The sequence below is a fragment of the Poecilia reticulata genome, chromosome 8 (assembly GCF_904066995.2).
Source record: "Poecilia reticulata chromosome 8, P_reticulata-male-v2, whole genome shotgun sequence".
Classification (NCBI taxonomy): Eukaryota; Metazoa; Chordata; class Actinopteri; order Cyprinodontiformes; family Poeciliidae; genus Poecilia; species Poecilia reticulata.
In genome coordinates this window covers 1532680-1675026 of record NC_088837.1, presented here as the reverse complement: position 1 = coordinate 1675026, position 142347 = coordinate 1532680, and the positions used below count along the sequence as shown (strand labels likewise).

The window sequence follows — 142347 nt, the reverse complement described above, 5'->3', positions numbered from 1 at the left end:
AAATTCAAAGTTCTTCAGTATTAGAATAAAGGTCATTCTTTCCATCCATTTTCTGCCGCCTATCAGGGGTCGGGTCGCGGGGGCAGCAGCTTCAGAAGGGAGGCCCAGACTTCCCTCTCCCCAGCCACTTCTTCCAGCTCCTTCGGGGGAACCCCAAGGCGTTCCCAGGCCAGCCGAGAGACATAGTCCCTCCAACATGTCCTGGGTCTTCCCCTCTGGAGGAAACCCATTTCGGCCACTTGTATTCGTGATCTCGTTCTTTCGGTCATGACCCAAAGCTCATGACCATAGATGAGGGTGGGAACGTAGATCGACCGGTAAATCGAGAGCTTTGCTTTTTGACTCAGCTCTCTCTTCACCACAACAGACCACTACAGCGCCCGCTTCAAGGCATACACTGCCCCAATCCGCCTGTCGATCTCCTGCTCCCTTCTTCCCTCATTCGTGAACAAGATCCCCAGATACTTAAACTCCTCCACTTGAGGCAGGACGACCCCCCTGATCCGGAGAAGGCACTCTACCCTTTTCCGGCTCAAGACCATGGCCTCGGATTTGGAGGCGCTGAGCCTCATCCCGGCCGCGAACAGCTCCAGCGAGAGCTGCAGATCACAGTCTGATGAAGCCAATAGGACCACATCATCCGCAAAAAGCAGAGATGTGATCCTAAGGCCACCAAAACGGATCCCCTCAACACCTCGGCTGCGCCTAGAAATTCTGTCCATGAAAGTAATGAACAGAATCGGTGACAAAGGGCAGCCTTGGCGGAGTCCAACTCTCACCGGAAATGAGCCCAACTTACTGCCAGCAATGCGGACCAGACTCTGACACCGGTCATACAGGTCATTCTTTCCATCGAAAATATTTTCTGCAATACATCCATCCACTGGGTATGGGTGGGAAGTTCAGGGTTGAGCCACCTTCTTGTTATGGCTTTCCTCTGCCCAGAAAAGCCAGGCAGAGAAAAAGCCTGACTTCGACTGCTTTCCCAGGCCGGTAATGAGCAGGGGTCTGTATCAGAAAGTGGGTTAAAACTCAGGAAAGAGACTTTCTGGAAATTCTGGAAAATTATAGTATAAAGTATGACTAGTCTTGCAGCTAAGTTTAACTGAACTGTGCAATACAGAGGTGCAATTTTAAAATACTGACTTGACCCCACCTCTGATGCACAATACCCACAGTGAATTTTTACGATGGCGTATTAGGGTCATTGTAGATAGCAAAATAAGGAGTAAATTTCTACCAAAAAAAATTCTAGAACAAAACTGAAAATTTGCAAGGCAAACCCCCCTGAAGTTTTGAGCTTTATCTCAGATTTCTGAGTTTGTCACCATCTATCTCTTATATACAATGTAAATTTCAGACTCTTGTCATGTTTTAAAATGGTAAGTAGTTTTCTTCTGATTACAGAATGCTTTGGAAGGGGGGCAGATGTTGCACAGGGGAAAATATGATTGTTTTCTTTACTTTAAATTTTTTTTGTTGTGCTTTGCATGTTTGGATTTTTTTTGTTTTTGTTTTCCCCTTTAACAACCCAAACGCACTGGGCTGAAAGCGGCTGTTTAAGGAGGTGGAGCGCACTGATTGCGTTCCGTAATCAGTGCGTTCAGGTGTCAGCAGAGAATGATTGAAGCCAGAATAAAAGTAGCCTGGATGGAGGGAGAAGGAGAAGACTGATCCTGTGATTGCCAGAGACGGATGCGCCTCTGAGTGAGGGGCGGATGGAATCTGCACGCCAGGCGCGGAGTGCCGAGAGGTGGGCCGATGGCTCAGTGCAGAGGATCGGGGTAGAAGGGAACCTGCCCGCACCTCTGGGTCAGTCTGAAAAGGGGCGTGACACACCGAAGAGCAGAATGGTGCTGGAGCGTCGCAGAGTCAGCTGAGGATCGGCAAGTGAGCGCCTTATAGGCAGATTGCCGTCACCTGGAGCAATGTGATGAGTGGAGCCCAACTGGTGGCCTCAGATTGGTGACTTCCTTTAAGGACAATTACTGAACTTTGAATTTTATTAAGAAGAAAAGGACAGTTTTATTGTGTCACTACAAAAAGTGACTTTCTTTGTAATAAATTATTCTAAATTTGATCGTTCTGCTGTTTGGGTTTTTGAGTTGTTTGCTCCCCCTTGTATCAAGAATGAAGTGTGGGGCAATATTGGCCACACATACTCCAGTCCCAGGCAAAGCATTCAGCTGGGCTGCATACCAAGCTGCTGTAGTGGCAACCAGGATTGTTGTCTGTTTCTCTGATGAGCTGATTTCCCTCTGCTTTTTGCAGATGATGTGGTTCCAAGTGCATCTCCTGCATTTGGAACATGTTCCTGCTTAAATAAAACAAATAAATAGTGGGTCCCAGTCAAAGAGGTGTAAGATGCTAAGGCCAGGTGACTTAATGAGAGCATGTTGCTTTCCTCTGTCACAGCAGGACTAAAGTGATGTTGGTTGCCACCAGAGGCCTAAATTACACAGGACGGGATTCAAGTAAATAATGTGTCAACATGCATCAAGTTCCACCTGCCACCACTGTCACAGCCTACGGTTAAATTCATAGTCAAGATGAACCCAAGGACAGAACTGAAAAACTATTTTAAAAAGTCCAAATAACTAACTTATCTTATCTTAATGTGGTTTGAACAATGTTGTAAAAAATTAAAGATGAAGTTCTCACGATGAATAAGTCCTCTTTTTTGTTGCATTATTCAAGCATAACTCTGTGTGGGGTTCTGAGTCACACAATTATTGCTGTTCTTTTTTTAAATATAAAAATGCTATTCACCTGATTCCAACATAAACATGGAGACAGTTTTGAGTTTTTTAGAGATTGTTCCCTCTCTAAAACAGAACCATTCATGCAGATTTGGTTCACAATCTGCGTGAATGATTGTTGAAAGGCCCAACAATCATGTTGGGCCTTTCAAAAGATTAGTACCTCAAGACAATCCTATTTCTGAGCTCTACATATAACTCCTTAGATTTCATGCTTAGTGTTTGACAACTGTCAGTTGTGGGACCTAATATAGACAGGTGTGTGTCTTTCCAAATCAAGTCAAATAAACTGAACTTAACACAGCTGGACTCTATTTAAGTTGAAAGAAAAAAAAGTCTTCAGGATGATCAATGGAAAAGGCTCAATTTACATTGAACAAATTTACATTGAACAAATTACATTGAACAAATTTGCACATCACAAAAACCTTGCAGTAGGTTTTTGCAAAACCAATTTCAATCACAACTAAATTTTATTGATTTTGTTAATATATTAATCTAAAAAGCTATGTGAACTAATATTGCTTATAGAAAACAGACCAGAAAAGGTGCTTACTATGTACACATAAGTCTTGGAATCTGTTCTCAAATTGTGCTGTTGTCAAAGAAAACATTCGCTATTTTTGTGTAAATGTACAGTACAAACACAACAAAACATTTTCACCACGTGAAATCAGGGCCTTAATGACTGTAAGGATCTACTGAAATGGGATGAAACGAGTCTGAAATTTTGTACACATAGAAATACAACACTGAATGTTGCATGTCAACAACATATGACATAATTTCCCTTCTACCAATTATTTGACTAGTCTCTTCCATGACCCTCCTCACAAAGCGAGTCACGTTTCAGTTCTGAAAACCATGCACACTCACCTGACGTACACAACTCCTCTTCATGACATCATTGCTGATAGCTCATATTATCATACCATGCTATAAATCATCTAAGGTCAGACTTAACATATACACAAGCAGGAACACAAATCACAACAACAGCTTGAAGATTACGTTTTCTCTGATCACACCTACCATGGTTTTATGGTGGGATTCATCCTAAGAGGAAACAGTCCCAGGTCTATGTCTTTGCAATCAGGATTAAACTCTAGGGCGCCTGTGACATAAATCAGAAAGTAGTCCCAGAGCTCGGGTAACTTTTTGGAGGAGCGAATCATGAGTGTGGCGTTAGTGTCGGCTTCTGTTAGCAGGGCGGAGAGAACGCTGGAAGATGACGGGGAGTCGTACGGGGATGGGGGTCGCTCAGCAATGTTGTCCCATCCCTCCAGCTTGCCTTTAAGCAACCCTGGCTGACCCAGCTTCAACTGTCCACTCAGCACCTACATTCAGCTGACGGACGCCCCGCGGGACAAAACACAAGCACAAACCGAGCTCTCCGATCTGCCCTACCTCCACCATCAATCACATTTGATTTGATTTAACTGACTTTATTTGGAAATGTCTCTCGTCTGATTGCATGAAATGTGATGTGGCCTTCAGATGTAACAAGCCTCAAGTTGGTTTTCATCAGTCTAACGTATCCACTGGTCTCATTTTCAATTGTAAATTGGAAATGCTGCTGAATCTAAACTTTTGAGTTTCATTTTTATTTGTTTACCTCAACTGACATGCAAAGTCTGTTGTTGATCCTAATTATATATCTATTTTTAGCTAATGGTGCATCTATTAAGCAGCCATAGATCATATTTGACAGGTCAAACCCTGGAAAAGTTCCTATTAAATACACCAAAATGAACCATTTTCGCTCCATAAAACTTATCGCCTACAAATTGTATTCGTTTGGATGCATGAATAAGCCAAAATATCCTAATTCATTTCCTTTCAGATTTTAAACTACTGCACCACATATAGTTTCTAAGTGTCAGAGTAATTATAAAAAGACAATAGAATAGTAAATGTAAAAAAATTGGTAGATACGTTTACCAAGAAGCCAGAAATTAAGTATCAGTAAATAAAAGTCATAAAAGTGCTACTTTTACCTTCGAAGTTATAGTAAGACTGAAGCTGAAATGCATGTTTTTATCTTTGTTTTCTTCTTTAAACATAATCTGGCAGATTATTTTGTGTACAAAGCTCTCAAATTCAGAATTACATCCTCGGCTGAATCTGAAGTTAGCATCTGATTCACAGCTTGTGAACGCTTGATAAAAGAGCTGGGGATTTTTTATTTTTGGGGGGGGAGATGGGGTTACAGTTTTTAAGGAGCTCTAGATACAAATCTAACACTTAGAATGATCAAACCCTGAATGAATTACTCTACACATATTTAAAACTGACTCTGGGATTTGTGGAACATCAATCAATCAAATTTTATTTGTATAGTACATTTCAGCAGCAAGGCATTTCAAAGTGCTTTACATCATAACAAACACAACATACACTATTATTCTACACAGTTTTTTCATGTTTCACATGAAAAAGAACTTCAACTGCTTAGGGCCACCTGCTTGTCCGGGGGTCACCACGCCCCTGAGTTCACACAACCAGCTGTTAAATACATCAATAAAAATCTATCAATATTGTCAGATTTTAATGCTAACTGAGTCATTTATGTAACTGTGGCGGCATCACATTTCTGTTTTTATTTTGTCCCTGATTGCTTGTTAATACTGTACAAGCCATTTATTTTTTCCTGTGTTTATCGCCACTAGGGGGCGTATTTCACTTTGAGTTCTGATTCTGAAGTGTGATTCTGTTCAGGTGTTGCTAATGGGAAAGGGCAAACGGTTTTCTACTGTACTTGGTTTTAATTTATGTCAGATTTATGTGGTTCTAAATGGAAATGGCAAGATAATGGAACTGTACAAAAAATAAATGACTTTATAATTATAAGTCAAATTCAAGCTCATAATGAATCTTGATTGAGCGCACGTAAAACCAACGCCTACCAGGAATAACAGCAACCAGTAGCCTAAAATACATGATTTCAGCCACTACGAATACATTAAACTCATTGCAATGGGCTTAGCTGGAAATGAGCCCCAAAATACAATTCTGGGCTGGCCATGTAGCCAGGCAGGCAGAATGTACTGTACACTCAGCATTCTCTTTGCTATCAAAGTCATTATTGTTCTGGCTTTTATGCATTTTGTGATATTTGTTTTGGAAGGGACAGACACTGCAAATTTGCTTAGGCTATCGTATTTGTCCACATTCGGGGGAAAAAACATCAATTCAATTCTCTTTGAATTGAATTCAATACCCTCTTTGGCACCACCAATACCCTCTTTGGCACCACCAAAGAGGGTATTGAAGTTATTTATCTGTCATTTTTGACAGATAAATTCTCCCCTTCTGCACTGAAAAATCTAACTCACAAAATTCAGCTATAACCTCACTTTTCTGTTATGCATTACCAAGAAGGTCAGTAGCCCCCAAATGGCCACCATTTGAAATCGCTCTGGAGGCCCCTGCTTGGTCGCTGAACCAGCACGTGCGTTCCTCTGTTGCGAACTGTGACGCATCATTAAAAACGATTGTTAAAGTTAAATTTGACTATGAAGACGTGTACTCCAATAAAAATAACACACAAAGCTAATGAGGCAAGATAAGTCGCGAAACTTTTTTCTGACATGATTAGGTCGTTTTCTAGCAAAGCCGCATAACTCTGATTGTGTGCTGCTTTTTTGATGAAATCATTTCAGAATGAATTTATCTCTCAGAGCGAACGCGACTACTTGTTCTCACGTACCAGTAGATGAGCGACAGTCCGTCGAAGCGCTCGAGCTCTCTCCCCCGCTGTTTCAGCAGAGACATGTCCAGCTGTGGTCCAGATGCTGCGGCGGCTGCTACAGGGCAGGTCTCAGAGCGGAAATGAAGCGCCCCGGCCCCAGAGACGCATCAGTCCGCGCGCTTCTCAGCTGGCCTCGCGCTGTGAGGCAGAGCGGGAGCCGCGTGTCTCTCCGCGCGGACAGGATGTGTCAGCACTCATTCCCCTTCAAATCAATGCGACGAACACTGCTCTGTTTGGTAACGGGGACAGGGCCCACACGTGTGGCTTCTTCCTGCTGACTGACCTCAGCTCGACAGTTCTGACAGCTCTCAGTAATGTGCACGGAGCCAGCGGAGCTCAGCTCGGTCTGTAGAGACACGCGCATCATGCTGCTATCACTGTCCAGTCTGGGAAAACAGAAACAGTCCGTCCTTCCTACAAAAAGGAGACCAAATGCTGCCTTCTCTGAGTGGCTGAAACCCTCACGACGAAAAGAACGACAAAACAAACAAACAAAAAAAAACTTCTAAATTACACTTTTTGTAATGTTTTGTGTATTTATTCCTTTCTTTGGGGTCAAAGATACAGATTGTATCACATAGGTACCACACTAAACAGATGGGTTGTAGCTGTAGGTAAAATGACACTTTAGCAAACTAAACCTCATCAGAACAAAAAACTATCTTATCAGTTGACATTGCAACCATAAACTCCACCAGCTATATTAATCTACAGACAAAGATTTTTGCTTGATTTTCTTTGCAGAACAACTCATGGTCAGTAAGGTTGTCTGCAAATATTACTTTTCAAGTATTGTCACATATTCTTAGGCTACATTCACACATTAAGCAAATGTGACCCAAATCTGTTTTCTTTTTTTCTTGTTCTTTTGCCCATATAACCGATTTTTTTCTTAACAACAGTCTGAGCAGCCCAATTATGATCTTTTCGCCCCAGACTAGATTGGATAAGAATCCAATTGTTTTTAGAACGTCTTCAGTCTGAACGACAGTGCCGCATTTTATCCAACTTTGATGTCATTGATGTGACGTGTCTGTGAGCCGAACTGCATGAAATGTATCTAAATTATATACCATGTGTTATTACTCATTCTCATTGAAAAAGAAAACATGGTCGGATCAGAAACAGGTCAGTTACAGTGGTGGGTTACTGTACTTAAGTACAGTTTTCGTGTATCTGTACTTTACTTAAGTAGATTTAATAATGGGGACTTTCTACTTTTACTCCACTACATTTTACAGTAAGTATCTGTACTTTCTACTTCACTACATTTCTACAAAACTGTCGCGTTACTCGTTACATCCAAGTCGCATTGTGTTTTTTTTTTCCGTTAAAATGTGAAGTTCAGGGTCTTAAGGTGGCGCTGTAAAATCTGAGCAATAACGTGACTTACTGTCTGTTGTCACCCATCGGCTCCACCTTTACTCGCACGCGGAGCTCCAGACATGCGCAGTGGTTTCCTCTGAGCGGGAGGAGATGTTTGTCTATAACATAATAGCGCTGCATAAATTGATATGGCGACATGTAAAATCAGCAGCGCTTCGCTTTCACAGACGGTGGGGACTTCGTCCAACTTTTAGCGTCACTTGGAAGGAAAGCTTAAAGATAGGTAAGATCTGTGCTAGCAAAGCTAGCTGTACTGAGACACATGTTGCATCTGATGAAAAAAAGTTGTCACTCATGCGCTGAATTATTGTGTGGAGGTGTTGACTGAGGTGTCGCATATATGGGACAACGCTGTGACCAAAGTCTGCAATATAGTGATATGACATTCAGGAACGATCCGATTCTTCTGGACAGATCTTTACTAAGTCCTAAGGACTGAAGCCTCACTGAGAGACGTTCTTTGTTCTTGTGTACACTGCGGTAGCTATATATATATATATATATATATATATATATATATATATATATATATATATATATATATAAGTTGAAGTATGAACACAGAGTATGCTCATTGCTCATTGATTGATTTCGTCTCCTGTCATGGTGGTAAACATCGCAGTGGGAGGGAGGATGAAAACAGTCACGATGCTCATTCTGCTTAGTTACTTGTTGCGCCGTTGGACAGTGTTCATAGTTGAAAGTTATTTACCGTTAATTGCGATGTTTCAGTTGTGGTTTCTGACATATGCAATATGGGCAACCGCCCAGGGCTTATTTTTCTAGGAATAGCAGGAGACATCTGCGGATTGTAGCACAGCGATGAAAGCAAAACAGAATGAAGTGAGTTTTAATTGATACTGGTTAAATATATTTCAGCTCTAAGTATTTAATATCTAGGTGTTTTTATGGGAATGTGGATCTTTCAGATCTATCTGAAAACCAATTTTGATAGGTAAACTTAATGTTATTGTGTCATTTAGCGCGGGGCGCTGGTCTTGGTCTTGGGTTCGGTGGTCTTGACTACAACTCTGCTGCATGGCTCCTTGGTTGCATGTCCTCCACCCCGCCCGCACCGTCTTTACATCCCCTTTCAGTTAGATTTCTTTCTAAATAAATGTGACTAATGAAGTTCATGCTATGTTAGGACAGGAGACAAAATGTTTCCATCCCTGAAATTATGATTCATAGAATCACATATCTAAGTCTAAACTGTTACAGAGAATAAACACAATAAGAACATGTTTAATCTGTGGTAGTGTTAATTAAAATGGCACATTTCTGATGTATTAAAATTAAATACGATCGGCACACTTAATGATATTAGCGATTAGGTAATGCATTCAGCGAGTACTTTTACTTTTAATACTTAAGTATTTTTAAAAGCCAGGACCTTTTTACTTTTACTTAAGTAAAATGTTAATGTGGTACTTTGACTTTTACTTAAGTACATTTTTGACTGTGTATTTGTACTTTTACTTAAGTAAATTTTTTGAGTACTTTCTCCACCACTGGTCAGTTATGATGACTCTTATGTTGGATAAGGTGTGCTGACAATCAACACCTGGCCCCACTTCTGGTATTAGTGTATTCACTATATTTCTTGGTGCTACTAACTACATGGATTTAAAATTGTCTATGATTAATACTGATGACAGAAATTCACTATAACTGTTTTAATGTACATAAAGCATCGTTAGTATTTAATTTATGCTATTTAATTTATGCTCAGTGGTGGAGAAAGTACTCAAAAAATGTACTTAAGTAAAAGTACAAATACACAGACAAAAATGTACTCAAGTAAAACTACCACATTAACATGTGTACTTAAGTAAAAGTAAAAAAATATTGGCTTTTAAAAATTCTTAAGTATTAAAAGTAAAAGTAAAAGTACTTGCTGAATAATACCTAATCCCTAATACAATATCATTAAGTGAACCGATCATATTTAATTTTAATACATTAGAAATGTGCCATTTTAATGAACAATGCCACAGATAAAGCATGTTTTTATTATGTTTACTCTCTGTAACATAGTTTAGACGTAGATATGTGAATCTATGCATCATAATTTCAGGTATGGAAACATCTTGTCTCCTGTCCTAACATAGCATTAACTTCACTTTTTTTGCCACTAGTGGCACTTATTTTGAAAGAAATCCAACAGAAAGGGGATGGAAAGAAGGTGGGTGGGGGAGGACATGCAACCGAGGAGCCACGTAGCAGAGTTGTAGTCAAGACCACCTACCCAAGACCAAGTCAAGATCAGCACCCCACGCTACGTGACACAAAAAAATTAAGTTTTACCTATCAAAATTGCTTCTCAAATTGATCTGAAAGATCCACATTCCCCCCAAAAAACACTAAGATATTAAATACTTAGAGCTGAAATAAATTTAATCAGTAAAGATCCGTCAAGAAGAATCGGATCGTTCCTGAATATCATATCAATGCAGACTTTGGTCACAGCGTTGTCCCATATTTGCGACACCTCAGTCAACACACAATAATTCAGCGCATGAGTGAAAACTTGTTTTCTTCCACGGAGCTTACCTTTCTTTAAGCTTTCCTTCCAAGTGACGCTAAAAGTTGGACGAAGTCCCCACCGTCTGTGAAAGCGAAGCGCTGCTGATTTTACATGTCGCCATATCTTATGATTTATGCAGCGCTATTATATTGCTGACGATTAGACAGACATCTTCTCCCACTCAGAGGAAACCACTGCACATTTCTTGGAGCTCCGCGTGTGAGTAAAGGGTGAGGCGATGGGTGACAACAGACAGTAAGTCACGTTATTGCTTGTATTTTACGGCGCCATGCACCTTAAGTTCCTGAATTTCACGTTTTAACGGACAAAAAGCACAACGCAACTTGGATGTAACGAGTAACGCGATACTTTTGTAGAAATGTAGTGAAGTAGAAAGTACAGATACTTACTGTAAAATGTAGTGGAGTAAAACTAGAAAGTACCCATTATTAAATCTACTTAAGTAAAGTACAGATACACGAAAATTGTACTTAAGTACAGTAACGAAGTACTTGTACTTTGTTACTTCCCACCACTGTTTATGCTATAGTGTGCCTTTTACATGATCATGGTTCATGAATATGCATCATTTCAAAACATTTTCACTCAGCAGGCTCTACTATGTATATTCCTGTATTTTAGCTCAGTATTGTTGTGGTAGTTCATTTTGTCTTACTTAACTAAAAATGACAACAGAGTTAGAAAACCCAGATTTTTTTTGTCTTGGGATGATGGCTGGGATGTCTGAGTTTCTGCAAATCCTAAAATAACCAGAGACTCTTCCACAGTAATGCACCAATTCTGTTCGGACACATCCTGGAAGTGCTGCCAAATCGTCTGTGTTCCAGAGCCGCCTGTAGCATTACAGAGATGCCATCTGGAAGCATCTGGACAGGTTTTCAAGGGCACAGACTAATCAGCCCGCATGTGTAAACTGAAATTTGGACAGACAGTGTTAGCTCAAAGGTCTTCACTATTCCACAACATTAAGAACAGCTCAGGTTGATAGAACTTATCTAAAAGACATGTTCTTTATGAAAGCATGGGGGTATGTATGACCTGTGCAAATCTTTTTGACATATTTCCAGCTTATCAGTGGAATTGTGACAGCGACATGCTCCTAAACCCCTTCACATCCCCGGTGAAAATAGTGACTAAAAGAATATTGCAAAGATTACAATTAATTTTCTGAAAAAACTACTGTTGCCAATGACACTAAAGTGGTTTTGGCATGATGAAGAGCAACACAGAACCACTTTGGCAATACAGTTGGTCCCATAGTTGTAATGCCACCACATAAGACCAATATTGCTTAGGGCCAGGTAAGATCAAAATATTGTCAGAAACTGCGATACTGCTTTGACATCTGGGGCAGTTTCCATGGATTGGCAGAACAATCTGGACAATTCACTAATGCAGAATTACTGGCCAATCTCCATCCCTCAATTCATCATCAAAAATACTGACAAAGTTGTGTTTCAACAGTTGAACTGCTTCTTAATGACCAACCTCCTTGATGTTTTTTCAGTCTGGTTTCCATGCTCACCACAGTACTGAGTCTGCCTTTGAAAAAATGTTCAATGACATCCACATAAATACAGACTGTGGAAGAACCATAGTGCTGGTTCTATTGGACCTCGCTAGCTTTGTCTATGTTTCACTAATGTAAAAAAAACAAAAAAACGCAACTTTGCAATTGGAGTGTTTTTATTAAACAAGAAATGAAATAAAAATCACATGTGAATAAGTCATTATAAACCATGCCAGAAACAGTTGTAAACAATTAAATTAAATATACACAATTCAGCCATGGTGCTATCGCTTATCGTCTATCAGCCATCAGAGGAGATGTCAGCGTCTTATTCAGGCATCGCAATGAAGCCTTGCCTACGTGGAAGTGGCTACATGTGCAGCATCTTGGGGAAATTGTAGTAACGATTTTACAGAAGAGCATAAGTGATAGAGATATTTTTGGTATTATCACTTTGTTGTTACTTTAGTTCATATTCAGTCTAATGTTAGTCAGTTTAAAGTGTTCTCTTCTTTAGTGTTTGACCAGTTTGACCGAGATTTGAACCGGGCTCAGACCGTAGATCAGATATCACATCTGGAACTGGGTTGCTAGTTGTTTAGGTAAATTGTTTTACGACCTTTGCTGTGTTTGGGTAAAATGTTTTACGACCTCTGCTGTTTTTCCTCTGCTGTCTATCTTGCCTATCCTCCCTCTTTGAAGTTTGATAATAAAAGACAAGCTGTACCCAAAGATCTTCAGAATGCTCTGTGAACGGCTCGGAGGAGCAGATGACAGAGATTTCTCCTTTTGCAAAAGCTTGGTCATAAAATTCATATACGTTGTCCGTGGTTCTTTTATGTAGGTTCTAGGAAATTACCTATCAATAAGCTAAGTAGTATTTAATAGTATTTAATTAACACAAAATTTTAAATTTGATTTATACTTCGTGGCATTTTGCTACCAGAAAACGAGCTCATCTCTTAGCAACAGATGAACAACAAATATTCTTATTGGTCAAAAAACACAAGATTTCTTCTGCTCTTTAGAAATACTACTTATTTTACAGTACTTAGTACTTAAGAATTGTATAGTTGGTGAATTTTGCAGAAAAGTGAAAGTTTTGTTGTCATTGGTGATAAAATATGTTATAAAACAACCATTCAACACAAAAGTCAAAATCTAATTTATACTTTGTGGCAGTTCGTTACCAGAAAAAAACCTTTGTGTCTTAACACCAAATTAATAAGTAATGTTTATAAAACATAAGCTCTTTTGAAATACTGTTTATCTGCTTAGACACAAAATTTACAGTTGGCAAACTTTGCCACTTTAAGTAAATTCTTAACAATTAAATTAAAGTTTAAGATAAGTAGTATTTAAAAAGAGCAGAAGAAATCTTATGCTTTTGAACATTAACAATATTTGTTGTTCATCTGTTGCTAAGAGATGAACATGTTTTCTGGTTTTTTTGCAACATTTACTAACTGTAAATTTCTTGTGTCTAAGCAAATAAACAGTATTTCAAAAGGACATTTGTTTCATAAACAACAATATTACTTGTTATTAATTTGGTGTTAAGAGCTGAGCATTTTTTTTCTGGAAATGAACTGCCACAAAGTACACTTTGTGGCAGTTCATTACCAATGAAGAGTACCAATAATCATTACCAATAATCAATTATTATTCATTTAATTGATTTATATATAAATCAGATTTTTATTAATAACAAGTATGTTTTATAAACAACATTATATGAGGGGACAAAAACTATGTTTTGTCTCTCGCACACTACTAATGATTGATACTCACACACAAAATGTTAAAATTGCTCATATATAGACCTACTATTAAAATGTCACACACACATACAATTTTTCTCTCACACGCATACACAAAATACTAAAATTGCGCTTACACACTAATAAAATATCACACGCATACAACTTTTCTCTCACACACAAAATACTAAAATTGCGCATATACACTAATAAAATATTACACGCATACAATTTTTTTCTCACATGCATATATAAAAGACCAAGATTGCATACATAAACTTGTACATATTGAGTGTGTACTCAATATATACAAGCTAATATATATTGAGTACACACATATAGTACACACAGATGCTGAGCACATGGAGAACTTCGGAAGTTCTCCATGTGCTCAGCATCTGTCAAAATTTCACTTTTTAAAGCATACTGCACTCCAATACAGCCCACCTGTGGCGGCGTTACAGGAAAAGCAGTATGAATAAATTTCAGGTCGCTTATAATGATGGTATGAGGTGCTGCTTAGGGTGCCCAGATGGAGGAGTGCCAGTCAGATGTTTGTGAATGCCAATGTACCAACCTGCGGGAAGCTGCTGTGCTTCGAAACATTATGACCAGATGTGTGTGTGTAGATTAACAGACTCTGCAAACAGCATCATTCAGCTTTGACCAATCCTGTTCAAAGCTCAGTGAGGTTCTTCTCCAGTTTGTGGAATCACTAGCGCCTTGATTATTTTATTATATTTTTTTTCTTTTTCTTTTTTATTGTTCTTGTTCTGTCTGTTTATGGACCATAATTGTGTCTAAGTAAAGAGGATTGAATTGAATTGAAAAACTAATAAAATATTGCACGCACATGCGTTGTGTGTGTGTGTGTGTGTGTGTGTGTGTGTGTGTGTGTGTGTGTGTGTGTGTGTGTGTGTGTGTGTGTGTGTGTGTGAGAGACTCATTTTTTTTGTATGTGTGAGAGTTGTCACGGAAGAGGGGGGGCATAATTTGTAGACTACATTGCGCAACGTTGATCCTAAACTATATGTTTCGATTGTTGACTGTATGTTCTATGACTTTGTATTTTTGTATTTTAAATTATATAAAGCACTTTGAACTGTGTTGTTGCTGAAATGTGCTTTTCAAATAAATAAATTTGATTGATTGATTGATTAAAATGAGAGACATCGCTTTAGTACAGTATGTCCACTAGATATCAGCATTATTGGGAATTATCAACCGGCAACAATTGGTGCCAAAGAAGAAAGACTGACTGTACCAACCTTACAAGATCAGTATTCTGCAATTTAGTGCACTATGGTGAAAAGCTATCATAAAATTAGTCTAAACTGAAGAAGCTGACAAGTAACCAATGCTTATAGTTGTAAAAGGTTTTACTATATTAGGTCTAAACATGCAAATCCCAGTGAATCATTTGCACTTTTTCAAACTGAGTAGTCTTGATTAAATGATAGTGATTCACTCATAAACTGATTTTGGAAATTATTTTGAGGCTTATAATAATAAAACAGCGGTTTTGATAATAAGGTCATACAATGTTGGAGCCAGTGGTTTGTATGATGAATTATTAAATATGAACAGATTCACAATAGTATTTAAATTCTGGGGAGGGAAGGGCACTGAGCAGGGGGGCGCGAAAAAAATTATGATCCCTAGGGGAGGCACGACAGAAAATAATTGAGAAACACTGGGTTAGACCCAGCTGTCCAACTTCAGTCTCAGTGAAATATGCGTTTAAATTCATTGACTTCAATCCTGTAGAAGTGAGCACAGACATAGAAGCAGATGGTACTGTAGCACCCTCCTCTGGACAGACTCAGAAAGCGTCCCAATAATCTTACTGATAATAGTTTACTGGAGAAAGGATATTTTCAAAAAGTCTGAAGCCAAGTGTGAAACTTGGGAAGCAGCAAGAACAGTCACATCAGGATGTGACCAGAGACAGCTCTGCATGGCTTAACAGAGCCAACAGACAGAGCAGCAGTTTTCTGTCAAGAGGGGCTTTGCAGGGGTTTGAGAGCTTTAGTGTTTGTTGTTGATAAAAGTGCACACACACACGCACACATATTCTTGTACTAACACCAAACTGAAAACTTTGTGCTGACCTCCATTCATTTTAGTGACTGGATTTATGCCTAACCCAGACATTTTCACAACTTAATTTACGCCACACCTCTAAACCAAACTAGTAGAGCTCAATAGAACTGAAAAAGTGAGGACCAGGAAAGTCCTCGCTTTCTACAGATGACCTTTATGGGTAAAAACGGTGAGAGTGGTCCTCATATGTAGTGTATACACACACACACACACAAACACACACATACACACTCACAGGACAAAGCACACGGAACAGTAATATTTTACAAGCCATCCAAGGAAAACTCATTTTCTTGTTTATGTTTTATGGGTAATTACAGGGAGAACTTTGACCTTGAATCTGTTTTGAATTCCATGCAGAGCCATTGGATCCTCGTAGGAAGATTAAGTACAGGAACCAAGCATGTGCTGTTCTTTAATTTTGTGTTATTTATAGCTGATTTCAAACTAAGTGGTATTAAATTGAAAAAATATTGTATTTAATTTCCTTCTCATCCCTTCAAAGTTTTTAACTTTGTGTCATGTTACAGCCTCAAACCTCTGTGGTCTATTGGAATTAATTGCAACCAAAACCAATACAAAGTAATGCAAAATTGTAAAGTGGAATGAATATGATGTATTCTTTTTAACATTGTCTGCTCTAGAGATATGCGAAACTGTACATTTAGACCCGAGCAGTGGAAGGTGTCAGGTGAGTGATTTTAAAGTTCCCATGAAGGGCAGCACAGCCAGCACAGATGAGGACAAATTCCAAATGTCACGACGGCTTTGAAAAGAAATTAAATTTGACTCAGGAAAAGACATTTCTGACACGCTGAATGATTGACTCATATTCTGTTATAATGAGCCTTTGAGTTAACAAGCCGTCCCTGACAAATACAGTTTTGGTGTTGTCACTTAGTCCTGTTCCCTCTGCGCCTGCCCTTTGGCCGTCACCACCAGCAGGACTTGTCCTCAACTGCGTTGGAGGACATAATTAACTTTATACCCAAAAACATTGTTAGAAAAGATGTATTTCTTGCTGCAGTGTTAATGGTGTAATGTAAGGCTCAGGACTATAGAAGGAACTAGAACATTTCTGAAGAAATTTAAACGAGTCCTGCCACAGTGTGCCCATCAACTGGAGCCCAGTATTATGATGCTAAAAATTAGCTTCAATGCTAATGTAAGCTAAAATTCACTGATGAACATATCATCAACAACAACTGTGCTATATTTTAAAGGTAGAACTATTGATTTTTGTCAGATTATTATTATAATTTCCATAAGTTATCCCATCTTTTAAATTAATATGCCACTTCCAGCATGTTAAGCAGTCAGTGCCAGAGAAAATTTCAAAATCTCACCAAGATTTTGTGTTTTTGCAGCTAAATAATTTACTATATTGCCATGTTATTTTCTTACCATTTTAAAATCCACCTTTTATACAATCTATGTTTGCTTCACCTTTACTCAAGCAAGATGTGTTATCTAACTTTTGCAGCACTGGCAATTAACAATACACATGCATTCAAGATAACAGTACGCCTGAAGGTATGGTCAGTACAGCGCTCGTGTTAATGTATGGGCTTGTCATGGTGTTCAGATGAAGACATCCAGGAGTGAACAACGCTGAAGAGTAACATTCCATCGTGGGTGACTGTGGTTTCTGAATGTCACTAGCTCATTCTCACTTAAGGACAGATACTCCTCTGCAGGAGGAACTGATAGATTCAAGGTGGGGTTACCTGGTTACCTGCATAATATGTCAAAAATGCAGAGTAGCAGAAGGGCAGGGCATCGTTTTAAGTTGAACGTGAGTGTTGTCCCTTAGGAATTTCTGCTTGTGTGTGTGTGTGTGTGCGTGCGTGCGTGCGTGCGTGCGTGCGTGTGTGTGTGCGTGTGTGTGTGTGTGTGGGTGGGTGTGTGTGTGTGAGAGAGAGAGCGAATGAGTCTGTGTGCAAATGCCAAATGCATATCTCATAGTAGAAATGTGTTTGTTTAAAACCTGAATGGTGGGCCACACCTACTGTTTAAAGGCCGTGTCTGCATACGCCCTGTCCTGCTCTAACTGTAGAGAAACAAGTGATTTGCATCTGATGGTCAAAGAGTTATTTTGACAAGACACTGTCTTGTAGGTGTACAGTATGTATACTAGGGCTGTTGATTGATAAAAAAAATGAACTAATTAATTGCAAATCTGTTTTAAAAATGTATTGTGATTAGTCACAATGAATCACTTTTCAAGGGAACTTGAAAGTTATTTATAAAATAACCTTGCTCTGATGTACTACTGTCTTACACTAATGATGTCATAACAAACGTAGAAATGAGCTTGGCCAAGAACAGAGCGTAAACCCCAAACCATCTGTTGTCATTATATAAATAGTCTGTGATTCTGCAAAAAATAATAGTGAAATTAAATGCCAGATTCATTTAAAGAATGCACTTTGCACTGTTGTGGGTCAGAAAGTCGGCTATTTGTCTCGCATTGTACAATCCAAACACTTGTTGGGTGTCAGCTGTTTCCCACTAACCTAACGATCAATAAAAATGGGGATTCCGTCTGGAAAATGTTAATAATACCATGGCAACATACTGGAAAACAAGAGCTACCTGAACAAGTCATGAAACTGCAAAACACAAAACTCCACGCCAGTCACTGTTTTGTTTCACTGCACCACCCTGTGAAACAATGCCTTTTTAAGCTCCATGGGTATCAAACTTGTCATTCCAGCACTGGATGAGCTGCTGCAGGTAGAAAAACTTGGACGAGAGCCAGACACACCTGTCAATGTCACACCTTACAAAGGAATGCGGAGTATGGGCATAACCAAGCCCTGGATATTTTTGTTTGTCACACCAGCAAACACTAGTTTTTAAATGCCATCTATTCAATATAAACATATGTTCATTAAGCTGTTTAATTAATCCTACAGTGTTGCTTTGGAAATATGTTGCTTCCTTAAAGCAATATGCCACTCATTTCCCTGTCCATATGTTTTCACAGTCAGGTACAGTGTTGTGAAAAAGTGTTACAGATGTTTCTGCTTTTTGTTAAATGTTTGAATTGATAAAAAAAAGGATAATTTCATTTATTAGCAAGGATGTATCATGCAAGATTAACTTTTTACCCCTTAAATAAATTTTGTTGTGTACTTTGTGTCTCTGGGAGAGCAGAAAATGAATTTATACTTTCCTGTTGCTACATAGATATGTTTATTTTCTATTTAGGTCATATTTCTCAGTCCATTCAGTTTTCTTTTTTCCATTTTTTAAATTTTTTTATGGTAACGTCACAGTATTCACTGCAGAACCGATAAACAAGATCATGGATCAGTTTTGCAAATCTGCCATTTTGTATTTTCTTCAAGGATGCCAGAGCTACAAGTGGATCAGTGAAAGTATTTGGTTTTCTCTGTATTAAAAACCAAATACAGATTTATTACACCATCGCCCAGCATCATAACCTCTTCAAAGTGCCAGAAAGTTGAGTGCGAATGTCGAAGAAACATCCCACCTTTACAGAAAAACCATCCTAACTAGCCTTAGCCTTTATGATAAGCTATGCTAACTGCAGTATAGCAAAGAGCAAATAGAGTAGAGGTAAAAGGGGCAGCGGTGTGCACACAGCCATGACTGACAACGCCTTGCCCCTCCTCCTGGCTCGGATTGGTTGTTTCTAGTTAGTACTGGGAAAAGGCTATTTTTTTCATGGATCATCTGTCTCATACCGTACTGTCACAACATAGGTACAATTTCATCAAATAAATAAAATATACATTTCTTTATAAAAGTTACATACTGTAGCTTTAAAGCATAGATGACAAGTATTGGAAGTTAATAAATTATGCGTAAACTGAACCGGAAGTGCTTTTATTTTTATACTTTTAGCTTGGAACGGTTTAGGTAGTGGAGAAGCTAGCTTAGTATCGCGAAAATGTTGTAGGATGTTTTATTTACCTTGTTTCATAAATGATCTAAACCCATTTATTCGGTTAGAGAAACATTCATGTTGCAGTTGTTAGTAGGTTTAGAGAAGAAATCTCCAGCAAAATACATTCAAGTTTATAGCTGCAGCATAATTAACAAGGAAATCTTTGAACAGTATGAATATTTATTCAAGGCACTTTATCTCAACAGGGTCTGAGCTTTATCTCAATATCCTCACTACCTTGTTATCAGACCATGTCCACATTTTATCCTGTCTCACTGTATGTCTGTCTCCCAGACAGTACTGACAGCCTGGCCTGAATCATCTCTGTGCTTCCAGTTGTAATCCTGCTGGACCAGTTCAGCAGCTGAGACACATTCCAGCCATTGTAGAGCTCCCGGATCAGGCTACACCTTGTCCTAGAGCTTCCATTCATTTGCAGCAGCTCACATCCTATTTCAATGTCGATGGTTCCCATTTTAACCCACTAATGAAATGTAGGTCTTTTTTAAACAGCCCATGATGGAGTTGTGTCACCTTCTCAAGCATTGCCCTGAGCAACAACTATTAGATTTCTTTATGCTGAGTTCACTGTTAAACATATTTACTCTGCTTTCTGGTTTCCATTCATCCATAAACAGAGTTTCTCTCATGTGGTTCAAAGCTGCAGGTATATTTGCAGGAAGGGTTAGGCATGTTGTTAATGTTTAAGCACAGTGGACTGTTTTCTCCATTGATCTGACACATTCATTGACTTTCGTTGTACTATCAGTAGAGGAGTGGAAGAATGTAACGATGATGCTGAAAGTGGGTGGGGGGAGACATTATCACCATTACCTGTGTAGAACAGTGTCAGATAATTTCAATCAGGGACAGATACAGACGTTTCACAAGGCCAACACAACAATCAGCCCCCTCTGCGCTCGACTGCCTCTCTAAAATCTGGCCTGGCTCTGAAATGTTTACTGTCATTGTAAATGCAATGTTACATTCCTTTCCATCAATTATGCAATGCTTTTCTATCTACTTTTGGGTAGTTAGCCCAGCAAATATTATAAATGAAAAGGTAAAAGAGTTTCAAATGATCTTGGTCTGGAACAAATTGTGAAGCAGGAAACAGATCAGCAATGACACTGGTGGAACAACGGTTGCTGTCAATCTAGGAAAGGTAACAGGAATCGTTCTTAATAATGGAGAATACCTTTTATGACAACTTTGCTCTCAGATTGCGGATATGCCTTTTCATGTACTGCTGGTTCTAAATGTAGAATGGGAGGCCGGCATTTCAGTCATCAGGCTCCTTTCCTGCAAAACCAATTTCTAGTTTTATTCCTCAGGCAGACCCTCTGTCTCGTTCTAAAGGGGGTATTATGTACTTTCCTGGCACATACTGCTAGCAAAATCTACCAACTATGTTACCTTCAGTTATTATAAAAATGCTGTATATATGAAATGTGACTTAAAAGAAATTTGACTTTGTAATTTAGCACCTTGAAATTGCGCTTCTGTCTCTTTAAAAACTCAGCTCTTTTTGAAACTCCGCCTTTAGGAGTCAATTAGCCCCGCCTTCAGGTGTTTTGCACAGCTGAATGGTTGCCATGGAGATTAAGGAACCCCAACATGCAAGGTAACGCTCCAGGTATGTTTCTGATGATGGAATAAGATTAAAACATGATGTAAAGTTAAAAAAGTCAATTTTCAGATATTACATAATATTATAACTTTATTTCTGTATTATTATGACTTCATTGTCGTATAAGTGACTGTATTTTTGCAATTTAAAAAAAAAGCTTAACCTGGCAATATTATTCCACCGTAGAGTTGACCTGAATTCAAAGTCCAAATAAATAGAATCTGTAAACCACGCTTGTCAAACAAGATGGCAGCCTTGGGCATGTTGACATCACTCTGAGCTATTGGACACAAGGAGAGCATTGGTAAAGAAAAAAAATCCAGATATTTTAAAAATTAAATCCTCAAAACCCAAAAATTTATTTAATGGATTTATTGCCCAGGATCCACACTAACAATGTATGACAGGTTCCAACATACAGCTGTCAGATTGATTCCCTGTTCCTGTTCCTGTTTACAAGTGTCAACGACAACAAAAATTGATTCTACAATCAAACTGTAGATGTTCTAAACCAAACATGAGAATAAGGAAACACACACACACACACGCAAACAAACTTTGCGAGGTTGTCCTGCCTCCAGCTGATAATGCTCATTGTTTCCATGGTTCAGGAGCCTGCAGTCAAATGACTCTGCAGGATCTGTGATGTGGGATGGAAACAGGAACTGTTGGATAAACACTGCCTTCTCTGGGGAACTTTCCAATCATTCAGATCCAGGAAAGAGTGACTGCTGACAGTATTCAGGTCTTTCTAGAAATTACTAAAAGAACAAATTTCCCTGTTCTCGCACATAATGTTTTGAACTTTAGGGTGGAATAAAGTAAATACATAGTAGCTAAGTGCTGCTAGTTAAACTGTGAAATGGACTGAACTCAGACAACAATTAGATACTTTATTGTCTGACCCAAAGGAGACAAAAAAATCTTCTTTAACAGTGCTCCATGTTAATAGCACATACATTCAAGATTAGAGAAAACAGACAAAGACACAGGAAGTACTAATAAAACCCACAGTGAGAAAACAAGGAAGGTTGGAGTCAACCCACCACTGCCATGCCTTTCAGCTGCAACACGAGGAAGTCACACTAATCTAATGTAAGGGTTGGTTGACTTCAAGACTTGAGGGTTTGACGTAACACTAGCCGTGTTTCCATTACAAATGTGTTTAAAACTTTGCATATATTCTGCTAATGTCAAGAAAAGACAGTTTTGCAATTGCAGTGTTTCCATTAAATAAGAAATGAAATTAAAATCACACGTAAATTAGCTTGTTCGCATGATAAGCCATTGAAAAACATGCCACACCACAATCCTCCTACCACGTCCTGTTGTCTCCTTTTCCAATGTGCAGTGTTGTAGAACTGTTGTCAGTGGCAACATCTCGTTGTTGGTCCTGTGACTTGTTTGATATGAAACAAGTGTTTTCATTGCAGTTTTGCAAGATAATCCAGTTTCTGTACATCCGAAAGTGCCAAAACGAGAGTTTATTTTTTAAATGAGCAATTCTGTGGTCAGTGGAAATGCAGCTAATGTGCATCCATCTGGTTGGCAGATTTTAGACAAAACTTCCCTGGGACTAGAGTTCTGTGCGTCGTTTTGTACACTTAGCACACATTAGCTATAATGTGTGCCAAGACAGAGCAGATTGGCGGACTTTGTCCATGGGTAGTTTCACCAAACTCCAAAGGATTAAGATTAAATGCTGGAAACTATCAGCCTATTTGTAAATGCTCAGAGGCTGCTTATATTGAGCCTTGAGCCCCTCGTCCCCACAAGCCCCAAATTTTGGGCTAATAGCAATGGTTACAAGTGATTCTAGGGAACATGAAGAGACTACTCTGTTAAATGGACTGAACTTATATAGCGCTTTATCCGATCATTTTTGACCACTCAAAGCGCTTTTACACTAGAGTCACATTCACCCATTCGCACTCACAAACGCTCACACATTTATACACCGATACGCAGCTCAGTAGGCAATTTAGGGTTGAGTGCCTTGCCCAGGGGCACATCGAGGAGGAAGCTGGAATCGAACCTACAACCTTCCGATCACAAGACGACTACCCTACCCGCAGAGCCACAGTTGTTAGTGAGGCTGTTGAATAAATCAGGAACTCACTGTCTGTAAAATTATTCTGGGGTCAAAGGTTGTGGCCATCTGCCTGACAGCTGAAACATGGCCCATATTGGATCTAATATGGATGTATGGTAGAGGAGGACCCAAAAGCAGAAACAGTCTCTGGTGGAGACTTTAGAAACTTTAAACAAGAAGGCTCTTCAGGTTTAACATGAGGAGAGCAGATCATTTAACCCAGAGGAGTGTAACGGAAGAATCTAGAAAGTTACAATGAAAACCAGGGAGCTGACATACTGAGGCAAGGGTGGAGAACAACACTGAAACCAGGTGAGCTGCGGTGGGAGTGTGTGAAGGAGAGAGAGGAAAGGAGACTAAATTACACAGAAGGATGTGCAAACCAAAGGGGGAAAGCTTCAGATGAGCAGAGCCAAAACCAAAATGCACAGAGAACAGAAACATAAGAGCAGAAGTAGGAAAATGCTCTTTTGAGTCATGTGGCTTAGAATCCAGTCTGGTTGGAGACACAAATTTAATGACTTTAGACTCGACTTGCTGCATAAAACACTCTCAATTTGACTTTGACTTTACTACCTGGTGATTGCTTCACTTTAACTTGATCCCTTTGACTTGAACGGACTTGATATTTACACCAAACAGAAAGTGTGCTGCAAAGGAACAGAGTGCCAGGCCCACCATCCAACCTGGGGCCATTTGCCAATATTTCCTCCTCCTACTGCTGCAACATGATCGCTGCATCTACGGTGTCATTTACCTGCTTTTCTTCTGCATCCTACGATGGCAGCAAAGTGATGGTGGTGTAGAGACTGTGCAAGCAGCACTACCAAGGACGAAGTGTACATCGCCTTTATAAAGGAACTTTCAAGCGAATTTTTATATCCAAGCAGAATCAAATTTCTCACATTGATTCTTAATTTCAACTCTTGGAACAGTGTCGCAGGTGTGGCATTCCGTAAATTATTGGCATAATGTACGGGAGGCCAGAGCTGCCATAAATCAGTCCACCCAGGATGTTGCATTGTTTTTCCTTTTTTTTTTTTTTTTTTTTTACAATGGTTGTGGCTTGAAATTACAAATTTTGTGGCACTTTTTTCAAAAAGTTGCAGTCAAATTTGCAAAGTTTTACTGTTGCTATAATATGATCTTACAAAAATAATTAAATTGCTTTTCAAAGAAAAGACAGGATTTTAACATAGCATAACATAGCTGGTTTAACATTAATATTTAAATCGGAAGTAACATTTTCAAGTACCTTCTTGAAGTAGCACCTCAATACAAATTAAATCCTGACCTGAGGAGATTTTAAAGTGCAAAAAGCAGAACATATTGGTTGTTCAAGTTAACATGAAGTGTTTACACAGTAGAAGCAAATCCTGCAGATCCTCTCAAAATGGGCTTTGCAAAAAAATAAAATAAGGCAAATGTTACAGCTTAGCGTCACACTTCTAAGTGTGACACTTTCTTCTTGCAGGTTCAGTTTTCAAAAGACGTCATTAACAGGAAGTTAAACTAGAAGGAGGTTAGGGGATTGGTCCAAATTCAGCTGAGTTGCAGTAATTGGTCAAAAAGAAGAGGAAATGTAGAAAACATTATGGAAATTGGTCAGATTTGGAAAAAAACGTTGCAATGACTGGGGAAAATTTTAAATTCATGCAAAATTATAGTCTAGGTTTAATTATACTAGTAGGACACATGTGAGCTGGAAACCCACATGCCACATCTCAAACACAATACACTGAAAGGACAGAATGGAGCTCCAACTTAAATAAAATTGAGTTAATTTGTTACGTCAAAGTAAGTTCATCAAACTGAATTCATTTACATTGTTTAACATGACAACTTAATAAGCTTAACACAATTACTTGGATAAACTTAAATTGATAACTTGTAACATACTAACTTTTTAAAAGTTGAATGACCTGTTTTCTTTTTTTCACAGAATGTGAAAAATAATTAAGTTAATACACATTAAAAAATAAATGAAGTATCACAGTATTGCTAGGTGAGGTTCCACAACTTAAAAACCGAAAACTCTCTCTTTTGACCTCTTGACCCCCAGCCGCTCAAAGCCAATGGCCAAATATCCTACTTCCTATTCTGTGGAAGTCTCTTCCTGTTAGAACAGAGTCCTTCATCCCATCTCAGTCTCTGTGCTCGGTGCAGGATGGGAGATTTTGCACAGGGAAACTTTAATCCAATCAGTGTTTAAACATCCACGTGAGCTTATGAATCTGACTGGTGTAATAATTGGAGGAAGTGTTTGTAATGGGACCTTTAAAGTGCTTTGACTTAACTTTTACTGTTTTAGTGGTATATTTTCACCAATGTGCAGTGTTGTAGAATCACTGTGACACAGGGACATTTTTCAGTAAAGAGTAAATACACCCTGGTTCAAGTCTGACTGGTTGGGCCAGTGCAGTCCGGAATGGCACGCCCCAGTAACAGAGCTCACACACTGACAAACACACACATGCACACGCACACACACACACTGTTCCAACCAACAGGGGTCTGTTCATATATACAGGTCCTTCTCAAAAAATGTGCATATTGCGATAAAGTTCATTATTTTCCATAATGTAATGATAAAAATTAAACTGTCATAATTTTAGATTCATTGCACACCAACTGAAATATTTCAGGTCTTTTATTGTTTTAATACTGATGATTTTGGCATACAGCTCATGAAAACCCAAAATCCCTGTCTCAAAAAATTAGCATTGGATGGATGGATGGATGGATGGATGGATGGATGGATGGATGGATGGATGGATGGATGGATGGATGGATGGATGGATGGATGGATGGATGGATAGATAGATAGATAGATAGATAGATAGATAGATAGATAGATAGATAGATAGATAGATAGATAGATAGATAGATAGATAGATAGATAGATAGATAGATAGATAGATAGATAGATAGATAGATAGATAGATAGATAGATAGATAGATAGATAGATAGATAGATAGATAGATATGTTCTGTTCTTTGTGAATTAGATTTTTTCCAGTTAAAGTGGCAATATTCATGTGGACATGGACGTCACACCTTTCATATTTTAATATTGATCAATACTAGCATGGTAAAATTGATACCTTAGTTTAATATTTCCTCTTGATTTTTTTGTTTGTGTTGTAGCTTCTCAACTCTACCTCAATAAGATTTTGTTTTTATTTGCTCTCAAATTTTAATATTTTGCACTTGACTTATTTAGGAAAAAATGTACACAAATTTGTTTTGTTTTTCTATTGTTTCTGTTTATTATGTTAGTATATTATTAAAGTGTTTTTTAGACACCTACAAATTCTAAGGTTTTAATAACAATAATTCAAAGGATAGAGCACATAAACACCTAAAGGTCAGAAGTTTGATGATATGTAAATAACAAAAATGATTGGTAATGATGCCATATATGGCTGATATCATTACCAATCATTTTTGTTATAATGCTGTAATAATGATGTTATAATTAATTGAACACAACAAACACAATTTTTATGAGTTAACTTGAAATGAAATATTAACATAATGTGAACAACTGCCATGTTTCACTTTTTTGAGGGTACTGACGCCATATTTACTTGATATTAATTCTAATATATGGTGCTGTTTATGTACAGCAACTTTGATGTTTGTCAGGAAATATAAACACCTGTTGATTTTCCTCCCTCCGCTTTTCTCTGGAGGCGAGAGGGGCGGGAGGGGCGGAGCCTCCCTCTGTGGCCCCGCCCACCCCGTGCTGGCTGCTGGGTGTACAGAGAGGGTGTGTGAACACTAAAAGTGACTGTTACAGGTGCTGTTGGGTCCATTATCACTGTGAGCGCAGTGACAGCGGGAGGGGGCAGGCTGAGACTCTTGAGGACATTTTTCTCTCCCACGGCTTCCAGAGCGACAACAGCGGCGCAAGCTGAGCACGCGACACCCAGCTGCGGTCCACCTGTCCTGCTGCGTTTGACGGCTAAGTTATCAGAGGAAGGTGCTGACAGGTGACCTGCCACCATGTTTAAGAAAAGCAAGAAGACCGCCGCTATCACCCCTACGCCTACGACGCAGCAAAAATCAAGGTAAGTGTAAGACTTGTTTTCCCAAGGTTTTGTAGAGACTTTTGCGCGTGCTTCTATGTGTTTGTTTGTTTCAGTGCCAGGTGTTGTAGAGAAAAACGTCTCGGTGGGATTGTGGTGACCTTGGGCGCAGTCCTAATTTCTTTTCTGTTCTTTACGTCGTCACTTTTCTTTGTGCTTAGCTATTTATTTAAGACTCTGTCGTCGGACTGATTGAGAGAAAAACATGTAAACAGAAGAAAAGTTGCTGAAATGACGCAGTTAGTATTGTATTAAGTGGGATAGACGGGCTGGCCTGTGCGTCCTGAACCAGGCGCGCCCTGCCCTGCCAGGGACAGGCTCTTGTCATTCTGGTTGAGCAGATCCGTGGAGTCAGTTTTCCCTCTGCCTTGTTCCCTGGTTCCGGTCAGCTAGATGGATCCACATGGATCCTGGAGGACTTAATTCAACCTCATCCGGTCGCCAGAATCTTGTGTTTTGACAAAACTCAGAGAAATCAGTTTCACGTCTTGTGCTTTAACTGCTGCGTGGGTGTGGCTGATAAGCTGTGTTATAAAGTTGTACCAACAGGTCCGATAAGTATTCAGCTGTCCTGCATAGAAAGACTAAGAAGAATTTCTTGCTGCCCCTCCCAAAATAGTGCTGCACCTATTGACCAAAGCCCGTCTCCTCCGCCTGTTGCCATCTTTACATCGCTGACATTCTCTCTCAGTTTCCAGGTGAAACCCAGCTGGTATCGTTAGCATTTACTATAATTGACCAGACCTGATTATTTCCATTTAGTTACAATGTCTAGGTAAATATTGAGTCAGAAAATATTTTAATTTACTGTATGATCAGGGCTGGTTTTACAAGGATGTGGGGCCCTGGGCTGGAGCTAGTTTTGGTGCCCTGGCCACTCCAGGAAACTTCTTCTACTAATGCAAATTAAATTCCATGAATTGCTGGTCCTGTATGTCAGTGGGTGTGAATTGATGTATTTTAGGTTAAATACGTCCCTTGGCCAATAGCTCCATGTTGTTCCCAAGGAAATCTAATAAAACTTAATATTTTTCAAGTACTTGAATTTTCCTTATAGCCACAATAATCCCAAAATATTAATACAACTCACCAGATATTAGGTTGTGATTTGTATATAAAATATAATGTGTGCAAAACAGGCACTCAAAAAATAATTGGTAGGAACCCCTGTGCATCCTTTCTAGTGTCTGGCTCAGTGCATCATAGAATTCAAACTCTTTACTTGAACATTAAATTGTCCAGACATTTTTTTCATTCTGATTTGGCCAGGATGTGCTCTCAAGAATCTGTCATCAACACTTAGAGCTGGACCAATCAGGTTTTTCCTGGCCGATACCAATTTCAGATTTTCTGCTCTTTCCAGTTCTGATTGATTCTGTTTTGTTTTAAATGTTTTATTAATAATGTGTAATGAAATAATTACTATTCCCTTTTATGTTTGTAATCTTTAACTACTTTTTTTTCTTAAATAGTATTTCAAAGTACTGCTTGATGAGTTTCTTGGAAGGTCTCAGTTTTGATGTATTTCATAAACAGGAAGCAGTGTAGGGAGCTAATTTGTCGTCTTGTTAGGCTTGGGGTTTTTTCCCCTCCCTGCCAGGCTATGTGTTGACCTGTCATTAAAACCGGCCCTGCAGCATCGTCATGTCTAAAGAGTTGTTTGGTCCACATCCTTCTACTGATTCATCTAAATGTTTCCAGAAATGGTTAGTTCTCTCCATCGTTTGTGCTGATCCTGAGAGCCACCCACTGACAGAGGAGGAATCCTAATAATGCTGCTCCTCCCTGTGTGGTTGTTTTTCTTACAGTTCTGCTTGTTCAGGTGTTTTTCTGCTATATGAAGATTATATACATTCCAACATACTCGCTGCAAGATGTTAATGCAACAATTGAAGACAAAAAAATAAGGTTTTATGCATATGAGGATAAAAGGAACAACACAGAATGTCCTTGAGTAGTTTTTGTCTCCTAACGCGTCCATGTCCAGGCTACTACTAGAACTGGTCTCTGATCCAGAGTGCAGTGACAGCAGCCCGGCACACCCTGTATGACCTAATCCTGCTGTGTTCTGGTTCTAATTGGAACCTTTCCTCCGTGTAAACATGCAACACGTCTTTCCCAACCCAATGCTTCAGAGCCAGAACCAAGACGGTGTCAGCGGCATGTCAGACCCAGCGACGCTGCAGCAGAGCTGAGGTTGAGCTGGTGCCGTTTTGTTGCCGTTTCTGAACCAGGGCCGGTTTCTTACCGCCCGTTTCAAACTAAGCACATCATCTCTGCTTTAAAGATGAGCAGAAGTACTCCAAATCATGCCAGGACAAAGCAGTAGCAGCGGTTAAGCTTGTGTTTTCCAGTTAGTTGACATTCTTACTTCCAACATAGAACTTTGGGTTTGGATCCAGATCCCCCCCCCCACCCCACCTGGAATCCTGCCAGCTGCCAGAACTCCACAGTGGGCGCCAGTTCAAACTTGCTCTTTTAAGCGTTTCAAGCAGTTGCTGTGGAGTTCCACGCTGCGCTCTTCATCCTGCAGCTGTTACATAACCTGTGTGTGAGGAGTTGGGTCCTGGATGTGGGCTGACACACACACACACACATACACACACACACACACGCGCACGCACGCACGCACAGTTTTCAGTTGCAGAAGCACTTTCAGTTTAATCTCAAGCTCCAGACCTGTTCTGGCATGTTATTTTTTCATCTTTTGTGGCTCTATTATGATCATTCTTTATGGATTTTTATAAATGTAGTGTTTTCATAAACGTAAAGTAGGGATGCACTGATCCACTTTTTTTTGCTTCCAATACGGACATGGATATCTGAGATTTAATATTGGCCAATATTGATTCAATATAGAAAAACAGAGCTGAATTGACTTAAGATGTTTTCTTTCTTTTTAAACAGACATAAATGTACTGAATTACAAATTTATTTGATAAACCTTCACCAGTGCAGCACACTTAAATACACCAATAACTTAACAAGTTTGGTCCATCATGTAAAAACAACACAACTTACATTTTTTCAGTCAGTGCAATTAGGAGTATGATGTAAAACAAGTAATAAAGAAACTGAATCTGACATAAGCAACTGATTGACTACTTTTGTCAAACATGTAAAAATAAACAAATCTTTCAAATGTTTCTGACAGCGCAATAATAAGCACAAAGCACAGAATTAGACTGGCTAGATCTGACCTTGTGGAACAGGCACACTGTCAATGATACCAGATCCAGAATTTTCTTTAATATGAGCACTGATACAAATATTATCAGATCAGTGCATCTCTAACGTAAAGTAGTTAATATAAAGAGAAAACTCAAAACATTTAGAGTTTAATTTATTAAATCTCTAAACTGTAAGAGTTCAGAGCTCATCAGAGAAACGACTCACTACAGAGCTGACTCTATGGCTTCTTGCGTTGGGTGGATTGTAGGTATAAGAGCCTTTGGGTATCTACAGTGTAATGAAACATGTTGAGCGCTGCTTATGCTGAGACTGACTGAGGAGACGGGCATAAGAAGCGCAGCAGATGACAGCAGACTTGTCTCAGCATATTTCCTGTATTTTCACTAAGCCTAGCGTTGTCAGAAACCACTCAGAACCCAAGTGTGTGTGTGACAGAGAGGCAGTGAAAACTCTGCAGTCTGTTCACTAAAGCACTGGAGATTACTTGTGTATATACTGAGGTCAGCAGACATTCCACCACTAATCACGTAACGTTTGGAACAATCGTTACAGGCTGGGGTGAGGAACGCCCCAGCACCGAATCAGACAGGACAAAAAGCAACAGTTGATTTATGTTTTTTCTCTTTCTTTCTCTAATGTGATCAAAAAAAAATCTAAGTGCAGTACATTGTCGAAATCAAAGTGTGAGTGCTCTCTGGTGGACAAACTGTGGAATTAAATGGATCAATCAATTCTGATCAGCCAATAAAATGAGACTTTCTAATGGAAAATAACTGTATAAATGACCTGAGATATCAGGTTCTTTTATCTCCCTTCCTTCTTTCCTTCCTCCCTCCCTAGAATAATAATAATGATTTCACTTTAAAACACTGTCCAGAATGTTCTGTTTTATGAATAATGTCAACAATAAATGAAATAATTTATTTACTTCACATTGTTTGTTTACTTAATAAACATACGTAAATCAGTTAAAACAAGGTTATCTCTCTGACTTATTGTTCTAGCAATAGTCTACCAAGATAGAGCTTTGTTGTTTTGAGTACATTGTATTTAAATTTTAAATTTCCTTATTGTAATTCACAAATATGCTTATTGTTTTTAATTTTTATACTTTTTACAATGTGGTGAGATATTTCTGCTTCTGTTATTAATAAATGATCTAACCTAGAGTTGAGAAAGAGAGGACAGTTTGATCAGCACCCATGGAAGATCTCAGTGATTAGTTTCTGTTGAAATGTGGATAAAATATGATCCCAACAGAGACACAAGCAGCAGGAATGATTAGCAAATGATGTTCCAGCAATGCTAAATTATAGCTGCTGGTGTGACTATCAAACTGAGTATTTTCCTCTGTCTGGTAACAAGTTCTACATTGAAAAATACGTTTTCCTACTTTTGACATGTATTCTTATTAAAAATAACTAAAACCTGGGTAGCGGTTTAGTTCTCTTCTGCCTTGGGCCGGCCTTGGAAATAGTTGCTCAATGTTCTGTAGGCAATTCTTCCAGAGACGAGTGAGGCTTTTTATTACACTGACTTAAAGGCTTACAGAGAACAAGTTATTTTTTTCCCCATTATCAATAATGGTAATAAACACCCTCACCTATTTGTTTGTATGTTTGTCCCACAGTACCGGTACAGAATTGGCTACCATTGTTGAGAAGGTGCAGAAGAATGCTGATAAGGTGGAGAAGAGCATCTATGATATCGAGCAGAACCTGAACAAGGTAAAATCCTGCATGACCACCAACACAAACACCTGAACAGATTGATACCAGGATGCTGAATAATGCTCAACAGTGATATTCACTTTGGATCTCTGCTATGCAGGCCATGAGCTCTTGGGTTAATTTTGGTCAGCTGTCCACTCCTGGGAAGTTTCACCACTAGCTGCGTTTCCATTGACCAATACTTTTGTGTAATTTGACATTTCAAAGATAATGTGCTTAATGGAAACACACCAATTTTGCAAAAACTCTTGTGTCAGGATAAGGTGTATTTTTTCTGACTGTATCAAAAATGGTTTATCTCACAAACCTTCAATAGAAATACTTTTTTTATCGGATCGTATGATCAACAGCCGGATGACGCCACTGGCATAAAACACAGAGAACACAACAGGAAGTAGTTGGAGGATGACAGTGCAGCATGTTTGTTGACTTATCATGAGAACAAGTTTATTAATGTGTGATTTTAATTGCGTTTCTTATTTAATGACAACACAGCAGTTGCAAAATTTAGTTTTTTCAAGATTAATGGAATTACTGACAAATTTTGCCCGTACTGGCAATGGAAATGCAGCTACTCCCTTAATGAAGAACACCTTTCTTTAAAAAAAACCTGTATTTTGTTTTTACTGGTGTTGTCTTGGAATAATGTTTAAATTGGTTTGATGTTCTGAAACACAGAAGTGTGAAAAACAAAGGAAATTCAGAAGGAGACAAACGCCTTTTCACCCCACTGTATGAAAATAATTTGATTTGGAAGCAGCAGGTACATTCAGACAACTGGTGTCAGGAATTGACCAGAAGTGGTTTCCAGATGATCCTGTGATGATCCTCACAGAGAAGAGTGACCCAGACCTGCTCTGGTTAAATGTGATGTTGGAGCTCTGAATGAAGCCAGATGGTTGAGCCACACAACCTCCCAGCATGTACATGGTGAAACAGAAGCATTTAGTCATCTCTGATATCTTTTTTTTTTTCAGGATGTTGGTAAGATCAACGAAGGGAAGCAGCCTCTGTATCAGGATGATACTAATAAGAGAATCCTCAACTCTCTGGAGCTGCTCGATATCCTGGATGAAGATGCCCGTGCAACCAAGCGCCTCCAGCATCCTCAGGCGGAGATGATACAGCAAGAGTGAGTCCTGATGCTTCAACACTGCTGCTCTGTCTCACCAGAACACTCTGCCTTTTCTCCGCCAGATCTCTCATTTTGTAACACCTGCTCCTGTTTTACAGTGTTTGTTTGTTGTCTAGAGTGCATTCCAAATGTTAGTCACACCTTTCTGCCTTCTCTTGTATTCAGCATGGTTCAGCTGCGAGAGAGGGTGGTTAAGCTGAAGGAGGACCATGATCGGATATACCACCTGAACCGCGCTGAGGGGATGCCCAGCGTTAACTGGGGCAACATCATGGAAGACAAACTGGTGAGACATTCATAACGCTTTAGTGTTCAACTGGCCTGGCTGTCACCTTCCCAAGCAATTCTGATCAGTTCTCATCTCCCTGCACTGATTTCTCCCATTGATCTGGATTTCTCCATCAGATGAAGTCAGTTTTGTGCACTCTTAGAATTTCAGTTTGCCATTTGTTGTAGTTTGACAGTGGAGGAAGTGAACAAAGTGTTAGCTACACTTCCAAATATTGAGGAGTTAAAGTCGGAGTAAGAAGAATGTCTAACACATTTTATTGCTGGCAGAGGTGTGGGACTTTTCACCACATGGTTTGGCAAAAGTCCAGTTTCCCAGTTGACTTCCTTCAATTTGTAATTAATATTACAAATTGGTGTGGATGAACATTTGTATCCATCCTCTACAAAAACAAAATCTTACCAAGTATTTTTGGTCTAGTCTCTAATGCAAATATTTTAGTTTTGCATTATTCCAAATCTTCTAACTTACAAGTAACTTTTAAGGAACTCTTAAATACAGAAGAATATTTAAACTATAATTGGCTGGGAAAAAAAGAAATGAAAATTCTGTAAATTTGAACTAAGACATGAAGGATGTGTTTGTCTTTGTGCTCAGGAAAACCTGAACAACAAGGGCTTTGGTGAAGACCTGCCCGCTTTGGAGAAGGAGGTGGAGGAGCACAACATCTTCCAGAGCGAGGTGGAGGCGTTGGCTCCCCACATCTCTACTGGAGGAGACAAGGTAGGACCACCAGCATGAAGGTGAAGCAGGATCAGTTCATTATTACACTCAACCTGTTCATGTTTTCTGTAAACTCAATTCAGTAAAAAAGAAGACATAACATAAACGGACAGGATTAGTCAAAAAGCTATTTATGTCTGTAGTAGTTCTCTGTCCATGATGTTAAAGCAATACAATTCAAGAATATAAGTAAAACACAAAGTTAGTCAGGACATGAAATTAGTCTGAATAAATCCAGACTTATTAAAAGACAACAGAACTTTACTGCTCAGAAAACAGATGCTGCAAACAAACAGCACAGGACAACAGATCCACATTCTTTATTTCGGACAGGTGTATGAATCAACAAGCCTTTTTCAGATGTTTAGTAAAATCCCTTAGATTTTGTTAATTTCAGTTTTTCTGCTCAGAAAACATAATACAAATAAACAATACGGATTCACATTTTTTAGTTCTGACTAAAGAACCATGCTGATTTATGGTCTGCTGTATGAATCAACAAGACTTTTTCCAGATGTTTAGTGAAAGTCTTTAAATTCAGTTGTTCTTCTGGTTTCATCTGGTTGAGGGTTTCATTCCTGGGCAGCTGACACAGAACAGACTGACTGACTGAAGGTGCTCTTCCTCAGACAACATAAGACAACCAGTCACTGTTGTTTCTATGATTGAGTTGTTGTAAATTAAGCATAAATCTGCAAATTTGTGAAGATCTGTCCTATTTAGAAAACCATACTACTTTATAATGTTGCAGTGATATATTAGCGCCCTATTTTTTTAACCCATAACCTTAATGACATGTTTAAGAAACATTCTAAACATGTTTCTTTCAAGTATTGTAGTATTATAGCCTATGATCAGCTAGTTAAGCAATAACTAAGGTGGCTAAAAATCATTGAATGTAAAAGATTATAGATGCCTCAGAGGACATTTCATACCTGATTGAACCCAAATTTTTCAGATGTAGTTTGACTGGAAAATGCACTATGTTGAATGTTTGGTCAAACAGAGTATAAGTCACATAAGTCAAAAAATGCACAATTAAGATGGTGAAAAAACATATACATATCACTCCACAATAATAGGCTATGTTCACAACAGCAGGTATTGATGAGCATTTTTTTTTTTTTTTTTTGCTGAAATCCTTTTTGTTTGTGTGGTCATTCATACTGCTAATCAAATGTGACCACAATCAGAACTCTGTACGAGCAGTTTATGACCCCAAAGTGCTCCGTATACTCAGAAGAAGAGCATTGACATCACACAGCAGCACTCTGTTTACAGAAACAAAAATGGATGCCACTGTCTGTCAGTCGCTTTTCACGTTTATTCAGCAATGGGAGCCGACAGGATTGTCACAAGATCATAAAAACTCAGAGGAGGTTAATAATGGTGATGGCTTATTGTGGAGCATTGACTGCAACTTCTGTAAGGAACTCTGTTTAGATGTGTAGTCAGAGCCAAGAGTGGTGACAGATCTCTTTTATTATTATTATTATTATTATTATTATTATTATTATTATTATTAAAGTCCAGATTTACTCCATCTGGAATCTGCTAGTGCAGAATTATGACGAATGTCTCACATCAATGATATAACAGTTGGATAAATTCTTACATGGCCTTTCAGACTTAAGACACTTTGAAAACAATTGTATATGTATATGTACAGTTCTTTAATGAATGTAGATGTCTGGTATAACAACAACTCCATTTTTGTCTTGATATTGCTCGATGGGACAGGAATACCTCAGCGGCCTCCGGTCCAAGTACGACAAACTGCTGGTAATAAATCCACACAAACACACGGCTGAGTCAGACTGAAACCATTTCCACAGAAAATATGCAATTTTGTTTCTTTCTTCTTCTTTCAACAAGGCCAGTTCTAGTGCTCGCCAGCGCCATCTGCTGAGCCTTCGGGACTTCATGCAGCGCTGCACCAATGAACTTTTCTGGATGGACCAGCAAGGACGGGAGAGGTTTGAGTACGACTGGAGTGACGCTAACCTGGACTACCCCGCCCGCCGGAGGCAGTATGAGGTAGACCGAATGACAGACTCATAATGCATATCTAAAAATAAGAGCACAGGCTGTTGGAAATTAATCTAATTTATCTCAACCCAACAGAACTTTATCAATAAATGTCTGGAGAGCAAGGAGTCTACCATCAGCAAGCTGAACGAAGATGCAAACAGTCTGATAGACGCACAACACCCAGGAAAGAATGTCATAGAGGTACAGTATTAAAAACAAAGTTAAATTTAGGCAATAAAATATTTACATTTTAACCAAGCATTTAACTTCAATGTTTAATAAAAGCAAAATTAATGACATTTTGATTGGAATTGAAAATTATGGTTAGATGGTTTGTGTTGTGTTGCATATTCTGTCAATATACAGGTCCTTCTCAAAACATTAGCATATTGTGATAAAGTTCATTATTTTCCATAATGCAATGATAAAAATTAAACTGTCATATATTTTAGATTCATTGCACACCAACTGAAATATTTCAGGTCTTTTATTGTTTTAATACTGATTATTTTGCATACAGCTCATGAAAACCCAAAATCCCTGTCTCAAAAAATTTGCATATCATGAAAAGGTTCTCTGAATGAGCAGTTAACCTGATCATCTGAATCAACGAAGTAACTCTAAACTCCTGCAAAAGATTCCTGAGGCTTTTAAAAACTCCCAGCCTGGTTCATTACTCAAAACTGCTATCATGGATAAGACTGCTGACCTGACTGCTGTCCAGAAGGCCATCATTGATGCCCTCAAGTAAGAGGGTAAGACACAGAAAGACATTTCTGAACAAATAGACTGTTCCCAGATGCTGTATCAAAGCACCTCAGTGGGAAGGAAAAAGTGTGGCAGAAAACGCTGCACAACGAGAAGAGGTGACCGGATCCTGAGGAAGATTGCGGAGAAGAGCCGATTCCAGACCTTGGGGGAAGCAGTGGACTGAGTCTGGAGTAGAAACATCCAGAGCCACTGTGCACAGGCGTGTGCAGGAAATGGGCTACAGGTGCTGCATTCCCCAGGTCAAAGGTCAAGCCACTGTTGAACCAGAAACAGTGGCAGAAGTGCCTGACCTGGGCTACAGAGAAGCAGCACTGGACTGTTGCTCAGTGGTCCAAAGTACTTTTTTCGGATGAAAGCAAATTTTGCATGTCATTCAGAAATCAAGGTGCCAGAGTCTGGAGGAAGACTGGGGAGAAGGAAATGCCAAAATGCCAGAAGTCCAGTGTCAAGTACCCACAGTCAGTGATGGTCTGGGGAGCCATGTCAGCTGCTGGTGTTGGTCCACTGTGTTTTATCAAGGGCAGGGTCAATGCAGCAGCTATCAGGAGGCTGTCATTTTTGCAGAAGGATTCCCGACTAATCAATCAATCAATCAAATTTTATTTGTATAGCACATTTCAGCAGCAAGGCATTTCAAAGTGCTTTACATAATTAAAATAAAAACAGAAATAAACAGTGAGAAAGAGAGAAATTTAAAAAAATAAAAATAAAAAAACAAACTCCCGTTGTCCTTTGCGGAATTTAACTAACTATAGAGGACTCCGCCGTCCTTTGCGGAATTTAACTATTTCATAGAGGACTCCGCCGTCCTTTAGCAGGGGACGCCGCCGTCCCACACAGAATTTAACTAACTTAGAGTTAGGGGAGTCTGCCCTCCCGCGGACTTTAACTGCTTTTATTGTACCTGACAGTGCCTAGGATTCTCAGGGTTTAACTTCTTACCAGAGGACGCCGCCGTCCCACACAGAATTTAACTAACTTATAGTTAGAGGAGTCTGCCCTCCCGCGGACTTTAACTGGTTTTATTTTATTTTTATTTTATTTTAATTTTTATCGTTTTTTATTTTTATTTTTTATTTTCTTAAGACATCAAAACCCGCACTCTAACCCTAATTTAGCCATAAGCAACTCTAAACAGGTGGGTTTTAAGTTGAGATTTAAAGGCACCCAGTGTTTCAGCTGTTTTACAGTTTTCTGGAAGTTTGTTCCAAATCTGTGGTGCGTAGAAACTGAATGCTGCTTCTCCTCGTCTGGTTCTGGTTCTGGGGATGCAGAGCAGACCAGAACCAGAAGATCTGAGGGGTCTAGATGGTTGGTACAGTAATAACAGATCTTTAAGGTATTGTGGTGCTAAACCGTTCAGACTAAGTACTGAGTGCATAACTGAACATAATTATTTGAAGGTTGACTTCTTTGGTATTAAAACACATTTCTTTTATTGGTCGGATAAAATATGCTAATTTTTTGAGACAGGGATTTTGGGTTTTCATGAGCTGTATGCCAAAATAATGGCATACAGCCAGTATTAAAACAATAAAAGACCTGAAATATTTCAGTTGGTGTGCAATGAATCTAAAATATGACAGTTTAATTTTTATCATTGCATTATGGAAAATAATGAACTTTATCACAATATGCAAATTTTTTGAGAAGGACCTGCATTTTTTAATCATAATGTTTCTTTAGTAGAATAAGAATATAAATTTGGTTCTTGCCTTAATAATATGGAGGCTAGCATCCAACTTGCTAGCTGATTTTAACACTGAGGCACATTGTTGGTAGCATTGACACATGGTAGCTCTGGTAGTCAGGGAAACGGTTCCCATGGCACGGTGTTAGAAAAGACTTGGATCTTACTATTTTAGTCACATATCTCAATCACAAATCAATTCTCACCTTTGTTTCTTTCTAGCATAAGAGGATCAATCAGATGAGCAAAATGATCAGTCATTATTGGCTGTTTTGCTCAGTGATAGCTACTACAATTTCTACTTGGAAATACTGACTAAAACTAATCAAAATAAAATGTATGCAAATTCTTGGATTTATTTTACTGATAAACTCTAACAGTTTGTGATTTTATTTTTCAAAGACAAAAAGCTGGAAGTGTACACTTATTAAACAAATTTGACAATATGTCAGTTCACCCGTTTGGCCAAATTGGTCTGTATCTGAAATGTTTGAACATAGGGATTATGAATTTGATCAATAATCCCCATGTGATGTCGTCAGGCGCACAATGAAGCGGTCCATGCTGACTGGAAAGAGTACCTGAACCTGCTCATCTGTGAGGAAAGTCATCTCAAGCACATGGATGAATATCACAAGGTCAGCCGGCAAGGACGGGGGACTTTTAAGCCCAGAGAGACAAAGAGCTGAAGCTAATTCCTGTTTGTTGGTGTCCGTTCATTTGCAGTTCCACAAGGAAGCACGCGACACTCAGGACCTGCTGAAGCGGCTGGAAACGGAAATCAACCAGAAGTACAGCCCAGAGTACAAGGACGTTTATCAGACGCAGAGCCTGATCTCCGAGCTGGATGTGAGCTTCATTTGGAAGGAAGCTAAAAAGCGTCTAAAACATTTCTGGAGTGGTATGACGGTTCTTTTCATTCTGTCTGTGTTTGAGTAGGACCAGGCTAAAGCAGTGGATCACATTGACGAGCGGGTCAAGGATCTCCAAAGCAGGAGCCTGCAGGTTCTGCCTCTGAAGTACCGGAGAGAAACCCCCCAGAAGCTGCTGCCCATTGAAGCTCTGTGTGACTTTGAGCCACTGGAAGTATGTGGTTTTAAACTTCCACTCCATCAGAACTTGTGGTCAAGTTTAGGGATTCATTCATCTGCTAACTTTACAATAACAGAGTTAAATGGTAACACTATCAATATTTTCAATATTCAGATTGAATTGTTTCCTCATGATGATTTCTGTATGTTTGTGCATCCAGAAATCAGTAAGTTCATGTTTCTGCAGCTGTGTAAATAAATGGATTTGCTGATCTGAAATTACTGATGAAATATTGTACAAGTAGGTATGTACTGTTGTAGTTTGTTAATGGATGATATGAATGTGTAATGAAATCCAGGTGTTTTAAATTTCGAATCAGTTTACAAGTTTTCTGGCTCTTTGGTTTAATAGTAATGAATCCAATGGTTTTAAACGGGCAGCATAATGTAAAATCTATCTTTTTAAGCAGTAAGGTAATTTTATTTATATAGCACAATTTCAGCAACAAGGCAATTCAAAGTGCTTTACATTTTTTTAAAGGGAATACAAACAAAATAAACCAAAGGAAAGAAAGAAGAAAAACAAAAAACAGGAAAGGACATATTAGGGCAGATGGCAAAATTCAGACAAAACAAAGGGAAAAACAAAGACATGAGTGAAGGCGGTGACGTCAAAAGGCCATGAAACCACGTTGCTCAGCCTCTCGGCAAAGTCCGATAATCATGTAACACAGTATGTCAGCAAGCTCTCAACAGAAGATGGGTAGAAGGTCAACAATAGGTTAGAATCCAGTTTGCTCTTCTTGAGGACTCTCAGGAAGTGTGACCCCTGCTAAGCCGTCTTATTAACTGCTGTGATGTTGCCTGTCCAGGAGATGCTGGAGATGAAGACGGTGAAAACCCCAAAGGTACATGTCACATATGGGACTGGTAAACTTTTAAAATGAAGCTTACTGAAATTTGCAAAATAAAAGCTTCATTCTCTACATTATGCTGTAGAGCATAATGTAGCTCATTTTTATATAAAAATGAGCTGAAAGCTCATTCTTATATTATCTCATACACTAGCTAAAATTAGTCTATGAGCTAATTTTAGCTCATACACTGCTGTTTGCAGACTATAGATCATGTTACTGGTGCTTAACATGGTACTGAGTAATTTAGATGACGACAGCATTTTAGCTAATTTTAGCTTTTACACTGTTTGAATTCTGAATGGAGTAAATAAATGTTAGTCAATATGCTAGTTATAACCCACATGCAAATACACACATATTAATAGTAGCATTAAGCTAACATTAGCATTTGAGCTTATTTTTATATAAAGTCTAAGCTTTACATACTAAATGAAATAAACCCCATGATATTAGCTATATTCTAGTTAACCATAGCAGTCCTGCTAATTTTCAGCATCAGAATGCCACATTTAAGTCTGACTGATAGATAATGTACTTTAGCAGGGTCCTTTTTAAATTTCTTTAGATTTCTTTCTCTCTGTTTTTCTTTTTCTTCTTCCTGTCTTCTAGTTTTCTGTTCTGTTCCAAACATCTCTCCTCATCCCAAGTGCTGTCAGGGCTTTAATCCTCAAATGTCTTCCATGATCTGACTGCTTGCATAAACACCTTTCCTCACTTGGTTTTATGCTGAGTAGTAGTCATGTAACTTAGGGGATTACCCCATAATGTATTTAAATCCCTTTAGAACAGAGCTAGCTCTGGATCCAGATGAACCTCTTTAAAATTCCCTGGGGTCAAAAGGAGAGATGGAAAGAAGTCAGAGGAACTTTTGTATCCATCTTCAGTGTTGTAGAAGTAAAGATCTTCATTTATCTTTGTCATTGCAGCACCTGTTCAGGAATTAGGATGAAGTTTGTCAGAAACAGAAAAATATTCCAGGCTTCCATATTCTGTGTTGTGATTTTTTTTTCTGATCATGAAAAGGTGACAGTTTCTTATTCTTCAGCAGGATCAAATTGTCCGCGGAGAAACGTACACCCTGCTCCGGAACAATGGGTCCAGATGGGATGTGAAGGATCAAACGGGACATAAGATCAATGCTCCAGGCATCTGCTTCATGATCCCACCCACTGACCCAGAGGCGGTGGCCATTTCTGACAAGTAAGTGTGTTCAGCTGAGTTTTCAAGGGACCAAAATGACTTGTTTTACTCCAGGGTTACTGCAATGACATGTATTGTCTGCCTGCAGTTTGGCTAGTCAACAAAAAGCTGTCAAGCAGAAGCTGGCGTCCAGCAAAGCAGCTCTGCTGAAAAGATTTGAGGAGCTGAAGAAGCAGAGTGGAGCAGGAACGGCTACAGGTACAAGAGACACCTTCCAATGAACAGATGCCTAAGAAAAAATTCAGATCAATGTAGCATAGATAAGCTTTTTATTTATATTTGCGCTGTAAAATCGTACCAGTATCATTATTAAAATCAGTCAGCACTTGCTTCATAGAAAGGAGTTAGAGGGAAACGATCATGACCCCGCCTCTCGCCCGGAACGTTAGCTGGAGATAGGCACCAGCAACCCTCCTGAACCCACTAAGGGACAAGGGTGTAAAGAAAATGGATGGATGGGAAACGATCATGGAAATACATTTATTCTCAGAATCAGAATACTCACACTTTGAATGAAATGTAATAATTATAACAAATCTAACCTTTTAGTAATCACACTAATGTATCTCAGTAACTAAGGAATGAAACAAGACGTAAATAAACATTAAGTCTAACTACTTAAAAGTTTATTTTGAAAGGAATTGAGTATGATTGTTCTTTAATACATTAACTCACAACCAAAATGCTTATATGTTATCCATGTGTCCATGAGGATAGTTGAGGTGTTCTATAGATTAATGTATCTCTCTGGAAGGTAAATTGACATTTTTCACACAGTTTAGGTTCTAAACACCTGACTGAAATCAGATGAAAGATTTTAGGAGGCTCAGAAAGTCAAACGGCTGCAACTAGCCGTAGCATTCCTGATGGGCTGTGCTGATGGGGGGAAGATGTAGCATAGCAAATGGCCAGGGAAGTTGTGGGAATGAGCTGCATGTACACAAGCATGATTGACAATGTGAAGGCCCTCCCCTTGGCTCTGATTGGTTGTTATAGTTAGCACTGGAAGAAGGCAAAGGAGCTTTTTTTCACAAATGATTGACAGTTTCAACCCATGGGTAAAAATATACATTTTCATGAAAGTCACATACTGCAGCTATAAATGTGATGTTTTATGGCCTGCTGAGCTCCCATTCACTGTCTGGTAATGCTGTGTGGCTGCAGACAAGGATGAACAGCAGTGCCGCCAGCTGATGGCCGGTCTCGATAAAGTGGTCAGTGACCTGGACAAACAGGAGAAAGAAATTTATTCTCGAGTGCGCCCACCGCTGGAGCAGAACCGGACCGTGCCGGACAGCGCTGACCGCCTGCAGGACATAAGGGTAATGAGCTCAGCTCCATTCTGTCCTCTGATGTCACACCTTCATGTTTTCAGGAAGCATTAATGCTCTGAGGACGTTTCTCTCCAGAACATCGCTTCAACTGTCCGCAAGATTGAACCAGAGAAGACCTCTAAAGTTGTGGAGGCAAAGAGCTTCTTGACTTCAAACCCAACCTCCCCCAGTGCTCCTCAGCTTCACAGCAAGGTGGATGAGGCCAACAGGAAGTACACCAAGATCGAGCAGCTTCTTCAGTGCTCCGAGGACAAGTATGTGACCTGATGTGCTTTTTTTGTCTGTTTTTCTCAGAATTAGCTGTGCTCCTAGCTAGAGATGTACCAATCTGATATAAATATCTACATAAGTCCTGATGATGGAAAAAAAACTAGATCTAGAATATTGGAAATTCTTGACCCGTAACATGACAGTGCGTCCGATCCCTAAGGGCAAATCTAATGAGTCTAATTCTATGCTTTGAGCTCTGAGTGACTTAATTCTTTATTTTTCATTATGTTTAGGATTTCTAATTGCATTTTCTGAACCATTTGGAAGAAGGTTTCTTGCAGTTTTTTAGATGTTTGACCGAGGTAGTTGGCCAATTTTTGTCAATTTCTTTATTATTTATTTTACATTATACTCTGAACACATTAAAGTTGTGTTATGCTTACATGTTTGACCAAGCTGATGAAGCGTTTGGTATATTTAAGTGTGCTGCCCTGGCCCAGAGTTATTAATACATTTTTTGTGTGTGGTTAAAAAAAACAATAAAAATAAAAAATTCTAAGCTTATTCAGCTCTATTTTTCTGTATTAGATTTGTATCAGTCGATACTAAATGTCCAATATCTGTATCAGAACTGAAAAGTGGATTGGTGTATCCCTACTCCTAGCACAAGTGTCCAAGTTCCTGAATTTATTTCAGTCTAGTTTGAGTTGTTAAATCCATGTTGTAATTGAAGTTGGCTGCATTTGTGTTTTAGACTGAAGAATTCCAACCAGCTGGAGACATCTATTCAGAAAGGGAAGACTTTACTGTCTACCTACGAGAACACACTGGCCAGGGAGGAGGTTGCTCCAGCTGACATCCCCTCAGTGGAGAAAATGCAGAGAGAACTTGCTGTAAGCTGGCTTTTACCATTCCTAAGTACACTGAAACCTTTCAAACAAATGTAATTCTTTCATACACAATAAATTGTCCCAATAATTATTGTGATAAATAATAATATAGTTGTTTTGAGGCCATTATTGGCAGTATTTCTTATTTCTACGCCACTGTTGTTCAGCCGTACTTGATGTCAAGTTACAGTCTGTAACCGATAAATGGAGAAACTAAAATTCCCATTTAATGCCATACAAAAGAACAAATATCGCAACTTTTTTTTGCAATTATTTCTAAATAGGTACCATCAAATTTGTGATTTTAATTGCAAATTAATCGCAAAACAACTGAAATCCTGGAGAGACTGATCAATTTGAAGAGATGTTCAAAACTATTTAAGAAATAAAATTTGCTCTGACAAAACAGCCATATTTCTATTCTAGTTTTAGAGCTTCCACTACACTAGTAAATAGAAGAACATGTATCATTTTGGGATAACAAACTACTTCTGTCAGCATTACTAACAAGAATGTATCGTAATGTGCTATCAGGACGTGGGGTCAGACCTGAAGGCTCAGAGGTCAGTGATCTCTGAGACAGAGCAGAACCTGCGCCTGGCCAAAGGCAGCTGTGACACCATGGCCAGGGACTTCCAGGAGCATTGTCCTGACATCGAACGGCAGGAGGCTGATGTTCAGAAACTCAACAAGCGCTACAACAACCTTAACAGGCAAATCGACACCAGGTGAGGTGGAATATTTTCATAACCTGTGCACCCAGCAGCACACACCAGCAACTTTTGGCTAATGATCTGTGCTGCTGCATGTACAACACAGGTCTCAAAGCCTGCAAAGAGCAAAGCTGGCTTACAAGAATTACCAGAATGACTATAGCAGCCTGAACTCCTGGTTGTCCCATATCCCAAATTATGAGCCCCGTGAAACTGATGACCTAAGACAACTAGACGCCAAGCTGAAGAATCAGAGGGTGAGATGAGCAGTGAGGTGGTCTGAACCCTTTATGATTCTTGTTCTGTAAATATGTTCTCTTTATATTAAAACAGCTCTGTTTTTACAGAACCTGCTGTCTGACATTTCAAGAAAGGAATCAGACTTGAACAATTTGTCCAAAAATGCCCAGCTTTACCAGCAGGCCGTCAAGGTGACACATTTTACCTGATTTCACCACCATGACCAGAAAACACCATGTGGAAGTTCAGTTAATGGTTGACTGATTTGTCTTTCTAGGACTATGAGACTGAGACTGAGAAATTTCGGTCCATTCTGGATCTGGAGGATGGACTCGTCCCCCAGTCCTACAAGAGGAGCAGACTGGAATCCCCTGCTTTGACAGTGAAGGCAGAGGTGATGTTTAAAATACACTGAATGTTTAAAACAGTAAAGGAAATCTGTCACTGATGCTGTGTACTGAACCAAGACTCAAACCCTCTACTCTGGCATGTAATTCGGAAAATAAGTGTTCTCTGGATAATATTTAATCAATAACACTTTTTACTAAATAACTTTAGTCATTATCAAATTGAACATAAAGGTTTCTATTTAGTCTACTTCCTTGTGTGCCTTGTTTGACTTCGTATTTAACTATTTCCAGGAAGCTGCCATGGAAGCAAAGTTCACAGAGGTGAACGCTGTAAACAAGCAAAGGCTGCAGAATCTTGAGTTCGCCCAAAATCTTCTTAGCCAGGTGAAATAATTTTGCATCTACATTGAGAAATAAACAAAACATTAATTGAGATACTAATGATGGATCTTTCTCTACAGCAACCTGAAATTCCTATGATTCAGTCTTCCACTGTAAGATCAGTCAATGCTGCTGCCCCGGGAGAGGAGCCGTGGCGAATCAGAAAGCAGCTGGAAGATGAGATTCACAGGCGAGAGCAGCTAGAAAAAGAAATTGAGACCATTCAGACTGACATTTACCTCCTGGAAGGTCAAAAGCCCCAAGATACCATCGTCAAGAAGGAGCTCATTAAAAAGGTTCCAGATCCTCAGTTGGATGAAGAGGTACACAAGGTTCAGCAGAAGCTGTCAGAGGAGCGTCGCACCACCCATGTGCTGGAGAATGACCTGGAGGTGCTCAAGCTAAAGCTGCATGGCCTTGAGACAGAGGTCAAAGAAGGAGCACAGCAGTACACGGTCAAAGAGGTTTTGCGCATTGAGAGAGACCGTGGTCAGGAGGAGGAGATTCGCAAGCTTCGGGATGAGCTAGAAGAACTAAGAAGACACAAGATGTTGAAAGACAATGAGCTGGTTCAGATCCAAAAGCGGGTTACCCTACTGGCTGAGGAGAAGAACAAGGAACAGGAAGTGATCACTGAGGAGGAAGTGATCAAGGTCCAAAACGACCCACAACTTGAGTCAGAGTACCGTCTTCTCCTTGACAGGAAACAGAAAGAAATGGATAACAGGAAGCAGTTGGAGGATGAGTTGCAGTTCCTTCAGGAGAAACTCAGAAGGTTGGAGAAGGAGAAGGCAATTGCTGAGGAGAAGATTTCCATCAAGGAGGTGCTGAAAGTGGAGAAAGATGTTGTCTTTGAAAGAGAGGTAGAAAACCTCAGAAGGCAGTATGAGGATGAGAAGGCCAAGAGAAGATCATCACAACGGGAGAAGACAGACCTCCAGAGGAAAATTCAGAGCCTGGAAGAAGAAAAGTCTAAGGTTGTGGTTCAGGAGAAGGTGCGCGAAATTGTCCGCCCTGACCCCAAGGCTGAGAATGAAGTGGCCAACCTCCGTCTTGAAGTTGTGGAGCAACAGCGGCGCTACAGAGATGCTGACCTCCAGCTGAAATCCCTGCAGGATGAGCTGGCTATGCTAAGAAACAGAGGACCTCAAGTAGAAGTCAAAGAGATCATCAAAGAAGTGATCAAATATAAGACCGATCCACAGACGGAAAGAGAGCTGGAGAGACTTCGCAACGAAATTGTTGATAAAACTCACCTGACAGAAAAATCTGAGATGGAAATCCGTCAACTCCGGGATGAGATTGAAAGATGGAAGACAACCAAACCGCAAATACAGACGAAAGAGGTGGTCAATGAAGTGGTGCAGTACAGAGAAGATCCCAAGACTAAAGAAGAGATTGAGACTCTGAAAAGGAAGCTGGCTGATGAACAGAAGAAACGTCTTGATCTTGAGGGAGAACGGTTAGCCCAAGAAGAGAAGATTAGGCTAAAGAAGATAGATCTGTCTCAGGTGCGAGAGAAGATTGTTCAGCAAGAAGTGATTAAGATGGAAGAAGACCCTGTGCTCAAGTCAGAGTGTGACAATTTCCTACAAAGTATCAACAGTGAGCAAAAGCAAAAAGAGAACCTTCAATCAGAGCTCCTTCTGCTGCAGAGACAGATTGCTGATCTGGACCAGCAACTGAGAGAACTAGAGCAAGAGCGCAAGGCAAGGCGTGAAGCAGAGCTGGAGATCCAGAGACTTCGCGTCAGACTTAACGAGTTGGAGATCCGGGACAAAGAAAACCGTGAAAAGGTGACTGTCAAACAGAAGGTTGTACTTCAGCAGGATCCCCAACAGGAGAAGGAACATTCTATCCTCAAACTGCAGCTTGACGAAGAGCGACACAAACGCACCCTGCTTGAGAAAGAGTTGAACGCTCTCATTCAGCAGCAACTCACCCTGGAGAAGATGGACGTGAAGGAAAGAGTTGTCCGCACAGAGAAAGTCCAAGTGGAGAGAGACCCAGAGGCTGAGCTTGAAATTGAAAACCTAAGGAGAATGTTGGAAGATGAGAAGAGGAGAAGGCGTGATCTTGACCAGGAGTTGTCTATCCTCACCTCCAAGTTGTCCGACATGGAATTTTCCAACACAAAGTCCACTAAAGAGCTGGACTACATCCGTGACGAAAGTTATCGCCTCCAACAAGAAAACCAAAGGCTGCAGAATGAGATCCGCAAACTTCGTTCAGAAATTGACATCACCTATAAAGAGACTCGGCTTATCACTGAGTCTGCACCCAGGGAAGATGGCAGGAACTTGGAGCTGAGGCTTGACTCACTTCAGAAGGAACTCACAGATCTAAGAAGCATAACGGCCCAAAAAGATGAGGAGATTGAAAAGCTTAAAAAGAACCTGGCAGCAGTGAGGATGAAGAGAGAGCAAAGAGAAAGTCACCTCCGCAGATCCATTGTCGTCATTGATCCTGATTCAGGAAAAGAGATGCGACCTGAAGAGGCATACCGACTAGGGTTGATCGACTGGAAGATGTTTGTTAACCTGCAGAGCCAGGAGTGTGATTGGGAAGAGATCACAGTTAAAGGCCCGTCTGGAGAGTCTTCTGTGCTTCACGACAGAAAATCAGGGAAGAAGTTCTCCATTGATGATGCACTACGTCTTGGGCACATCACAGAACGTCAGCATCAGCAGTACCTAAACAAAGAAATATCCATCCAGGAGTTTGGTGTAATGGTGTCAAGCAAGCAAAAGTAAACTTCACCATTCACATGCTGCACTGACCACCATCTGTACTCATCTGTTTAACAGTCTCCATGCTGTTCTCTATCTCGTCACTCTGGTATTAATACCATTTTGTTTAATACTGCAGCAACCAGACCTTCTTCCTGCCTTAAATTTCCAAACTATGTATTTATTTGATTGTGCATATTCAGGTTTATTGCACTTTGAATACATGGTTGGTTATGAAGTACCCTTACAGCCATTTTAGGTTTTGGGGAAGACAGGTTAAGATAAACTTTAATTTCTTTGAGTAGGTGGACGGGTTGATCGTTTTTTTCATTTGATTATTGTACTGGGTTTAAAATGTCTCCTCACTTCAAAGGGATTCCCTCTGGTTACATGCTGTTTATTCATCCATCTCTTTATTCATCAAGCTTTAAATAAATATATTGAAATCTGACTGTTTGGCTTTTTATTTTAGTGTATTTAAGCAAAAATGCAATAAAACTATGACTCATTCAGCTAATTTAATTTGTTCATGTATACGACACCAAGTAAAACAAATGTCCTCTTAACTAAAGAAATCAATCCAGTTCATATCAAGAATATAAAGCCAGCTCGATCAAGTCATAGGGACTTAATCAAATTCATATCCGTTTATCCTAAATTTGGTCCTAGTGTTGTCAAATTGAGTTTATAATGCCAATTGGTAAGAAGCTATCAAAGTAACCTGCTTCAATGTATCAAGTAATTACCTTAATATGCTTGATCAGGAGGAGGGGTTGCTACAAAGGTTAAAGAAACTCACTTTTAACAAGAAGAGACAGATCTGCAGCAACCCAAAAAAGACATAAAATAGAACTAGCCCAGCAACACTTTTGTTTAAAGAAAAAAGATACAAGATTGGTCCTAAAAAAATACATAAATAAAAAGAATAACCTGCTTACCAGCACACATATTTTTATGAATAATAAGAAAAAAAAAAAAATGTTAACCATGATCATCTCATAAGAGCTGGCTTGCTGTTGTATCTTGTTTATTGAAAGAAAACAAGGCTCCAACTAAGTTATCAGCTGAAACAATGTAAATGGCTGAAAACCTTTTCAGGAAGGGGAAACATGAAGCTATGCAGAAGATGTTTTTTGTTCCTAAGCTAGTTTATGTGAGAGCATATATGCCATACAAAGTGTTCATAGAGACCGAGGAACACATTAAAGCCTCATCACTGAACATTCAATCCAAGGAGAATAACATCAGTGTTCATGAAGAAAATTGGTTCTATGCTTAAACAACTAGAACCAAGTCACATCAGAACAAAACAAGACTCGATGGCGCTACAGGCAAGCAGTCGTGGATGAAACATGGACGAGTAGATGAAGACAGCAGGAACACTTCCACAGCTGCCGATGATGTGGGCTGCAGCCTGCACGTCAATAGATGGCACAAGAAATGTGCATTTACACTTCTGTCATTCAGTCGATCCATGATAGGTTCTCTGATGAGAAACTCATTTGTCCTTGCTTCAGTCTACAAGCAAGGACCAATGTGTGATCCAGCCTTTCTTCAGGAAAGGGAGATCAGTCCAAGGACATTCCCAGCAAGCAATTCAAATCAAATCTCAGTTCAAATTACTACTGAGATAAAATCCTGACCCAGGCTTCAGCCTGTAAAATTGATTGGTCAAAGTGAATGTTTGAACCTGGCTGAAGAAGAATATCACTTTTCATTTGTAAAGTTGTCAAAAAAAAAATCTCAAACTGCCAGAAGTACTGATTGAAATGTTTTGGTGTATCAGTTTGTCCCCCCCACCCCAGTTTCTCAATTTGGGGCAAAACACAAAGGCTCATTTCTTTTAGCCACAGGCCACGGGGTTGGACATTTGATATTTTACTACTTCATATTATTACAGGATATAAGTGCCTTGATGTATACGGCCTGTAGAGCAGTCTCCATATGTAATGATGGAAACAGACAAAAGAGTAAGAAAAGTGTGAGCTGATTGTTATTAATATTGTCATTGCAGTATTCAGTAATAGTATCACCAGCCATTTTGATGAAAATAACATTTATCATGAGATTTCTTTTTAATAATTGTACTAAAATTAAAGTAGGAAGTTCTACATTATATGTGTCAGACTCAAGACTGAACTCTAGAAGGCCACATAAATAAAACCTTTAAGATAACAGTTATGTGCTTAATATTATTTTATTAATCTAATCAAAGCAGTTTTTACTAAATACTGTCAAATTACATAAATGAGAAGACATGTTCAATATTATTTAATTTAAAGAAGACCTCATTAAATGCAGAGACAGCTATTTATCAGTATTGTAACAGTGTGTGGGTTGTTTTATCATTCTACCAGAACACCGGCCCTTTCAGGACGTTTGTGATCTTGATGTAGCCCAAAATGAAAATGAGGGTCACAACTCTGTTCTACATTTTCAGGGTGAGATTAACCTATCGTTATTTTTAAAAAATTATTTACTTTTAGACTTTTTGTTTGCAATCTATTTAAAACATCAAATATTACTTCCTCTTGGCAAAATGTACCAAAAATACTAATAATAGCTAACTAGAATAATCACTTAAAGCATGAAATATGATGGAACCAGGAAAAACTTTAACATAGCTGTGATTTTAGACTGCGTCTTTTATTCAGATCTTACTATGTAATAAAGCTTATTAAAGTTTCAAACCGTGTTTTTTGATGTTCTTATTTAATATGATTGTGAACGCTGTTTGCTGAACGCAGTCAGACTAGGGGGCGGATGTTACACGCCCACACACTGAGGAAGGCTTTAGTGGGTGTGTGTCGTCTTTTCCTCATTCAGTGCGACGTTTTATTTAAGTTGAAAGATGGCGGCGGTGCATCTCAGGATCGGGGATCTAGTGTGGTGAGATGACCTTTAAACACCATTACGCGCTCCTTTTTCTGCTCAAACTGCATAGTATGTTGTTGTGGCTGCTAATTTAAAAGAAGGTCCGGTTTTGGTTGTGTTAAGAGGAATCACCACAGCGGAGAAGCTTAGTTGGTGTTCAACCCAAACAAGTTGCTAACCCAGCAGAGCTAGCTATGCTAGCTCCCTGTTAGCGGAACAACTACTGGAACAGGATGTAAACTCGCAGAGTTACTTCATTCGGTCACAACGTGTCGTTTTGTCCTCCAGAACCGTGAACTGTTGGTTGAATCTGTAAAGCTTCGACTATGAGTTTCTTCTTGTTGACATGTTGTGCTAGTTGTGCTAGCATCATAGCTAGTAGCGGATGTCGTTAGACCCTGCGCCTGCTCTGTTTCCGTGTTATTAACTTAGCACGAGCTCTCGTTTTGTTTACATGCGCCTCTTTGTGTAAAATGACTTTCAGGCAGTAAAGCAGAAAACAGCGTAAAGCGCCACAGACACTTTCCTCTCGTTTGGATAAAACTGAGCAAGCAGCCAGAGTGGATCACGTGCTAGCGAAGATATGACAACATTGACTGCTGTTTCCTCCCTTCAGTTCTTCGAGTTCCTTCAATTCAGCGCCTGGGGAAACTGGTTTCGTTTAGCTGGGAAAGTTAGGTCTTAATATTAGGCGGACTCTCAATTTCAACAGTAAGTAAAGCAGCTGTGCAGGTATTTGAACAAGCCAAACCCGTGAAGCGGCAGTTAAAGCAGACATGGCCTTATGAAAGAGTCAGACTTTGACCAGACTTCTGCAAACACATTTTCTAGTTTCTAGTGGGACAGAAACACGAGACCCACCCAGACCGTGGATCAGCACGCGCACCAACACATTCATGTACAGTTGGCTCTTAAAACTCTTATAACGTCTCTTGACTGTACAACCTTAAACCATGGAGTAGCCACCTCTGCGTTGTATTTATTTTCAGAGCCCTGAAAATAAATATTTCAGAGCCCTGAAAATAAATATAGGGATGTTACCCAAAAATTCGTAAGCATGACAAAAATATTATGATATGGTGACTTTAAATGGCCTGTACTTGTAAAGTGCTTTATTAAGTCCAGAAAATCCTAAAATGCTTTGCATTACACTGACATTGTGGCAGCTACCACTGGCCCTCCGACCTCCACCAGCTGGCAAGGTGGGTGAAATGTCTTGCCCAGGGACAGGATGACTGAGCTGGGGTTCAAACTGGCAACCCACTTGTTATAGATTGGGCACCTACCACTGTTGCCTCACATATTACACAAGAACATGAAAACAAACGTATGATTGCGTTTTCACACCGCTTCTAGATTTGCACTACCATCTCATTCACATAACAAATTTAGCTGGACGATAAATTGTCCCAGAAATTGTTGTGATAAACGATAATATTGTAATTTTGAGACAATTTTCAATTACTGCAACAATAATGGCATGTTAATGCAATTACATCTTCTCAAAGATAGAAAAAAAATCATTTAATTTCAAAAGAATATATAGCAGTGAAACTGGAAAACATTTTAAATATACAAAGTCAATAAAACAACCCAAATAATTATTTAACTGGATCATAAAGTCTCTGTAAACAAAGTTGCTTTTCCAAAAATGTCATTCGTTCATCTTTGACAGGGAAACGAGGAGCATTGTTGTGATGATGTGTTGAAGGCAGAGTGTCGGAAAGAGTTTTAGCTTCTTAAAGAGACAGAGACAGACATAGAAAATAAATATTTTTATTTTTTCCTTCAACATAATAGATGACTTATTTTGTGGGAATCTGTATTTGCTATCAACCTAAAGCACAAAGACAGTAACAGTTCTAAATGATTAGTTCATCTAATAAACTAATCATTTATGGATACTGTGACAGAATCATGTTTGGGCCTCTGAAATCTTTCTATATCCCAAAGGCAGTAATCAGCCTTTGAAGCTAGCTGTAGAGCTGGTGCTTTCAGTGAAAGCCCATTTCACTTCTTTCTAAATTCTGGAACAATTAATCGACTCTCTTTAAATGCTGAGAATCAGCTCATAGAGTTTGTCTTGAATTGGTTAAAGTAAAAAAAAAAAAAAAACTGTTTACAAAAGAAAACCAAGGAAAGGTTTTGGGGTGGCTTAGTCAAAGTCTGGACTTAAATCTTCTTTAAGTCATGTCTGCACATTATTAGTTTATGGTCACCCCACTGTTATTAGCTCAGTGACTTTCAACATTTCAGACAAAAACAATTGCTGGTCAAAATGAGAATCGGCAGGTCAGGGTTTTTAAAGATTGGTAATCTGCAGTTGACCATTAAAGTGCAATCGGTGCACGGCTAACACAAACTTAAACAAATAGTTCATGTTAAAACCCCTCAACACTGATGTGTGTAAGCTGAGCTTGTTACCAGTTATCGCAAACACTTATGGCCAATTATTGCTGCCAAATGTAATCCATCCAGCTTATGTTTAGTCAGGTCATGTTAAGGTTTGTATGATGGCATGACACATTTTTACTCTTAGAAAAACAAAAAAAAAGAAACGAAAAATAGTTAGCTGCTAGTGGAGCTTGGGGGCGACATCAAAGTGTAGATTTTTCAGTTGTATTGCTGTAACAATGCCAATTATGCAGTTAATGACTTTCTTGGTTCCTCAAAAAGAGTCTAGTTTATCAGAGTTTAGTAAATCCCTCTGCTAAGGAGAGATTAAGCTTCAAGTGTTGAGTTTAGGGAGTAAGTGTCCAGCGCTTTGTACAATCTGAGCCCAGGGCATGCAGCAGCTTATCCAGAAATTTGTTTTAATGTTTGAAACATTTGAACTCCACAGAGAATATTTCCACTAATATCTGTTGTTGTTATTTCAGGGGCAAGCTGGGCCGTTACCCCCCATGGCCAGGAAAGGTGAGGGACAACTCCTCCACACTACCTTCACACTAGTGCTGCAACACCATTCGCCGCTTACTGTGACTTATTCCTGTGTGTTTCAGATAGTAAGTCCCCCCAAGGACCTGAAAAAGCCCCGGGGCAAAAAATGCCACTTTGTGAAATTCTTTGGAACTGAAGACCAGTAAGTAGGAGGACCTGCTCTGGCTTCCACATGCTTTACGTTCTCTGCCAGATGTGCTACAGTAGCTCTTGTCTCTCTGACCAGCGCCTGGATCAAAGTGGAACAACTGAAGCCCTACCACCCCCACAAAGAGGAGATGATCAAGATTAATAAAGGGAAGCGTTTCCAGCAGGCTGTTGATGCCGTGGAGGACTACCTGAAGAAAGCCAAAGGAAAGGAACAGGTAGGGGAGGGGGGACGGACACTGGTAACTATAGCATTTTGTCTTAGTGGGTGACAGTCTTTCAAAAGTATCTGCATCCCTTTAACTTCTCAGGATTTTCATATTACAGTCACACACTTCAATATATTTTATTTGCATTTTATGTGATGGCACCGACCAGCGCAAACGGTGAAACTTGATGCCTAACACATTGACGATCAGGGTTACCGATCAGGGTTACCCCCAGAGGTCAGGGTGCCCAGGCGGTTCGTGTTTTTCTATCAAATTATACATGCTAACATTTTAACACAAACCATAGATCTAGAATTTTACCATTTTTTGAGGTTGACAGTTTTGTTAAATTTGATTTAAACATTTCAGCATGGATGAATTGAAATGTTTTTAATTAACATTTAAATTTGCACTGTGCATCCAGACTACTAGGGGGATTCTAGAGTAGATAATATTATCTCTGTAAAGATGCCTCTAATAAGGTAAAAGACTGTTTAAAAGAGATAAAATATAAAACCCCTTTTTCTTTCTTCCTTCCTTCCATCTTTCTTCTAGATTTGACTGGACAATAAATTGTACCAGAAAATATTGCGATAAATCATAATATTGTTATTCCAAGATCGTTTTCAAGTATTTTATTGATATTGGCATAATAATGCACATTTGCCCTCTGAAAGACCAATAAAATTAAATTTTATTTTTTAAAAAAGTAAACATTCAACACTAAAACTGGAAGATATTTTAAATATCCAAAACATTTTGTCATTTTGTCACTGACACGAGTTATTTCAGAAACAGGAAAGTTTTTCAAGACACTTTCGCAGTAGTAAGTAAGATGTTACAACACTTGTTCACTGTTTTGCTGGACTATGTCACTGTGGCAACTGTAATTTAAGACTTATAGCCTTCTCAGACCTTCAGATGTGTTTGGAAGCTGACAGTGATGGTGTGTGTTTTTGGCAGAACTCTGAGGGCAAAGGTGACTCTAAAGGAAAAAAAGCCTCCAACAAGCCACTGAAAATTCTAGAGGAGGACGACGAGGACCTCAGTGCACTGAAGGACCCCTCTGAAAAGGTCAGTGGTGCCCCAGAAGGCTAACGGTGTCGAGTGAAGAAAATGCTTTATGCATATAGTCTTACAGAAAAAGTTAAATGGTAAAAATAAACCTTTATTTTACAGATATGGTCCATTTTTTGTTTTCTTAAATTCAGGCTTTTTTGTCTTGTTTCAGTATAACATACTTAATAATTCTAAAATGGTTTTCTCTGTCAATCATGGGCGTGGCTGATTGTCCATGACATGTTTTCATAGTTTTATTAAGAGAACATATATATATCCTTTCACCACTGCTGCTTTCATGTGGCTCAGAAAACCTGTGAAAATATCTCAGAAACAACCAATCAGAGACAGGAGGCGGGACTCAGGGTTGTCAATCACTCTCCATGTGGTGCTGCTCAACATCTACCCCTGTTACACTCTGCTGCGCTACAGCAATTGATAGCAGGTGCTGTTGTGAATGCTGAAGCTAGTTAGCTTTGCCACCAATGGCAGTGGAAAAAAAATGGTTTTCCTGAAATGGTGGGTTTTTTTCTGCTGTTAAAACATTTAGCAGTGAGTACATGAGGTTGATTGAAAGTGCTAAGACCCTCCTCTTGTCTCTGGTTGTTTTTGGTTGGGAGTCGTACATTTTTGTAGATGATGATAGCAGCTCAGGGAGCTCAATCTTTTCACAATCATCTGTCTCATAGTGTCCTGTCACAACATGGTGACGGTTTTAACATATATGCCAAAAAAACCCTCTGATTTTGTAAAGGTTACATCCTACAGCTTTAAACTTTGTAGCATCTGGTCTCCATTCTAGCCTCAGACCTGGTGTGTTGCGCCAAGTTTAGAGTAGAGCAGCTTTTCTAGAGTCCTACTCCAACCCAGATGAGTTCCCTGACGTCCCATCGGTTCTGGATGCCTTCCCTCCACACACTGACCTTCACCAACTTTCTGCTGCTGAGCATTGCCCTCTAAATAAAAATAATAATAATACACCCCTCTCCTCATCAGCTACGGACCATTACAGATTCCTCCTCTCCTTTGGTTTTAAAGGTGAACATGTGTCTTTTTCCTCTTTAAGGACTTAACTGACTCTGACCCCGAGCCGTCGGCTCTTGAGAGGCTGGGGGCCGGACCTGGTTCAGGATTCAAATGGGAAAGCAGTGTAGGTGAACCTCTCCCTGGCTCCCCCTGCTGTCAGCCTGCCCTGCTTGCTGTTTTTCTACCTGAGCTTCATCCTAACTTTGGCTTTAAATCACCAACGACTGCAGACCTTTCCCTTCTGACCTGTTTGGTGCTCACCTTTGACTGCTGATGCTGCTCGTTGTGTGTGTGTGTGTGTGTGTGTGTGTGTGTGCGATTGATTGATTATGACCCTGTCGGTGAGCGACTGCAGAAGCAGAGCTGATTCGTTAAGTGGAGGTAAAGAGAATCAGGAAAGAGAAGGATTGACCTCTCTGGATGAAGGAGTATTAAGCCAGTTTGTGGTGTGTGTGTGTGTGTGTGTGTGTGTGTGTGTGTGTGTGTGTGTGTGTGTGTGTGTGTGTGTGTGTGTGTGAGTGAGATGAAATTTGGAAGAACTGCTGGAGTAGTAAATAAGTGGTTCACACAGACTGAACTACTAGTTAACTGCATGCTCGTCTCAGTGGTGACAGTTGCTCCTGAGTTTATAGCAGACCCCGCCCACCTTCTCCTTTCTGCTCAGTCTGAATAAAAACAAGCATTTCCTCTGGAACATGTCGACACAAAGCCTTATTTTAGTCTTCCTGCAGAGCTTCAGAAATCTAAATGTGCAGTTTAGCTTTGACATTTGTTAAACCTACAACTTCTCTCCCTGAAATCTACAGTTGCAATGTGAAATAACAGTACAGTTCCTAAAAGTGAAAAATTTCAGAAAGTCTGTTTCATTGTGTACTAGTCAGCCAGCCATGTCTTATTTTGAATTGACGTCACATCTGAATCTCTCTCTGGAAGTGAATTGTTTGTTTTCATTTTTGAACCCATTTCTAATATTGCATAAAAAAGGCTTAAGTAGTTTAATGAAAAATTTGCTGTGGCCCAATATTTTTGTCTGATTAATCGTCAGAATAATCAATTACTAAAATAAAGCGATCAAAACGAGCCAACCAACCAGAGCCGGCTCAGGACCAAACGCTCCCAACGAGCTCCAACCCCAACTCCATGAGCACCAACATGAATTTCCCCATCCAGCACACACACACACACACACACACAAATAAATATCAAACACAGATGGCATAAATCTGCTCCACATAGAACCAGTTAAGAACTGGAAGCCGCTTAGTGGAAAAGACCTGGAAGATATAACATTATGAGGCAGGGATGGGGACAGACAGACCATCAGCCTCACTCAGCAGGAGCAGAGCAAAGAAACAGGAAGTGCTGAAGGGACATGTGTTGTTCCGAACATCTCCTGGCCCGGCCCCGTGTTATTACACACACCTTCAATCTCTCAGCTCTTTGACGTTTTTCTGAATGGTTTGGAGAAGAAGTTGAGACAAACTGGGATCTAACCAAACCCCCACCTTGATTTGCTCTGGTTGAACGTTTTGAATCTGTGTTTTTTCCCCCTCCCCGCTTGGTGTTTTCTCTGCTCTCACACACACACACACACACCATCTCACTGAACTCTTTGCCTTCCAGCCTGTCAAGGATGACCCACATTTCCATCACTTCCTGCTCAGTCAGTCTGAAAAGGTAAGGGGAAACAACACAAGTCACTTTACATCATTACCTATTTACTATGCCTTGAAAAAGCACTCGCACCCCTTTGAATTGAGTTCTTCTGGTGGGATTTGAATGAAGAAAACACAAAGATAAAAGCAAAATGAAGCTTGTTTTTAAACATTGTTCACAATAAGAATCCCAAAACTGTAGTGTACATTGGTGTTCAGCCCCTGGTGCCATCCACACACACATTTGTAGTTCTACCTATACTCATTTTAGGAACTGCCATCATGCCTAACCCAGACATTTTCGCTACCCCTACCCACACTTACTCTACTTCTAACCTTAACCAAAACCTCAATCACACCATATCTTTAAATCTAACCTTTGACCCTATACAATGGGGACCCCTGTATTAGGACTGTATTAGCTTTGGTCCCCATATGGCTAATTGGTCTTCAGAAGGTTAGTAAATACGACAGAACTGGTCTGAAGAAGAATAGTTAACCAAGTGCACACACACGCGCACACACACACACACACACCTACCTATGATGTGTCCCTGGTCCACCACACCTACGCTGGATGTCCCATCAGCTGTTAGCTTCAGACTGTTCTCATCAAAGACTCATGCAGAATCCCTGCTTCTTCCAGACTAAATCCATAGAAAAATCAATAACTAAAACAGTAAACCTTATAAATAGAGTGGATGATATTGTACATATCTTTAGCTGTTTTATGTGAAGCATGACTCGTTTTGACAACCCAGTTGTGAATTTGACGTTCCAGCTTAGTGTTATCTTTGTGTGTACTGATCCTTGTATTTTTCCCTACAGCCAGCCTCATCGATGGAACCGATTAGTAAGCGGCTGAAAATCATCGAGGAGGTAAAGAAAGGCGTAAATAAAAACAAAAACCAGAAAAAAAACCAATCTTCACTGTGACATTAACAGGGACTTTTTTTTTTCTGCAGGTCACAGGTTCAACTTCTATCCAAGCAGCAGACAGCACAGCTATTAATGGCAGCATCACACCCACAGATAAAAGGTACTGTGGCACTTCCAATCTAGAAGCCAAATGAAAACTTTGATTTGGAAACTGCTGAGATATATATATTTATATATATATAAAGTTGACTTTTTGCATTCTGGTTCATCCCCCTGCAGGATAGGCTTTCTGGGTCTAGGACTCATGGGTAGTGGCATCGTTTCCAATTTGTTGAAAATGGGCCATGTTGTCACTGTGTGGAATCGCACTGCAGAAAAGGTACTGTCATGAAACGGTTGCTGAAAGCTTCAAAAGCTGGTCAAACCAATTCTAATGGTTTCAGAAAGTCGATAAATTGATCTATGCATCAGCTCTTCGACATTCAGAACCTAAATATTGTAGTAATAATATCTGCTGCTGCTGATGGTTACAGTGTTATTGTCCACAGTGAAACCTGTTCTGTACCAACATGGGCTGAGAGGCCACACTGCAAGGAAAAGGACATAACTCTAAAAATGACATAAAAAGCCAGATTATAGTTTGCAGATAAACTCTGGAATAAAAACCGTCATATGTGGAAACCTTTCCTCTGGTCTAATGAAACTAAAATTGCAGGTTAATGATTAGAGTTCTCTGATGTTGGATATTTTATATGGATTGGTGCAGGGCTACTATCACTGATACGGATACTTTTTATTATTTGAGTTTGATGTATCATCAAACATCTGACATTTAAATGTTTTATATGGGTCTACAAAATACTTAATTATTTGTATAATAAACAGAAATGATAGAAAAACAAAAAAAATGTTTGCACATTTTCCCCCCCCCCAAAATCTTAACTGAGGCAAAGTTGAGAAACACAATTTTTTATTTTTCCAAGAGTGAATCTGAAACGTAAGTATCAATCTTACCAAGATGGCATTGATCCAATACTGGTACGACTCTATCGATATTTTGGACTGACACACCCACCTCTGGTAGCAACCATTGTACTTTTGAAAGAAAAAGATGAATCAGTGTGTGGGTGTTTTGCTGCAGGACTGATTGGGAAGTTGGGAATATATCGAATCAGCATTTCGGGAGGAATGGGCCAAAATTGCAACAAAACAAATTACTGTGAGAATCTTGAGGGGGAAAAAAACTCAAAAATATTTGACCCAAGTCATTCACTATAAAAGGCAATTCTAAAAATACTGAGGAGACTAATGTAGACTTTGAAGAAATATTAAAATTCTCTAAAAAAATATTTAAAGTGTAAGTGGGAATAAACTTAAAACTATCTGATCTAAAACAGGAAAGGTTTTATCTTGATGTCTGAATGAGGAAATAAAGGTTGTCTGTTTATGCATGTTAATGTTTAACATAAATATTCTAAGACACTTTTGGAAACCATGACAGTGGATCTGATGTCTGCTCTGCTGTGTTTCAGTGTGACCTGTTCATCCAGGAGGGGGCCAGGTTAGGCCGGACCCCTGCAGAGGTGGCCTCCATGTGTGACATCACTTTCTCATGTGTGTCTGACCCCAAGGCTGCCCGGGACGTGAGTATCTCGCTCATTTCAGAGTAGTTGAACTCTATCATGCTCAAATAACTTCCTGGAAGTGACTGGAAGCTGGTCAGAGCAGGATGTTGATTTAAAGCTGCAGTACATAACTTCTACAGAAATCAGTATTTTACAGATTTGTTAAAACCGTCATCATGTTAGGGCAATATAATATGGGACAGATAATTTGGGAAAAAAGCCCTGAGCTGCTATTGCTGTCTGAAAAATTTCACCACTCCGGGTCAAAAACAACCAATTGGAGATGGGAGGCGGGTCTTAGTGCTGTCAATCCTCCTCATGTACATGCTTGTCTATGTGCTAATGGCAGAGAAACAACTTACTGTTCCAGGAAAACCGTTCATCTAACTAGCCTTAGCACTCATCACTGACTCTGTTGTGGAAACTATATATAATGTAGGGGGGCAGAGAGTGAGTGGCGCATATAAGAGGGAGATTAACAGCACTAAGCCCCTCCTCATAGCTCTGATTGGTTGTTTCTGACAGAGCCTTGTGTTTGTTCAGATGACAGCAGGTCCATAGGGAGAAGGCAGAGGAGCTACTGTAACAACATGGTGATAGTTTTAACTAATATGTCAAATGTATGTTACATATTGCTGCTTTAAAGTCAGCAATGATTTACAACAGTGTTTTTCAAACAGGGGCCCAAAGAAAGCAGGAGGGAATCAATGTAAGAAAAAAAGAAAATGCAATTTTTTTGCCAAAAATCAAATCTGTTTTTCAATCGTTATAACATATAAATGATGTATTTGAAGGTATTTATGTATATAAATGTTATGTAACATGCTCAGCTGAGTTTTCAAGCTGCTTTGCTCCTGAAGCTACCATAGCTAGGGCAAAATAGAATATATATATATATTTTTTTACAAAAAAAATCACTAATACCTCCTAGCTGACTAAAATCAGAAGGTATGGGGCAGCATTTATGCTACACATAATAAATATTAAGTAAAACTGAGAGAAAAACATTCCGAAAGTTGATATTTCTTTAGTATTCTTGTTAAAGAGGCTCTCTATCCAGAAACTAAAACTCTTTTTCCCTAAAGTTTGTGAACTCATGACTTTCCACCCCTTAATGTGTGATTCTGGCTCTTCTGCTGGGCTGTGATTGTTGCAGTTGGTGTTGGGACCCAGTGGAGTTCTCCAGGGAATCAGGCCAGGCAAATGCTACATAGAGATGTCCACTGTAGATCCAGAGACCATCACAGAGCTCTCCCAGGTAACCCAGCAACCAGGCCGCACTGTCCATTTGGAACGCTGGAAGCAGCTGTTGTCTCCGTAACGATGCATTCACTGTTTCTGTGCGTTGGAACGCCAGGTGATCACGTCACGGGGCGGCCGCTTCCTGGAGGCTCCGGTGGCAGGAAGCCAGCAGCTCTCCAACGATGGGATGCTGGTTATCCTGGCAGCTGGAGACAGAACGGTTTATGAGGACTGCAGCAGCTGCTTTCAGGCCATGGGCAAGACCTCGTTCTTCCTCGGTACGTAGGCTGCACTGTTAGCTTGGTACAGCCTCTGTACGTAGGCTGCACTGTTAGCTTGGTACAGCCTCTGTACGTAGGCTGCACCAAGCTAACATCCAACCCTACCAGGTATTATTAGCAGCTAAATAACAAAACCACAATCAAGCTTGTCTCTCGAAGATATGGTGATGTGTTGATTAGCAACACAAAAGGAAAAGGAAAGGCGGAAAATGCTGTGAAGGGTAGCAAAACATCACTAACCTGGTTCAGATCAAACTGTTTCGAGGGGTTGGATGAAAAAAAAACATTGAAAATCATGAATCATTTTCCTCTCGCTTGACAAGTAGGCACTACTTTATTTCAATCTGTCACATAAAACCCCAGAACTCTTCGTAAATGTGGTTGTGCTGTGACAAAATGTCAAACAAAAAGGTCCAAAAGGTGTGTGGAACCCTGCAGTGCAGGTTCTCCTGTTCGTCCTGCGGTGTGTGAGGTCCGACTGTGTGGCTCTGCGTCTCCAGGTGAAGCAGGCAACGCAGCGAGGATGATGCTCATCCTCAACATGGTCCAGGGCAGTTTCATGGCCACCATCGCGGAGGGGCTCACCCTGGCTCAGGCCACCGGCCAATCACAACAGACCTTCCTGGACATCCTCTGCCAGGGCCAGATGGCGAGCACCTTTGTGGACCAGAAGTGTCAGAGTGAGTCTCTTTCATCTGACTAACAGCTGGAATGTCTTTTTATTTATTTATTTTTTAATAATTTTTTTAGTCTTAAACTCTGCAGTAGGAACTTGATGAACGTTGTAAAGCAGGTGTGATGTTCAGACAGAGACGACACAACAGTGTTTCTGTTTCTTCTAGATATTCTGCAAGGCAACTTTAAACCAGACTACTATTTGAAACACATTCAGAAGGACCTGAGGTTAGCCATCTCCATGGGCGACATGGCCAACCATCCAACTCCGATGGCTGCAGCAGCCAATGAGGTACTGCTGAGTCTCTCACTTAGGATGGCGTTGAAAAGTGAATTTAAGTCTCTACTTCTTTTCAAAACGTTAAATTCATGAAGTATGTAGATTCATTTCAAACAGTGGCTTTTTTCCCCCTGTAGGTTAGTTTATGTTGTTTTGATAATTGGGACTAAAAAGAAATGTAAAAATGAGAATATTGAAAAGTAAAGGCTGATCTCCTTCATGCAGCACCTGGGTGCAGATTGTTCAGCACACAGTCACACATTTCTGCTTTTCAAATGAAGAATCGTTTCTGGAGGTCCAGCTCGTATATAATGTTAAAATTTTCGGGAAAGTGACGTTTGGACTTTTATCTCCTTTACAGTGTCGAGAAGAAAGTACTGGATGTTTCACTCTTATTTCTTTTTCAAATAAAATAAATGAAACGCCTGCATCACCGAGCATGTTATCAGCGCTATTCATTATGATATCAGCCCGATAAAATTGATGTCATAATTTAACATCGGGCTAATGATTATAAAACAATAATTATTATGTGCCCCTGTATATTTTTTTCCCCCCCAAAAAAGCTAAGTTTTGATAAAAATAATCGATTTTTTTAAACTAATAAAAGGCTAAAACATCAAAGGGAGTGAATACTTTTCTAGGCATTGTAAGCTAGAACAATCCAAATGAACAGAAGTAAATACATAATATAAATCACCGTCTGGAATAACTTTATAGGAGTTTCAGTTTTTGAACTGATTTAGTCTAAGTTTCTTCTAGTTTTATACTTTACATATATACATATTTGCTTCTCTAAAATAGTGACTCCTTGGGGATGAAATGTTGACTTGAGTATTTGTGGTCGTGCTTCACCGTTTCTCTGTTCCGCCTGCAGGTGTACAAGAGGGCTAAAGCACTGGACCAGTCGGACAACGATATTTCTGCCGTCTACAGAGCCTACATTCACTAGAGTGAGAGCTGACCCATCCTCTGGACCACGCAGTCTTTAATCATTTATCTCTTCTTTGTCATCTAATGAGTTTTTATTAGAAATTCTAGAGGTTTTATTTGGTTTTGCCCCAGTGCCAGCCCACATCGTCCCACACCAGCCCGAAAGTCTGGGAGTTTTTTCTTTTCTTTTTTCTTTTTCAAAAAAGGCGACCTCGAGTATTGCACTGACTCTACCGGGAAGAAGAACTGCTGAAAGAAGGTTCCAGAACGAGGTTCTGCTGCCACTTGCAGACACGTTTTTCGAAAAATAGTCAACAAAATCCAGCGTGGAGAGCTTTAGGGGAGTATAGCCCCACCGCGTGGCGGGAGGTGTTGCTGTCATGTTTTGTGCACACGTAAACATTTTTACCCATGTGTGTATTTTAAGTAAAACCCTTGCTTTTTTAAAATTTAGTTTTATTTTATTTTTTTCTTTTACTGTTAAATTGGTCACAGAAACCACCAAGAACATGCCACTGCATTGCCTTAATACTGAAACCCTTCAAGTATTTCAATCCTAGATGTATTTATTTCTGTTCCTGTGTAGGTCTCTGTGGCGCAGCGTGGTCAGGGCTACTTCCTGTTTGTTTTATACAGTAGTGGATGTGATGTGTAAGGACAGAGCAACAGATGTGTTGAGGCCTTAAACTGCAGTGAAAGCTATTTTCACCAGAACTTGAGTTCCATGGATGATGATGTTGGGGTTTTTTTGTTGTTTTTTTTTGCAGCGAGTTCTCATATCTTTAGTTTCTGCTTTGAAAGGAGGTAAATCCTGTTTTGTTTTTTTTGTTTTGTTTTTGTATTGACAAAGGAAACTTATAAAAAGTCAGAGTGTTGGTGGTTTGATTGGGAGTTTATAAAAGACGCAAGTCAACTAACTGATGGCTAATCTTTATTTAAGAGCTCATTATGTCAGTTCTGAACTGACTTTTTGGTGGAACATAAACTGTTACACAGTCGGCCTCCATCAGGCAGCTTGTTCCCATCTGTACTTCCCTGCCGTGGGTGGCTAATGAAGGGTTAAACAAATCGCTCATTTCCGGTGATTTCCTCATTTACACAAATGAACAAGATGAAACAAACAGAGATCTACCGCGTCGTCATGTCGCATAATCTCTGCCTAATGCGTTTGAAGCGTGAAATGTGAGGAATAACTGAAAAGAATCGATCTGGTTCATTCCACAGCCTGTTGAGCTGTCAGGATCATTTTCCACATCACCAACTCTTCCCTTCTGCGCTCTATTAATATTATTTTAATAATTGTTGATCTCCAGTGTGGAAATGCAGCACTCTCCATATTTACCAGAAGCTTCTTTTTTTTTTGCAGTAATGGAAGGAAAACTAAATTTTTGATTTCAGCACATTTATTTATTGGAGGAGGGGAATCTCCCATGAAGACGTTTTAGTTATTTTTTCAAACTCACAATTCCTCTCACCCTCAGTGATAAATCAGAACTCATTTTTAAATTTAGATTTATTTAAGGCGACGTTTCTAGTAGCTAATGAGCGTTTTGTTTTCTAAATGTTTTTCATTTCTTTTCTTTTTAAACAGAATCCCTAAAGGGACATTAGAGGGGAAAAAAAACGATCTGGTGCGCATGAGAATGTAATTTTTTTCCTTCACTGTCCCTGTAGGTATTCTGTACTTTTAGCCACTCTTCAAAAATGAAAGAGACAACGGAACCTAGTGTTGAAGTGAGGCATAAAAATATATACCAGACTAAATGCTCCCAGCGTGAGATGAATTTATGAGAACACTGCAAAATAAGATTCACTCGAGTCCAAAGATGTGGAGGATGCTATCACTGGATGACCACAAACGGCTCACCGATCATAGATAAAATATATAAAGATAACCAAATATAATGATGCAAAAACGAGTGATTTTAACGGTAGGGATGTGAAGCAAGCTGTCCTGCTTCTGTTGGTTTGTATGAAATGAATGAGCTCCCTGATTGGCCAGGTGGCCACCAGAAGACCCCAGTGTTTTTCTACCTTCTCCTAGTATAAAGTAGAAATGAATTGGTTTATCTTCAAATAGAGCTCTTCAGTTGTGTAGAAAATTAATATTTTGGGGAAAAAAGAAAAAAAACTCCCATTTGCCATGGTAAAGATTTTTTGTTTTGTTTTTTCCACTTGATGGTGAAAACCTTGTTTTTAGAAGACAGTTGTAAATAGCACATGAAACTACATAGGGTTCCCTTTTGTATTTACAATAACCAGAATTAATGACAGCTGCTCTGCAGAACGACTAACTTCTTCTATCTCTCGATACTGTAGGTGGTTTCGTTCATCTGTAAATGGTTTATAAATATGTGGCTCCTACAGTCTGGCTTATTGCATTGAAATCATAAGGATCTGGATCCCATCAGAGAGGGTGACAGTTTGGTTTTGGGGTTATTTATGATTTTGTGTACATGTAGAAATACCAAGAATTTTGTGCTGTTTAATAAATCCTCTCCTGATTACTGATGCAGATTGATGTGCTTTTTGTTTGTATTGTATGTTTTGCATTAAAATTCATAAGGATTGTCTGTACATTATTTAAACAGGTTGTTGATTTGGCGTAACTAAAAACAAAATATCTTCAACAGGTCATTGACATCAGTAAATATCTACTGTAAATTTGTTTAAATAAACACCCTTCAGGATTTTAAAATGGAGATACAATTTTTGCAAAATGTCTGTTTTTGGAAACCTTCCGATATTTTTTGTTCCTCCTCCGTTTCGTCCCAACACTCCTGAATCCTGGACAGCCATAAACTGCCAAATTACAGAACTGAAAAAGCAGTACTCCAATGATGAGTTTTTCTGAATAATTTTTGTTGCTGCTGTTTTTTTTATGTGTAATTTTGTAATATTAAAAAAGTTGGAGAAAGAAAAAGAATAATTGCTCACTAATCAGAAGTTGTTTTTTGGGAAAATATACTAGTAGGAATTTGGTTTAGTTCAACTTGCATGTGAAAAAAATTTGCACAATTAATGTTGACATTTGCTTCAGGTTCTCCAATCCATTAGACTCTGGATCCATAATGGTCCGCTGGACTCTTTTCATCTCCAACGCTTCAGAATGTGTTGAAATGTGTGAAAAGTCTCTTATCCATCAAAGTGTTGATTAGCTCCAGTCTGTTTCCTCTTATAATGTCATTGACCCAAAAACACCAAAGCAGAACTTTCAGGAGGTTTTTCCATCTCTGAAAAGTATTTTGTCAGATTCTACGGTGGAAATCAATACTTCCTCTGGCCGGCTGGACTTTGACATGGTTCACTTTTCAGTGAAAAACGACACGACTCGATCGTTTCCGTAAACAATGTCTCAACTATGATGTAAAGCACTTTGAACTGCTACGTAAATAAACTTGACTACAGTGAGCTGAGTATTTACCACTAAATGTCCCAAACTAAACAACATAAAACACACAAACGGTGTTTACACACCGCGTTGTTCGCTCTGCAGCTGTTGGAAAATAGCTTCAAACTGTGACTCAGTTTCTTCACTCCATCGATCCCCTGCTGACCGCTGATAACGACTCATCTGAACTTTGCATGCTGGGGTTTGGTTGTGTGAGAGTGGGCGGGGCTTACCATACAAGGCTTAGTGGGTGGGGACATCTTAATAGCAAGTGTGTGACCAAGGGAATGTTGCGTTTAATGCGTCTCGTAAAGACTAACATTTTTGTCTTTTTGGGAATTTTGGGGGGCGACATGAATTTTTAAACTCTTTCAGCTCGAGAAGAGTGTTTACAGACAACTTAAATATCAAAATGCTCATATTTTTAAGACAAATGGGACAGAGAAAAGCGATTACCTGCACACACACAAAACAACAGATCCCTCAAACGTCCTGCTTTCAGTTGTCTTTAAAGTTACATGTATGTTTAGCATTTTGATGAAAGCCAGTTAATAGTTAATGCGGAGTGGTTACTGTCTGTCACAGTGGGATTATTTTTTATGTTTATTGTAAGAAGATTCTTTTTTCCTGTCATTGGCAATATCATTTTCGACTGTTTGGAACGCAACACATCCTCCGCTAAGCTAGTGGGCTGCACAAATAAAAAAACAACCCACAGTGATCCCAGAGAAAAGACTGTCTTGCTAAACTCCTCAACCAGGGTTTGTGTCTTGGCCGCAGAAAAATGCTGCATCCTCAGAGGTCCCTGTCCGAGCTGCCGAAGATGTCCGCGGCCAGTCAGGTGGAAAGAGCCGTGCTGGTAAGCTCCTCCGACCGGGAGACACACAGGGACTACCTGCTGAAACACACAGCTAGCTGTCTCATCCTTACCCAGCCTGTAGCCTGTCGCTTTCGGGACATTTTACTGTTCAGTTCCTGGTCACAACAGCACGAAACCATCCTAAATGTTGGTGAGGCGCGAGGGCAGCAGGAGCTCGCGCTGTCACCGCTGCTGGACAGAAGGCCCGGTGTGATAGCAGAGAGCATCACTGAACATGGAGGCCAGTAACTGAGACCAAAGGATCCAAAATACATCAATGCATAGCTAAGATGTCTGGCTTTTATTAAATCACTGCTCAATGTGTCAATTTAACATCAGCTTAAAGCAAAACATGCCGCACTGAAAGGTGGAACCAGTTTGTTTCTATGGGTCCACAGTGTCTTGTTAAACTATTCCCACCAACGGAACTATTCCACATCTTACCTCACTACTAGGGCTGAAAGGAATGATCGAAATTACGCGATGAATCGATTTTTGATAAAGTCATTATCTTTATTGACTAATGGTGAATTGGAAAATGCAGACTCGAGAAAGATCATTTGCTGAAAGAAGATCAATTAAGCCAAAACTGTACAAAAATATGTTTCATTTAAGATGTATAGAGCAACTTTTCTTCTCACAGTTCAAATTGTTTTATTTTTTTTTAATTTCTAAATTACATTTTTGCTATCCAGTTGTTTTAGTCGAAAAAAAACCCCAACACTGAACAGAAAGACCTAAGCTATCAAGTGGAGAACACGGAGCTTTTCATGTGTTAGAAGTCTTGTTCTAGCTGCTGATTCATCCTTTTACTACAAATTATCAAGCTTTTCCTAAAGGACTGCATGGTTACTGGATCTTAGGCAGTAGATGATGTATTTTCTTATTTTAAAGTAAAATTAAATTTTAGTTTTCTGATATTGTCTATAAAAAGGCTTAAGTGTTTAAATGAAAAATTCAAGAGATCCAATGGAGAGCATTTGTGAGCATCACTTCTCAGGGTTTGCACAGATTCCAACTTGGATTTAATTCTGGACTTTGACTTGACCATGCTAACATTCTAACAGGGTCATTGTCCTGCTGGAAGGTGAAACTCTGACCACAGTCTCAAGTTTTCAGACTTTTTTCGCCAAGTCTGAAAAAAAAAACAACACATCCCCCCACAAGCTGGTCTGGGTACCACCATGTGTTACCATAGAGATGACATGTTCTGGATGATGGGCAGTGATTGTTTTCCTAGAAGGCCTCCGGTTGGCTCATCCTTTTCCAAATGTATAGATGATGATTTGAACAGAGCTGCAAGGCTTGGGAATGTGTTTTAAAGCCTAAATGAAAATCTGATAAAACACATTGAGGTTTGCAGTTGAAATATGACAAAATGTGAAGAAAAAAAATTCAAGGTACTTTTCCAATCTGTAAGTAACTTCCAGGTGCTTGTATTAATCTTTTAGGGATTAAGTGTTTTTCTCTCCTCTGCAGGAGGAGGAGTTTAACTGGCTGCTGAAAGAAGAAGTACATGCTGTCCTGAAGCAGCTTCAGGAGATCCTCAAGGTAGGAGTTGAGTTTAGTGCCAAGCAATAAAACAATTTCAGGAACTTATCAAGAAACTAAGAAAATATCAATAAGAATAACAAAAAGCTAAAATTTTTTAACCATTTCAACTCCAAGCATATTTTAGTTCTCTTTAAGTGCTTGAAAGAGGAATGAAATCCTTTTATTATAAAGGATTATATGAAAACTTTTGGTCTATAATATTTAGGATGGGTAAATATTAGTATATTTGTTATTAAGAATACTAACATAATAACCCCTTGTTCAGGAGTAATATGGTTAAAAAAAGAACTTGAAGAAAATTATCATAGGAAGCTGAAGGAGCCTTAAGACTGTTGAGTTTTGAGGCAACAGATTGGGATGCACTGTGCCAGCCACAGAGAGGACACCAGGGATATGAGTGAGTGTGGGAATGACAATACAAGCTTCTGTGTGGACAACACTAGCTCAACGCTTCCCCAATAATAAGCCCGATGTCACCGGTGACATGAAGGAACTTCTAAACAAGAAAACATAACCTTTAGTGAGGAAGACAGGGAGGAACGTAATGATCACTATACTGAAGCAACTTAGATACGTTAAGGATGTGTACAGGAAGGAGCAAACTCCTGCAGAACAATGTAATGGATGTTTGGTCAAGGATGAGGAAGATCACAGGCTTTAGGCAGAAATAATTATTACTTATAAATAAGTAAACATTTATTTATACAGCAACTTTTACTGGTCAAATATCAAAAAGGCCTTTACAATGCAAAAAGTGTAAAAGAACTCAAAAGATAAGATTAACATCATTCAACACAAAACTAGTAAAACTCCACTCTGAAGGCATTTATCAGCTGTATCCACAGAATCTAGATGGTTCTTGGTGGCAACACATTGAACAGTCTGGGGGTTACCACTCTAAAATATATTCTCTCCTGTCTCAAAATGTGTTTATAGAACCATTAACAGACTTTGACTGGAAGAAATTAGACTGCAAGAGTATGTAGAAGGTCAAGGAGATAGCTTTGGGTTTGACCACATAAGGCTCCAACAGTCTAAGAGACTACAATTTTAAAATGAATTCTTATTATTTTCTTGGGAACTATATTTATTTGATTTTCAGTGGTAACATTTTGAGTTTCTAGCTCATCAGAATTCACTTGCAAGAAGTTGGCACAGAACCGAAATACTACCATAGCAGTTCATCAAGAAGGACAATGTTTGGCTTAAAAAGACATTGGAGCTGAATATAATCAGTACAGAAACAATACGACGCATAAGAAAATGGTCTGGAGAGGAAATGTGTAAAAACAAGAGAATAGGCCCCAACATTAAGCCCTGTGGTACCCCTCCTGGCAGGCTGCTGGAGTCCCACCTCTATCCAGTTGGTCTGTTGACTCACATGTTTATTGGTTCTTGTTAACAGGAGGCGTCCAGACGTTTCTCCATGCCCACTCCGGGCCTGGAGAGTCAGCTGAAGCAGGAGAACTTCATCCTGGGCAGCTCAACGTAAGCTTTCCAAAGCCCCACCTGTTTGTTTTGAGCCATGCAGCTGGTCTACTGTTACACGGCCTTCCACTAGGTCAGCTGTAGTTTGCAGTAAGCAGACAATGTTTGTTGGGTAACAATGGCTTTCTGTGTGATGAAGTGGCTGTCTGCCTCTGTGTGTGTCCTTACCTCAAATAATAAGTCAGCTACTTAAACTGAGCTAGTTTTGTCCATTTATGACACAAAGATTCAGCCAATCTAAAACAGCCAAGTCTCTAAAATAATTCACCTTTGACCATGAATATGTCTTTACTGCCCCTGTTGTCTTCTTTCTTTATTTCTCCGAAATCTGCCCTTAAGTTGGTTTAGTGCCTCACAGTGCAAAAGTGTTCATACATTTTAACTTTTCGTTGTTTGCTCACTAATTTTCTCTAACAAAAGTTTTGGGTAGAGCTGCAGCTAACAATTATCTAAGTAATCAATTATTCTGATGATTTATTGGATTTAGAAAATGGACACATTCATTTAACCACTTAAATTTATTTTATGCAATATTAAAAATACCTAAAAAAGGTAAATGTATAATAAAATTCATTTTCTAAATTAGAAAAAGCCAACATTTTATTGGCTTCCTTTTGTGAACATTTGATCAAGTAGCAAAGGATGAATATGAAGTTTAAAGCAATTCCTTCTGACGTTAACATGTGAAAAGCTCAGTCAGGAGTAAAGAGGAATGAATGCAAATGGACGTCTCACTTTTAAGACGTACATTTGTAAAAACTATGTGTTATTTTTCTTCAGCTCTACAATCCTGTGCTACTTTGTGGTGGTGTGTCGCCTTGACCACTGTAACATATACTGAACTTAATGGTTTTAATGGGACAAACATGGGTCAGAATGTGTGGATGCTGTTCCACAACATTGGATATGTTGGAAGTCGACTTGTTCCTGGAGCGTCCCAGTTTGCATTGCTCTGCGTGTCGTCATGGTAACGCTTGTGAAAGGCTGACTTCTTGCTTGTGTGTTTGCAGCATGGATCAGGTGAAGGGGGTGCTGACTCTGCAGGGAGAGGCTCTGACTCAGGCGGTGAGTAACGGCGTTTGCTTCCTGAAACGCTGATTGAAGCTGAATAACATCTTTTAATGCTGACCTTTGCTCTGCAGGACATAAACCTGAAGGTTGCCAAGAGCAGCCAAGTCCTGCACTTTCAGTTCAGAGAGGACAAACAGTGGAAGCTGCAGCAGGTACCGCCGCTCCCCGTCACGTTCAGCTGACAGAAAGGCTCAAAGGCAGCAAAGATCATTTCCTTCAACAAGATGTTGGTTGTTTCACAGAATCATGCTCTGAGAAACAATTTTAACAACATAACTGTGTTATTATTTTGCTATTTCAATTCTACAAACACAACGATAAACAATAATTGTCTGTCTACAGCACGTGAAGTTTCCTTGAGGCTTTTTATCACACTAAAAAGTATAAAATAGTCTGGAGTTTAATTAAATGTATTCAGTGGGGAAAATCCCACATTAAAAATACACACCTTGACAAGTCATTGATGGTTAACCAGTCCTTTCAGGAAGTTGCAGTTGAAACCATTGATGCAAATTCACTCAGCATTTGCAAATTTTTTCCACCTACTTGCTATGTTCACCAGTCATCACAACTCCTCCGCAAATCTGACCTGAATGTTTTCTGTACTTTCTCATTTTCTGTCCGATCACTGCACAACACCGTAGAATTTTGACCAATCCCTAAGTTCTAATTTAACTAATTTATCTTCCTATTTCATGACATCTCTTGAAAGTCGAACCTGCAAAATGAAAGCACGTATGATGCTAAATGGTAACATTTCCCCCCCAGCCCCCCTTTTTTTTTTTCAAAATCCCAAGCTCCTATATCTTGTTGCAAAGTTACTTGTAAGTTATTTCTGCCTTATTTCAAGTTTACTAACAAACTGCACTAGAAACTACAAGAAAAACACTTGGTAAGATTTGGTGATTTTGCAGTGAAGATAAGAAACTGTGAAGTGAAAATGTACCTTGAGCATGTAGCGTGATGAAAAGACCAGCTGGAGGTTGAGACAGACGTGGGTAAAGTCTGACTGCTTGGTTCTCCATGATCCATCAGATCCAGGACGCCAGGAATCACGTGAACCAGGCTCTGCTGCTTCTGAGCAGCCGCGACGACACCTACCAGTTCAAGACGGGCGCCGAGGTCAACAAGGTCAGTTTCTCTGAGCTCAGCGGCACATCGGTGCACAGCTGGACATGGCTGACGGCGGTAGTCATAACGACCGGACGGCTCTGTTCACTCTGCAGCTCATGGATGCCGTGATGCTGCAGCTGACGCGAGCTCGAAACCGCCTCACCACCCCGGCATCGTTGACTCTTCCAGAACTCGCCACCAGCGGTCTGATGGTACGGCCAGTGTTTCAAAGGCTCTAGAAACCTTAGAAACGCTGGTTTCCGGGTTTTCCACACCTGGAAACTTCTCACATTTCAAGCAGAGCGGCTCATTGTGTTTGTTTTATTGGGATTTTATGTGATGGACCCACAAAAATTTGTGCACAGCTGTGAAAGCTGTAAATCCAGTCGGATCAGTTTAGTTCAGAAGTGATCTAATCAGTGAACAGAATCCAGCTGAGTGGGATTTAATCTGAGTGTTCTGGTTCTGCATAACTGCATGTTGTCCCGTTTCATCAGATCCCAGTAGAAAGCACTGCAGGTTCTGGACCGACCGGTGTGTTCCGGTCCAGGGTGTGTGACGCTGTCGTTCCTGCAGATTCCTGTTGCCTCACACCATTTTCTGTCATTTGAACTCCAGAAAATGTTCACTCCCCCTATGCCTGGTGACGTGATGGTGAACTTTTACATCAATTTAAGCAAGCTGTGTCTGACCGTCTACCAGCTACATGTGCTCCCTCCCAACACCACCAAGGTCAGACCCTGTGACCGTGCAGTGGACCTCCCTGCTGCTCACCCGGCTGCTGTCTCACTGCTTTCCCTCCTGTCTTCCCTAGAACTTCAAGCCAACAGGAAGCTCTGTGTTGCACAACCCAGGAGCGATGTTGTAAGTTTGATTTCCAGATACCAGTTCAGTCTGAACTGGTCACTGTTTTTATTCATTGAGCATCAGGAAAGAAACCTTAGTAAGCTAGGCAGGCTATGGCGTAATTACTTTGGCCACAAATTGAAAACCAAACCAGGAGAGTTGAGCTTTAAGTCAGAACTGAGCTACAAACAGCAGCTTAGCGAGCACAAATCAGTAGAGAAAAAGGGCAGTGTTACAGTATATATTTTCTAGGAACATAGGGCTGTTTTATAACACAGTTAAGTAATTATTCTGCTGTTTATATCAAATATGACTTATAAGAATTTTGATTTTGCAATATAAAGCCTTGAAATTGGGCCTCTGTCTCTTTAAGAAGCTCCTACTCTATCTAACCCTGCCTTTGGCATGTCGTCATGACAACGCCTCTCCATTATGCCATTTAAAGCCATTCTTAGAAGCGTTGGACTGAGAACCTGATTGTTTTTTGTTGTTGTTGTTTTTTGAGGTGTTTAAAGCAGCTGCTGGATGAACATCCAGCTGAGTTCTTAGGAAACTGAAATAGACTGAGATTCAGTCCTGAGTGAAGAGAGTAAACGGTGCTGACCCAGGATGTCAGGTTGTGTGTTTCATTAACGCTTTCTTCCACAGTGAGCTCAACAACAACCGCTTCGAGGTGAGCCACGTTCACAAGGTGGAGTGTGTGGTGCCGTGGCTCAGCGACACGCTGGTGTTCTTCACCATCTCCCTGCAGCTCTGTCAGCAACTCAAGGACAAGGTGGGCCGGCAGCACCAGGGCCTCAGCCTGGAGCAGAGGCTTTTCTTACAAGGCTGTTTGTTTTCTTGCTCCTTTCATTTTTAGATGAAAACTCAAGAGTTTATTCCACTGAGCCGTTTTAAATGACTCCATGTTTCATGGGTCAGTGTGGGGTGAACAGTGGGGTCCAGCTGGTAGTTTGTGTGGGAGGTTCTGAGTGAAGTGTCAGAGATCCAGACCAAAGCAGAATCATGAAGACCAATATCTCTGTTCCTGCCCCAAACTCTGCAGGTCGGCAATGATAATGGATAATAAGACTCCACATTCCTGTGGAGGAATGACCTCACATTTAATGGTTAACACTCCTCTATGTCCAATCTAGAGCCTCTTCTGCTTGTATTACCAAAAAGCAACAGCAAACACAAATCAGTACTAATATATCTTTGGGTGCGTTCACACCAGCTCTGTTCAGTCCGCTTCAATCCGACTCCAGTCCGTTTGTCTAGAAAGTCCGCTTCGCTTGGGAAGCTGTGAATGAATAACCAAACCTCGGTCTCGGCTCAGTTGAAGTGAACTCTGATGCGTTTCTAATGTATGTGAACAGCAAGCGGCCCGGAGACCACTCCAAAAGTAGGAAGCAGGCTACAGTGCAGGGCATTCTGGGTAATTACAACCAAAACAAACATGCTAGTCTGGCTCTAGAAGGAGAAATGACTCGTGGTCTTTTGCCAAACATTAAAGAGAAATCCTCCAATTGCTAAAATCTGACACTGCTCCATTTCTGTTTGCATTTCATGAGCTCAGCGTCTTCTTCAGAGGTTTTTGTGTCGTTTCCATCTGTGGTTCTTGGTGCAGCGCCCCCACAGGCGGCGAGGGGAACAGGTTTCTCAAAGGGTTTGGTTGGTTTGAGAACCACAGTAGCTGGAAATAGAACAAATGTTGAGTGGAGTCTACCGGACTATCAGGTGTGAAGACACCTTTAGTTTACTGTTTCCAGTGGAATTCAGACTTTTCTTCATTTCTCACATTCATGATCTTGATACAGTCTGGAGAAAAATGAAACAAACTGCCAGGTTTCATATAAACTGATTTCTATCAGGTCCTAGAATGAGGAGCTTTGAACTGTTTTTTGATTTTAACTGTTTGATTCAAACAGTAACAATTCACGTCTAATTTTGCTTCAAAGCATTTAAAATGAATCCAAAATCGCAGCTACTCCAGTGACGACCTGACTGAAGAGTCTCATCCCTGAAGTAGCATTCTGGAGGTCACTAACGGGCCGGTGTGTGTTCTGGATCGGTGTGTGTTCTGGATCTGTCACGTCTCTGCCGGTTCTGACCCAGTCGCTAACCGGATCTTCTCTCCTCTCTTCCCTCCAGATCTCCGTCTTCTCCAGCTTCTGGAACTACAGGCCGTTCTGATCCAGCCCATCCTCCACAAACCAAACTAACCAATCAAGTGTAAGGGAAACGCTGGAAAGCTTTTATTTTTCTATGTATTTATCATGCAGTCTGTCAAAGTGTTGCTCCACGAGCTGAAAGCAGCCACACACCACCGGATACCAAGATTATAGACCATAATGGAGTTAGGCCAGCTGACCTTTATTTCTCTCATATGTGTGTGTGGGTGTGTATGGCAACTCATGATACAAACTTGAACCTCTCAATGAATGAATGTGATTATTATTTAAATTATTTAATCATGTAGAACTCTAATGTTTGCACTCAGGATGGAAGAACTGAGCATCAAAGTGTTTTCAGGTTCATCCTGAAAACCCCAAATTTCCTGATTTCTTTAAATTTAGCTAGTTTCTGTTTTCCTCCCTCCAGCACCTCAGTTGTTCTCTGAGATTTACTCAGCTGACTGGTAGGCTCCTTCTAATGTCTACAAGTTACAGGAACACTGAAATCTGGTGGCCCTGAGCCTGTTGTTATTATTATTATTATTAACTTGCTAAGGCCAGACCAGTGACTACCCAGTTGAAATGTTATCCAGTCAGTGAACAGGGCCCATTTAAAGGGATAGTTTATCATTTTTTTGTGTCGATCATATCAGCGACCTTAGAGCGAGGGTGTCCAAACCTTATGGAAAAAAACCCAAAACACTTAAGCTAATAAAATTGTCTGATTTTATTATGTATTTATTTTGATAGAAAAGAGATGTTATTCATTGTAGATCAAAATCTTAAAAGGGAGTTTTTACATTAGCCGAGTTAAAAGAAAAAGCCATTAGTGTTTAAATTTGTTCAGGCTCAATTGAACAGATTTATTCTCCGGATTTGAGTCCCTTTCTCTCAAAACACTGGCGATATGTATCCAAGATTAATAAATTAGATTAAAAAGATAAAGTCGGCCTTTCAGTGATGGTCTCTGAGGACATGTGGTTCTGATTTAAAAAAAAACAGCCAACACTCTGTTGTACTGAACATTTTTCACTGTAAGAAAATTATAAATTTTCACTGATGACAAATTAAAAGTCTCCATTTGAATCACCCAGCTGTGCTGGACGGGTCAGATTTGGATCGTTCTTGAATCACAGTTGGTGGGGCAGCACAAAATCAGTCCAACGGCCACAAATGGACCTGGGGCTACAGTTTGGACACCCCTGCCTCAGAGTGCTGGTTTCAGCTGACCGCAGCAGATTGCATGATCCTGGTAGACTCACCATCAGCCTGAATTCTGATTCAGCAGATCTGGAAAGACTGCCACAAAAATATTTGCAGCTTTTATTTTGAAATTAAACCTTGTTAAATGTTACAGATGTTTAGAGAGTTCGTAATGCTAATGGTTTTCGTCATGCTAACTGATGACATAGCGGTACATTCTCTCTGTACCGGAAAGATGCAGCTCCTGTTTAGGAAAAAGGAGAATCCTACAGCGTCGCCTTACAGCCGATGGAGACGGGGAAGAAGAGGAGTACATTTCTGACAAAAAATTCAGAGATTTTTACATTAATCTCCAAAATTTTCTAGAAATCTAGTGGATTTTTTTTTTTTTTTGCCATAAATTTACTACTCTTTTTTTTTTTTTTTGTCTAAATATGTTGGCCCCTACATGACGTCATAGAATTCTAACTTTATCCAATATGGCTTCCCTCATAGAGAATGTAGAGGACTATTTTTTTGCACCGTGATGTTTGCATTGCAGTAAACCAATGACATCACATCTGCTCCCAAAACTAATAGTAAACAATTAATAGCAGGAAGAGATGTTGATTATAGATCTGGAGATATTGGCTAAAATATCAGCAGGTCTGAATTGTACAATAATTATAAAATGGGAATCGCCCAATAATCTCTGATTGATGTATCTCTATTTCAAGACTCTTTGATGCTTTAAAAGTCGTTTTTTTTTTTTCTTCATATTTTTGGTGCTTTATTATATCAGATGTAAGCTACAAAGATTGTCCCACAGGGAACCCAGTTGGTACTCTGGTCCATGCTGAAATCATTCATATCCACTAACACTGCTCTTCTTCAGGTTAAGTTTGTAACTCCACAGTGTCTGCTGACTAGACGGCATCAGCAGCAGCAGGAGGAAAACAGTTTTCCTTCCAGCTCTGCACACATTCTCTGGATTTAACCCAGCTCTAAGCTATTTGTGTCGTTTGTTTCTGTCCGCTCGGCTCTGTGTTTGTATTTATTATGTTTCTCATGTGGTTAATCTGTGGAATATTAATCTAATCATGAACAAATGATTTCAGCACTCTAAGTGTTAATCTGTTTTGAGAAGCTGCCTGTAAAATGAAATGTGGAAAAGATTCCTCTGTGCAATAAAACTCTAAAAGAACCTCGTTTGAGTTCTGCTTTTATGAATGGATGTTATTAGAATTCTGTGTGACACACACACTTTTATTAAATAACATGTTTTTTGCATATTTGTTTGAACTGTCACCATGTCTTAACAATTTGGTATGACATTTATAATATGTGAAACAACCTGAGCTCCTCTGTCCATATAAGTTTCTTCAGGCAATGAGTCATTAATAAAGATGCTGCTCCATCATCGTCCCACTACTTCCTGTCGTCGTCTTCGTGGTTTCTGCCAATTGTTGGTTATGTGATTCATGTATTGCGGAAAAAATCCTTTTCACTGCAGTTTTGTGAAACAAACCAATTTTGATATGGCTACAAAAAAAAAACACCCTAACAATGAAACGTTTGACGTTGGGGTGTTTTCAATACACAAATTTACTTTTGAAATGTCAAATTGCTCAATTATATGGTCAAAAGAAACACAGTTGTGACTTTTTCCTCATCTGTTCTTTACTTACTTTAAATTCCTGATTTAAATCCAATCAACATTTAATTTTCAACTTACCAAATTCTGAAAAGCCCAAATTGAATTTCCTGTAGTTTTGCTGTTATTCTGGGTCGCTACATTCTGAGGAAGGTTGGATGTTTGGGTCAGCAGGACTCAGTCTCACAGGAAGTGGTGACACAGTGTCAGATTCCACTGCAGCTCTGTCTCTGTGTGTCCCATTAAACTCCTCCACAGTGAAATCCTTTCTGCTGTTTTCTCCGTTTGGCCTCGACTCCAGCTGAGCAGAAACCTGCTGGATTCCTCTGCAGCTCAACACACTGCTGACTGAACAGCACAGGAGGACACAGAGCCAAACACTAAACTGCTTTATTACTCAGTAAAAACCTTTAATTACATTCAAATCATTTTAGCAAATCTATATACAGGTCTCCCAGTGGTAACCTGGCAACAAAACCCACAAAGCTGCGACTGGGAAAAAACGATCACGTGTGCTAACTTTCCATTTGGGGAAACAACAATTACATTCTGTCGGAAGCGTTTTGATTCCAGTGTGCGTTTTGGAACAGGAAGAGGATGAGAAGGTTCTGCTGGGCCTCCTTCGGTCCGACCGGGTCGCTCAGGGCTCCATGCCGTAGTTCTCTATGCCGACCTTTCTTCTGCGTGGCTGTTCAGAAACAACACACACAACATAATCAATACCTCTGTCAGCAACACACACAGCATGTACAGGTATGTCAGTGAGTTAATGTTTCTAAAGTTTATTAGGTTCTCTTACATGGCAATATGAACAGCAGAATGCTTGAGCGAAACTATTTTAAGCATTCATTTCTGATCATTTTATTATTTTTTGGTAGCTGAAAGCTCAAGATTCAAGTTTATTGATTTAAATATGCAAAATAATGTTTGGGTTTTTTACAGAAATATTAAGCTATAACTTACACAATCATGGGGGAGGAGGTAAGACAGAATAGGTTGTTGCTAAAGAAGCTGAATGTTTACAGACTGCAATATCCAAAAAAATGGGGGAGAAAGTTTTGTGGAAGGAAAAAATGTGACAAGACAAGACAACTGCAGCTTTGAGATGATGATTTTGAAGTAAAGGTCATCTAATGTTTGACTCAGAGCTGCAGCTGTCACTCTATGCGTGTGTTGGGTCACTCATCAACCAGAGACACCATCAACAGATGGACCTCTGAGCAACCAGACTGTTGCTCAGAGGTCCAAAGTCCTCCTCTCAGATGAAAGTACATTTTGCATTTCTTTTAGTCCCAGAAAGAATCCTCACTGTGTGAAGTCCAGAGTGACGTTTTCTGGACGCCACTCTGGACTCTGACTGTCCAGATCTGACTGACCCCAGATCAGTCAAAGGTGATCTGGGGTGTCATGTCACCTGCTGGTTCTGGTCCACTGGGTTTAACAAATTCCAAAGTCAGTGCAGCTGTCTAACAGACCAAAAGTCCACATGCCTCCTTTTTTCACCATGGTAACATCAGAAAAGTGGCTTGACCAAAACTCTGTAGAGAATCTATGAAGTTTTAAGAAGAAGAAAATGAGAGACAGCTTCCGAAACAACCTGGGCTTCCAGAACCCCAGTAGAACCGGGCCTGTCTCCTCCCGCCTCGCTGCCCTGATGGAGGAGCTCAAGCACAAGGAGCCCAGACCAAGAACCGGGTGCAGAACAGCACATGGACAAACGTTTATACTTTTAAATCCGTCACTGAAAGTGAATATTTGGTTTTCATTAAGCCAGCCAGGGCCGGCCCAAGCCTTTTGTGGGGCCCTAAGCAGGTTCCCATTTGGGGCCCCCCATGCCACCATGATGCTTCATCATTCCTAAGATACTTGCTGTGCGTAACATAACTACAACATTAGATTCATTTGCGCTTCTCTTACATCATACCAGAATCATTAGTGCTGTTGATTTCAACCTTAGAGTTTTTACCTTTTCATCGTCACAGCAGCCGCAGCAGCAGCACCGGATGAGAACCAGCAAGACCAACGTGAGAACCACGCCTGTGCACAACAGTGACAAGAAGCAGGAAGAGCTCAGGTATCAGTATTTGTACAAAAACCGGTTTACAGATGGAAAGGAATCCTCCAACGTGTGTTTTTTGGAAACCAAACTTCTGTTAAGGTATGTTTTGAACCTTTGTGATGTTAGCAGAGCTCAGTAGAGCAGCCCAAAATCATACTCTAGTAAAAGATGCACTACTTCAACATTTTTACTCAATAAAAGTAGAAAGTAGCCGTCCAAGAAAGTAAAAAAGTATTTGGTAAAAAGTCTACTAGAGTACCGAGTAACTGATCATAACTTTCATAATTTAATATTTGACAACTGCATCATCAGGCAGACCAAAGTATAAAATTATGTGGAAATTTTGGTATTTTTAAAGATCAAAGTGAAAATTATGCATATGAATAACAAGATTACAACAAAAAAAAAAACAATCAGGCAAAGCATTTTTTTCCCAAATCAGTTTCTTTCAACATAAAACTAATGAAACTTTAACAAAACTGCAGGTGTGTGTGTGTTTGGTGAACTTTTGGTTAAAACATGCTTGTGGTCGAGTATCCAGAAATTTTAATCACATAAGAGTAGAGATACTTCATAATAAAATGACTCAAGTAAACATAAAAGTACAGTGTAGTAAAATTATTGATAAAAGTACATTTTTCCCATACTACTCAACTCTGCATGTAAATACCTGCTGCTCATTGGTAACCACCTGTTTTAATGGTTAACAAATTCCAAAAGTTAAAAATGTCAAAAATCTTTTGAGCTGATTAAATAATTCTCAAAAATATCTACCAGTCAGACAAAGAAAAAGAATACGTTAAAATGAAAGTAACAGAGCTGCATCACATTTAGTGCTGCTAATATTGTCATAATTTTATGACTTGGTAATGTTTGCATGCAGGGCATATGGAGACTTTCAAAGTATGCTTATGATATTATGATATTAGAGTGTTTAGTTAACTCACCTGCTCTGGCCATACTGATGGAAACTAGCTTAAGCTAAATCTGATTCTAAGCATATTTTATCAATGATTTTTGCACATTTCCACTGTTTTGAATACACTAATAAACCAAACTGAACTCCAACATGCTGCCGCTTTGAGCGCCACACTTCTTACCAATGAAGATAAAGAAGATGGCAAAAGAAGCGATGTCCCAGTCAGACTGGAACATCTGCTTCGACTGCAGTCTGGAGACCACATCGTTGAACTGGTCCTCAAACTCCTGCTGGATGTTCTTCTGAGCCATGATCCAGTCTGCTCTCAGAAAAACACAGAACCAAGAGAAGTCAATTATTGGAAGAACTATTTAGAACCAGGCTTGGACAAATATGAGGTTCAGACTGATGACGGAGTAAAAACACCAATTGTTCTACATAAATAAATCACATTATCTGATTGTCTTTATTTAAAAGGGGGAACAAAAATCAACAGTGACTTGTACTGATGCTTAGATGTCAACACATTGATTAGTACAAGTCTAATAATCTGTTAATGGAGGTGGTTGGCTCGCCCAGTGGCGCAAAAAGTGGGTATGCAGCGCATGCAACGCATAGGGGCGCAGCAGCAGAGGGGGCGCCAAAACTCCGTCTGGAGGGGGCGGCGTGCCGATGATGTTTTCCCATAAACTTAAGCGCGCCTTACGCGCAGGGGGAGACGAGGTCCTTAGCCCTGACCTGACGTACCTTCCTTCCGGGGGGCAGGGGGGTGAGGGCGCCGATTTATGTTTTCTCATCCACCTGAATAATGTGTAGTTGCGCCACTGGGCTCGCCCGGAACGTTAGCTGGAGATCGGCACCAGCAAACCCTCCCGACCCCACTAAGGGACAAGGGTGTGTGTGTGTGTGTGTGTGTGTGTGTGTGTGTGTGTATGTATGTATGTATGTATGTATGTATGTATGTATGTATGTATGTGGCTGGCTGGCTGGCTGGCTGGCATCCCACAACATAATATTTCCACCATCAAACTTTTTTGTTTTGTTTTCACACCATCAGTTTGTTTTTCACAACTGTACATCAAACAGACATTTTTCCCCCCCCTTTTAGAAATTAAAGGAAATGTAGAGTAACTTCCTGTGCTGCTCTGGTGCTGGTCACTATGTCCAGTGGATGTTCATCCATTTTATCAGTGTATGCTAACAGTTGTGGTCATAGCGGGTTTGTCCTGGTTGGGTCAGGAGCACAACAGCGGCCCGTCAAGGTTGCAGTTATTGGTGCGAAAGGGGATTGAAGGGGTGACGGGATGCACCTTCACGCATTCAAGGGAAAGTTGAATCTTTAAACCTGGCCGTTGGTTGGTGTTTTTAATTAATATATTAGCACAATTCAGCATTGATTTGGTGTCAATAGAGCTCATGACCTGGAAGCTACTGGTTGTTGTTGTTTGTTTGTTTTTCCCGAGTGTAAATGTGTTGATGGTCCCTAAAGGAACCTCCGCTTTCTGCAGCGAGAACACGGAGCTGAGATATCCGCCGTCTGTGTAACAGCCCACGGTGTGAAACCCCCACTGACCGCAGGGAACCACGGAGCGAATATCTGAGGAGCATCCGACCTAAAGCTGGTTTCACCGCAGGTCCTGCACTGACCTCTGGGGAAGTTATCATTCATCCGACTGCTGGCAGTGAAAGATCGGAACTATTTTTTAAATATTAATTTCTTCAGTAAATACAAACGTATTCTTTATAGTCTTATTGAAATAACCAGAGTCAAACCTACCTGTACGAAGAGTCGCTTGTTATTAAGTTGTTTTCTTCTTCTTCCGGGTTCAAAGATCTTTTGTTATAGTGCTGCACCTGTTGGTGCTCCACCCTCCTGACTGAAACAGGAGCAGGTAAGGGAGTGGCTGTGGCAGGATCAGGGTTCCGGGATAAATGTGTCGAACCACTTTGCATTTGTTTACAGAAATGTAAACAAATGTTTCTAAGACTCATTTGGAGTCAGCTATAGATGGTATAAATTGTACCTATTTTACTTTTTTATTTAAATATTCCATTTACTTTTATGTGCTTGTTTTTATAGTCCCGTTCTGTTTCTTATTTTTTTCTACCAATGTTGCTGTGTTTTGCATCTCTACGAGACATTCCATACTGTGATGTTGATGATAATAATAATAATAATAATAATAATAATAATAATAATAATAATAATAATAATAATAATAATAATAATAATAATAATAACAACAACAACAGACCGAACTGATTGCATTTATGTGGCATGAACCTTTCATATAAATTATATTCTTAAAAAGGCTTGAAAATGATCCAACCAAATATCAACTGTAATATTTTCTTTCTAAACGCTCCTGGTAGGTTTTTATTTATCTTTGGACGCGTTGGGCGGGATGAGTCCTGAACGGAAATCTTCTCTGACAGACAATTTTGTTGACCAATGAACGTGCGAAACACGTATGACGTCACCAACATTTGCTACGTGGAAGCAGGAAGTAGCTCTCCACCTGTTTCCGGGTTGGCTTTCCGTCACCAGCTGAACTTGTCGGGGGGGAATGATGGCTGGGGATCCCGTGCTGGCCCTGCGGGTCTCGGAGATCAAGGACCCGGCGGCTCTCTTCGAGCGCTATAGCACCGAGGAGATCCGCCGGGTCGAACGCAAGGTCCGCGGGGAGATCGAGCAGAAGAAGGAGGAGCTGAGGCAGATGGTCGGGGAGCGGTACCGGGACCTGATCGACGCCGCCGACACCATCGGAGAGATGCGGGAGTGCTCGGAAAGCGTGGTGGAGTCCATCCAGGACATGCAGCGGTACTGCCACACACTGAAGCAGGGCAGGAACGGCGCGGGAGGCAGCAGACTGGAGGTACCGGTCACTGCTGTGGTTAGAGATCCACTCCTGACCCAAACTCAAAGCAGACCCTGAAGCAATCCCTTCACAACATGAAGAGTTTCAGGTGATTGAGATCTGATCCTTCCATCATCAGCAGCAGCATCATGTTTACTTGTGTCCCGCTGCAGAACCAGAACCAGAGGCAGTGGCAGGAGAAGTTCTACACCATGGCCTCCCAGATCAAGCTCCTCCTGGAGATCCCAGAGCGCATCTGGAGCGCCATGGAGGCGGCCCAGTACCTGCAGGCCACTCAGCTCTACCTGCTCTGCTGCCACCTGCACAGCCTGCTGCAGCTGGAGGCCGCACCAGGCGGGCTCTACAGTCCCGTGCTGGCCCGCTTCCCCATCCTGGTCCGCCAGGTCGCCACCACCGGACACTTCAGGTACGAGAAGGGTCAAAAGGTCAAACTGCATTTGGAAGTGTTGTGGTAGAGATGGCTAATCTCCAGGTTAAGCCTGTCACAATTATCAATTAATCGTATGATAAATTAAAATGAGCGTGATCATTTCCTTTCTATTTTTGAAGGGCAGTTTTCTTTACAGAGACTTCATGATCCATTTTATTCATGGCTTCGGTTTTGCGTGGTTTTCATTTCCATTTTATTTAATGTGTTTCGTCATCGCATTTTATTTTGAATATTTAAAATATCTTCCAATTCCAGTGTTGTGTTCTTTGCAAAATGTAAATTTATTGGACATTGAGAGAGCAAACTTAAGATACTATTATCAATATAATATCGGTAAATAATTTCAAAACAACAATAGGAGGCCTCAGTCCTCTAGGCGCCCGTCACAGGTCAGAGTCCCGACCCGGTGACCTCTGCTGCATGTCTCCCCTCTCTCTCATAACCTGTTTCCTCTCAGTCTACTGTGAAATAAAGGCCACTAGAGCCAAGAAAAACAAAAAGAAAACAATATTATTGTAAATCACAATAATTAGTGAAGCAATTTATTGTCTAAAGGTAAAAGTACAAAACTAAATATTTCTTCCTCATGTTTAACAAGAATAAGTAGTCCATAATTTATAAACTAATAAGGATTTCTCTGGATGTTAAGTTTGTTTCTCCATGTTTGATTCTAGTAGTAAGTATAAAACTAAATGTTAGCTCCAGTTGTTCTGGGTTGAGTTTTAGATTTGCTCAGTATAAAGCAAAATGTTGGTTCTCCATGTTTGATTCTTGTTCTGGGTTGTTAAGTAAAATAACGTGATAGCACTGAAATGTGTTGTGTTCACTGGTCAGATTTTTGAGTTACCTGTCGGCCAATCACTGGTCACATTCCTGCTGGCAGCAGATGTCTGGCTCCGCCTCTGAACGCCGTCTCCCTCCAGGTCGACCATCCTCCTGGACAGCAGGTCTCTGCTGCGCGGCCGTGCCGTGTCGGACCAGGCTATCGCTGAGGCCCTGGTCTCCACCATGCTGCTGGAAGACAGCTCACCACGCCAGGCTCTGGCTGACTTCCTGTTGGCCAGGAAGGCCTCCATCCACCAGCTGCTGAACCAACCGCAGCACGGTACAGTTCCTTCGGTGAACCGTAGTCACATTCAGAGGTACTGTTAGTCCAACCCAGGCATGGCTACATTAGCTGTTAAACAGAACCAACAGAACCAGAAACCATGGGAGGGTACAGGCTAATGCAGGGCTCTGATAGTTTTGGGTTTTTAATTATAGTTGAGTTTTATTAGGTTTTCAGTTTGTTATAATTGGTTTTTGGTGTGTTAGTTTTTATTAGTTTTATTAGTTAAATATGATTTAGTTTAGTTTTTCTTAGTTTTAGTGCTACTTCTATTTTTTGATACGTTGGTTATTTTTTAAGTACGTAATTCAGAAAGATCAAAGTATTGTATTGTGTTTAAGTATTCATATATTAGTTTTAATAATACATATAGCATAGTTATAGTTTTTCCCAATTCAACGTTTTTTTTATTTTGGTTAGCAAAAATGGTTTCTCAGTTCCAATTTTTGTTATTTTGTTCATTTTCATTAACTACAATAACCCTGGTTACTAAGCAGCAGGTGGATGATATAATTGCACTATTAATGATTTATTAATGACAATAAGTCATTAATAGTCTGTCATACTGGCGGGATAAGAACACCATCCACTTACCCTTAAATACTTTTGTAGATGAATGGAGGAAGTCATTTGCTCGGATAGGTGGAGGTCAAGGGTCATGTTAACCAAACAGCCCGACTGCAGAGCTGAAACACTCTGACCACAGACACCAGCAGCTTGTGGGCGTACATTCAGATAAATTGCTGGTTTTCTGTCATTGTTTTGAGAATGAACCAACTCGTGGCGTGTTTTTGTCCTCCAGGCGCAGGGATCAAGGCCCAGGTGTGCAGCCTGGTGGAGCTGCTCATCACCACGCTCTTCCAGGCCTACGCTGTCTTCTACATGCCTGCTGAGGGGGCTCCCAGGCCAGCAGAGGGCGCCCTCAGCTGTGGCATGCTCTTCTCCACCTTGGAGAATGTAACCTCCTGCACTCCCACAGGTAGGACAAACAGTCACCATCTGTAAGATTTGCTTAAGTTCAACTGCACCTCTAAATGTGTTCCTATGCCCGGTGCAAGATACACGGAAGTCATGATATGACTTGTGATTAGGGGTGTTATGATACTCAAAGCTAATGAGACAATACAGGACACGAAACTGAGTTCACAAGAACGAGACGAATCGAGATTTTAATGTTATTTTCAAGATAACTTCAAATATCACATTTAAAGGCCTTTATTCTGCATTTTAATTAGTTTAGCCAGAAATTCAACAAACTGATGTCTGTTTTTGTGTCTCTTCAGTAATTAAGGCAGTGCTTCCACTGTGTAGTATTTACCGTTTCCAGATGCTGTTCAAAAGATGCAATGTGGCTGTGATGTAGCTCAATATAACCCCATACGTCCAGCCAGTCGTTGTAACCAGGCTTCCTGCCTCCTCACAGACACAGCCAGACTCTCTCCGCTCTACTTCTCACTCTGTCTTTGGTTCTGTTGGTTCCAATTAGATGAAAACTGTTGTTCCGTTGAACTTGACTGTTCCCCTTGTTCCGTGTTTCTACCTGTGTGTGGACCGTTCAGGGTGCGTAGGAGTTGTTGCTCGTTTATCAAGGCGATATCCTGCTCTCATGTGTCGCCAGCTAAAGGCAGAAAGGTGTTGCAGCAGGAGTGGAGTACAGGCAGCTGGTTCAGGTATCTGCCTCCATCCATCACCGAGTTTCAGCCCACCCTCCGGACCCTGGCTCAGCCCATCCAGGCGGAGCAGCTCCGGGACACGCTGCAGCAGTGGATCAATACGTGAGGACTGGTCCACAAAACCAAACTCCTCTGTGTTCCACTGGGGCTTTTATGTGGTTAGTTTGGTAATCGGTTCTTCTCCTCAACTTTTCTGTTCTCAGCTGCAAGCAGGACATCTGTCAGGGCGTTGGGACCCTCCTGGTCTACGTGAAGAGCCTCAAGGCTCTGGCAGCCATTAGAGACGCCGTGTGGGATCTTCTGACCACAGACTCCATCAGTCAGCACTGGGGTAACGTATGTCAGCAGCTGCTGGGGCGCCCCCTGGCTGTGTGGGAGGACTTCTTGCAGCAGCTCTTCCTTCACCGCCTTCACGTGGGTTCTCCTCTAAATTCAAGGATATTTGGAATCTTCTGTGTTGTTTACCCACCGAAAAGGTCCTGGCGATGTAAGATCAAACTTTACTTTTTTATTTTTCCTTTTTTTCGCCCCCAAGACCATCACCAAAGAGGAAACGGAGGCCATCGCAACAAGCTCAGTGCAGCTGCTGACCTCGGCCGTGAGAGACCTGGAGGGCCAACCGGTCCAGGCTGCCGCCGGCAGCAACCCGCTCTCCGGTCACAGTGCTCAGTACGAGGCAGACGTGGCGTCCTTCCTGTGGTCAGAGTCTCCGGGGGACCTGCTGAGCGACGCGGCCTGGGTCAGTGTGGCCCAGCGGGGCCAGCAGCAGCAGCAGAGGAGCGGGCTGGCCATGAAAACGCAGGCCCTGACGCCCTGCGTTCAGAACTTCTGCTCCTCTTTGGACGCAAAGCTGAGAGCCAGACTGGATGACCTCCAGCACTACCTCCCATCACAGGACACAGGTATCCCTGATTCATAGCTTACATACTCTAGCAGAATTATTTTTTTCCTCATTTCCAAAGAATATAAATGATAACACAAACACATTGTTTTCACTCATGGTTAATCATGAAGCCTTTATTGTCAAATAACTTTGTTTACTCTTTTTAAATTATAATAATAACAGAAACTACTCAAATGTACCTGATCAAAACTTTACATACTCCGGGTCCCTATACTGTGTATTGCCCCTATTAACATTGACGGCCTGGAGTGTTTGGTGGTATTAGTGGATGAGACTCTGAGTAGTTTCTGTTGTCATTATGATTTTAAAAGAATAAACACACTTATTTGACAATAAATGGCTTCTCCCAACCACTGACCATTTGTGTTTTTGTTCATATTCTCCCACAAATGGCTAAAAAAAATTAAAAGTTTTACCGGGGTATGTAAACTTATGAGCACAGCTGTATAACTCTACAATAATCATTGCAATATTAAAGTCATAAAGAAATGCTTCAGTCTTCAGTTTTTGGTACAAAAAAAAACAAAAAGCTGTTACCTCATGCATCTTACTCATTTCACTTCACATTTCCATACTCCTGATCTCCTGATCTCTGATCTCTGTAAACCACAGAATCTGCAACAAACTGTCTGAATGATGCAGCTTACTGCAGGTAAGGTCTGCTGACCTCCGTGTGCTTTTCTGCTCTCTGCAGCATCCGACTCCATCCCAGCCGCGCCGACTTCCTGCAGGTCCCTGGACTCCTCTTCGTTTAACCGCTACACGGACTCTGCAGCGGTGGAGGAAGCTCTGCGCGAAGGCTGCGTGGCCTGCGTTCGCCACATCCTGTTGTCGGTCCGCTCCGAGCTGGGCTCCGCCCCGACCCGCCTCAGCTCCGTCCTGTTCATGGCCAGGCTGTGCCAGTCCCTGGGCGAGCTCTGCCCCAGCCTGAAGCACTGCATCCTGGGCAGACGGGGACTCGGGGAAGCCTCAGCCAAGGGGACCCCCAGGCAGGGAAAGAAGCTGGGCAAACCCAAAGCCGCCCCAGAGGTCAGCCCAGCACAGGCCAAGTGGGCGGAGCTGAAGGAGGAGCTTCTTGGCTGCAGCATGGACGCTTACCGCATCTGGAGCTCCGCCCTCTCCAAAGTCAGAACCCGTCAGAACATAAAGTCTCAGGCCGAGTCCACACGTAGCCGGGTCTTTGTAAAGCGACATAGCGCTGATTATCGTTTTTATGAAATAGTCTGATCAGTTTAAGAAACGTGGTCATCCACACCAACCTGCTGAATTACATTGTTTTAAACAGGCCAAACCCATAGGGGGCAGTGTAGGGCAAACATAAACCTATGTCAGCCAATCACAATCCTTCAAATTAACTGCGACTTTCTGCTACAAATTAATCGTGGTGAAAAATTCATTTGTGTGAACAGAGAGAGAGACTGAACTAATTTTAAATACAGTGTTAGAATATAAAGTTAATAAAACACAAGGTGATGTTGACTGGGAGTCGTGTTAAAGTCAGTGTGTCCATATTGGGAAAGATGGTTCAGACAATTATAAGATGGGAAAAGATGGATAAAACGGCTAACCTCCAATCAGCTCTGTACTTTGCAACTCAGCTAATTGGATTTAGCGTCAGAAACGATGTAAAAATCATCAGCTCTCTGGTAGCAGCCATTTCTCCTCCACTATGTGACCATTGCTTCTGGCCAAGCAGTAACAATGGTCACATATGTGACGTCACGCCGCATTATTTGTTGCAGACTGCCGTGCGCTTAATTCTAAATCTCAGGTTTCAACGTCCCCACACAAGCGTGAAAAAGGAGAATTTACAAAGTCTTGGTTAGAGGTTTCATTGTTGATCATTTTTAGTGCTATTAAATGGACTCTACATGTGCATGAAAGGTGAAATCATATAAAAATATTCCAAGTTTCCCAGATATCTGGCTACGTGTGGACAGGTTCAGCCTCAGTGTTGTGCTGATGTGTTGCTCATCGCGGCCTTGGTTTGACAGGGGCTGATGGAGACGTTTGGCACGGCGTTGCTGGCAGAATCTGCTGGTGCGGTTCTGAGCTCCACAACAAGCTGGGAGGAACTGGAGATCCAGGAAGAGTCTGAATCAGGGAACAACATCACGTCCAAGATCCGCCTTCCGGTTCAGGTCAGGATGATGTCACAGGAAGTAGGTTCTCTGATTTGCTGCCGTTTCACGTGACGGACTCTGAGTCTTGTGTCCTGTCAGGCGTCCTGGTTTGTGCAGTCTCTGCTGTTCCAGCTGTGCGTGGAGGTGAACAGGGTCGGAGGTCATGCTCTTCCCCGACCCACCCTGCAGGAGCTGCTTCAGTCCTGTCTTGGTCAAGTTCTGCATCGCTACGACGTCCTGGCAGAGCAGCGGCGGGCCACGGTGAGGAACACATGTTTTGACAGAGTTGATTTTCTGCTAAATGTTCAAGTCAAGTTTATTTCTGTAGCACATCAACAAGACAGTTTCTCTAGATCTTGCCTAAGCATTAGTCCTTTAAATCTGGAAATGTTCTTCAGGTGACAGAAGGCCAACTTTGTAACTGTCTTTATGTGGCTTTGAAGGTTTAGGTCAAAATTGTAAATCAGTACAAAATAACTTATTAAATATAGAATTAATATTGTGCCTCCATTAAAAGTATTGATATTATTTTTAAAAAAAAGATATAATTATTTCATGATTTAATAAATTATTTTACGTTCTTGTGCTGAAGCACATTGTAAATTAAGTTAAGCTGTCAACCTGACCCATCAAACTCAGTGAGCGGGATTAGGGAGACACTTGCTGCTTCAAACAGCAAGTGAAGACAATTTACAATTTAAAAAAAATAGCAACACATTCAAACAATTATTTAATAAGTCTTCCATTTGTTGTAATTTGGCCCTCAAATTACAACAAAAATAGTGAGTTAGTAAGTCATTTGTGTCCTAAAAGACACAAATTCTTCTTCTCTGAATTTCTCTCTTCTCCCTTTCACTAGGAGTTCGTCCTCCCCATAACTCAGAACCGAGCCTTGCAGTTGTTGTTCGACCTTCGTTACCTTAACACCACACTGGGCAGCAGAGTGGAGGAGGGCAAGACCTCCAGATCCCAGCAGGACCCGAGGTATGTCTGCCCTGGAGCTGGGTTTTGGTTGGTCATTGGCTAGCTAGCTAGCTAGCTAGCTACTAGCTCGAGACTGGATCCATTTCAAACATGTAGAAATACAAAAGCTTGAAAAAATCGGAGTGTGTCCATATGGGACTGTTTTCAAAGCTAAACATGGAGAAACGCACAAAATCAAAGCTTTAAAATGATGTGGTTTCAAGTTCTGCTTTTAGGGAAATCTGACTTCTGAAAGAACTGAAGTATTGAAACATCACATGATGTGCTGCACAGTGACGAGAAGAGAAAAGACACTGGAATGTTTTTATGTTCAGTCCAACAAATCAAACTTTACATCATTAAACAACATTTAATTGTTTTTTTTCCCTATTTAAACATTGTGTTCTGTTTATTTTCCAGATTCCACAAGATATGTGATTGGCTGGAAAGCTTCATTGACCCCTTTGACCTGGATGTGTTTACACCTCCGCTGAACGCCAATCTCAACCGTCTGTCCCAGAGGACCTCGGTATGTTGTTGCCATGCACACAGAACGACACAGTCATGAAGCAACCCGATGTCTCAGACATGTGTGTGGAACACTCATGAGAAGAGGCTGTTGTTCACATGTTCCAGTCGCTGCCATGTGTTTGCGTCTTCCAGGTGCTGCTCGGCCTCCTGACTGGTTCGGAGAAGCAGTTTGCGCCGCGGAGCAGCACTGTCAACTCCCAGGAGCCTTACAACATTCTGCCACTGGCCAGCAGTCAGATCAGGTCAGACATGAACGTCAGTAAACAGGAAGTGAAATGTTTTGTTCTCCATCAGGTGGAGAAGGTGGAGTTTCAGAAAGAGCAGAAGTTTTTAGAGACCGAGGCTCTTCAATTTCAAGGCGATAAATTAGGAAGTAAAATTTGTTTTACGTTAAATTTGAAATATAACTTAAAGTTGTCATTTTTATAACAACTGAAGGTGACATAGTTACTTAATTATGCTATGAAATCAGAATATATGACTGGAAAATATATAATACTGCTCTTTTAAATATGAAAACTGACCTAGAATATTGAGTCCATCAGAGCTGATGACTTCACCTGTCAGGTATTACGTGATCACTGCATGATAGTCGGTGTCTGTCTGGTTCCTGTAGTATGTCTGATCAGCAGGTCCTGTCTGTTGCAGGTTCGGGTTATTACCTCTCAGCATGTCAAACACTCGCAAACCCACGTCCTCCTCCAGGGGATCAGACAAGTCTCAGAACCTGGTAAGTTCTGGAGCCGCAGGGGTCGGGGTGCTGAAGCTATTCTGGGTCCGAGTGTGTTCTGAGAGAGGACATTTTCATTCACTGACAGCCACAGAGTGATGTTATTTTTTTTGTTCCATCTGCATAAAGTGTTTTCTGTCATACTCTCTCTCCTCCCAGAGATTCTGAGATTCTGAAGCCTTCAGGCAAGTTTATCAGAGTTGTGTCTGTCTGGGTGTGTTTTGGTTGTGCTTTGATTTAGTTGGAACAGTGGCAGTGTGGGTGCTCTTCATCATTTCTTGGTATTTTCATCCTGGCCTATGTTGGAAATGGCAAGAAGGCTGTTTGAACGAGCCGATCCAATCTTTGTACCGCTTTAAGTCAGGGATCATCATTATCTGACTCATCACTCGTTTTTCTTGGGTCAATCAAAAATTGTTTTGACCATCTGCTTTTTATGGCCACGCCAAGCAGAGCCATGAGAACTGGGCTCCACTTCCTAAACTAAGGCCTGGTCACATAAAGCCGACTATCTGGGAAAATGAATAAACTTTTTTGTGCTTTGATCCTTCATCCATGCAAAGTCTCAAGTTAATATCACTAAAAATGAAAGTTGCTCAACCTTTATATATGTACACTCAAATGAATCTCCTGGTGCCATATTTAATTCCTATCAGGAAGTCATGGTTGTTTTTGAAGTTTCAATCTACACTGCCTCCTTTCCGCTGTTTAAGGGTTAATAGAGGAGCCGTGTTGTTGTGATGACTTCCTGAAGGCGGAGTTCCAGAAAGAGCAGGAGTTTTTAAAGGGACAGAGGCCCAATTTCAATGTGTTCAATTACAAGGTCAAATTTTGTTTGTCATATTTCTGTCAGCATTTCTGTAACAACTGAAGGAAGCACAGTAACTTGATTGTGTTATAAAATGGCACCATGTGTCTGAAAAACACATATTACTGTCCCTTTAAATCATCGGGGCTGAGCAGGTTCGTGTGGATGAAAATATTCCTGAAACCTATCCCAGTGTGAACAATATTATTTTTTAAAACATTGTGATGAAGTGATTCTTTTTATAAAGACCCAGCTACATGCGTACAAGGCTCAAGTTCACACTCAGTTTTAAACAATCAGGACTTACATCTTGATCATATATGAGTGGTCATAATGTTTTGGCTCATCTCTGGCTTGTTTTACCTGGTTCTGCTCTATGAAGCTACAGAAGCATCACCTTGTTTGAATCCTTTGCTTGAAGGTTTTCCTCCCCACATGGAGGAATGGACTCACTGATCAGATCTAATATTAACATGGAGTCACTAACTGCCTGGCGTGTTCTGGTTTTATTGAACATTAACAATAAACAGACTTCAGAAGAAGCTCTCCCCCAAGCATGACGGCCCCTCTGTCCTCCCTCTGCAGGCTCCTCAGTCCTCCGCAGCAGGAAGTGATGACGTTTTCCGGCCGGGCAGTCTCTTCAGGCAGCTGGCCGATCAGGACGAGGACTCAACGGCGCCCTCTCTGTTCAAGCTCAGCTGGCTGTCTGGCATGGCCAAGTAACCCTGTGTTGGTTTTTCTGTTCGCCTCGTAGATTTTGTAAAAACACTGTATAGTAAACAAAACGTTGTCTTCTGACGCCTGCCTTCTGTGTGATTTCATTCACTTTACTCAAACAAAAATCTGCTTCTGATGTTCAAACTAGAGGTGCAGCAATAAATAAATCGGCCCTGATTTCCTCCATTTTGGGAGATCAGTGATCGGCTGATGCTTACATGTGAAGCTGATCTTATCCACCGATCTCATCTACCTCAGCAAAGGTCTAAAAATCACCCACTATCTTCTGTTGTTCCGCCCTGAGAGAGCCTGACCGACTGATCCGCCCACCAGGTCATGTCTGCAGGTTCACAGTTTCCAATAGTCACCTAACTGCCAAGTCAGCAAATATCGTACTATATTTATCAACATTTCAGACAAAAAAATCAGTATTGCCCAAAATTGGAATCATCAGATCAGGCTTTTTAAGGATCGGTAATCGGTGCACCCCTAGTTCAAACAGCTGACTGCACTACTGAAGGAATATGAGGAAAGAAAATGCACCCTCTTTCAGTTCAGGATGCGGTTTATTGAATTCTAACATTATTTAAATCTAACCTCAAGAGCAGGTTAGAGAAAGCCAAATTGGGAAAGCTGTGAAAACTAAGTTCACCTTTGCAGCAGGTCAGAGTGGAAAGCTGAGTGAAACAACCAGAAACCTGAGAACCACAGCAGAAGGAGTGAAAACAGAGCGTCTTTGATCGAGGGTTCTTTGATTCCAGTCATTCCAGAGTTAGAGAGAAAAACCCCAGTCTGTCAGACACTTTCAGACAGCTCTTCTACCACTGCAGTTTATTACATTTACAGCATTCTCCAGGTTATGTAATGTACAAGTTTGTAGTTCACAGGACAGAAGTTTTACTTGTAAATCCACTAACATGCTGTTATACATATTAGCTACACAGTCCAGTGATGTGGACACCTGTGTTTACAGAATAAATGTTATGAACATATTGCAGCAACAATATGTTATTACAGTTGATCATTTGCGTAATCTACAAAAAGTCATGACCTGATTCCATTACTTCATGTCAAAATTACAGTGAATAACAATAATAACTAATCTACAGCATGAAATAGCGAGCAGTATTTTATATTTATGACTTGAATGTGAAGTCTGAGCTTCAATGTGGATTTGTTTTAGATTTTGGAGATCAAAGCTTGACTGGTTATATTTCCTTGAGCTGTTCTGTTTGTGACCTCAGAGGTGTTTTAGAGAATAACCAGAGTCAAGGAGACTACATGTTCAACATCACAAACTGCTGTGAAGTTAGTGTTTTGATGCTATTAGGCTTCCTTACATGGATCACTTTATTATTTGACTTTTCAAACTGCATTTGACTGTATTGCCTTATAAAGGATGAAGGTCACAGAATCCATTTTGAATGGATGTAAGTTGAATTGTAAGTCTCTGTACTTGGATTGACTTCAGTAGTCCTGGAAAGAAAGTTTCTGCTTGTCTTGTAAATGTTAAAGGTGGGCGGATGATTACCAGCGTGGTAAGATTTATACTTTAGTTCCAGATTTCCTCTTAAGATTTTATGAAATTTGAAATGAAATGAAATTTATTCATGCAAAATTTTTCTATTATAGGTTAGACTGTAATAGAGGTTGGAAATCTGATATTCACAGATGTTCTTCTTCCAATCAGACCCAGTTTGAGTTGTTTTGAAAGGAAGAAAGTCAGTCCGGCTGTGGTTCAAAACCAGAAAATACATTACCCAGAAGCCCTGCACAGTTCTGACTCATGGCACACTTTTCAGATTTTCTATTAGTAAACAACTGAAACTCATGTCTCGTTTCTCTCCCCCACAGAATAAGACATAGTCATAGTCATATCTTATTCTGTGACATAAAACACAATCAGGCTTATGGCTGTAATCATGCACAACATATTGTTTCTTCTAGTCCTTACTGTATGCTGCATGAAGAAACTGGAGGAGAAATGATGATAAAGTTCTGACAAATTTCCTCAAAGCTCAGACCTGTAATCTAGATATTCAGATTCAACACAATGTGTGAATGTGTAACATTTACTAAGTCATACTTTAAAATCCAAGAGAGTCCCTTTTATATCAAATTAAATTTGCATTCACATCAGACATGGGTCTACTGTCTCTACTTCTTTCTGTCTATTTTGCTCATCACCGCCTTGACATCGACTGGAACGGAGGCGGCTGCGGCCTTGGCCTTCTCCTCCTCCTCTTGCTGCCACAGGATGATGGGATGGATGCCGGCGCTCCGGTTCCGAGCGTTGTCCTCCAGCTGCGCCGGACTGCAGCGGGAATGCAAACACAAGTGAGACAGGGGTCTGCAAACATGTTTTGCCCTCGTATCAGTCCAGCTAAATGAAACGGCAGAAAAAAGGCAGGAGTGACTGAGAAAGGGTTGTATAAACACTGGGAAGCCTGATTACTGAACAAGGAACAAAAGACTGATTGGCTGAATGATTACAGGTGTGAGGGGAGGGGGAGAGAGAGAGAGAGAGAGAGAGAGAGTACATGTGGGGCTATGAAAGGAGCATAATTAAGACATAATAACTAGACACAAGAAATAAGCATAACCTGAATCACTAAGGAGGACTGAACTAAGGCCCGAAACAAGGCTGAGCTAATCAAAGAAAGAGACTAATGAACACAGAGTAATAAACAAACCCAAAACAACTCAAACAGCCCAGGATCCTGACAGTTCTGTTGCAGTTGACCTTACTGAAATCATACACACCTGAAGTTATGGGCTTCAGGGCTCAGCGCCTTCTTCTGGATCTCCTTGTACGTTGGCGACTTGAGGTAACGGAAGAATGTGTCCTGTACAAAATAAAAAATATAAATAAAAAACTGTTATTTCACACACAACCTAAACGTCAGTGCCGCGGATTTGAAGTTTCTGATTTAACACAGTGGATGCCGTCCCTCCACTGTATTTTTCATTTATGCAATATTAATATCATTATCTTAATGTCATTGTATTGGTCTGACTGGAACCGCCCAAGTGAAGAACATCCGTCGACATCAGTAGAAGATGCTAAAACGCCTGACCTTTTTCATGAGCATGAAGACGTGTGTCTGAGCCGCCTCCAGGACGTAGCGGTGCGGATGCTCCAGGCCCTTCACCGTCAGGCCCATCGTCCTGCCGTCAATGTTGATCCAACGGGGGGCGCCCGGTGCCAGGAAGGTCCTGTTAGCATGAACACATGATTCATGATGACACCAGCTCAGATTCATCACAACTATATAGGCAAATAAATGCACAGAGTTATAACACACGTAAAAAGGCAGTACTGTGTGTTTCCCAGGCACATAGTCCCATTTATAGAACAATCAAATAGTTATGTTATCTTCAGTTCTGTAAAAATGCTGTATATATCAAATTATATCAAATATGACTTAAAAGAAATTTGACCTCAAACTGGACTCTGTCTCTTTAAGATACCAATACTCTTTCTTTCACTTTTTCTTCAGCTCATCATCACAGCTGTGCTCCTCATTATGCTGTTTGTCATTATGCAACATTCTTGGGGATGTTGCATTGAGAAGCAGCTTGTGTAACGAGTTCAGTGTTTGCTAATTTCTGCTGGCTAGTCTGAAGGAACTGAGTGGGGGGTTTGTGGGGAAGGCTGATCTGTGAGGCAGCAGTTCTGAGGAGGAGCTGCGTGGATTTATATGAGCAAAGCACTGAGGTTCCTCTGAATGGTTGTCATGGGAGATTCGAGGATTTCTCAAACATGCATAAATAATCGAGATAAAAGTAAAAAAACAAAAAAGTGATTGAAATCAACTATGTGGACATAAATGGTCGATTTTTGGGCTTACTTGAAGATGGACTCGGCCTTGGCTGACATGGAGGAGGCCGTGCCCCACTTCAGTTCCTCAGCTGCTTCCCAGAAGGCCAGGTTCTCCCCTGGAGTACAGAACAAACTTCTGATCAGATAATTAATTTTATTAAACATCACCTTAAAATTAGCATTTGCCTTCATAACACACAAGAGTCAGATCAATGTAACACACTTCCACCTTACACAGAATACAAAAACGTGCTGCTAAGCCCATCCATCCATCCATCCATCCATCCATCCATCCATCCATCCATCCATCCATCCATCCATCCATCCATCCATCCATCCATCCATCCATCCATCCATCCATCCATCCATCCATCCATCCATCCATCCATCCATCCATCCATCCATCCATTTTCTTGCACCCTTGTCACTTAGTGGGGTTGGGAGGGGTGCTGGTGCCTATCTCCAGCTAGTGTTTTGGGCGAGACGCGGGGTTCACCCTGGGCAGGTCGCCAGTCTGTCGCAGGTGCTGCTAAGCACTCTGGGAAAGAGTTCCCACTTCTGTCTTTTTATTCTTTCAGGGGGGTTTTTTAAGCGCTAACCTAAAATCTGTAGTTTATTCAACTCTTAGAGGTTTTACAAATTGAATAAAAAGTTAACACAACTTACTACTGTAAGTTTATCTTTAATAAACTCACATTTAGGTTCAAAACCTAAAACTCGCTAAATTATTTTGACTTAAAAAATAGAAGATTCAAGACACAACTAAATGTGGCTCAATGTTTTACAATGCACTGTGTGTTCTTTCTGCTAAAGGCCTTTAGTAAAGGATTAATCAATTACTGAATCAGTTGAGGATTATTTCAATAATCAATTCGTCATGATTAATCTGATTAATCGTTTCAGCCCTAACACACATGCAGAGCTGAAGATACGTAAAGCTGTAGCATCGTACCACTGAACTCCTTCTTCAGGAAGATCTTAAAATCGTCTCGGCCTCTCAGGTCCGTCAGGAGCTCAAACAAGCTGAAGGACCAGCGCTCCACTCGCATTTTAGTGGGAACGTCGACTCTGGGAGCAAACAGTCAGCCTTGTGTTTACAGCGAGCGTCATGTGAACTACTTACCAGTCCTGATGGGTTTTTTGGGGGGTTTTCTAGTCGTGTTCACCTTCTCATGTTAAGAGTCCAGTACGCATCGTGGTCCGTTTCCCACGGGTTGCTGGGTAGACAAGGAGCCAGGAAAGCATCGTGGTTTTTGTAGGAGGTGATGTATTTGACCAACCTGCAGGAATGTCAGTACAGTTCGACCTTCACCACCAGCAGCAACTCAGCCTATTTCACACTGCTGCAAAAATTCATAAACACCTGCAAATATCTGGTGTTTTAAATCAAAGGAAAAAAAACACAATAATTGGAGCTAGAAATAACAATTATTTTAGTAATTGATCATTCTGACAATTAATTGATTAATCTCTCAATTATCCTTATGATTAATCAGTTAATTGGATGATTTGCAGATTTGGATTTCTGGAATAATCTATTTCTACCTGTCAAGTTTCTAATAATTGTAGTTTTAACAGAACCAGAAGAACTTACGCTCCCAGTGAAACACTAGATTTGACCTTGGATCTCATGATGGCTTGCTGGTAGAAAATGTTCTAAAAAATATGAACACAAAATGTTATTTATTACATTGGAGAAAATAAAATCTCAGTGATTTCTGTGATTTTCAGCACCATATTGCTAAATAAACTAATGAGCCTAGTTATTAAAACATGTTAGATGCTTTAACTTACGACCCGTCTGTATTGGTCAAAGGTGATTTTCTGGAAGGAAGGAAGATAAAGATCATTATGGAACATTTTGAAATAGAATGCAAAAGTATTAAAATCCCCTCAGATTTTCGTTTCTGTCATGTTGCAACATCTTACTAAAGTACTTTATTAGAATTACTGTGACAAACCAACACAAAGTACAGCAGAGTTACAACACAAATAGAAATGAAATGTGGTTTTGAAAATATTTTAGAAACAAAAGTCTGAAACCTGTAGAAAAGGTTGTATCTATCCCCCTTTAGTGTGGTACTCCTAAATAAACTTCTGAATGAACAGAAACAGAATAGATCAATATGACTTGACAGGAGCCATAAACCCACAGCAGGTCTGATCCGATCCTTCAGTGGAACGGATCTGAAACCAAACCTGGTTCTACAAAGTATCGACTCCGTAAGGCCGAATAAACATTACACATTTATTTGTAATAAAAACATGCGCCTTTTATAATTAATCTCCACTTTATGTGTGTCTGTCATGTAATAACCCAATGAAATATGTTAAAGTTTTCGGTTAATATGGAGGAATATGTGACACAACCTGGCCTCGTTTACAGTAAAGCACAGACAGCTCTAAACCTAAACACAACACATAACGCTCAGAATGGCAGTACTGGATGATGATATTTACACTGTGGAACTACACTACTGTCTTTCTAATTCTAACTAATACTTGATCATAAAGTTGTTGATAACTTTTTACAGCTTTAATGTCTTCAGGAGCTAAATGGAGCACGGCACCACATCATATGCACACAGTGACGTCCCAAAGTCTAAGATTAAAGTTGGTTTCAAATACATTTGTCAAAAGTCTGAATTTAAAATTGTCTTTCATTTTGTGATGTCTCAACATTTGTTTTTAATGTTTTTGCCACTGATCTCTAATCTCATCAGAGATGATCTGAAATTGTGCTGAGATGTTGACAGAAACAGGAGTTTTGGATGCACTTTGAGACCTTTGGACCACACAGTGTGAATACAGTCAAACTTTACACCTTCATCTCTTCATATTAAGATGATCTGTTTGAAAGAAGAACAAACAAATCAACAAGAAAAAGAGATTAGTAAAAATGTTTCATTACAGTCAGTTTTAGACGTGATATTTCTACTTCACAAACACAAAGACACAGGTTGAGATGTGTTTTTTTGTGTGTGTGTATGCGTGTGTGCGCGTGCATGTGTGTGTGTGTGTGTGTGTGTGTGTGTGTGTGTGTGTGTGTGTGTGTGTGTGTGTGTGTGTGTGTGTGTGTGTGTGCGCGTCTACTGACCTGTTACCTCTTCTACATTGGGATTAATAAGTCGTTCTGGACCAACGTCCAAAGCACTGTGAGTCCGGCGCTGGACAAGCGAAACATACAGAGAATGTAATTATTTAGTCTGGGATTATAATAACCAATCAGTCATAACATTCTGAACTCTGACAGGTGACTTAAAAATCACCAAGCAGTGGGTGATCTGCACTGTAGAAGTGTAAAAGCTGAAGTGGTGAGTGCTCTGTGTGAGGCCGTATGCAGTTCAGTCTGGATTTTCATGCCGGCTCATGCTAACCACTAATGGCTTCCAACCACCAGCTTGCAAAGTGAACTCAGGATGCATTATGGGAGGAAGTCCCTCCATCAGACCAAGCGATGCTCTTAATCTAATGGAGTTTTAGCCTCCCTTAGTTGAAGGGATTTTCTGGGGGTGGAATCCATTTACCAAACTAGTTCAAAATCCTGCAAAACTCAGCTGCACTGTTCTGCACTGAGGAGAAACTCTTTCCAACACATTTTGAATTTTTTATTTTTTTTAAAAAACCTTTCTTATCTTTTTAAAGAGGCAAAAGCATGAAAATGTTCAATTATTTTTTTGACATTAGAAGGACATTGATAAAATGTTTGATAAAATGTCTGGTAACACTTTATTTTAAGGTGGTGAATAAGACTGTCATGACACTGTTATAAACATGACATAACACCTGACATGAACATGAATAAGCCTTCATGAATATTTATGACTGTTGTCATAAAGCGTCATTCGGTAAATTATGACACTTTTAATACAAAGTTGACATTATTCAAAATGTCTTTGTTATGACAACTTGACTTTAACCAAGACATCATTACTTTAAATGATTACTTTAAACTTTACCTTTAATAACATAAAGTTACCTAATTTTTAAAGTGCAATCAGTAATACTTTTAGAACAAATTTATATTAGTAATGATTTCTTGGTGTGGATTGATGGTGTGATATGTGCTGTATGGTATGGTATAGTATGTATGGTAAGGTGTGATTAATACAAGTTAACGAAAAATCTAACTTACCTTAGATATCCTTTATGATCTGATTAACATGTCATTGTGTTTGTTCTATTATTCTCTTGCAAATTATTTATTTCAGTTAAATTTTACACTTCTGAAAACACATTTATATGAGGATTTTTTGGACACAGCTTTATATCCATCTATCAGTCCAGATAAATCAATATTAGAGAATGGACTGGTCCTTGATGTTTCTCAGAAGCTATTATTGTTACACATGAACCATCACTGAGTGGCTGTAAAATTATGACTGATGTTTTTCCAAACACATAGAGAGAATGAGACAAACTGACCGGAGGCCTGTTCACAATCCAAAAGGCCCTCTCCTGGCAGTCAAAGACCACTCGGTCTGCCTTGTTCCTGTCTCTACCAGCCCTGGAAAACACAGAAGCAATGGAAACATGGAAGAGCTCCAAAGAAATGAAACACAAAAAACAGCAAACAAGGAGGCACATCCATGTCTATTCATGTTGAACTTAATAACAGATGTTGTTAAAAACTTGAAAACAGTGAAGATGCTCACATTCTGAAGACAGATGTTTACCATGCTTGTCTTTCATAGGTATGTTCACACCACAGGTTTCAGTGATGTGAACATATTAATGTCGGGACTATTCTTAAAGCATTAGTATGTAACTTTTATAAACAGTGCTTTTTTTTTCTTTTTACTTTCTCTCTCTCTCTTTTTTTTACATATTTGTCAAAACTGTCAGTTTGTGGTGGCAATATAAGATGAAACAGATCATCTGTGATCCTACAGACATCTGTAGAAATGCACCAGTTGTGGTCAAAAACAACCAATCAGAGCCAACCTAAAGCCACACATAATTGTAAAGAGGAATGAAAAAAAAACTTTGTTGGTGTGTGATATGAAATACTCCCTGATTACTTCTGCAAGGCACTAATGTTGTTTGCTGAAATAGGCAAAGGTACCTAAGCATCGCTTATCTTTAAAGAGACAGTGACGAAATACGTGCCTTTTCACTGAGTTTTATCTCAAAACATTCTGTTTATCAAAGAGCCACAAGGTGAAAGCAGATCTTTCACCTTAATCATCATAAAGCATTCTTAGACTGAGTCTGTGTAGTTTTTCCTCATTCTAACACGCCTTTTGAAATGGGTAGTTCAGTGGTTTACCATATTCTTAAAGGTAGCTCAGTGCTTTATAGAGCAGTTTGTGTTCTGGGTGCCTCCAGAAACATGTCAGCTCCAGAATACACAGACCTGAAGGCCATGGCCATCAGAACTGGTGGTGTGTCTGTGTATGTGTGGCTGTTTTCTAAAGGCATGCATGAAGGTATACCCAGGTCACTTACTTGTACTGCTCAGTGGCTTGCATTACAATAAAGTCCCACTTGTGGTTCAGCCACTCATGGAGGTGGTTGTAATCTACCTGTTTAAAACACAAACAGGGTGACAGTGTGGACCAGGTGAGTCTCATGATGCATCTACTATAGAGAAAAAACACAACAGATTTAACGTCCTGAAAACACATCTATGCTGTAAACTACTCAGTTTGAGACACGGAATCATAGGGAAGCAGATTAGGTTTGGGGGAAGCGGTGGTATTTTCCATTTCTAAATGTGAGTGTTTTACTTTCTGCCAGAAAACAGAAATCCTGACTAAATGAAAGCAGCTAAACGTAAGGTAACGTTTTGGACAGCTCAATTTAATGATGGGAACAAGCCCCAAGATGCTAATGGCTAACAGAGACTTATCACTAGCATCATCCATGTATCGTGGCCCTTCTAGATGTGTGTGTTATCAAAATCATGGTGTGGCCCACACAGCACAGGTACCTGCTCATAGGGTTCCAGCATGCCTTTCTTACGGATGTTCCTCTTTGCCAGGTAAATGGCTGGAAAAAAAGTGAAAAACATGAGGCTGTGTTATGTTTTCATCATTTAAAGAACTTTGAACTGCCATGTTGTTTAGCTGTGCTATACTAACTACTTAACTGAACTTAACTTTAATTGGCAAACAGAACTTTCAACTTAAAAAACAAGGTTAGCATGATATGGAAACCAGAGGAACAGTGTGTTCAGGGAGCTTAAACACAGGGGAGGTCAAGCAACCTGTGATCAAGGATACGGGAACCAGGGGAACTGAGGAGGGAAAGCGAATAATTAACACAATGAACCCAGACGAAGTTCATCTTACTCACAGATGGATCTACAAATGAAAACGCTAGACTGACATAGTAGAATAAACCAACAGACACAGAGGAGAAGAACACATCAACTAAACACAAAGCAATGAACTGGTGTGGTGAGACACCATCAACAATGATGAACACGGAGAAATGAACTAAATATGGCAAGACCTAAATGACAATAATGATTCCAGAAATCTCAGGACATAAATTTGAAAATTAAAAATAAAAAACCTCAAATATCACATGATAACGAAAGACTGAGGACTGTTTTTTACTGCAGGGAAATCAAAACCAGCTTATAACCTTTAAACACAGCCTCGCTTTAAAAATATTAACTGAACTATCTGAACTATCCCTTTAACTAACACTAACTGTTTAGTTTATCCAGGCTCATCAGGGACACACAACATCAATCATCACTATTTTGGGTAGCAACACTTCTCATTGAAACACCTCACCTACCATAATCAGAGTCCTCTGGAACCCATTGCTGTGTTGGCCAGAAGTAAGGGGTCTGAAAAGGTTAACATTGGTATTGACGGCTTTGAATATACAATAAAGTGATTACCAACTTCCTACCAAAGTGCAGGGCTCTGATGTTTTAAGGAGTGGTGTGGTTTCCTCCAAGTAAATTAAAGCCATTTTAAAAATCATGATTTTATCATTTGTTAGCGGAAAAACAAGTCTTAATTATCTGAATCTTTCTGCTAACAAGGAGAAATATAATAATTTAAAATAAATAAATACAGAATGAGATACTTTAATTCTTCCTTTGGAATGTGTCATGTCCCACTTTGCTGTCATCTGACAAACTCATTTACAGGAATCATGTGAAATGATCACACAAGCATTTTGTTTCCGATTAAACAAATGTGTTATCGGAACATGAACGATCTGAATGTATTTGATCAAAGTTCAACATTTTGAAGGAGGTTGAAGCTAAGTGCTAGTGCAGGGGTGCCCATAGTCAGTCCTGGAGGCCCGGCATCCTGCATGTTTTAGGTCTCTCCCTGGTTTAACGCACCTGGATCAAATAATGGCTCGTTAGAAGACTTAAGGAGAACCAATGTTCTGCTGAAAAGGTTGTTACCACCAGGGAGAAAACTAAAACATGCAGGATGCCGGCCCTCCAGGACCGACTTTGGACACCCCAGTGCTAGTGTGTGTGTGTGTGTGTGTGTGTGTGTGTGTGTGTGTGTGTGTGTGTGTGTGTGTGTGTGTGTGTGTGTGTGTGTGTGTGTGTGTGTGTGTGTCCATTCTGGATCCTCCAGGTATCCACTAGAGGGCGCAGTGGACACAAGCAGCAGCATAGACCTGGAGGGTGGCAGTACTCCGGTACTGGCTGCCAGTCCACTGAGTGTGTTGAACCTTATAGACACCATGGAGCTGCCTTCAAACTTCCTCCTTCAGGAATTAGTGGATCCACAGAACCAAAGGTCTCAAGAAATAGCGCCACCACAGGCGAAGAAGGGAACAAGTTTTTCAAAGGGTTTAGTTTAGTTGACACACTATAGTGTGAAAGTGACCCGCAGCAGCTAAAAAGGTAACAAATGTCGCAATTTTGGTCCTCAGTCTAGACAAGTCTACTGAACTATCAGGAGTGAAAATACCCTCAAAATCCTACTGCCATGTAAGTAACCGTAGCCCTCCAGGACCACTTAGAGTTCATCAGAGAGCCCTTGTAATAACTACTGTGATGTGTCACAGTAGACGTATTTTAAATCTGCTTTGGTCTTGGCCTAGCCTAGACTAGCGTTAGCTTTAGCCTCTGTGAACAACCTCTTTGGATTTTCCACTAAGGGAAACTTCCAAGTGCTTATAACCTTTCAGCAAAACATCAATTTAAAACTCATTGAATCTAGTGAAACAGAAATGGCTTGAAGGCATCAGTCATCAGAGAAGCAGCAGTGATTTGTCTGTACCTGGAAGCGGTAGAGGCTGCTGTCGTTACACATCACCAGCTTCCTGTGGTTCTGCAGGGGGTAGATGTAGCCATAGGCCATCAACATGGTGCCAAAGACCTGCGCTTCTGGAAAGTTCAAAGAGGCAAGCAAAAAAAGAAGCTAATCAGATAGCAATCTGTTATATGTCATATTAGTTGTTTTCTGAGATTCAAAAAACTATATCTTATTTTTTTGAGGAAAAAAACCCTCTGAAAACCATCAAACTGAATAAATGACAAATAGAACTATTTCCAGATTCATTATTTCACATATGTTTGATGTGAAATAATGCAAGGACGACTTTAGGAGACGTTAATACTTGATTGTGTTCATATTCTTCCCTGAAACTTTTTACTACAAACATATGTTCATGTGATGCAAACAAAGAGTTTCTTTTTAAAGATAGGACAGAGAAAATGGAGACAGACAGCAGGTGCACCATGTCCTTCCTTATTAGATCAAAGCCAGACTGATTCTATCACACTGTTAAACAATCCAGAAATAATATTATATAGCATTCATACTGTAAGTTAATTCAAGTCAAAAGGAGGATCTGTGGAGACAAGAAAAAAAAGAATAATTTCTGCAGCTCTACAAAACAGGCTTTGGGAAATTTATGGCGTAACAATACTCATTTCTATTTCTTTTAAAATAATCAAACATTATTACTAGAACAAAAACTGTTTTTTGCCTTAATTACAACTATAACATTTATTATTTATTTGTTATTAATATATCCATGTTCTGTTTGGAGATGATTTCTTCCCTTCTTTTTATATGGACTTTGTTGTGTCAGTCATAACTTTCCCTCATTGTGCTCCTCGCTCTTCCTCAGCTGTTCTTTAGCGACAGTCTCCAGTTATTCTAACAAATGTCGTGTCTTCTCTGGGGTTTCCTCTCAGTTGGAAGTACCCAGAAAATCTCCAAAGGGGAGCATCCAGTAGGCGACCTGATCAGATCCCTGGACCATCTCAGTTGACTGTTTGTGATACGGAGGAGCAGCAGCTCTACCCTCCATCTCCTCTGGATAGAAGGGCTGCTTGTCCTATCTGTAAGGCTGAGTCCAGTCACCCTCTGGTGGAAGTTCATTTTGGCTCCCTGTCTCTAGGATCTTGTTTTTTCTTATCATGATCTCTACCTCATGACCATTGATGAGGGTTGGTATGAAGACAAACCAGTAAATCAAGAGTTTTTTCTGTGTCATTCAGCTTCCTCTTCACCAACAGCCAGACTGTACTGCAGACAAAACCACAATCTGTCCATCACTCATGAACAAGATGCCTCCATACTTTAACTCTTGTGCTTGAGACAGACATTGACTCTCAACCAAAAGTGAGGCGTCCATCATTTTCCGGTGGAGAACCATAACCTCAGTGATACTCTGAGCTTCCCAAACCAGATGTAGACTCTCTGTCCCTCCAGACAGGATCAGGGACAAGGGGTTGTCCTGGTGAAATCTAACAAGTTTGAGTTTATGCCAAAACTGCAGACACAGCTCTTGCTTTGTCCATGCAAGAAGTGGAAACTCATTCTATTAGCGTATTATATAAACTTTGTGTTATGTTTTTTTTAACCGCACCTTTGAAAAAAGCTGATAAACCTGGTTATACATGTGTATTTTCTTTGTAGTAGACACCATTGCATCATTAGTCATGGAACAGAGTTTGAGCAGTTCTGCAAATCTTTGCAACAGTAGCACCAGATACACATTCTTTATTCTAGAATCACAGGGACTCATATGGGAAAAATAAATAAATAAAGAAACAGCTGTGCCTCTGTGAGAAAAGAAACACATTTTGACATTCCCAGTGAATACCTTCTGTTGTAGTCTTCATCTTGTTGCTAATCCAAGCAATTATGTTAGCACCTGTTTGGAGAAACAGAAAATATGAGCACAGTCAACCAATCATGGCCTCCTGTCAGTACCTAATGTTTATGTTTGTGACAAATTGGCTGCTTTATTTTTTTTTTACAAAGTTTTTTGATGGTGTCATAGAATCAAACACTTCTTAGATTTTGATTTCCTTGTATGATGTTAAGGTAAGTACGTTTGTTCCACAGTTTCCCCTCCTGAATGACGCTCTTGATGCTCTGCAGCTGAAAAAGCTCAAGCGTTGTTGAAAACATCAGATTTCTGTAATGTTTAAAAATATGCATGTTGAAAATGATGATACATAAAAATCCATCCAATCTCCTAGCAGACTGTCTGTCTCATTCCTTCCCACACATTTTACACCTGACTGAAGATTTATGTGCCTGGAGGTGTACCTCAGTCTTAGACTCGGTTGGAAAGCTACTTTGACTTGTAAAGCACCATTCAAATCTCATCCACTTATCAGCTGCTTTATTTAGCTTCTGTCAGCAGCTTAGGCACTGAGACAGCCTGTCGGTGTTTTCAAACGATCTGTGATTTTTGCATTATTCAAAAGAACTTGTAGAATCTGTTAATCCGCCCATCATTCAATCTGCTAGTGGAAATTGATGCTCTCTGCTCTCCATAACATTCTCTGGACACCTTTGGCCGTCTTATATTCCACCAATGTCTGCAATAGATCTATGAACTGTTTTGTCTCTGAAATTGAAAACATTCACCCGTAACTGTTTCATCCTTACAACACAAATGGTTGTAAATATTGCTTAAAACTCTCTGCACCTTCTTCTCCCTCATGTAATATTTCCAGTCTGCTGTCTATCAGTGAAATACCCTTCATCATCCATACGTCTACTGGACCCCTGTCTACAAAGACAGGTCAAACTTTGTCTCTTGTTTCTCATTGCTGACATATCCATTCTTCCCTCACCTCTCTGCCCTATTTAAAACAGCAATAATTACACCAATTTTTCAGAAACCTGACTTAGCCACCACTGATTTTTATGATTTCAGACCAATTTCCAACCTCACATTTCTGTCCAAAGTTTTAGAATAAATTCTCCAATCAGCAGCGGTGTCAAAAAAATATGGTATTAATTTCTATTACTACATGAATGACATCCAGCTCTACCTCTCCCCCCGACATATTGCATCTTTACCCCACCCTGCTCCCCATCTTGACTGCTTACAATATATTTACCTCCACAACCTCAGCCCTCCTCATCTCCTTCATGTCTACATACCATCTCATCTCATTTGTTCCTCTTTTGACTCTTTTCTGTCTACACCTTCTCTCAACACTGCTCCACTGTGGATCTCAGGACTTCCAGGTGCTCTGCTCCCAAACACTAGAACAATCTGCCACTGGATCTCTGAACCACATTGTTCCTGCACATTTTAAAATCTCTCCGCAAAACTCACTTGTTCAGACCAACATATCCTAGTCTTGAAAGGCACTTGAAAGAATCATTTTCTCCTGTCATCCACAAACGGCTGTTAGTGGTTTAGAATATAATTTGATTCATTATTATTTATTATTTTAGCAATAATTCACTACCAATGTTGTCTTGAGACAGAAAAAAAATATTTCCAAACCAGCCATACAAACTATGTCAAGTAACAACAACTATCCAAACTGGTCAACAATAAAGTCAAGTTCAGTTCATTATTCAAATTGACTTTAAAAAACTGCTGAGAATTCCCCCTTAACAGGAAGAAACTTCCAGCAGATCCAGAACATACATGGATGGATGGATGGATGGATGGATGGATGGATGGATGGATGGATGGATGGATGGATGGATGGATGGATGGATGGATGGATGGATGGATGGATGGATGGATGGATGGATGGATGGATGGATGGATGGATGGATGGATGGATGGATGGATGGATGGATGGATGGATGGATGGATGGATGGATGGTGCTACTTTTTTGTACGTGCATAGAGCCTGTTAAATAAGCTAATGAACTAAACCAGGGCTTTTCAAAGTGTGGAGGAGCTAGCCTAGCCTCCAGCCTTTCAGAGAGTAAATCTCCATCTGTCCTGCCTTTACTACTGGTGCTATTTCTTTTTTTCTGTTGCTATCCTTGATGTTTTGTTCATATGTTTTTCTGATGCTGTGGGGCTAACCTGCTTTAGCTATGTGTCATTTAATGTGCAACAAACATGTTAAATAAAATAGAATTCATGTAATTACTTCCTTAACTCTGTGGCAGTTATTTATTTAAATCTGAAATAAAACAGTTTGTTGTGTGTGTCAGCCTCACCAGTGATGGCGTGAGGAATGGTGGTGACGTTGAGCTTCTGCTCTGAACCTTTTACTCCATTTTTTGGGTCCTGCATCTCCACCACCATGGCGTCTAGCTGGAAGAAAGAAACATTCACACATGTGAATAGACAGAAAAATGTCTTTTCAGCCAAAACACTGTGAAGTTCTTCCAGGTAAATATTAAGGAAGGAATTTGGGATGATGAACTCCATTGTTTATGTCTACTTAAGCTAATAACAGCACCAATCAGCTGCCACATTTAAATAGCGACAATTGGATTTATCATGTAATCATAATTTCCCCACTTTGAGACAATAAAGGATATTTCTATTTTTCCATTCTACTCATATAAACAATACCTACTACCCTCCACCCTTCCCAAAAAACTATGGTTGTTCCAAAAATTACTTTGAAAAATAATTGTGTCTGGGTAGCATAGCTACTCCATGATTAGGAGACAAAACTAATCATGTTTTGTTTGATCAAAACAATTCAAAGTCCAGACTTAAATTCAACTGAAAATCTTTGACAAGACTTGACACTCATGGTCTCAGATGCTTTCCATCCAATCTGACGGCTTGAGATGTTTTGCAAAGAAGAAAGAGACAATATTTTAGTCTTTGAATGTTTACAGCTGGTGGAGAGAAATCTCCTAAAAGACTTGGAATTATTATTGCAAGTCTGAGAAGTATCGACTCAGGGGGTCTGATGGACACCAACCATGCTTTTCTACACTGTAAAAAGTACTTGTCGTTTTCCTCACACTTTCAACTAATGCACCATGAGTCACATGCAATGCCAATAAAATGCAAGTTTGTGGTTGTAACATTAGAAAACGGCAAATATCTTTTCATTCCCTCCTGTCAGTGAGTTTCTGAATGCTTGAAGGTATAAGCACAAGTTGACAAAGAACTCACCTGTGTCCAAATTTAAGTCCAGATTTGGTCACTTGTTATTGCAAAAAGACTGACACAATAAAATCCACATGTACATTTCCCTATCAGATAGTTCATTACTGTTTTTTATTGTGTGTTAAGACAAACAATATTTTCCTGCACCTTTTCGTTTAAAGTTACGATTAAGAATATTTCAACAACTAATGTCAGATTATAGGGACGGCAGTGGGTCAAGAGGTCAGAGTTCAACCTGTAAGAAGTGGGTTGCCGGTTCAAAGCCCTGCTCAGGAGGCTACAAGCACTAGCCTGAAGCAGCTGATCTATCCATGGGCAAGACGTTTACAGCTCTACATTGTGGTGGTCAGCTGATTTTATGGCAGCCACCATCAGTTTGTGAATGCATGTGTTATGAATGGGTGAATGGCTGAATGATTTGATGTATGTAAAGTGCTTTGGGGTCCTCTCTGCCAAGCCAGTACAGAACATTTACCATTTATTCTGCAGAATACTTTCTTTAGCAGTGACCTCTGACTGCAGAGCAACAAGCTAATTGGCTTCACAGTGGAATTAGAGGTTATCTTTAGTAAGCCTCGGCTTATCTGGCTTACCTACAGACCATAAATGCATATGAATACAGATCCATCTACATCAAAAACCATCTGACTGCCTGCTGGGAATGGTTTTCTGCAGATAAACTACATTTTAGAATGTTATAAAGCAGCAGAAGGTGTAATCTGGATACTTGAGGTTTAAGTTTGTTTTTTTGTACTAAACATATATTTCATAGCCAGTGTTTACTATTTTAAACACATTGCCACAATTAGTAGCAATGCAAAAATTAAGTAGAAGTGATAATGCTCTCACCAACCTTTTTGAGGCAGTGCGTACGAGGCCGGAAACGTTGCCCCCGGTTGGGACGCACTGTTCTGATCGTCATACTTGCAGCTTTCTCAGAGAAGATTAAACAAAATGTAGGTGTGACGTATCCAAGGTCTAATATTTGTAGCCAAAGAGAGAGAGAGAGTGTTCAGCAGGTCTGAACACTCTCCTCCATATTATGGATTACAGGAAAGGAGGAGAAAGTTTGTCCACCAATCAGCAGTCAGAATTCCTCCAGTGACTCCAGTGAAAAGCCAGACGGTGGAGCTGAGATGCCTGGTGGCTGGATTAATTGGAGGTTTAAAGGGCCATATACTTGACCGTCAAGGAAGAGAACACGTCTGCTTTACAAGATGTTTAACTATTATTATAATACTTTATTTCATAATGAACAAGATACAACCTCCCATTCTTTGTAAATTAGCTCAGTCAGATTGGACGGAGAGACCTTCCACAGATTCTCCATTGGCTTGAGGACTGGACTTTGATTGGACCATTCTGAAACATGAAAGGTGTGTTTCAATTGCGTTCAACATTTCAGAGGAACCAGGACAGTTTCTACAATAGTTTGTCCCTGAGTTTCCACTGCAGCAACCAGGACTACTAGCCCTGCTGTTGAGGTAGAACTTTTTAAATGGACCAATCTATTCCACTTAAACTTTCTGTTTGATGTCTTCCAATTATGCATCAATATTTCCACATGATGTTATTTTCTCATGATGACATCTGTTTTAGGAAGTGCAGTTGCTCCTGCAGCAAAAACAGCCCCATCACATTACAACTGTAAATGTAAATGTAAATGTAACGATTGTCATTATGGCCCAGCAGTTCTACTTCAGTTTCATCAGGACAAGCCAGAGGACAAGCCTCCAAAATAAAAGTCTTTGTCCCTGTGGACATCTGCAAACTGCTATTTGTATGTTTTTTTCCTTCCTTTTGGACTAATGGCTTCCTCCTCTCTAAGTGGCCTTTCAACCCATGTTGGTACAGCACATGTTTCACTGTGGATAATGACATTGTCTCGCGAGCTTCAGCCAGCAGCTTCACAAGGTCTTTGGCTTTTGTTCTGGGGTTGATTTGAACATTTTGGACCAAAACACGCTCATCTCTGGGACACAGAACCCTTCCTGACCGGTATGATGACTGGTTGGACACCCAATCATGTCTATACAGCTTCCGTTCAGCTGTAGAGAAGCTGCTACTCCACCGTATCGCACCGCTGAAGATGGCTGATGCCACCACAGAGTCAAAGACTTTCTCCAGGAGACGCCCCTGTATTCCAAAAGACATCAGTAGAATTACTGAGTTACCATCACTCTCTCTACTTACTTATTTAATTCAGAAAAAATATATATTCAGCTTGCTGATTCAGAATCATTTTGTTAAATCTGCTGTAGCTTTAAAAATAAAGTTAATAAATTCAAATCTCTAAAATGTTTGAATTACTGTGGCTCTGTTCCAGTAACGAATGAGGAAATGTATTCATTCATTCAATTGTTGTTGTTGTCATATTTGGTATGACAAATAGAAGTAGTGAATTATTACTCATAAAATAATTCATTTAAGTAACAATGTCCGCTTATTGAATAATTCTATTTAGCATCTGCAGAAACTTCTTCTCTAAATTAAACTAGAAAAGCTCTTATTCTAAAATGGCTTGTAATGTCAGATGACCCACCCAAACATTGATGCTGGAGCGCGCTCACGCGGCACACACCACATTGTGCTGCGTTCAAAGAGAGTCTGTTTTATTTTATTTTATTTATTTATTTATTTTTGCTTTATGAACTAAGCAGCAAACGTTTTATATGTATATACAGCTTTGGACCACTGCTCCATTGACAACCTCATTGTTATTCCACCAAATATTTCTGAACTATTGTTGTTTCTAAATGAATATGAACTTGTTTTCTTTGCGTTATTTGAGGACTAAAAGCGCTGCATCTTTTGTCGTTATTTTGACCATTTCTCATTTTCTGCAAATAAATACTAAATTTTTCGCTCGGAATTTCAGAGACATGTTGTCAGTAGTTCATAGAATAAAAATAACAATGTTGATTTTAGTCAAATATATACATATAAAAAGTAACGTCACAGAAACTGATCATTTTAAGTGGTCTCTTCACTTTTTTTTCCGCTTTGGTGAATTTGAACAATTGTTTTCTCTCTGTCTGTACGCTGGGGAGTGTCGAAATCGGACTACACGTGAATGCAGCAGCAGCGGTCCGGGCTGAGCTCAGCTCTCCTCACCAACTCACACACTGTATCGATGAAGTTGTTTCAAAGATGGCGGACTTCCTGCCGTCCCGCTCCCTTTTATCGTTATGTTTTCCTAACTGTTTCCTCACGAGCGGGGAGGCAGAGCAGCTGCGGAGGTCGAAGGAGATAGATAAGTGTATTAATCGAGATAAGACTTACGTTAAAAGGTTAGTAAAGATCTTACTACTCGGAGCGGGAGAGAGCGGCAAGTCCACCTTCCTCAAACAGATGCGCATTATCCATGGGGAGGACTTCGATCAGAAGGCCAAAGAAGAATTCAGAGCCACGATTTTTAGTAATGTTATTAAAGGTAAGACTGCTCTGCGAAGTTGTGCTTAATGTGGTGAACATGGCTAATTGAGAAGTGTGCTGTGCTCGCCGTGGCGGTGGGGTGTTGTGTGGGAACTTTGAGCCACGCTAGCTGCACTGATTGGGATACTGTGGTGGAGAGGCTGCCCTCCCCGGACTGCTCAGCTGCTTAGGCAACCAAGAAACGCCCATGCTGGTAGATGCTGTCCTGATGGGAGCCATGAAGGGTGTACGCATTAAAAAAAACTTTTAACTTTCATCCTGGACGCTCAACCCGAAGTATTTAGTTGCGATGGTTTGACATCACCGGTGTTCCTCATGGCTGTCTGTTAGCGTCCCTCACGCCCCTTGGTCGTGCGTGAAGAGCGTGACACCGCGCTGCTGTGGTAAAGTGCGTGTTTACTGTAAACGCTGCTATCGCCAGATCAGATCAGCTCTCAGGTATTCCTCTCTAGATTGACTAAAAACACGACTGACCTCTGACAGCCACGAAACAGGAACCAGATTGATGTGGCACTAAAATGAGCCGACTTTGTATGCGAGAACTGGGAAGTGCTTTCTTATTCCCCTGTGCTTGTTCTTTGTCTGTGTGTGTGTGTGTGTGTGTGTGTGTGTGTGTGTGTGTGTGTGTGTGTGTGTGTGTGTGTGTGTGTGTGGAGGGGAGTTCATTATTAGGAGTTTTACTTTGCCCATCACGCAGCTCTAACTTGTCGCTCTCTATCTTCCTAGTTTTATTTTCGCTGCTCTCTCTTGTACCTCCAGCTGTTCGGTTTTCTATGCTTCATCTCTTCCTCCTGATGCTTCAGGGCTTCAAGGAAAAACATTCGTAAGCATATATACAAAGTTTGACATTGTTGTTTATTTTACCCCCCCTCCCAAAAAAAAAAAAAAAAGAAAACAATGGTTCTTTAAAAAGGGGCTGCACAGTGGTGCAGTTGGTAGAGCTGTTGCCTTGCAGCAAGAAGGCTCTGGGTTCGATTCCCGGCTCCGGTCTTTCTGCATGGAGTTTGCATGTTCTCCCTGTGCATGGTGGGTTTTAGTAGTACTCCGGTTTCCTCCCACAGTCCAAAAACATGACTGTCAGGTTAATTGGCCTCTCCAAATTGCCCCTAGGTGTGAGTGTGTGTGTGCATGGTTGTGTGTCTCTGTGTTGCCCTGCGACAGACTAGCGACCTGTCCAGGGTGACCCCGCCCCTCGCCCGGTATGCCAGCTGGAGATGGACACCAGCAACCCTCCCGACCCCACTGAGGGACAAGCCTGCAAGAAAATGGATGGATGGATGGTTCTTTAAAAATCACAGCAAAATTCCCACATTATTTGTAGGGGTGTATAAGATGTAACGGCACCGACCACTATTGGTCATTTTTCATCATTTCGATACGATGAATAAAACTGGGCCGATATTAACTCAGATGAAAAACTGAAGATACCGGTGGAAAGAAACAAATATGTACAACTGATAGAAACGGGTGTATTATTTTTATATTTAAAATGTGCAGAAGAGGATTTTTGTTTCTGCCAAAGAAATTCAAACATATTTTCTTAAATTATGCTTGTAAATTACAAACAGCCCTAGAAAATGTTATTAATGCACACATTTGGTAATAAAGAAGAGGTTGTACATATTAAGATGTTTTGTTATTGTGGGACAATTTCATGTTGGGTGGTTTGTGAGTGTTTGTTAAATGGGTTAAATGATCCTCAGCCTGAAGAACTGGTGAAAGCGGTCGTTATTAGCTAATTGATTGGAGCTAATTGTATTCTAATAAACCATTACTTGCCCATCAATCATAAATCGGTCAATTGTTTGCATCCCTGATATGAAGGGAACATCAAGTGCGGTAACAGAAAAAAAAATCATCACAGAAATGAGAGCCGTGATGTAGTGGGGGTGCGGTTGTCTGTTTGCTCTCTGTAGAGTTTGAAATGTGAATATTTTGGTGGCCCTTATTTCTAGACACACTGACTGAGCTGCCAGACGGAAACGTTTGGGTCAGAACATACTGAGTCACCTACAATTATTTCTACGGTGGTGTGGGCCCAGTGAAGTATATCACATGAGTTTCATTCATCATGATGAAATCCATCACACTGACAGTTTAGCACACATGGCCCAGTATGAGATGGTGATGGGATGACAGCCTTCAACCACTGTCTCCATGTTACAGATATGATTTAAGTCAATAAGGGAACTGCAGCAACTACTCCTAAAACATCACATATCACTTTTACATTATTATTACTGTAATACATATAGTTGCTTTGATAGATGGATAGTGTGGAAAAATAAGTAGTGGGGATTAGGCCGGTCACAATAAACAATAAATAAATGAATCGCATGATAAATTAAAACAAGTTCAATAGTTTTCATTTTTGTTTTTTCTCTTTCTGCCAAAAACTGGATAATAAAAGTTTTCAATCTGGTGTTTTGGTCTCAACTAAAACTTTTTGAATGACAGTTTTGTTTATAGAGACTTTATATTTCATTTTATTTGTTTATTTTGGATATTTAAAATCTCTTCTAGTTCCAGTGTTAAATGTTCGCTAAAATTTAAAGTTTATTAATCTTAGAGAATGTGTTCTTGCGTTTCTATGCCTTTGCCATTACATCGCTTGAAAGTTGTCTCAAGGCAACAATATTATCGTTTATCGCGATAATAACTTCAGGGACAATTTATCATCCAGTACATTTTTTTATGACAGGCCTAGTGAGGATGTTCAGGGTTGTGCTGTTTAAAATCATTTGACTATTTCAGCTACGCATGAATTAACCAGCTACAGTTAAAATCCTCATTGTCAAATAGAGCAATAACATTAGCAGCTGAAACACAACAGTGCGAGAGTTGGTCTTTTAATAAAATATTGAAGTTTTCTAAGCAAATTTTCTGTCTTTGTAGAGTTTAAAGGCACTGAATGTGTTTTTCCATCAGATTATGGGTTAAATCAGGGTTTTATTAGGGTTCCAACTAACAGTTATTTTAGTTAGCGATTATTCTGATGCGTAATCGGATAATCAGGTACAAAAAAATCTGCACATTCTGGAGATTTTTTATTTAACCACTTAAGCTTTTTTGCATACAATATTAGAAAACAGGATTCAACAACTTTTTAAAATAAAAAAACAAAAAAACATCTTTCTTTTAGTGAACGCTTGATCATTTGTAGCAAAGGATGCATCTGCCGCTAAAAAAAATACTTGTAACATGTGAAAAGCTTGACTTTTTGCTTGACTTGACATGAATACAGTGTAGGACTGATCTGTTTATCAGTATTACACTGATTATTTATATCAATATCTCCTATTAAGCAAAAGGTGCTTAATAGGAGATATTTTTAGAACATATTTCCAGGTACAGAAGGGTAATTACTGCTCTGTTGCTCTTTCACAAAATTGCCTTTTTTTTGTCTGTATTCTCCAGTTAGCAATTAATCAGTTACTAAATTAGTTGATTTCAATCTGACTAATCATTTCAGCCCGAGCCATTATCTCCTTCTTAAAGGTAATATAGTTCTCCTATGTTGCTACTGTGCATTCTGGGATCCTCTCTACAGGAGGACCAGCTGTTCCTGGCCTCTGTCTGCTTTGGCGTAACATGTTTAAGTTCGGCTTCATTATGTTGAACCTCGCAACAAATGCTAATTGTTAAGATTTTAATTCCAAATATTCCAGTAGCAGCAAAGCCGTCAGCCAGCATGCGCCGTGGCCATCTCTGTCTGTGCCAGGCTTGATTAGATTACAGTGGATATGATGTTGGCCAGACCTGCTGGAACTAGGCCATCCACTGCAATATTGCATAATGCAACCTTATGGAAAATCTATAGCCTCTTTGTAACAGCAGTATTTATTTATCCTATGAGATGATTTGATGCATTTCTAGCTTTACATTTACACATGGAGTTGAATGTCTTGCACAAAAATGCTTTCTTATATATATATATGTATGTGTGCGTGTGTATGTTTTTTGGGGGGTTTTTTGTTGTGGGAAACATCCATCCATCCATCCATCCATCCATCCATCCATTCATCCATTTTCTTTACACCCTTGTCCCTCAGTGGGGTCGGGAGAGTTGCTGGTGCCTGTCTCCAGCTAACGTTCCAGGCGAGAGGCGGGGTCACCCTGGACAGGTCGCCAGTCCGTCGCAGGGCAACACAGAGACACACAGGACACACAACCATGCACACACACACTCACACCGAGGGGCAATTTGGAGAGACCAATTAACCTGACAGTCATGTTTTTGGACTGTGGGAGGAAACCGGAGTACCCGGAGAAAACCCATGCATGCACAGGGAGAACATGCAAATAGGCCTGTCGCGATAAACAGTAACTCAATTAATCGCACGATAAATTAAACCTATCGACCTCATTTTAATTATCGGCTTTATCGTCTCTTCCTGTCTTTTTTTTCTTTCTGTTGATGACAATGAATGAAAAAAGGCTCAACTCCGGTGCTCTCCACTGCCCCCCTCACTCCTTCCTATTTCCTTAGTCTAATGTCCAGTGCACACTACACTATGAGGGGCCATTTAGGACAAAATCTATGTTTTGTCTCTCACACACTACAAAAAACTCACGCACACTCAAAAAAAAAACTCAAGCACACTCAAAAAAAACTCACGCACACTCAAAAAAAAAACTCACGCACACTCAAAAAAAACAGATTGTGTATACACACTACTAAAATGTCACACACGCATACAAATTTTATCTTTCTCGCACACATACACTGTACTAACATCTCGCACACGCACACAAAATACTACAATTGCGCACATGCACTATTCAAATATCACACACGCAAACAATTTTTTTTGTCTTACTCACAAGACTAAGACTGCACATATAAACTAATAAAATATAGACTCGTTATTTTGTATGTGTGAGAAGGAAATGTTTTGTGTGTGTGAGAGGTGTCACGGAAGAGGCGGGGCATAATTTGGAGATCAGATCGCGCATGTGTTATACCACAGTGAAGTTAGCTTCAAGTTAGATATTGGAGCTCCACTGTGTAAGCGGCGTTTAGCTCAAGGTTAATCTGATTTATGAACTCTAATTTCAGTCAGCCGTTCTCTACCGCTCACATTTAAACACATGTTGGATCAGTCCTCAGCCTTGTGAATGAACGGGAGTTGACCAGAACTGCGTTCAGTCCTTCTTGTTGGCTTCTTACTGCCAGCAGCCTGAGTAAAGGTCAGAGAAAAGCTTCGCTGCAGTCGATCATTCCAGCATTCTGGGATTTCTGAAAAATAAACCAAGTTACTACGGTCTTTCTGATGAAGGCTGAGAGTTGGCTCACTCAGTGTCTCATTTAAAGTAAACACCAGCTTAACTTCCCCTTTCTCAGTCAGATTAGAGCCTTAAACCAAACAATGTTTTATTTAGGTTTTTTTTTACTCATAAAAATGAGCTTAAAAATATGCTTGAAGGTTAATGGTGTTCATTCAGTTTGGGTAGTTGATCATATATTTTGAACATCTTTTTAATTTTATGAATGAAGACAGGCTGCTTGAATTTAAGTAAATATACTAAGACTGGATTTAAAAATGAGATAATAAAGACTATTGAGAACTTTGGAATACCTTCACTTTAAAGGATTAAAAAAGTAATTGGAAGAAGAATTTGTATTTGCATAGCCCCATAAATGTTTACATTTTAACATTTAACATAATAGAGCTATGATTTTAACGTTTGTTTATTGGGAATGATAATTGCATTAAATGTGGTTGAATGGTCTCATTCAACCACATTTATCTCTCAGTAGATAAATATGAGAGATAAACCATTCTCTCTTTATTTATCTCTCAGTGGAGATAAAAATATTTTAAATTGTCTAACATTTAAATGCAAGATTTAAAGGAGCTTGCAAGTTTACTTTGTAAAAGTCCAAAGCAAAATCTTCATATATTGCTGTTACCATAGTTGCAATCTAATCTCCTGAGTTGATTTGCTCAAAAAGCTTTGTATTTTGAGCTTTTTGAGCAAATAATAATCAATTATCACTGATTGCTTTTAAGCTTGGCCAATTAAAACTTGGCCCCCTCTCCCAAATTCCACTGTTAGCTGTGGTTATGATGTAAATTGTTCTTCTTAAGGCCCCATACAACCTTGATAGGAATCAATTAATACTTCCTTGATTTAAGACCTGAATTTCATCTAAACATCATATTATGGAACTGGCATCGTCTTTGCGATGTGTTTAGGTGCATTTTATCCCCACACTGTCGATGTGAGAACTCACAGTAGGAGAGTCACTGTCTCTGCAGGCCTTTCATGATGGCTCAGCATATGAAAGCACTGAAACACTGCTGCCGTTTCCAGTTTAAAGCAGGAACAGGAAAGATCACGAGGCCCAGCTGTTTACTTCAGGAACTAAAGATATATGCTTATTCCTGAGCTGTCAGCTTTAACCTGTGGTGGTGAAGCAGCTGAGATACATAAGCCCATTGTACAAGACTAAATCAGAGTTCAGGAGCTGTGATGAGACTGAAGTATAGCAGTTAGCAGGATTTTTCATGGTGTTTTACCTCAAAGTTTGGAGTTTTCTGTCAGGATTCTTGTGATACTTGTGAGGAGATCTGTTTTTTTTAAGCTGGGTCAGTTTTGGGGGCTCTCTTCCAGGGTTTCCTCCAGATAACTCGCTAAGCCCTGTGGTGGAGGCGCTAGGCTAATCAGCTTACTTTAAAAAAACCTTGAGTAAAAAATGTTAAAGGTTGGCAAGAAATTTGAAAATAAGACAAGATAATTATGTGTGGTTGGAAGACATTATCAATAATACTTAAAAACCAACTAAAAAGGCTATTAAATTAAATGCAATTAAATTAAATACCAATTATTTGCACTTCAGTTGTCCCATCCGAATAAGTGTCCAAAATTTCACTTTATCCATGATTTGTCACTTTTATTAGCTGAAGTTGTTGGCATGTAAACCAGTAAAGACAGGAAGTGACAAATAAAAAAAGACACCTGACTTCTTTCAGGTCTTGTTCACATATTGACCAAACTATGTTGTCATTGTGTTTACAATCGTTTCATCAAAGGGACTCTTTAACTCGTCTGTATAGAAAACCCTATAATAAATGAATAAACAATTCTTATCATGGGGGGATACAAGTTTTAATCCCCCCAGGACAAGTATTAAAACTTTAAGCAAAAGTTTTAATACGTACAGTATGTGAAATTTATTTTTTTAAGTTAGATGCTGCAGGTTTAAGCAGAGGTTCGGTGTGAGAGTCACTACCCGGTGGAGCAGAAGCGGCGCTCCATCTGTGAAATATTACTACCTGTAGCGCGTAGCAGCGGTTCAACAGCGAGAGCAGAACCAGCGTCTTACATCGCAGCTTGAAGACTTAAATAATTTTGCGGGTTATTTGTTTAGCTTTCTGACTGTCATGCTAATCCGGGTGAGTGTTTGTAGCTGTGCGCTGCTTTACCTGCTATCTGATCCTCCATGTCTTTTTTACTGCAGTGAGCCTCGATGTAGCCAAACTCCGTCAAGTATGTCATTGTTTTTATGTCGTATTAGCTTCGTTGTGTTGATGCATTTTGACGTGCTTCAATTGTAGCCTCAACACGCAAACTTCCCCATTCACTCAGTGCGTTATAGTTCCACATCGCTTAGGATTTGTTGCTGCGCGTTTGCGCAGTGTGAAGGAAAGAGGAGACCAGCTGCACAGACAGGCTGCAAAATGAGATGCAGGTGATCGGTATCGGCAACAAGAGCCAATGATTGCCGATCACCGATCATGCACTTTTTCACGAAAATCGGCCGATTATGATCGGTGACCGATCAATCGGCACACCTCTACTAAGAAGTTTTCCCTTGCCTCCCCGCAGGTATCCGGGTGTTGGTAGATGCGCGGGAGAAGCTTCACATCCCATGGGGCGACCCGTCCAACCAGCAGCACGGGGAGACCATGATGGCGTTCGACACCCGATCCGCCATGGCCCACGGTCACGGCATGGTGCAGCCCAAAGTCTTCCAGCACTACCTGCCGTCCATCCGGGCCCTGTGGGCCGACGAGGGCATCCAGAACGCTTACGATCGGCGCCGGGAGTTCCAGCTGGTGAGTGGAGCACACTGTCACTTTGGAAGCTTGTTTGACGTAACCCTTCTGAGCGCTGGCTCAGGTTTCCTGCTAAAAGTAGCAAATGGCAGCTTGGCTTTGTAAAGACAGCAGAGTGGCTTTGGAGGGAATAGAGAAAAACTGCAACTCTGCCTCTGAGGATTGCACTAGGACAAATGGTGGGGTTTTTCATATCTGGTCTGAGCTCATCTCGATGCACTGCCACTGGTCTGACTGGGTTCTCCCGTCAAGCATAATACGGTCAGAGTTGCTTGCTTTAGGGTAAACGGTGCGATGTGATTGGTTTGGCTCCATGAGTCACTGGAGCCTTCCATCCTGTAAAGACGAGAGCTGCTTCAGGTTTTTCTGTTTCATTTCAGACTGAGATGTTCTTCTCTCTCTCTCTCTTTTCTCAGGGCGAGTCAGTCAAGTACTTCCTGGATCATTTGGAAAAGCTCGGAGAGTCAGTAAGTCCCACCCCACCTCACTCGTGACCCCCCCCACCTCCCCTCCCACCGAGCAGGACGGCTGATGGAGCAGATGGGCGTGATGACGCTTGTGTGTTTTATTGGAAAGAGAAGTGAAAGTGCTTTCTTCCTGTGTTTTGTTTCAGTGAGAATGTTGCCGCTACTGCTGCTTAGTTCTCACACATAGAGGAACCAAACCCTTTACTTCTGTGTAAAACGATCAACAGAGTTTCCAGAACAGAATCAGAACTAGAGATGAAGTCATGCAGAAACTAAAAGGCGTATTGTGGTGGCGTTGCAGACGGTGACGGGGATTCTAGCGCCGCTGGATGGCTCCATGTTCCTGTGACTCATCAGAACCTCTGCTAGAAATGAATAGGAAGCAAGTTCATACGTCCTTCTGTAGCTATGGTAACAGGGGTCTGTCTTCGACTTGTATGGACTCCGTCTGAATGCGTGTGGTGTGATGTTATCAGTCACAGCCGCAGCGTGTTCAGCAACATTTACGCCCACTGAGTAACGACCGTCGTCATAGCGCCGACAGGACAGTGGACTGGTCTCACTGATGACCTTAAGTAGAAATATTAGTTTTATGCTAGATTATTGAAATAACCGTTAACTAATTTAGTAACCAATTAATCATGAACTGGAGTTGTAAAAAAGGTCATTTGCTGAGAGAAAACTTTCAGACCGTTAAGCCTAAAACGATTAAGAAAATACAAAAAAGTAAAATATCTACATTTTGCATTTAAGATAACATAAAACCCTTTGTCTGTAAATTTATTCTAACATACACTCACTGCCACTCGAAGCTGATTTTCACAATAAAAGCATGGCTCACAGACCTGAAGTAGATGCCTCCATCTTGGTGCTGAACTGATTGTATTAGTTTTGTTTGTTTTTTTATTGATGTTCCTCTGGACCCTGACCAGAATCACATGGTCTTCTTGCAGGACTACCTTCCCAGCCAACAGGACATCCTGCTGGCCAGGAAACCCACCAAGGGGATCCATGAGTACAACTTTGAGATCAAGAACGTTCCCTTCAAGATGGTGGACGTTGGCGGTCAACGGTCGGAGAGGCGCCGCTGGTTCGAATGCTTCGACTCGGTCACCTCCATCCTCTTCCTCGTCTCTTCCTCTGAGTACGACCAGGTGGGTATCATGTCCTGTTCTGGGATTTGGGATCGGTGAAGCTTTTCCACATTCAGAGTTCTGCAGTCGGCAGCAGCAGCAGACATCACAGCTGTGACAACTGACCAGGAGACTTTAACATGACCACTGAGGGTCATTCATGATTCCATCGATTATAAAGCAGCCCCACAGCACCATACTGCCACCACCGTGTTTAGCTGTCAGTAGTATCGTTCTGGGCTACTTGTAGATTATCGGTAACTGCACACACACCTTCATCTCTACAGGATTCTGTAGAGAGATGATCATGTTTCCCTAATTGACCACTGCCTTGGTCATTTTACTGAGGAACTGCGACTTACAGCCGTGTAGTTTCTGAAAATACAGGAACAAATGAAACTCAGATTTACTATTAAGGTAAAATAAACGCAAGTGAATAAATAAAGCTGAACATCAGCATGAATCCGCTTTGTTATAAATGCTGTTTTAACTGGACTGCTGCAGAATAGCATCTGGAATTAATCTGGCTAAAGGCTAACGGTTAAGTTAGTTTTAATATTAAATCACAAACATGCTAACAGTGGAAAACAGACATTTTAAAGCTACAGACTAGCAGTCAAACAACTCCATCAGAAGTGATAATTAACATCCACCCATTTACTTCACATGACTACTATCACTACTGCTGCAGTGCTCTGAACAGTCAGCTGATTGGCTGAGGGACGTTAAGAAGAAAGAGGAAACTGCACAAACCTCCTTTAAATTAGAAAATACACTTAAAATAAAAGCAGGAAGATGAAAAACATCTAAGTACTTGAAGAATTATTGAATTTAATCCGATTGTTTTATATAATCCATATATCTGCATAATGTATAGTTACTATTCTGTAACTTTGAAAAGCTTGTTTCACCTGGATCACATGACTGGCTCAGTACCTGGCAGTCTGTTGCCATGTGAACCATCAGATTGGTGTGAGATGTCCTGCAGTACAAAACAGAAAGGTCTCTGATAAAAGCAGAACCTCTGTCAGATTGTCCTGTTCCTGTTTCCACTAACATGTTCCCCAGCGGGTCACAGTTATGGCTCAGACCGTCAGCTGAGAACTCACAGCCTGGTTTGCACTCTGGCCTCCCCCAGGTGCTGATGGAGGACCGGCAGACCAACCGGCTCAGTGAGTCGCTCAACATCTTCGAGACCATCGTTAACAACCGGGTCTTCAGCAACGTCTCCATCATCCTGTTCCTCAACAAGACGGACCTGCTGGAGGAGAAGGTGAAGCAGGTCTCCATCAAGGACTACTTCCCCGAGTTCTCGGGCGAGGCCGGCAACCTGGCGGCCGTGCAGCACTTCCTGGTGGAGTGCTTCCGCCGGAAGCGGCGCGACCAGCAGCAGAAGCCACGCGACCAGCAGCAGAAGCCGCTCTACCACCACTTCACCACGGCCATCAACACGGCGAACATCCGGCTGGTGTTCCGCGACGTCAAGGACACCATCCTGCACGACAACCTCAAGCAGCTGATGCTGCAGTGAGGGAGCAGACCGGAGTGAGTGGAGGAGGGGGTGATGCAGACAGAACCGGGTGACCCAGTGCCTTCATGCCTACAGTATCCCTGCACCCCCCCTAACCCCAGCTCCCCTCCTGCTCCTGCTTGAACTCAGACTGGGTATTAAAGCCACCACTACTATCCCCAACCCCCACGCTGGCTGCCTGCCTTACTGTGACTGATAACAGCCAGCTGCGGCTGAGAGCGCCCCCCCTCTGAAAGAGACCTCTGTGCAGTATTCCATCATGTGTTGCTCTGATACTCTGACCAGTGTTAGTCAGTATTAGGAATCCTCCTGTAGCGTCTAATCATGTCATGTCCTCTAATCTCTGATCGTACTGATGAATTCTGTTCTCCGCTTGCCGATGGGCCCCATCATCTCTGGACCTTCCAGCTCTAACCGGGGCTTCCACTCGGGGCTCAGCAGGAACCCCCAGGATTTGAGGCCGATCAGAACCGCCAGGACACCGGGTCCGGACGCGAGGAGACTTCCTGTGCTTGGAAAGCAGAAGTCTGGCCTCGTTCAGGCCCCGGGCTGATGAAGGGTTTTAGTGTTTAGTGTGCAAGAAGATTTTTTTCAGCTTCCTAGGAGCTTTTCAGAGCAGCTCTTCCTCAGATCAACGATGCCAAACCGTTCCCTCCTCTATCAGACCTTTACTTTCTTTGAACCACTTAAAGTGATGACAGTAAAAAGCTGCCGTGGCCCACTTTGTATTTACTGCCTGAGATGTTCTGAATGGTACCGGTACCTGACCCACCTGGCCCTTCCTCACCCTGGTTTCCAAAAAAAGGGAGTACTGCTACCTGTGTGCTACTCCACGGCTCCCCCTACTGGCCGCTTCTATTGTATGTAGATCTGAAGTGGAGGTCAGAGGTGAAGTGCCTCCAATGATCTGCTGTTTTCTGAATGGATCAGAACATGAAGGCTCTGATCCATCAGTTCAGTCTGAACGGTCCGACTGATCTCTGTAAATCTCTGACCCGTTTTGTTGGTTCTAGCTTTAGAGACAAGACGTCACACTTTGTGACAGAGAGCCCTCACTGTCACTCTTGGTTCACGACAGAGAGGAACCGGAGTTGATATTTTAAAGTGTCTTCAGCATCTTTTGGTAACGATAAGTGCGGTTTCCATCACTTAGCTCTATCTGGAAAACGTTAGTGAGCTTCATTCAGCCTTCCTGTTATCTACTCAGTTCACCTTGAACTGCAGACATGGAGAAAATCCTGCTTCATGTGTCTTCCTCTGATTGATACGAAAACGGCTAACGAGGAGTCCCATTAGCTGAGTTATGGTTGGACAGAAGGACGAGACCAAACTACAGGACGACTTGAAGGAAGAGTTTTGCAGATCTTTAGATGGAGCAGGCTGGCTAACGGCTGAGATGTGTTTATGTTGCAGTGCCAGACAAGAAAGTTCTGTCCGTATGTGTGTGTGTGTGTATAGATGAAGCAACACTCTGTTTACACACACAGAGACACTCTGTGTTCCTCCTGCTGCTGCTCCGTCCAGAGGAGTGTCCTCTGTCTGGACTGCTATCTTGCCATCCCGTCGGATTGGCACCGACAGTGACTTTTAGTAGAAGGAAGGCTGCTGTCCCGCCTGCCGTGTGTGACTACTAGAGTCTAAGCGGACATGAGTTGGTTCCAGCAGATGGCGCTAACAGCTAGCCTGAGACGGATCAAGGCAAGAGGCGACACCTGCTGACCTGCAGCAACTTTAACCTCTGGGTGGTTTAAGCCAAGGTGTCACTTTTTCACTGGGACGTTATTTATGTAGCAACTGGAAGCCATTCACACAGGAAGTGGAGGTCAGAGGTGAAGTGCCTCCAATGGCCTTCATGTATAAAACAATGTTCACTTCAACTGGTGTAATATTTTTTGCTTGTTTTACAGTGTTTTTACTTTTATATCACAGTTACTCTGAAAATAAACACTTTGCATGTCCCATTCTTAGTGAGTGTTTCACACAGGAAGATCATAGGTGACACACTGCCTCCAACCCCTATTTCCTGTTTAAATGTTTCTCAGGTTGTGTAAAAAGCTTAAAGAATGATAAAAGGCTAGTTACATAAGCCGCTTTGGTTGTTTTCCGATTGGACTTTAACTAGAACCAACTAACGTAGAGTTCTGAAGACTCGGTGTTTGATGTACCTCAGCTGCTCCTTTAACAGAAGCTCACCTTGGAATTCCTGAACTGTCCCTTTAAATAAGGTAGCGGATGCTGATTCTTTTTTTACTTGTGGTTTGCACTAAGACAGATGTGGGAGAGGAACATCTGGTGCTGATGTTTGGACTTCTACGCTGAGTGTGAGGAAGGCAGATTGAGCACTTGCTGATTTCGATTCGTTTCCTGCTGTTCTGAACGAGTGGCCCGCATAATTAGGTGTTTTTGTCATTTATTAACCTCAGGATATTTCTAACACTTTGTACCTTCAGGGTGCTGCCTCTGCAGACTGTGGGTTGTAAACGTTCTGTGTTGTGTTGGTACCGCAGATGTAAATCTGCTGCAGCAGCTCCATGGAGGTCCCACTCTGACCTGTTTTTAGACAGAGGTAAACGCCTGATTGGCTGGTTACTCTGCTGAACGTCTTCTGAAGTTTTTATTGGGCTTCAAATAACTTGTTTTTTTTTAAGCTGGCATGTGAAATTGGACCAACAGCATTTTCTTATGGATACTTTGAAGTATTTTTTGGACTAAACTTCAAGCCTACTTTTACATGTCATGCCCCCACACTCCTGAAACATGTCTCCATGGCAACTCTGCAAACATTATGATTCTGATTAACTTTTTCTGACAACACTGAAGCCTTATATGATGCAATCTCACACTCTTAAGGGTTACTGTTCTTCCAAACCTCCAGATGTTGCACAATATGTCTTACTGTCTCTGGTTGCCTTCTACCGTTTTCCTGTTGCTGGTGCTGAAAGTTGCCTCCTCTGGTTGGTGAACCTGACTCTTCAGACCCATAACTACAGTTTTAGGTGCAGATTTTGAAGTTTCTCTGCAGATACAGAAAAGAAACACATGTCTGATTCCCCTTTGAAGGAAGTCAGCTTTTGCAAGGTCTAAGCTCTGATGCAGCACTACTCTATAGGAATGAGAGTTTTTATGCCGCCATCTTGTTTAAACTATGTTAGCAACAGTTTATTAGCCTCTTTGTTGACACACAGAATGCCATGTCTTTGTGTAATGTTACCACTAAATATTGCATTTGTGCTCCCAGATTGGGTTTGTTCTGATAAAACAGCTTTGGCTGTAAAGTCTAACTTATAATGTCTTAACCGCCGACACTCCTCAATAAATCAGCTGATTTTTAACGACTACTGTCACTGTTGTTTGGTGTTATTGCAGGTCTTACCCTACAAGAAAGACCTGTAGGGTTTACATACACTGTAATTCATACACACTCGATGTATTACAAATACAAACTTCCATACAGTGGAGGAAACGAATATTTGATACAATACAGATTTCCCCCCACTCTTAACCTGTATATACACTATGGCAGCATAACCATAACCCTGGGGTTTTAGAAGGGAGGACCAGACTTCCCTCTCCCCAGCCACTTCTTCCAGCTCCTCAGGGGGAATCCCAAGGTGTTCCCAGGCCAGCCGAGAGACATAGTCCCTCTAGCATGTTCTGGGTCTAGGGCCTCCTCCCGGTGGGACGAGCCCAGAACACCTCACCAGGGAGGCATCCTGACCAAATGCCCGAGCCTCAACTGGCTCCTCTCGACATGGAGGAGCAGCGGCTCTACTCTGAGTCCCTCCCGGATGACCGAGCTTCTCGCCCTATCTCTAAGGGAGATAGGGCGGAGGAAACCCACTTCGGCCGCTTGTATCCGTGATCTCATTTTTTCGGTCAAGACCCAAAGCTCATGACCATAGATGAGGGTGGGAACGTAGATCAACCAGTAAATCAAGAGCAGTGGTGGAGAAAGTACTCAAAAAATGTACTTAAGTAAAAGTACAAATACACAGACAGAAATGTACTCAAGTAAAAGTAAAACTACCACATTAGCATTTGTACTTAAGTAAAAGTAAAAAAGTACTGGCTTTTAAAAATACTTAAGTATTAAAAGTAAAAGTGCTTGCTGAATGGATTACCTAATTGCTAATATCATTAAGTGTACCGATCGTATTTAATTTTAATACATTGGAAAACAACCTGCTGAATACTATTAATCAATCATTAATCATTTTGTCTAGATTAATGTCAAGTTGTCAAAACAAAGACATTTTCAATAATGTCAACTTTGTATTAAAAGTGTCATGATTTACTGAATGACGCTTTATGACAACAGTCATAAATATTTATGAAGACTTATTCATGTCCATGACAAATGTTTATGACGGTGTCATGTCAGTCTTATTCACCTGCCTTCAAATAAAGTGTTACCGGCTAGGTTTATGTAGCATTTGATTTTTAACAAAATATTTATACCTGTATTTCATAAAAATAATGGTTGACTTTCGGCATTTATTTTGAAGTATGTTGATCCTGTTTACAACTATGATTTTCATGTTCAAAAGCAATTTTTTTTATGTTCCATCTTATAGTAATAACTTAACAAAACTGTTTATTTGACTTCAAAGACTAGAGTCGAGATTGCTTTACATTTAATTTATACATTGAAAATTTGTATAGTAAAATGCAATAAATTAGTTGTGATGTACAGAAGATAAACATTAGCAAGCTCAAGAATATGTTTAGCTCTTAATACATAATAGTAAATGTTAGTTATAAAGACTAGATGACGTCAATTTATGGTCTTAAATTGCAAAATAAAGTCTGCAAATTGATTGTAGAATGGTTTCATTTTTACATCACTTTGCATGAGATACTTTCAAACTAAGTGTTTTGTGTTCTACAACTACATTTCCTGTGGACTTAGAATTTAATTTTGTTTCAAAATTATGTTAATAATATATTAAATACATTAACTGTAATATATTTTACACTATAATTAACATATGGTATAGAATACAGACTTCAATGGTATTTGGAAATGTCCACGGTTTTTTAAAAAGTTTGTGAATGCATCACAAAAAACAGAGTAAAAAGAGAGAATTTCAGTTTTGGGTTAACAAAATATTGGTAAATTTGACATAAAAAAAACTGTTAAAATAAGGAAAATATTTTGATGGAAATTCTGAAAAAAAAAATACAGAAAATGTCCTGTTAATTCTCTGCCATGATATTTTCAGTGTTTTTTACAGAATTTCCATCAGAAGTTTCCCGTAATTTAACAGTATTTTATTTCAAAGTTTTCCATGAAAAAATAGGGAAATATCCTGGTAATTTCTGTCAGTACACTTTCTTGTTTTTTATGGAATTTCAGCAGAATTTTTCCATAATTTAACAGTTTTTTCCCCAATAATTTTACATGAACAAACTGTTAAATTATGGCCCACCACCACTTCAGGTGACATTTCCCATATTCTCAAACTCAAAGCTTGACATGTATGGGGCAACGTGATAGTTCATCTACTGACTGACTACATAAACTAAAAGCTGAATCATAGATATTTTTAATAAGCGTATTTGTGAGCCTGCCTCTTTTTATTAAATTGAAATTAATTTTAGATTTTTGTATGACTTTTTCTCAGATTAACTTAGAAAACGAGTTGTTATTATTACAGGTTAGTTTTCTAAACAACAAAAAAGTATCTGTTAGGGAAGCTCAAAAATGAAAAATTGGACTGATATTGATATCCGATAGTAACACTGCTGTTATGCCAGATTAACCAAAACTTTATTTTGTCAATTTTTTTTATATGATTACTCGATTAATCGTAAGAATAATCGATAGATTACGCGATTACTAAAATATTTGTTTACAATAGCCCTAATTATATAAATAAAATAGGATTTATAGGTGGATCGGGGGGATTAATTCTCTCCTTCGCCCCCTCCTTCTACAGCCAGACCTCCTCCCCCTTCTTGCAATATGCTGTCCGGCCGCCCCCCCACCCAGCACTCAACGGTATGCTTGACCGGCCCCACCCTCTTTGACCCCTCACATCTACCTCTACATTGAAGGGGGGCTAGTGCACCTCTCATGGTACACTAGCCCCCCAATGTCTCTCCTTCACCCCCCCCTTCTACAGCCAGACCTCCTCCCCCTTCTTGCAATTCGCCGTCCGGCCTCCCCCCCCCCCCTCCCCCCCAGCACTAGATGGTATGCTTGACGGGCCCCACCCTCTTCGACTCCTCACATCTACCTCTGCATTGAGGGGGGGGTAGTGCACCTCTCATGGTACACTAGCCCCCCAATGTCTCTTCTTCGCCCCCTCCTTCTGCAGCCAAACCTCCTCCCCCTTCTTGCAATTCTCCGTCCGCCCGCCGCCCCCAGCACTCAATGGTATGATAGACTGGCCCCACCCTCTACGACCCCTCACATCTACCTGTACATTGAAGGGGGGCTAGTGCACCTCTCATGGTACACTACCCCAATGTCTCTCCTTCGCCCCCTCCTTCTGCAGCCAAACCTCCTCCCCCTTCTTGCAATTCGCCGTCCATCCGCCCCCCCAGCACTCAACGGTACGCTAGACCAGCACCACCCTCTTTGACCACTCACATCTACCTCTACATTGAGGGGGGGCTAGTGTACCTCTCATCGTACACTAGCCCCCCCACAATGTCTCTCCTTCGTTCAATCCTTCGCTTCCCCCTCCTCTCTAACGATACGTCAGCCCCCCACCTTCTCTCCTTCTTCTTCGAACCCCTTCTAGCCTCCCAGTGGGCCATCGTTCCCTCGGCCTCCAATTCTGATTCTTCGGGTTAATCTACCCGTCTTTCTCTCACTGTAACAACAGATGACTAATGGTTTCCGGTATTCTCAGGTTGAAAACTTGTAAGCAATCTTTAAGGCCATAATCATCCGCTCTGGTAAGATGCGAAGTTCTTCTGAGGAACAGTTTTGATACTTCTGACAAGGTGTCACTAGGTTGGTGAGATTAGGCATGAGGACTCAGAGGTCTGTCGTGAGTCGGAGACAGGTCCTGACTCAGAGACAGGTCATAACTCTGTGGCAGGTCCCGACTCTGAGGCAGGTCCCGTCTCTGAGGCGGGTCCTGACTTGGGGACGGGTCCCGACTCTGAGGCAGGTCCCGTCTCAGAGGCAGGTCCCGTCTCAGAGGTAGGTCCCGTCTCAGAGGTCGGTCCCGTCTCAGAGGTCGGTCCCGTCTCAGAGGCAGGTCCCGTCTCAGAGGTCTGTCCCGTCTCAGAGGTCTGTCCTGACGCTGAGGCGGGTCCTGACTCTGAGGCGGATCCTGACTCGGAGACGGGTCCAGGGACGGGTCCTGACTCGGAGACGGGTCCCATCTCAGAGGCAGGTCCCATCTCAGAGGCAGGTCCTGTCTCAGAGGTCGGTCCCGTCTCAGAGGTCGGTCCCGTCTCAGAGGTCGGTCCTGTCTCAGAGGTCGGTCCCGTCTCAGAGTTCTGTCCTGACTCGGTGACAGGCCACGACTCTGAGGCGGGTCCAGACTCTGAGGCGGGTCCAGACGCTGAGGCGGGTCCAGACTCTGAGGCGGGTCCAGACTCTGGGGCGGGTCCAGACTCTGGGGCGGGTCCTAACTCTGAGGCGGGTCCAGACGCTGAGGCGGGTCCAGACTCTGAGACAGATCCTAACTCGGAGATGGGGACGGGTCCTGACTCGGGGATGGGTCCTGACTCTGAGACGGGTCCCGTCTCAGACGTCTGTCCTGACTCGGTGACGGGATCTGACTCTGAGGCGGGCCCTGACTTTGAGTTCGGCCCTGACTCCTCCAAGTCAGTACCAACCTCTGAGTTGACCAAATTTAGAGGCCCAGCTAAGTGTGGACTAAACACAACATTTGATCCATTCTTGGTGGGCTCTTGCCTCTCTTCTTCATCTGGATTGTCTCCACAACCCGCAGCCTTTTTGATGTGGTCCCATGCCTTTTGGAGAAAGGTGTCTTTGAGATTGATTTTTCTCGGTCGTGCAAGGGTTCTTTTAAAGCATTCCACAACCTTGTGAATCACTATTGGGTTGTTGCTTTTAATCATTTTGAAGAGCAGTTCTCTAACTGCGTCTTCATTGCCCCACAGAAGTTGCAGGATGTCTCGGCAGGCTTTTTTTTCCATTTTGTCATAAAAGACAAAATCTATGTCCTTGACTTCTTTCCATATTTTTGGAGCAAGCTTTCTCTGGACCGGTTCGGTGTCCTTCCTTTTGTAATGCCCATAGCTAGATCTGTAACTGGACTTATAAATCAATCTCCATAGAATATTTTGAACCATAATTCTCCTTTCATCTTCTGTTCCACGTCTGAATCCCATCCTGTTTGCGTCCCTCAAAAATTGTTCAGGGTCCATGGTTGCCTGAGTATAATCTTCACTCAGGCAGTTTTCATCTGCGTACAAGTCTTCAGTTGGAAAAAAAGTCTTTCGGATCTTTCTTTTGGTAGACGTGAACATTTTCTCTTTAGGAACAGGATTCTCCAGATGCTTTTTGAATTTTTCCACGATGACTTGGTGTCCTTCTGGGTGTTCCACTAGTGCGATTAAATGCAGTCCACTGGCAAAGTGGAATGCATCTCTCGCAAGACTCTGGAAAATCCTTTCACCAAGTTCTTCTGAAATCTCCGAGAGTACATTCACATTTATATCTCCAGTTTTTCTCAAAAGCAATTTCAAAATTTTGCTATGTTGTTCCTCAAAGACTTGTCGGACAAGATGCAGAGTTGGTCCATCTGCAGCCTTTTCAATCACTTCCCACAGAAGTTCACTGAGAAAGTTTCTCTTTTTGTAATCTGGGCTTCTTTGACCAGGATGAACTTTGCTGGACAATGTCTTTTTCACTTTCGTCCAAAAAGAAACCTTAGGTTTCACATCCATTTCTCTCTGTGGGCTTTCGTCGTTCATCTTTATTGTGCTGAGCTAAAACGTCCAAATGAATCTCGAGTTGACTGACTTGTTAACCGATTTGTGGTAACTGATCAGAGAATTAACTGATCAGTTGGTGATGTCATGGACTCTATGACATCATAAAGTCATCCTCAGAAGGGCCTCATGACACAGACATCATTTGAAGTCATGCTGATGACGTCATTGTAAGCAGCATGGCAACTGTTGCTATGGGTAAAAATAGCACGCAGTGAGCATGCGCTGTGAAAAAAAAACTTAATCTGTGGGCACTAGATGCATTATTCCCGCAAGTCTGAACTGGCAGTGATTTGTGCAGCTTAACAGGAGGGGCCAGGGAACCATTGGCCCCTCCACTTACCGCCCACCCATTTTTATTTGTTATTTGGGTTCCATCTCCTAACAGGCAAAGAGCAAATGTCAGTGGAACCACAACATGACCTGGGCCGGTCTATGAGTCAAACAAACCTCTTGTGATGCCCACTGGTGTGTGAAAAAAAAGTGAAAAAGGAGCATTTAAATGTCTATGGGATGATAATAATAATAATAATAATAATAATAATAATAATAATTTACTTGTTACGATGGGTGCAGTAACGGTGTTTCACCGGTATGTGGTGCATGGGAACTCTGAGCTGCCAGTTGCTCTTAATACATTAGAAATGTGCCATTTTAATGAACAATGCCACAGATAAAGCATATTTTTATTATGTTTACTCTCTGTAACATGGTTTAGACTTAGATATGTGATTCTATGCATCATAATTTCAGGGACGGAAACATCTTGTCTCCTGTCCTAACATAACATGAACTTCACTTTTTTTTTGCTACTAGTAGCTTTTATTTTTAAAGAAATCCAACAGAAAGGGGATGGAAAGAAGGTGGGTGGGAGAGGACAGGCAACCAAGGAACCAGTAGCAGAGTTGTAGTCAAGGTCACCGACCCAAGACCAAGTCAAGACCAGCACCCCGCGCTACGTGACACAAAAAAATTAACTTTTACTTATCAAAATTGCTTCTCAAATTGATCTGAAAGATCCACTTTCCCATAAAAAACTAGTTATTAAATACGTAGAGCTTAAATAAATGCAATCAGTAAAGATCCGTCCAGAAGAATCGGATCGTTCCTGAATGTACCAGCGTTGTCCCATATGTGCGACACCTCAGTCAAAACCTCCACACTTTGTGGAGGTTCAGCGCATGAGTGACAACTTTTTTTCATCGCAGATGCAACATGTGTGTCTACGTCAGTACAGCTAGCTTTGCTAGCATCACGTCCACAGATCTTACCTTTCTTTAAGCTTTCCTTCCAAATGACGCTAAAAGTTGGACGAAGTCCCCACCATCTGTGAAAGCGAAGCGCTGCTGATTTTACATGTAGCCATATCAATTTATGTAGCGCTATTATATTACTGATGATTAGACTCGCTCAGAGGAAACCACTGCGCATGTCTGGAGCTTCGCGTGCGAGTAAAGGTGGAGACGATGGGTGACAACAGACACGTAAGTTACGATATTGCTCGGATTTTACGGCGCCACCTTACGTTCCTGAACTTCACATTTTAACAGAAAAAAAGAGCAACACGACTTGGATGTAACGAGTAACGCGACAGTTTTGTAGAAATGTAATGAAGTAGAAAGTACAGATACTTACTGTAAAATGTAGTGGAGTAAAAGTAGAAAGTACCCATTATTAAATCTACTTAAGTAAAGTACAGACACACGAAAACTCTACTTAAGTACAGTAACAAAGTACTTGTACTTCGTTACTTCCCACCACTGATCAAGAGCTTTGCTTTTTAGAATGTTAGTATGTGACATAGTTAAAACTTTCTAATCGGCCATAAATGTGCAGATAAAATGTGCACGATGAGGCAGAGTACCGTGGCTCACTTATAGGGGGCAGTGCTGAGCCCTAAAAGTGCTCTTCTCTGAAAAGACTGAAAACGGATGAAAACATAGAGTAAATAAATTGGAATAGAACTGTTCAAGGTCACTCATCTTTGGCTGCCAGCTTTAAAAATTAAGGGAAAATTAGAGAATTTTTTTTGTGAGTGACATATTTGTGGATAGATGCATGGACTATTAAAATTAAGGTATAGTCACATGATTTTCAATTTAAATAAATGCCAAAGAACTTTCAAAATAAAACAAAACAAAAAAAATCAAATGTGACCTAATATTTAGTATTAGCTTAATTTTCTTAATTTTTGTTAAATTCAATGCACTGCGACAGACTGGCGACCTGTCCAGCTATCGTTCTGGGCCTCTCGCCCGGAACGATAGCTGGAGATAGGCAGCAGAACCTCCTGACCCCACTAAGGGACAAGGATGTAAGAAAATGGATGGATGGATATTCAAAGCAATTGATTGAAGCGTAATTAAGTTGATTTCTTTTCCAGGTTATCTATGTCTGTTATAGTTATAGTGACAGTTTTACCAAAAGTATAAAAAAAGATTTTAATAAATGTTACATACTGCAGCTTTAATTCTGTTGAATTGGAGGGTTTGGTTCTGGAGTCCTTCATGTCTCCTATGGATCCACCAGGATTCTGTTGTGGTTCTGTGTGGGTCGTTATGCTGCTCTGATCTCATTGGCTCAGACTGTGTTGACGGATCAGTGTTGCTGTCCGTGGTGCTGAAGGCTCACCTTACACCAGAGGGTCGCGGAGCATCAACCAATAACTGAAACATCATTTCCAGACACCACAAATTACAGTTTATCGGTTTTTATTTATTTTTTAAAATTTTTTTTAAAGAGTGGAAGTGGTTCTGCACTTCACAGGAAGTAAACCGACTGGCACCTAATTAAAAAGTTGACAAAATGTTTTTTTTAAAAAGTTATAAAAAAAAACTCACACATTCTAAACAGTTTAAATAATGACTGAGATCATGCTGAAGTGGAGTGTTTCTGAGTCTCAGCCTCCTGATCACCAGGATTCTGTTGCAGATTGAATGTGCATCAGGATCCACATGGTGAAATGTGTGTTATCACAGACACAGAGCTCTACAGAACAGTTGTGGTTAGGATTCATGATCTCCTCTGAAGTCTCACTCTCTGCTGCCGTATAGCTCTTGTTACAGTCATGAGAAATATTAGAAGGATGTGCGTTGGACGTGAAAACGGCTGCAGAGTCGGTAGAATCGGCTCCATCTGGACTCCTTCGGCAGAAAGTGCCTCTAACAGATGTCGTCATGCTGGAATATTTAGGATCGCATTTCATTTACTTATCAAATGAATAAAATGTACACCCCCAACCAGTAGGACCAGAACCAGTGTTCCTATGACCACAGCCTCCAGTTCCCCTCAGTACTGGTTACTGCTGGGAGCAAAGAGCATCTTTGGTGCTGTATGATCCATGGCCTGGAAACATCTGGAGGAACATCTGGTGAGGGAGGGGCTTGTTACACCTGAGATTAGATCAGCAGCAGCTCCCGTCTGGATCCTGTTTGTTGGTTCCTACCAGATGTTCTCCAGCTGTGGTTGGCCTCAGATGACCTCAGCCTGTTCGACTGGACTGGTCTCCACAAAGTCCACCTCCAGAAAGTCTAAAGGTTTACTGTCCTGAGAGACCTGCTCTTCTTCTTTGTTCTCGCTCCCGCTTGTTCTGTGGCACAGTTCGGACTTGGCCACGCCCACCAGAGCCAGGCAGACGGCGCTGAGCCCCATTCCTGCTGCACATGAGTAAAATGCTGCTCCGTAGTCCTTGGTCACGTCCACCAGCACACCTGGAGGGCAAAGTGGAGTCAGATGTTATGGTGCGTTCACATCAAAGGCGTTACATGCGTCAAAAATGCGTCCGACGCTTCAAGTTCGACGTGTGTGCACTTTGAATGCAGACGCTTGATGGTGCGTTCACACCAAACGCGTTTGAGCGTCAGGCACAGCTGGTTTACATTCAAAGTCTACGTGGAGCCGCATCAGACGTGTCAAAATCGCTCCAGCCATTGTTTTCCGTTGCCGGCCTATTTGTCAGACGCATCAAACGCTCACAACGGTTCAAATCGCGCCACGCCAGACGGCTAGACTTTGAATGTAAACCAGACACACCAGTGTGAATGCACCATTAGGACTTGTTCTGGAGTCCTTCATGTCTCCTATGGACATGGCTACAGACCGGTCCCTCCAGGAGGTTGTGATGTTTTTTTCAGATAGTTGTGGCCTAAAATGACTTTTTCAAAAAGCTGTGGTCAAAGCAGCAACATCTTAAAGCTTTATTTTTACCATAACATGGACTTACAAAAATGTTGATATTGCCATAACCATAACCTTCATAAAACTGACAGGATTTTAACTTAATATTAAAGAGAAGCTAGAAAAGTGCAAAAGAAAAATTCCATCTTGATTCAAGTTAAGATGAATGTAGTGTAGAGATGGCTTAAAAATAAAGTCTCAGATTCTTTTAATACCAACTTCAATTTCCAATTTGAATTTACCTTTTTTTCCTCATGTTTTTTTCTTTGAAAAAGTCACAAATGAAAATATGAAAAACTGTCTTATTTTAATAATTCTGTGAGTTGACATGAAGTCAAAGTCAAAACAAATAGAAGCTGGAAAACAGGATGATGGTTTTTGGGTGTGTTGACATCACTATAAATCCAAGTGATTTTTCAAAAATGATTTCTTCAAACACTGAAAATTTGAGTAACTAATTAAAAAGAAACAGGAAGTTGCATCAGAAGGGGGCTAGTGGGATTGGTCAAAATTCAGCTGGGTTGCAGTGATTGGTCAGAAAAGAAGGAAATATAGTCAACACTAAAGTGATCAGGAAAATTTGTGATGACTGTTGAATTTTCTATGTGTGAGTGAAAGAGCATTACTGGTTTCTACTAGAGGGACTGGTTAACAGTGGACGCGCTGGCCTTACCTCCCAGCGGTGGTCCGGCCAGACCAGCGAAGCTCTGGATGAAGACGTAGACCCCGACACAGGCCGGCATCCGGCTGATGCCCACCACCTCGTCCTCGGCCAGCAGTGGGATGTGGGTGGAGCCCACGGTACCCATGAAGAAGCCGTAGAGCGCACAGCACACCGCCAGGCCCCAGAACTCCCACACCACGGCGAAGGCCAGCAGAACCATCGCCATGACGACCACACAGCCCAGCAGGACGCGGGTCTTCCTGCAGCCCACCTTGTTCATCACCACCCCGATGGAGAAGCGCCCCACGATTTCAGCCACGGCCATCACAGACAGCATGTTGGGGGCCACGCTGGGGGCCACACCCCGGCTCTTGCTCAGCTCGATGACGTAGAGCTGAGGGGCGAAGAAGCCCAGCGTGGCCAGCAGACCGAATAGACAGTACCACAGGAAGGCCATGTCCTTCAGCATGGAGAAGTCCAGCAGCCTGGGGGGGGACCCAGACCCGGCCCCGGTTCCTCCCTCCAGGTCCTCCTGGACCAGCCTGGGTGGCAGTGAAGCCTCCTCAGCATTGTCCCTCAGGTCCTGGTCGGAGGAGGACAGGGACGTCACGCCCGAGTCCCCGGAGCCTCTGGACACGGCTGAGCTCAGCGAGGTCCGGGTCTGTTCGTTCTCCAGCTCATAGGCGCTCTGCTGCTTCAGAGAGGCCGACTCAGAGTCCGAGTCGCCGACCTCCCTCATCGGCTCTGGCTCGATGCTGATT

At 40.8% G+C, this 142347-nt stretch overlaps 9 protein-coding genes across 15 annotated transcripts in view; 5 read left to right on the top strand and 4 right to left on the bottom strand.

Moving 5' to 3' along the window:
- The window catches only part of LOC103468281 (syntaxin-binding protein 4), a 65337-nt gene extending 58514 nt beyond the window's left edge, over window positions 1-6823 (bottom strand). Inside the window, exon 1 of the mRNA XM_008415239.3 lies at window positions 6469-6823. Within this exon, the coding sequence (XP_008413461.1) occupies window positions 6469-6533 (65 nt within the window). The 5' untranslated portion in view covers window positions 6534-6823. The remainder of the gene's footprint in view (window positions 1-6468) is intronic.
- A 20422-nt stretch (window positions 6824-27245) lies between these two features.
- On the top strand, window positions 27246-49553 carry ppl (periplakin). Of its 4 annotated transcripts, none has more exons than XM_008415236.3 (23): window positions 27246-27528; window positions 32369-32465; window positions 33446-33600; window positions 33769-33889; window positions 34490-34615; window positions 36356-36397; window positions 36491-36652; window positions 36740-36847; window positions 39650-39745; window positions 39834-39956; window positions 40047-40193; window positions 41011-41046; window positions 42104-42255; window positions 42344-42453; window positions 43420-43577; window positions 43665-43843; window positions 44554-44692; window positions 45224-45417; window positions 45509-45659; window positions 45750-45833; window positions 45920-46036; window positions 46284-46376; window positions 46454-49553. In XM_008415236.3, exons 1-23 carry the CDS (start codon window positions 27464-27466, stop codon window positions 49124-49126), a joined length of 5328 nt encoding a protein of 1775 aa, XP_008413458.1. In that variant the 5' UTR covers window positions 27246-27463; the 3' UTR covers window positions 49127-49553. The 4 variants fall into 4 exon arrangements, with proteins under 4 accessions (XP_008413458.1, XP_008413457.1, XP_008413460.1 ...); XM_008415235.3 differs by having other exon boundaries at window positions 42101-42255; XM_008415238.3 differs by lacking the exon at window positions 41011-41046.
- Window positions 49554-51886: 2333 nt separating this feature from the next.
- Window positions 51887-67438, top strand: glyr1 (glyoxylate reductase 1 homolog (Arabidopsis)). Of its 2 annotated transcripts, XM_008415232.3 has the most exons (16): window positions 51887-51991; window positions 54856-54892; window positions 54979-55058; window positions 55143-55281; window positions 56236-56346; window positions 57398-57481; window positions 58981-59034; window positions 59841-59891; window positions 59978-60051; window positions 60171-60270; window positions 61424-61534; window positions 62673-62774; window positions 62874-63036; window positions 63540-63719; window positions 63882-64006; window positions 64872-67438. In XM_008415232.3, the coding sequence occupies exons 1-16, from the start codon at window positions 51954-51956 to the stop codon at window positions 64944-64946; spliced, it is 1524 nt and encodes a 507-aa protein (XP_008413454.1). In that variant the 5' UTR covers window positions 51887-51953; the 3' UTR covers window positions 64947-67438. The 2 variants fall into 2 exon arrangements, with proteins under 2 accessions (XP_008413454.1, XP_008413455.1); XM_008415233.3 differs by lacking the exon at window positions 57398-57481.
- Window positions 67439-68868: 1430 nt separating this feature from the next.
- On the top strand, window positions 68869-80018 carry rogdi (rogdi atypical leucine zipper). The gene is made up of 11 exons (XM_008415231.3): window positions 68869-69177; window positions 70657-70728; window positions 72137-72219; window positions 73230-73284; window positions 73362-73442; window positions 74326-74421; window positions 74517-74615; window positions 75022-75135; window positions 75218-75267; window positions 75898-76024; window positions 77383-80018. The coding sequence occupies exons 1-11, from the start codon at window positions 69103-69105 to the stop codon at window positions 77422-77424; spliced, it is 894 nt and encodes a 297-aa protein (XP_008413453.1). The 5' UTR covers window positions 68869-69102; the 3' UTR covers window positions 77425-80018.
- A 597-nt stretch (window positions 80019-80615) lies between these two features.
- LOC103468277 (small integral membrane protein 22) lies at window positions 80616-85122 on the bottom strand. Its single transcript, XM_008415229.3, has 4 exons — window positions 84997-85122; window positions 83401-83538; window positions 82208-82278; window positions 80616-80929 (listed from the first exon to the last, which is right to left on the bottom strand). The coding sequence occupies exons 2-4, from the start codon at window positions 83528-83530 to the stop codon at window positions 80882-80884; spliced, it is 249 nt and encodes an 82-aa protein (XP_008413451.1). The 5' UTR covers window positions 83531-83538; window positions 84997-85122; the 3' UTR covers window positions 80616-80881.
- A 578-nt stretch (window positions 85123-85700) lies between these two features.
- cog1 (component of oligomeric golgi complex 1) lies at window positions 85701-96166 on the top strand. Of its 3 annotated transcripts, XM_008415228.3 has the most exons (16): window positions 85701-86095; window positions 86251-86504; window positions 87452-87633; window positions 88439-88615; window positions 89255-89411; window positions 89513-89723; window positions 89845-90211; window positions 90908-91338; window positions 92208-92354; window positions 92436-92597; window positions 93196-93320; window positions 93720-93828; window positions 93963-94072; window positions 94479-94560; window positions 94720-94745; window positions 95954-96166. In XM_008415228.3, the coding sequence occupies exons 1-15, from the start codon at window positions 85787-85789 to the stop codon at window positions 94726-94728; spliced, it is 2832 nt and encodes a 943-aa protein (XP_008413450.1). In that variant the 5' UTR covers window positions 85701-85786; the 3' UTR covers window positions 94729-94745; window positions 95954-96166. The 3 variants fall into 3 exon arrangements, with proteins under 3 accessions (XP_008413450.1, XP_008413449.1, XP_081465704.1); XM_008415227.2 differs by lacking the exon at window positions 94720-94745; XM_081609578.1 differs by lacking the exons at window positions 85701-86095; window positions 94720-94745 and adding an exon at window positions 86119-86186.
- A 719-nt stretch (window positions 96167-96885) lies between these two features.
- On the bottom strand, window positions 96886-114292 carry rgs9a (regulator of G protein signaling 9a). Its single transcript, XM_008415226.3, has 17 exons — window positions 114049-114292; window positions 112283-112379; window positions 109956-110006; window positions 108119-108225; window positions 106659-106710; window positions 105841-105899; window positions 105357-105433; window positions 104334-104415; window positions 103013-103075; window positions 101703-101732; window positions 101503-101564; window positions 101075-101188; window positions 100861-100976; window positions 99937-100024; window positions 99163-99301; window positions 98849-98931; window positions 96886-98399 (listed from the first exon to the last, which is right to left on the bottom strand). The coding sequence occupies exons 1-17, from the start codon at window positions 114115-114117 to the stop codon at window positions 98243-98245; spliced, it is 1446 nt and encodes a 481-aa protein (XP_008413448.1). The 5' UTR covers window positions 114118-114292; the 3' UTR covers window positions 96886-98242.
- Window positions 114293-116244: 1952 nt separating this feature from the next.
- gna13b (guanine nucleotide binding protein (G protein), alpha 13b) lies at window positions 116245-131160 on the top strand. The gene is made up of 5 exons (XM_008415225.3): window positions 116245-116628; window positions 124464-124693; window positions 125110-125160; window positions 126114-126314; window positions 127432-131160. Exons 1-5 carry the CDS (start codon window positions 116346-116348, stop codon window positions 127822-127824), a joined length of 1158 nt encoding a protein of 385 aa, XP_008413447.1. The 5' UTR covers window positions 116245-116345; the 3' UTR covers window positions 127825-131160.
- An 8280-nt stretch (window positions 131161-139440) lies between these two features.
- slc16a6b (solute carrier family 16 member 6b) overlaps window positions 139441-142347 on the bottom strand; it is a 6841-nt gene continuing 3934 nt past the window's right edge. The window contains exons 5-6 of the mRNA XM_008415224.3: window positions 141596-142347; window positions 139441-140456 (exon numbers count right to left, since the gene is read on the bottom strand). The exon at window positions 141596-142347 is cut by the window's right edge and continues 100 nt beyond it. Coding sequence (XP_008413446.2) covers window positions 140218-140456; window positions 141596-142347 — 991 coding nt within the window. The 3' untranslated portion in view covers window positions 139441-140217. The remainder of the gene's footprint in view (window positions 140457-141595) is intronic.

Excerpts from the sequence above, each read along its gene's own strand:
- ppl (XM_008415235.3), top strand. The coding sequence starts at position 27,464 with ATGTTTAAGAAAAGCAAGAAGACCGCCGCTATCACCCCTACGCCTACG. Across the intron at positions 36,653-36,739 it reads CCCGCCGGAGGCAGTATGAG|AACTTTATCAATAAATGTCT; the intron begins GTAGACCGAATG and ends TCAACCCAACAG. Across the intron at positions 36,848-39,649 it reads CAGGAAAGAATGTCATAGAG|GCGCACAATGAAGCGGTCCA; the intron begins GTACAGTATTAA and ends TGATGTCGTCAG.
- glyr1 (XM_008415232.3), top strand. The coding sequence starts at position 51,954 with ATGGCGGCGGTGCATCTCAGGATCGGGGATCTAGTGTG. Across the intron at positions 62,775-62,873 it reads CCATCACAGAGCTCTCCCAG|GTGATCACGTCACGGGGCGG; the intron begins GTAACCCAGCAA and ends TTGGAACGCCAG. Across the intron at positions 63,037-63,539 it reads CAAGACCTCGTTCTTCCTCG|GTGAAGCAGGCAACGCAGCG; the intron begins GTACGTAGGCTG and ends CTGCGTCTCCAG.
- rogdi (XM_008415231.3), top strand. The coding sequence starts at position 69,103 with ATGCTGCATCCTCAGAGGTCCCTGTCCGAGCTGCCGAAGATGTCCGCG. Across the intron at positions 72,220-73,229 it reads TTCATCCTGGGCAGCTCAAC|CATGGATCAGGTGAAGGGGG; the intron begins GTAAGCTTTCCA and ends GTGTGTTTGCAG. Across the intron at positions 74,616-75,021 it reads TCGCCACCAGCGGTCTGATG|AAAATGTTCACTCCCCCTAT; the intron begins GTACGGCCAGTG and ends TTTGAACTCCAG.
- LOC103468277 (XM_008415229.3), bottom strand. The coding sequence starts at position 83,530 with ATGGCTCAGAAGAACATCCAGCAGGAGTTTGAGGACCAGTTCAACGAT. Across the intron at positions 82,279-83,400 it reads CATCTTCTTTATCTTCATTG|GCGTGGTTCTCACGTTGGTC; the intron begins GTAAGAAGTGTG and ends TGTTGTGCACAG. Across the intron at positions 80,930-82,207 it reads GCTGCTGTGACGATGAAAAG|CCACGCAGAAGAAAGGTCGG; the intron begins GTAAAAACTCTA and ends GTTTCTGAACAG.
- cog1 (XM_008415227.2), top strand. The coding sequence starts at position 85,787 with ATGATGGCTGGGGATCCCGTGCTGGCCCTGCGGGTCTCGGAGATCAAG. Across the intron at positions 92,355-92,435 it reads AGATCCGCCTTCCGGTTCAG|GCGTCCTGGTTTGTGCAGTC; the intron begins GTCAGGATGATG and ends GTGTCCTGTCAG. Across the intron at positions 93,321-93,719 it reads AGATCCCAGCAGGACCCGAG|ATTCCACAAGATATGTGATT; the intron begins GTATGTCTGCCC and ends TTTATTTTCCAG.
- rgs9a (XM_008415226.3), bottom strand. The coding sequence starts at position 114,117 with ATGACGATCAGAACAGTGCGTCCCAACCGGGGGCAACGTTTCCGGCCT. Across the intron at positions 101,733-103,012 it reads TTAATCCCAATGTAGAAGAG|AAAATCACCTTTGACCAATA; the intron begins GTAACAGGTCAG and ends CCTTCCTTCCAG. Across the intron at positions 101,189-101,502 it reads TCTAGTGTTTCACTGGGAGC|GTTGGTCAAATACATCACCT; the intron begins GTAAGTTCTTCT and ends ACATTCCTGCAG.
- gna13b (XM_008415225.3), top strand. The coding sequence starts at position 116,346 with ATGGCGGACTTCCTGCCGTCCCGCTCCCTTTTATCGTTATGTTTTCCT. Across the intron at positions 116,629-124,463 it reads TTTTAGTAATGTTATTAAAG|GTATCCGGGTGTTGGTAGAT; the intron begins GTAAGACTGCTC and ends GCCTCCCCGCAG. Across the intron at positions 125,161-126,113 it reads TGGAAAAGCTCGGAGAGTCA|GACTACCTTCCCAGCCAACA; the intron begins GTAAGTCCCACC and ends GTCTTCTTGCAG.